Source organism: Dromiciops gliroides, chromosome 4 (genome assembly GCF_019393635.1).
Source record: "Dromiciops gliroides isolate mDroGli1 chromosome 4, mDroGli1.pri, whole genome shotgun sequence".
Classification (NCBI taxonomy): domain Eukaryota; kingdom Metazoa; phylum Chordata; class Mammalia; order Microbiotheria; family Microbiotheriidae; genus Dromiciops; species Dromiciops gliroides.
Window position 1 is genome coordinate 178,830,058 of NC_057864.1, and position 143,556 is coordinate 178,973,613.

At 42.1% G+C, this 143,556-nt stretch overlaps 5 protein-coding genes across 10 annotated transcripts in view; 3 read left to right on the forward strand and 2 right to left on the reverse strand.

Annotated features, from left to right (window-relative positions):
- Positions 1-744, reverse strand: part of CD300LG (CD300 molecule like family member g) — a 12,227-nt gene extending 11,483 nt beyond the window's left edge. For 2 of the 3 annotated variants that reach the window (XM_044005079.1, XM_044005078.1), the window contains exon 1: positions 516-743. In XM_044005079.1, coding sequence (XP_043861014.1) covers positions 516-555 — 40 coding nt within the window. In that variant the 5' untranslated portion in view covers positions 556-743. Of the gene's footprint in view, positions 1-515 lie in introns of all 3 variants that reach the window. The other variant, XM_044005080.1, reaches the window with a different exon arrangement.
- A 15,592-nt stretch (positions 745-16,336) lies between these two features.
- On the forward strand, positions 16,337-72,920 carry MPP3 (MAGUK p55 scaffold protein 3). Of its 2 annotated transcripts, none has more exons than XM_044000715.1 (19): positions 16,337-16,713; positions 18,031-18,123; positions 19,349-19,467; positions 20,219-20,296; positions 21,054-21,134; positions 22,814-22,951; positions 24,403-24,484; positions 27,573-27,658; positions 32,927-33,001; positions 38,723-38,979; positions 40,506-40,570; positions 43,098-43,118; positions 44,260-44,301; positions 46,193-46,348; positions 46,436-46,516; positions 53,464-53,557; positions 53,803-53,911; positions 58,176-58,298; positions 69,778-72,920. In XM_044000715.1, exons 2-19 carry the CDS (start codon positions 18,099-18,101, stop codon positions 69,952-69,954), a joined length of 1,809 nt encoding a protein of 602 aa, XP_043856650.1. In that variant the 5' UTR covers positions 16,337-16,713; positions 18,031-18,098; the 3' UTR covers positions 69,955-72,920. The 2 variants fall into 2 exon arrangements, with proteins under 2 accessions (XP_043856650.1, XP_043856651.1); XM_044000716.1 differs by having other exon boundaries at positions 16,340-16,713; positions 38,783-38,979.
- CFAP97D1 (CFAP97 domain containing 1) lies at positions 57,948-82,851 on the reverse strand. 3 transcript variants are annotated; one of them, XR_006356275.1, is made up of 8 exons: positions 82,728-82,851; positions 81,145-81,215; positions 80,679-80,797; positions 77,967-78,090; positions 76,942-76,998; positions 75,915-76,045; positions 58,261-58,392; positions 57,948-58,104 (listed from the first exon to the last, which is right to left on the reverse strand). XR_006356275.1 is itself a non-coding variant. In XM_044000717.1 (6 exons), exons 1-5 carry the CDS (start codon positions 82,849-82,851, stop codon positions 76,942-76,944), a joined length of 495 nt encoding a protein of 164 aa, XP_043856652.1. In that variant the 3' UTR covers positions 74,794-76,045. The 3 variants fall into 3 exon arrangements, 1 of the variants encoding a protein (XP_043856652.1); XR_006356276.1 differs by lacking the exons at positions 57,948-58,104; positions 58,261-58,392 and adding an exon at positions 69,152-69,214; XM_044000717.1 differs by lacking the exons at positions 57,948-58,104; positions 58,261-58,392 and having other exon boundaries at positions 74,794-76,045.
- A 3,411-nt stretch (positions 82,852-86,262) lies between these two features.
- On the forward strand, positions 86,263-102,931 carry DUSP3 (dual specificity phosphatase 3). The gene is made up of 3 exons (XM_044000718.1): positions 86,263-86,488; positions 95,532-95,758; positions 101,535-102,931. The coding sequence occupies exons 1-3, from the start codon at positions 86,367-86,369 to the stop codon at positions 101,732-101,734; spliced, it is 549 nt and encodes a 182-aa protein (XP_043856653.1). The 5' UTR covers positions 86,263-86,366; the 3' UTR covers positions 101,735-102,931.
- A 22,030-nt stretch (positions 102,932-124,961) lies between these two features.
- SOST (sclerostin) lies at positions 124,962-130,912 on the forward strand. The gene is made up of 2 exons (XM_043962876.1): positions 124,962-125,217; positions 128,813-130,912. Exons 1-2 carry the CDS (start codon positions 124,998-125,000, stop codon positions 129,235-129,237), a joined length of 645 nt encoding a protein of 214 aa, XP_043818811.1. The 5' UTR covers positions 124,962-124,997; the 3' UTR covers positions 129,238-130,912.
- Positions 130,913-143,556: the final 12,644 nt, after the last annotated feature.

Sequence of the window (143,556 nt, forward strand, 5' to 3'; positions counted from 1 at the left end):
TTCCTCTAATTCTTCCTTTCAACAGACTCTGAGATCAGAAATTCCCCCCAGTTTCCCTTGGAAAACAGTCAGGATTATGAGCTCCATGGTCACAAATGGGAGAATAAAAGACGTCAGACAAGGAAAGCAACTCACACTATCAAACAGAGGCAAGAGTTGCCTTACAACTTCCAAGTCCAAGTCCAAGATCTTGAGCTCAGGGACTGTTCCCTAGGAACCGAGTATCTCTCTTAAGGAAGCCATTAGAACCAATACTCTCTTGGCATCTTGAGATGGAAAAGGGAGAAGGGACGCTGTTGGCTTGGGAGCAGTCGGGTTGGATGGGATGGAGTGGGAGAGGGAGGCTGCAGGTGAGCTGATCGGAGTGGATCTGAAAGCCTGGTTCTGGGGAAGGGCAGCACAATGCCTAAAGTCATTCACTCTGAAGGAGCTGGGCTGTCTTGCAGACCTACAGTGAAATCCCCATCCCTCCTACCACCCTGGGGGCTTTCTAGTCAAATCCATTCTCTTCTCACCTGGAATGATGATCCAACCCCAGAGAAGCAGAAGCCTCATTGTCTCTTCTGGGGCTTAACTCAGGGGGGATGGGGCAGGATGATTCTTTGTCCTTGGACTGTAGAGAAGGGTTCGTTGAATCTATGTAGGCCTCCTGCTGATTCTCAAAATGTTAGCAGGAAAGTGAGATCTCAGCAGTCAGTCTCTGCTTTTAGGTATTTCCCACAGAAGCATCATTTCCTCCAGATACCCTAAATAAGAGTGAAGAGGGAAGTAGAGGGGGTGTGTGCTTGTCCATCTGGTTGGGAGGGGTTTCTGTCAGCTGATTCTTCGTTTCTTTCCTGCAACTGTGTCTACCTACCTTCCTCCCCAGTCCTAAGCACTCAGAGAAACCAGGAATTCCCCTCTTCACTTCCCTCTTGCCCCCTCCCAGCCCTGCAGCTCAGAAAATACCAGCGCTTTTCCTTCTGTGTTTGCTAACCTTGAATAGTCACCACATAGTCTGCAACTAACTCTGACTTCTGACCAGCTCCAGCAGAACCTCATCTCCATTCAAGTCCAAGGACCTTGCTGGAGAACTATCTGAAAATGACCACTGGGTGGCAGCAGAAGGTTGAGATGAAGCCATTAAGTAGCCTCTGTCTTTGGGCTGGTTTGAAATTGTGGTGGTGGTGGTGGGGAGGGGAAATGTGGAATTTGCGGGGGGGGGGGGGTAAGGGGGGATTTTATCAAGGAAAAATGTAAACCACCTTCCTATATAATTTCTCATAGAGATTTCCAACTTTTTCCATCTCTTTGATCCTTTCTTCTCCCTCCCTTGTCTCCACTGTCTCTCACTGTCCCCACAGGCCCGGACCTGTTCCTATTCCCTGAGAATGACGACCTGAAACAAGAAACCCTTTAACTTCTTCTATTCCTCCAAATTTCTCAGCATAAATCCTTACTCTCTTCTCCTTTTCTCCTGTCTTGGGCAAACTGGCCTATCAATTGCTCCTTATACATGGTGTTCCATTTCCCATCTCTTTGTCTTTGGGTGGGCTGTCTCAAGTGAAGGCAAGTTAACAAAAATGTATTAAATGCTTACTATATGCCATGTGGGGCAGCTAGGTGGTGCAGTGGATAGAGCACTGGGCTTAGAGTCAGGAAGATCTGAGTTCAAATATGGCTTCAGATACTCACTAGCTGTGTGACCCTGGGCAAGTCACTTTACACTTTTTTGCCTTGGTTCCTCATCTATAAAATAGTGGTTCACTGAAGAAGGAAATGGCAAAACCACTCTGGTACCTTTGCCAAGAAAACCCCAAATGGGGACACATAGAGTAGGACATGACTGAACAACTGAACAACAACAAATGTGCCATGAACCATAGTAATAACAAATACAGGAGTAAAAGACAGATTCTACCCTCAAGGAGCTTTTTTTTGTGGGGCAATGAGAGTTAAGTGACTTGCCTAGGGTCACACAGCTAGTAGGTGTCAAGTATTTGAGGACAGATTTGAACTCAGGTCTTCCTGAATTCAGGGCAGGTGCTTTATCCACTGTACCACCTACCTGTCCTGAAAGGATCTTACATTCTTTTTTTTTTTAAAAATAGATATTTATGTGGTGTGTGTGAGATTTTTTTTTAGAGGCAGGGCAATGAGGGTTAAGTGACTTGCCCAAGGTTACACAACTAGTAAGTGTCAAGTGTCTGAGGCTGGATTTGAACTCAGGTCTTCCTGAATCCAGGGCCAGTGCTTTATCCACTGTGCCACCTAGCTGCCCCTATCTTACATTCTAATGGAGGAAAATGGCACCTAAAAGGAAGCTGGATATATGGGGAGATAAAGGTACTTGTGTGGGGGCATTGGAGATAAAGTCTAGGAGAGTCGAGAATACAACCTGGAGACTAATGAAGATATGGATGGCTGAGCCTCCTCCTTAAAATAGAACTCCTGGGAGGAATCAGCCCTTAAGAGACAGAGAGAGATGGGGGGGGGGCGCGCGGAGAGAGTGCCTGCAGAGGCAGAAGGTACTTCCAATATGAGAAGCAGTCCAGGGGTGGACTGGGTTTCCAGGGTTAAGAAGTCTCTAGGAGGGGCAGCTAGATGGCGCAGTGGTTAAAGCACCGGCCCTGGACTCAGGAGTACCTGAGTTCAAATCCGGCCTCAGACACTTGACACTTACTAGCTGTGTGACCGTGGGCAAGTCACTTAACCCCCATTGCCTAAAAAAAAAAAACAAAAAACAAAAAACAAACAAAAAAAGAAGTCTCTAGGAAATGGGAGAAAAAGGTCGGGAGAGTCAGGAGTTTAGCCTAGAGAAGAAGAACAAATGAAAGGTTTTGGTTTGGTTTTGTTGTCTTCATTTGAAGACATTAAGGTTCTGAAGGATTATTTGTTTCTTTTCCCCTCATCAAAATGTTAGTACTACAAAGTCATATGGCTCTTTCCAATTGCTCAAATGAATGTACTTTTCTAGGTTTCTCTTGACTCTTGTGTTTCCATTTCAAAGTTCCTACTAAGTGCAGACTTTTTCATCAAAAAATGCTTTAAATTTCTCTATTGCATTAAATACCCATTTTAATTCCCATGTAGGGTTATATCTTTGGACTTCTGGAATATGTTATTCCAAGATTTTTGCTCATTTTTGGTAGAAGCTGCTGGCTCTTGTGTGATGCTGGCTGTGATATTCCCTGCCCCTGGGATCCACTCTGATTAGAGGATAGAGAGCTCTAGACAAACTATCTCTTTATTTACTATCTAGTTGCATTTTCTGGAGTTCTTCATTATGTCCACAAACTGAGTACCTTCCCTCTCCCTCATGCCCCCTTGTCAGCTTCTTTTTTGTATGCTGTTTTCCTCCATTGGCCTGTGAGCAACTTGAGAGACAATCTTTATTTTTCATATTTATATTCCTAGTGCTTAGCACAGTGCCTAGCATATAATAGGTGAATAATAAATGTTTTTTTGATTGACTGAATACTTGATACTTGAACTGCTTCTTTCAGGATGCTTGTAGCTTTTTTTCGTTGACATGGGAGCTCTGGATTTTAGCTTTGATATTTCTGGGACTTTTCCTTTTGGGACATTTCAGGAGGTGATAGGTGGATTCTTTCTACACTTTGCTTCTGTCTCTAATAAATCTGTGGCTTTCATTTGTAATTTCTCAAAATGTAATGTTCAGTTTTCTTTTAAAATCATGATTTTCAGGGAGCCAAATGATTTTGAAATTATCTCTCCTTGACTAATTTTCCAGGTTAGTTTTTTTCTATATCAGGTACCCTAAATTATCTTCTATTTTTCAAACTTTTAATTTGTTTTAATATTTCTTACTATCTAATGGAGTCATTGATGTCTATTTTCTCTAATCTAGTTTCTGGGGAGTCCATTACTTTGGAAAAGTTTGCCATGTTTTTCTCCTAAGCTATTTATTCTCCTTCCATATATATCCTCGAGTATTTATTTCATTAAACACACTCTTTGGCAAAGAATTGGAAATTGAGGGGACGTCCATCAATTGGGGAATGGGTAAACAAGTTGTGGTATATGAATGTAATGGAATACTATTTTGCTGTAAGAAATGATAAGCAGATGGATTTTAGAAAAACCTGGAAAAACTTACATGAATTGATGCTGAGTGAAATGAGCAGAACCAAGAGAACATTGTACATAGTATCAACAACATTGTATGATTATCAACTGTGATAGACTTAACTCTTCTTAGCAATACAATGATCCAAGACAATGCCAAAAGACTCATGGTGGAAAATGCTCTCCTTATCCAGAAAAAGAACTATGGAGTCTGAGTGCAGATTGAAGCGCACTATTTTCAAAAAAATCCCTCTTGTTTCACTTCTCTTAGGTATTCATATAGTTCTTGTGGAAAATTCTTTTTTTCCCCTTAAGACTCTGCTAGAAGTTCTTAAAGTGTCAGTCATACCTTCTTTGAGGGGACCTCTAGATTTGCAGTTGTTTTTTTAAAAAAATATATTGTATGACATTTTCTTTGGTTTATTCATCTCTCCAGATTTAGATTGTGATTTGGGACTTTGTGCCAGAGCTAGGTTCCAGTCCTTTCTGCATGTTTGGGTAAGGTGGTTGGCCCAGCTTGGTCTTACCCTGGGTTTCCTAGGTTCTTACACTGACTTCCTCTTCCTCTTGCTTCTCTTCCTCCTCCTTTTTCTCTCCTCCTCTTCTCCTTCCCCCACCTTCTCCTCTTCCTCCTTGACTTTCTTCAGTTGGGCTCCCTGGATCTTTGAGGATGAGAGCACTGAATATTGAAAATCCTCTATAGTGTTTCAGTGTTAGGGCCCTCAGTATCCTAAGCCCCATTGATCCTGGTCTCTGGTGTTCTCTGGACCTTCCAAAGATTCCCTGTGGGTTTAGAAAAAAAAACCCTGAGACTTAAAAAATATTAAAAAAAAGTTTTATTTGTATTTTTAGTTCCAAATTCTCTCTTCCCCCACCTCTCCCCTACCCATTGAGAAGGTGAGAAATATGATACCCACTATATATAAAAAATCATGCAAAATATATTTCTACATTAGCCATGTTGCAAAAAGGCAAGAAAAATAAAATTAAAAAATGCTTCAATCTATACTCAGAGTTCATTAGTTACTTTTCTGCAGGTGGATAGCATTTTTCTTTACGAGCCTTTGGAATTGCCAGTAAATTCTTTTTTTTTCCTTTTTTTTTGTGGGGCAATGAGGGTTAAGTGACTTTCCCAGGGTCACACAGCTAGTAAGTATCAAGTGTCTGAGGTTAGATTTGAACTCATGTCCTCCTGAATCCAGGGCCAGTGCTTTATCCACTGCATCACCTAGCTGCCCCATGCCTTTGGAATTGTCTTGGATCATTGTATTGATCAGAGTTGCTAGGTCTTTCATGGTTAATCATCACTACAATATCGCTGTTATTGTGGACAACATTCTCCTGGTTCTGCTCACTTCACTTTGCATCAATTCATGTAAGTCTTTCCCACCCTAGAGCTTTCTTAGGGGATCTCTGCTGCCTTAAAGACTCCAGACAGAATCCTGAAGGCTACAGGTGCCTCCACCTCAATCCTGGTTGGAGGCTGTTGGCTTGGTTGCATGCCTTGGAACAGTCTTTGCTAGAGGGGGACTCCCTTTTGTGTGCCTATGGGCTGTTGACTGGCTTTTGTGCAGTTCCAGGATAGAAAAATTACCTTAATGTTGTTTCTCATTAGATTTCTCGATCATCATTATTCAGTCTGGTACAAATTCTGAGTTTTTGCTAGAGGAGGGAAGCCAGACAGCCTGCTTCTATTCAGGCAGCCATCTTGGCCAGAATTCTCTGGAAGCAAAACTTTCTCAAAAGCCACGGGGAGGTCAGAGAATGAATCTCTTCAGCAAGCCTTGTGGTGACTTTCATCGGGGAACTGGTGAACATTAGAAGGATTTATAAGGTCATTTTGAAGGTGGAAAGAAGCTAGGAAAACCAGGTCACAGAGTGTGTGATAGTGATCAGTGCTGCTGGGGCCTGATCTGGGCAGTTAGCAGAGCTGGCTGGCATTGGAAAGGACCCCTCCCTAGACGTTTTGCTAGGCACCAAGCTTCCTGTGGTGTCAATAAACATTTATCAAGAGAATACTAACTGCCAGTTACTGTGCTAAGCACTGGAATCAAGGAAAAGGTATGTATCATGGACAGTGTCCATGGAGACCTGAGCCAGAGGCTTTATTACTTGTAGACCAGTTATACCCCTAGGTGTTTGTAGCTCCACAGAGAAAGAAGAACCAGGTACTTGGGTTCATGAAATGGATCTAACCTTCTTACAGAAAAAGGTGAGAGCCCATCTACCCCAGAAGACATGAAGCTGAGTGTCTAGGTTGCCTGATTGTTGGGTCCCCACCCACTGGTCATCAGCATGCTCTTTTCCATTGGCTTCAATGGACATAAGACACTGGAATTTCAATACTATCTACCTGAACTTGTTCTCATTCAGCCTGTTTTACCTTGAGGAGAAAAGGTCCTGTAAGACAAAATCATCTAAGCTTATCCATTTGCCCCCATTCTATGGATGTGAAGAAGCCATTGAGAGCAATGTTTTCAGGACATCAAGGATGAAGACTGGAGTCTTCTCTAACTGCCAGAGCCCTCTTCACCATCTGGATTCATGCTTCCCATACTCAGGAAGGACACAGGCGGTTCTTGGGATTGCTTCCTGATCACAGAGTTCACTTACAGCAAGAAACCAAATTAGACACAGTACATCCTGAAGGCTGGAGAGCAATGCCCAGTACAGTATTCTACTTCCAGCCTAGGCAAGATAGTGAAATGAGGAGAGAGACAGACAGAGTTAGAGAGACACACACAGAGAGGCAGAGAGACACAGAAAAGAGAAGGGAGTGAGAAGAGAAGAGAAAAGATAAGAAAAGGAAGGAAAGAAATTCAGTAGGAAAGTCCCAGATCAACTCTTCCTTATAGACGAAATATAAACAAAGTAAATGCAACGTAATTTGGTGAGTGGAGGGAATAACAGTTGGGGGATCAGAAAGGAGATTATGTAAGAGGTGGCATTTGAACTGAGCTTGGAAGAAACTTAGGGATTCTAAGAGGCAGAAGTGAAAAGTGATAACATTCCAGGTGTGAAGGATGGCCCATTGCAGGATCATGGAGATGGGGGATGGAATGTTGTGGGTGAAGGTCAGCAAAATCCAGCCTCAGACACTTACTAGTTGTATGACTCTCTGCCTCAGTTTCCTCATCTGTAAAATGAGCTGGAGAAGGAAATGGAAAACCACTCCAGGATCTTTGCCAAGAAAGCCCCAAATGGGGTCGTGAAGAGTCCAACACAACTGAACAACAACAAAAGTATTCATAGGACACTTTAAAGTTTGAAAGTATTTACATATAATTTCTCACTTGATCCTCATAATAACTCTGGGATGAAAGTGCTATTATTATTCTCATTTTACAGATGAGAAAACTAAGACAGACAGAGGTTAAGTGACTTGCCCAGGGTCACAAGGCTAGTAAGTTTATGAGACTGGATTTGAACTCAGATCTTCTTGACTCCATATCTAGCACTCTATACACTGTGGCACCTAGCTTATTTCTAACTGAATTAATCAAGCATCTGGCCCCATTTGAAGTAAGTACCTTAACCATGTGAAAATTGAATCAAATCAATGAATCAATCATTTGGCTAGAAATCCCTAAAAGCTATTCAATAAAATGGAGGGATGTTGCACAGGAAGTGTAATTTGGTTGGTTGGAGACACTTGATCATATCTTGTAAGTTTTTCATAAGAGCAAGTCAGTTTGGAACCCAGTTTTGAGTGTCATGAATCTTATTCTTCTTCTCTTCCCCCTCATTCAGTGACCTTATTAGCTTTAGAAGGTCAGAGTATTTAGATAATTCATCGGCATCTTAGCAGCATTCCCAGAATATCAGTAACTGGTAGCAATGTATGCATTTCTAGCTGAGAACAAACATGACACATTGAGGAAAGGCAATTTAAGGACTCTACAGGAGCCCAGTAGAAAACTACACCATATGGGATTGTGTGAAGATGAAAGGAAATTACCTGGTTTTCTCAAATTCTTCTCCAAATAACTTAAAACAATGCTTCAAATTGAATTTTAGAGTGGCCAAAATAATTTAAAAACCAGGGTAATGCAGGTTGTTTAGCCTAGGACAACTTGGAAGGACGTTAGGAAAGCTCTGACCTTCTGTGGTGGGGGTCTGACAGGAGCAAAGTACAGATACTGCCCATAAACAAACAGCAAGCCTTGGGGGAAGCTATGTAGGGGGCAGTCAGAGCTTTGCTGAAGGTGGAGGGGGTGAGGAAGCTGATCTGGGGCAGATCTTGGTACCCTCTGTTGGCACTGGCCATAGGGCCCAACCGTGTTGAGTGGGATGTGGTTCCAGGCCATGGCTATGGGAGAGGAGAACTCTATTGAATATGGTAGGAGAGGAGTGGAGACCCTAATCAACATTTCAGGACAGTGAGGACTTAATGAGGTCACTCACAGGAGAGTAGAGTCCCTGGTTTTGGTTCCAGAGCAGAGGGGTGAACTGACACTTGGGGCTGAGGGAGAACTGAGACTGGTGATGCATTTCTGGGACTGTGGGGAAGTGAGAGCATTGCAGTGGTGGTGGTGGGAGCTCAGGGTAGTGGCTCAGGGATGGAGAGGAGTACCTAAGGTCACTCATAAACCAAGGCACAATCCGGAAGAACAGTGACCACACCTGGCCTTGGATCATAGCATACTGGATGAATCAGAAAGTAAAATATCTCCAGAGGGAGCTCTGAAAACAACACCACAAAGACACCTGAAGCCTGAGCCATTGTTTCCCACATCTCTGGAACAGAGCCTGACCCTAACATAAAGTTAATAGCCAAGAATAGGCTGTTAAAAAGAGTGAACAACAGGGGCAGCTAGGTGGCACAGTGGATAAAGTACCGGCCCTGGAGTCAGGAGTACCTGAGTTCAAATCCGGCCTCAGACACTTAACACTTACTAGCTGTGTGACCCTGGGCAAGTCACTTAACCCCAATTGCCTCACTAAGAAAAAAAAGAGTGAACAACAGAAAAAGAACCTGATCATAGATAGTTACTATGGTAATAAAGAAGATCAGGGTTCAAATTCAGAAGAAGACAATGAAGTCAAAACAGCTATGTTGTAAAACTTCAAAGAAAAATGTAAAATTATCATAAGCCCAAAATGAATTCTTGGAAGAGCTTAAAAGGGACTTTATAAAGCAAATAAGAGAGGTAGAGTAAAATTTGGGAAAAGAAATGAGTAAGGCCAGAAAATTATGAACAATTGGAAAAAGAGGTCCAAAAACTTGCTGAAGAAAATAACTCCTTAAAAATTAGAATTGGGTAAGGGGAAGATAATGACTTCACAAGATATCAGGAAATAATAAAACAAAATTTTAAAAATGAAAAAATTGAAGAGAACATAAAATATCTCAGTAGAAAAACAATTTAACTGGAAAACAGATTGAGGAGAGATACAACATGAAAGACAATTTTTAAAAAGAGTCTAGACAGTATACTCCAAAAATTAAGGAATATCTTCTGAAGGTTTTAGAATGAGGGGTAAAATAGAAATTGAAAAAATACACCAATCACTGTCTGAAAAAGATCCCCATATAAAAACTTATGGGAAGATTATAGTTAAGTTTCAAAGCTCCTAGGTCAGGAAGAAAATATCATAAGCAACTAGATAGAAAAATTTTAATATTGTGGAGCTACAGCCTGGATAACACAATATTTAGAAGCTTCTATATTAAAAGACAAAAGGGGTGGAATATGATATTTCAAAGAGCAAGGGATCGGGGTTTGTAGTCAAGAATAACCTATCCAGCAAAGTTGAATGTAATCCTGAAAGGGAAAAAAATGGATACTGATTTTTAAAAAAAGATATGAATTAAAGGACTTTAAGACATTCTTAAATAAAAGACCACAACTGAACAGAAAATTTGACTTTCAAATACAAGAATCAGAAGAAACATAAGAAAGTGAACATGAAAGACTAATCATAAGAGATTATAAGGTTAATAAGGTTAAACTGTTTACTGTCCTTTATGGGAAAATGATATTTATAACTCTTAAGAATGTTGTTATTAAGGTAGTTAGAAAGAGTATACATAGATATAGGGCTTGGGTTTGAGTTGATTATGTTGAGATGATCCTAAAAAATAAAATTGAGTAGGGTGAGGTAAAATGGGGCAAATTATCTCATACAAAAGAAGTGTGAATGGAAGAACTTTTACATTGGATGCGGAGGATGGGGTGGAGGACAGGCAGTGTAGGAATCTTATTCTCATTGGAATTGGGTTAAAGAGGGAATAACATGTACATCCAGTTGAGTATTAAAGTCTTCTTAACTTACAGACAAATAGGAGGGCATGGGGAGAGGATAAAGGAGGGACTCAGTAGGATGTGCAAATTAGGGAGGTGATGGTCAGAAGTAAACTAGATTCCTGAGGAGGCATGGTGGTGGGGGAGGGGGAGAGACAGAGAGACACAGAGAGAAAGACAGAGAAAAATAGAGACAGAGACAAATAGAGACAGAGACAGAGAGAACAGGATAAACAGTGGGGGGGGGAATAGGATGGAGGAAAATATACAACTAGTAATTACAACTTTGAATGTAAATGGGATGAACTCACCCATGAAGTAGAAATGGATAGCAGATTGGATCAAAAATCAGAACCTGACAATATATTGTTTACAAGAAATACATTTTAAAATGAGAGACACATCTAGAGTAAAAATAAATGGCTGGAGTAGAATTTGTTATGGTTCAACTGATGTAAAAAAAAGCAGGGGGTTGCAATAATGATCTCAAAGTTAAAGCTAAAATAGATTTAATTTGAAGCAATAAGCCGGGAAACTACATTCTGTTAAAAGGTACCATATATAATGAAACAACAATACTAAACATATATGCACCACATGTTATAGCATTCAAATTTATAAAGGAACAAGTAAATGAATTACAGGTAGATATAGCATAACCATAATAGTGGGAGACTTCAACTTTCTCCTCTCAGAACTGGATAAATCTAACCAAAAATAAATAAGAAAGACCTCAAAGAGATAAATAGAATCTTAGGTAAGCTAGATATTACAGACATCTGGAGAGAACTGAATGGGAATAGAAAGGAATTTACCTTTTTTCTCAGTGGTACATGGAACTTTTACAAAAATTGATCATATATCAGGGCATAAAAACCTTAGAGTTAAATGAAGAAGAACAGAAATATTAAATGAATCCTTTCCAGATTATAATGCAATAAAAACTACATTTAATAAAGGACCATGGAAACACAAATGAAAAATTAATGGGAAATCTGAAAGAATGAATGAATTAAAGAACAAATCATAGAAATAATAAATATTTTTAAAGGGAACAATAATAATGAGACAACATAGCAAAACTTATAGGATGCAGCAAAAGTGGTAACCAGAGGAAGATTTATATTTTAAAATATTTACATAAATAAAATAGGGAAAGAGCCAAACAATGAATTGGGTATGCAATTAAAAAAAAGAACAAATTAAAAGTCCCCAATTAAATATCAAATTGTAAATCCTGAAAATTAAAGTTGAAATTAATAAAATTGAATTAGGAAAACCATTGAATTAATAAATAAAACTAGGATGTGGTTTATGAAAAACAATGAAATAGATAAACCATTGATTAATATGATTTTTAAAAAAGAGAGAGAAGAAACCCAAATCACTAGTATCAAAAGTGAAAAGGATGAATATACCACTAATGAAGATGAAATTAAAGCAATTATTAGGAGTTATTTTGCCCAATTACATGGCAATAAATTCAATAATGTGAATGAAATGGAAGAATACTTACAAAAATATAAACTTCCCTAATTAACAGAAGAACTAGAATATCTTAGATCCATCTATTTTAGAAAAAGAAATTGAACAGGCCATAAATGAGCTTCCTAAGAAAAAAAGTATCAGGATCAGATGGATTTACAAGTGAATTCTATCATACATTTAAAGATCAATTAATTCCAATATTCAATAAATTACTTGGAATAATAAACAAAGAAAGAGTGCCACCAAACTTCTTTTATGAAACAAATGTGGTGCTGAAACTCAAACCAGGAAGAGCAAAAACAGATAGAAAATTATAGACAGATTTCACTAATGAACATTGATTCAAAAATCCTAAATAAAATACTTGCTAGGAGACTGTAGCCACATATCACAAAGATTATGCTTTGTGATCAAGTGGGATTTACACCAGGAATGCAGGACTGGTTCAATATGATGAAAAACTATCAGCACAATTGATTATATAAAAAATGAAACAAACAAAACCATTTTATTATATCAATAGAATCAGAAAAAGTATTTGACAAAATATAACACCCATTCCTATTAAAAACACTTGAAAGCATGGATATAATTTTTTTCCCCTTAAAATGATAAGAGGCATCTACTTAAAACCACTGGCAAGCATTATGTGTAATGGGGATAAGCTAGAAGCTTCCCAACAAGATCAGGAGTGAAGTAAGGATGTCAGTTATTACTGCTATTATTCAATATTGAAATTCTATATAATTTAATATAGAAATACTAATAAAAGCAATAAGAAGAAAAAGAAATTGAAGGAATCAGAATGTCAGTGAGTAAACAAAACTCTTTTTGCAGATGATGTGATGGTATACTTCGAAAACCCTAGAGATTCAACTAAAAAGTTGGTTGAAACAATAATTTTAGCAAAGTAGCAGGATATAAAATAAACCCACATAAATCATCAGCATGTGCAAAAGTATTGGAAATTGAGGTGATGCCCATCAATTGGGGAATGGCTGAATATGTTATGGTAAATGATTTTGATGAAATAGCACTATGCTGTAAGAGATGACAGACAGGTTGTTTTCCAAAAAACATGTAGAGACTTGCATGAAATGTGAATTGAAATGAGAAGAACCAAGAGAATGTTGTAGACAGTAACAGAAATATTGTTTGAAGAGTGACCATGAATGACTAAGCTATTTGAGTAATATTCAAATCAGCTAGGAAGGACTTGTGAAGGAAAATGCTGTCCAGAACTGATATATGGAAGTATGTATTATATGGTTCTGCACATATATATCTGTATCAAAGGTTGACCTTCTCCAGTGTGGGGTTGGGAGGGAGAGAGACAATTTGAAACTCAAAAATGTAACAAAAATTAATTAATTCATTAATTAAAAAAAGAAAACAATATCATAACTAAGGGGAACATTTTGAGAATCCCACAAAAAGGACTTTCAGGAGTTGCAGGATATAACCTTTGCACACTTAAGTTTGAGCCCACTTTCCCCTGGACTTTGTATGTACTGGGGGGAGAATGTCATAGACTTTTAGGGGAATGGTTTGTACCAACTGTTCTTTCTATACCACCTTAGTAAAATATCCCTTCTAAAAGTTAAATAATCCTGGCTATCTAATTGATAACAACTAATAAATCAATATAGGTAGCACACAAATGGAGACTTGGGGGCTATAGCATTAGGAAGCTGCTTGCCAACTACTCAGGATCCCCTAGAATCCTGAGAGAACAAGGAGCTCTGGGAACCTTTGCCACCAGTGCAAGTGGAGATTAGGAGAGAAACACAATGTCTAGATAAGGGAAGTGATAGTCCTGCTGTACTTTGCTTTGGTACATCTAGATCTGGAATATTGTAATCATTTATGAGCATATTAAGAATCAGAATCTCTCTCTCTCTCTCTCTCTCTCTCTCTCTCTCTCTCTCTCTCTCTCTCTTTCTCTCCATTGCCATATTCTAGGATTAAAACACACCTGATATTTGTGCAGTCTTTGCTTCCATTTTTTTTTCAGTTTCCCAAGTTTTATTAAAACACTGTACTGACCACAGGGAGAGCACTAAGGAGGTGTCTCTTTTGCTTCCATTTATCATTGATATTGCTATTGGCTTTAACAATTCTGGAAAAGTTCTTTTACAAAAACTTAGTTTTCTAGAAACTTAGAAAAGAGAAAATTGCTGGGGGGGGGAGGGCATGTGCATATTTAAAAGGCTGTCATCACATTGTACACAGTAACAGCAACATTGTGTGATGATCAACAGTGATAGACTTGGCTCTTCTCAGCTGTGCAATGACCCAAGACAATTCCTAAGAACTCATGATGAAAAATGTTCTCCACAGCCAGAAAAAAGAACTGTTGGGGGGCAGCTAGGTGGCACAGTGGATAAAGCACAAACCCTGGATTCAGGATGACCTGAGTTCAAATCCAACCTCAGACATTTGACACTAGCTGTGTGACCCTGGGCAAGTCACTTAACCTTCATTGCCCCACAAAAACACCCCCCCCCCAACAAAACAAATCAAAACAAAACAAAAAGAACTGTGGAATCTGAATGCAGATTGAACCATACTATTTCTACTTTTTTGTTGTTCTTTTTCCTCTTTTTTGAGGTTTTTCCCTTTTGCTCTGATTCTTTTTTCACAACATGACTAATGCAGAAATGTGTTTAATGTGATTGTACACATATAGCCTATATCAGATTACTTTATGTCTTGGGAAGGGGGGAGAAGGGAAGTAAGGAAGGGTGGGAGAAAAATTTGGAACTAAAAGTCTTATGAAAACAAATGTTGAAAACTATTTTTACATGTAAGTGGAAAATAATAAAATGCTTTTATAATTAAAAAAAGAAAGAAAGACTGTCATGGGGGAGAGAGATTAAACTTGTTTTGGTCATTTCCAAGGGACAGATGTAGGGGGGAGGGTTGGTAGAAGTGGCAAAGAAATGTATGAAAACTTCTTAACAATTAGAGCCATCAAAAAGTAGAATGAGCTGCCTAGAGAGAGAGAAAATTTCATGTTAATGACTATTAATGAAAAATATTTGAGTTGGGGAAGAATGACCAACAGTCAGTTGATCGTTCTTCATTCTGGAAGAGGACCAATGATATCACAAGGGTAATGTCTTGACTTGCTGCTGAATTTTATTTAAGTGAGGCAGAGCTGCTCAAAGTCAGGGCTCCAAGTCCTGCTCAGGTGGATGTTGAACTAAATAATTTCTGAGATCTCTTCTACCTCAGGGATTCTATGTAACATCAACCACAGTTTGGGGAATGTATCTTTATTTTCCCATGTTACTCTTCACTGATTCCTGCTCAGTTTCTCTTTTTAAAAATCTGGCCTCTGTGAGCTTAGGGATACTAATTCAGGTGTGTGCTACTAAATGTCTTATAGCTGGATCTCAGGAAAAAATATGTACACAGGACATACTTTAAGGTTTGCCATCAGTTTCTTAAGTCTAGGCATATGGGGCAGCTAGGTTGCACAGTGGATAAAGAACTGGTTCTGGAGTCTGGACGACCTGAGTTCAGATCTCACCTTAGACACTTACTAGCTATGTGACCCTGGGCAAGTTACTTAAATCCATAAGACATCCAGGACCATCTCCAGTCTTCCTGATATATATTTTGCCATTAGACACAGATGGTCGAGCCCTGATTTATAGTAGTGTCTGCTGATTTCCAGGTGTAAATGCTCACACTGAAAAAGTACACTCCTGCTTGTTGCCTCTTTCCCATGAACACTAGAGTAAGTCTTGGAACGATTTTTCTTTCTACCTCCAGGATTCCTCCCCAAATGCAACACATTTACCCATATTTTCTCTAAGGACTCCAGTCCTGTTGATTTCACTTACCTCCACGATGTCTTTCGACCAAATTCTCCTTTCCTTTCAATCTGACATTACCCCAGTTTAATCCCTGTGTACCTCTGTGTGTGACCAAACATCCTTGTTGGGAGAACCCTCCTCAACTTTCCTACCACATATTCTGGACGTCTTCCCAAACACTACATTCCTTTTCTACACACACACACACACACACACACACACACACACCAGCTCCTGGCACTCTCTCTGCCCCCCCAACATTATCCTATTTCTCCCTCCACAACACTCCCTCCCCCCCACAGACACATCCACACATCCACCTGCTCTAAGAATGCTTCTCTACATCCATCCTCTCACCACATCTATGCCTTGTAGACCTTTCCTAACATTCACTCCACTCTCACACCTCAATGCACACATGTTTCAGCCCTCAGGGGCCTCTCTTTTCAAGCCCTCCTCCACGTTCTCTCTTCCATGTTTTCACTGAGAATTACACATCGTTCTGTCTCCCCTCTCCCTCCCCTTAACCACCCCCCCCCGCACCCCCGCCCCGTCCCCCCATCCGTCCCAGCGCAAGCATACATAATTAGCAGCAGCTTTGATGAGATTAGATTTTATTTTGGGGTCAGCCTGACCCAAGTAAGCTGAGGAAAGGCTTGAAGATATCGGGCTTTCTGGGGCCAGATGTGAGGACCAGATGTATGGGGAGATGGGGAAGAGTATTGTGAGGAAGGAGCGTCCCTAGCTTAAGCTAGGGCGGGGTGGAGAGGAGGTGATGAATGTTCTGGGGGATAGAGGGCAGAGGATACGGGTGAAAGGCTCGTCTGGAGATGGCCAGGGAGGAAAGATGGGGCGAGCTGTAGGGGCGGCGCCACAGACTGAGGGGATCGCATCTGTCTCGGAGTGTGCACTTCATCTCTTTCTCCTCCTCCACCCACACGCTACACGACGGCGGCAGCGCAGGGAGGAGCCAGGGAAGGCGGAGCGAGAGGCTGGAACGGCCTGGGCAAGAGAGCAGCCCCAGCTTTTGGACAGCAGCCCCAAGCGCCCGGACCCCGGATCCTGCTTGGCAGATGTCAAAACAGGAGGTAGGTAGAGACCCCAGTGGGGGAACTGAGAAAGGAGGGGGCTGTCCAGGGGCACAGGACAATATGAGGGGGTCTGGGGAGAGTGGGTCGTCTGGGCCAGCGGCTCCCTAGCCTCACTCTATACACATCCCCAGCTTCATAGAGAGCTTGCAGCTCAAAGAGTCCCTTGCTTGGAGAGGGGGCCAGCAGGGCGCTCAGACTCTTCCCGCTCTGGACCCCAAGGGACAGTATTCCTTTCCTCTAAAGCATACTCCTTTCTTTCAATCTTTTTTTTTTTCCTTTTTCTTTTCCTGCCCCAGCATCCATCCTTTCCCGGGCCCTTCCCTTTGGCAACCTCCAGGACCCTTTTCCTTCTTCCTACACCCTCTTCCTGGCTACAGGTTTTCTTCCCCATCCTCCAAGTTCCAAAGAGACCTGGACTTTCCAGTATCACCCAGGGAGGGAGTTGGCTGGGATGGGAACTTTGGGAAGAGGGGTGTAGAGGAAGGCTGAGGTAGCGATACCCACATTGCTGAGGTGGAGATACCCACATCACTGAGGTGCAGATCTCTTTTCTCTGGCTATGTGTTTGGTGGGAGAGGGTCAGAAGGTATCATTCGCCTCCCTCTTTCCAGCCTTCCCAAGAAGGAACATTACTGCCACTTCGTTCTTGAGGGTTATTGCTGGTAGACTCCTGGGGTTGATGAATTATTGGTTTGATTTAGCCTAGCAATTCTCATGTTTTGTATTCTCCCTTCATTCTGGAGCCTAGGGGATTGGTAAATGATGGAAGGGAAAAGGAAGGGAAAGAAGGAATGTCATGGTGAACATGCAGTAAATACTTGTTGATTTGTGGCGAGTTGACTGAGGGCAGGATGGTACTTTCAAGGGTATCTTAGGAGACACAGCAGAGAGAGGGACAATAGCTCTGTAGAGGAGAGGACTGAATGGTCAGCCAGAAAATTAATTAACTTGTCTGAGCTCAAGCCCATCCTAAAGAAATACAATAAATTTTCATCATCAGAGGAAAAGATCAGAGTCATCGAATATTAATGTTGGAAGGAGCCTCAGAGGCCGCTCAATTCAGTCCTTTCATTTTACAGAGGAGGAAACTGAGGGCCTTAAAGAAGAAATGATTTGCCCAAGGTCACACAGAGCCTGAGATCACCAGCTATTTCCTCCATTTTGGGCTTTCTCATTGATTCATGTCCTACCACCCAACCAGAACTGAACTTGAACATGGACACTTCCAAGTTATTGGCTGAATGAATGCCGGGGATGAGCCCAAGGGGGGGATATAATGGCTATTTCATCCTTCTTCCCTCTTCTCTCCTTCAGGTTAAATAGTGGAAGAAGAATCATCATCTTGACCAGAAAGTTTGGATCCTTCCTTTGGGAGGACAAGCATGCCAGTGCTGTCTGAAGATTCCGGTGAGTCTCCCAGTGTCCATGGGATTAAGGGTGGAAAGAAATCAGACAGAGAGAAACTTAGATAATAGAGGAAACTCTACTTCTCCCTCTCCTCCTCCCAATGCCCTAGTCCTGTCCAGTTCACTGCTGTTGACTAGATGAGTCTGGGCCTCTGTAAAATGTAGGGATCTAAATGTATGATCCTATGAGGATCCCCCTTGGGTAGCTGGGTGGCTTAGTGGATAGAGCACCGGGCCTGAAATCAGGAAGAATCCTCTTCCTGAGTTCCAGTGCAGCTTTAGATACTGTGTGACCCTGGGCAAGTCACTTAACCCTATTTGCCTCAATTTCCCCATCTGCAAAATGAGATAGAGAAGGAAATAGCAAACCACTCCAGTGTCTTTGCCAAGAAAAACCCAAATGGGGTCACAAAGAGTTGGGCATGACTGAAATGACTGAGCAACATAGTGTCCACAGATTTAGCTTTGGACAAGAATACTGGAGAGGGAGCTATAAGTTCGAAAATATTTTGCAGGCTTAGTTTCAGGAAGAACCTTCTGTAAGGTGCTTTATACTGAGTTGCTATAGACTAATGTGGAACCTGTCCCTACCCCACCCTGAATCTCCCCACTCTTAATGATTGGATTGTACATTTGTCTTTCTTAGTAGATGTCTCAGTTTAGTTAAATAGGGTTAGTGCTAGTTAAATAGGATCTGTTGCAAAGATAATAGAACCAATTCTTGATATATCTTAACTAGGGTGTCCAAAGTCCAAAGTCCTTTTGCAGAAATTTGCAAAATTTTCATGCCTAGTAAAAGGAAAACCCCATGAAAAATGAACTAAAATTAACTAAAGAGATCTGAGCCAGAGGATGTAGGTTGAAATCTTGTCTCTGCCAATTATTACCTAAGTTACCATGGATCAGTCTTCTTATCCTCTGTACCTCAGTTTCCTTATCTATACAATGAAAGCATTGGGGGGCAGCCAGGTGGTGCAGTGGATAAAGCACTGGCCCTGAGTTCAAATCCAGCCGCAGACACTTGATACTTACTAGCTGTGTGACTCTGGGCAAGTCACTTAATCCTCATAGCCCTACAAAAAAAAAAATGAAAGGATTGGGCTAGGTGACTTCCAAAGTCTCTTCTGGCTTTAAATCTTACAATTCTGAGCTTCCTAGGGCAGGAAATTCCCATTTCACTTTTCATTCCCTATCTGCTTCTTTGTTTTCTCTTCCCATTTCCTCAGGGTTGCATGAAACCCTGGCCCTCTTGACCTCTCAGCTCAGACCAGACTCTGATCAGAAAGAAGAGATGGGGTTCTTGAGAGATGTCTTCAGTGAGAAAAGCCTCAGTTACTTAATGAAGGTAAACTCTTGTTTCATCTGCACTCCCCATTTTCTTTCATGCATAATATAAGTCCCTGAGGGCAGGGGCTAGTTCATTTCCCCCATTTCTTTAAACAAATTTTAATTGTCCTTTTATTAAATATTTTTAATCAATGAAAATCCATCTTCTCTCCTTTCACTGTCCTTCCTCCATTGAGAAACAAAAACAAACAAACCCCCTGCTACAAATATGTGGGTATTTCATTTTTATATCCCCAGTGCATGCCACATGGGAGGTGCTTAATAAATGCTTGTTCAATTAAATTCCATGTGGTCCAGTTAGAATTTCCAGATGTCTGTGGCTCCCCGGGCACCCCTAGAGGTCATTCCGTCCATTTCTCTGTTTCTAGGAAGCTCTGTTCTTCCCCTGACTCAGAAAAAGGGTGGTCTGTTGTGATGCAGAGTTGCTAACCTCATGGCCAGTAACATGCTTTGAGATCCAGATTACAGCCCCTTCCCCCCAAATCCTTACAGTTTTTTAGAAGGGTGGCTTGGGGAGCTAGCTAGGTTTGCTTTCACTCGCCAGAAACTCCACTTGTCATTTCCATAAAAGTATGTTATTATTTTCCAGTTACATGTAGAGACTTTTCAGCATTTGTTTTTATAAGATTTCTAGTTTCACATTTTTCTCCCTCCCTCCCCTCCTTCTTCCCTCCCCAAGACAGCAAGTAATCTGATATAGGTTATATACATACAATCACATTAAATACATTTCTGCATTGTCATTTCAGATTCATGAGAAACTGCGCTATTATGAGAGACAGAGTCCAACTCCAGTTCTACATAGTGCCACAGCCCTCGCAGAGGATGTAAGTCTCCCCTCTCTGGCAGATTTCCACTCTCAGCAATGGAGAGGTATTGCCTCTACCTGGAGGGGGTTCACACTGGAAACTAAAAGGCACAGAATGCCTTTCTCACCTTTGCTTCTCTATTTACCTTTCATAGAATAGGGAGGAGAGAAGCCTGCCTGTGAGCCCCCAACACCCCTCCCCCCCCCACACTCTGCCTTTGCCTTTCTGCTTGACCTTGGACTAAACACTCAATCCTTCTGGGCCTCAGTTTCCTCATCTCAAAAATGAAAGGATTCTACTAGATGACCCCTAAGATCTTATGTAATTGTAGTAGTGGGGTTCCAGGTCCTGCTTCTTCCACTAGTTTGCTTGTTAATAATGAGTAAATCACTCCACCTTTCTCTATAAATTGGAGAGGTTGAATAAGCCAATCTGTTAGGTCTCTTTCAGCCCTAGGTTTGACACACTAACTTTAATTGGTGAGTAAGTTCTTACTGGGGAGCAGTGGAGGCAGAGGGGGGCCTTCCCATTTCTACTCCCCAGAGCCTGACAGAGTTTACAAATGCCTAGCATCCCCCTAGTTCTTGAGCAGACAAAGATGCAGCAGGGCCCTGTGGTTGTGAGCAGATTTGGGGCTGGGCCATAGGTCAGAAATCCCAGGAAGAGCTATTTTGACCAAGAAACTTAGAAACAGTTGGAAAAAGCTATCATAAATTAGACATTGGTTCGCATTTAGCTAATTCCCTTTTGCCTCTGGTGTTCTGTCTCTGTTTAGGTTATAGAAGAATTACAAGCTTCATCAGTTCACAGTGATGAGAGGGAGCTGCTGCAGCTGCTGTCCACTCCCCATTTCAGGGTACTGACTCCTGGAATTTCTCGGTCCTGGCCCAGATATCTTTTTTTAAATGGCATTTATATATTTTGTTTTGACACAACAAACATCTTCCTCTCCCCACAATTTATTCCTCCTTCATCCTCTCCTCTTCTTATCCCTCATCTTCCCTTTCTTATTCCCTCCCTCCTCCCTTTTATCCTCCATCCTTCCTTCTTTGTATTCTCCTGTTCTCCCCTTTTCTCATTCCTCCATCCTCCTCTCCTCCCCATTCCCCTCTCCTCCCATCTCTCCCTACTCTTTTTAGCCCCCTAGCTCCTCTCTTCTTAATTCCTGTTCTTCCTCCTTTCAATCTAACAATCTTTTTTTTTTTTTAGAAAATGCTTTCCCTGAAAAAGTTTACTGATTGGCACAGAAAGGATTAGTCAGTCAAAAACATTTATTATGCACATATTATTACTATGTGCAAGGCCAGGGAGCTATGTTGTGCAGTGGATAGAACATTGGGCCTGGAATTAGGATGATCTGAGTTACAATCCAGTCTCAGACACTTACTAGCTGTGTGACCCTGGGCAAGTCACTTAACCCATATTTGCCTCAGTTCTTCACCTGTAAAATGGGGACATGCAGGGAAAAGAAATGACAAACCACTCCAGTATCTTACCAAGAAAACTCTAATGAGGTCATGAAGAGTCTGAAACAATGATCAACAACAACAATGTGCAAGGCACTGGGGATACAAAAATGGAAGATGAAATCATCCATGACCATTAATTTTTTAAAAAATTATTATTTTTTTTTCAGAGCAATGAGGGTTAAGTGACTTGCCCAGGGTCACACAGCTAGTTAAGTGTCAAGTGTCTGAGGCTGGATTTGAACTCAGGTCCTCCTGAATCCAAGGCCAGTGCTTTATCCACTGTGCCACCTAGCTGCCCCCAACCATTAACTTTTAAAACTTGGCATTTGACCAGAATTGTATTACTTCCCTATGATGGCTTTATTTACCTTCTCATAATTGTTGTGCATTGGTAGAATTTCCTTATCGGTAGTTCCCTAAACTGATGAAATCACAGGTTTGGTTTTTAAAAATAATTATTGTGTGTATTGTTCTAACCTATACTGACTGTGTGACCCTGGGTAAGTCATTTAACCTCTCAGTGCTTTGCACAAGAGGTACTGACCTGCTAGAGGGACTTCTCTCATCAGGGAGTTCCCTATGCCAAAGAAATCACAAGCCTTCATTCCCTAACTGTACTGTTGGTTGTGTTTTCTTTGTTCCTCATTGCTTCATACAAGTCTTCCTTTGAATTCTTCACATCCACCTTGACTTACAGCACAACAATACCCCATTATATCCATATACCATAATTTGTTCAGCTATTCTCCAATTGCTGGCATGTATTTTGTTTCTCTTTTCAACAAGATCACAGCTCATTCAGCTCACGTGTTTTTCTGTGATGTGGTTAATGCCATCTGTGGAGAATGGGCCATGGCCCCATGGAAGGGCTACCCTTGCTACAAAGTCAGGGACGTTTGTGCCTGGGAGCCTCCCTGGGAATCCTTTCCATGCTGCCAGTTTTCTGATGGGTCTGTGTGCAGTCAGCCTCCTCAGGCCTCTGTGACTTAACAACCGTGGCTTTGCAGCGGCTGCTACAGGGCCATCATCTCCTTCCTTGGGGCCAACTCTCTTTGGTCTCCTACAGGCTGTGCTCATGGTACACGACACTGTTGCTCAGAAGAATTTTGACCCTGTTCTTCCCCCTCTGCCTGAGAATATCGAGGAGGATTTTAATGAGGAGTCAGTGAAAATTGTCCGTCTTGTGAAAAACAAAGAACCTCTGGTATGTGTATTGTACCCACCCCCACCCCCACCTCCACCCCCACCCATCCACACACATCTACAACACATCATTTTCTCATTACACTCTCTTCTAATCCCTCTTCCCCCATCCTTTCATTGACCCTCTTCCTATTACCCTTCTTCTCCTTCTTTCCATCCTTTCATCTTCCTCTTTACTTCTCATCCTCCTCTTTCCATCTTCTCATAGCCCCTCTACCCATACTCCTATCTTCTTCCTTTCCTCTGGCCTTCTTTTATTTCCCATCTTCCCTTCCTTTCATCTCCCATTCATTGCCCCAATTCCCTCATCTTTCCCTCCTCTCATTCCCCTCTCTTCCTCTCCTCTTATTGCTCCATCTTTTCTAATTTCCCTATCTTCCTCTTCTTATCATTCCCCCCTCCTCCCCTCCTCTTAGTCCCCACCTCATTCCTTTTAGCCCTTATCCTTCCTTCCTCCATCCTCACCTCCTCTTCCCCTCCATTTTCCCATCCTCTCTTTCCCCTCATTCTAATCCGCTTTTCCTAGTAAACTGGGAAGTGGTTTTTCTATTCCCTTCTTTGAAACATCAAAAGTCACTTTACTCACCAAGTCCCCACCCTCAACCCTTCAAATACATTTGAGAAAATATATATCCCTGGAAATCCCTATCCACTTCTGCTGATGTGATTGACGATTCTGGCTAAAATTTGGTCTCTTGCTAAAAGAAATATTGTATGCCTGGTAGTGGTGAGAGTCTGGGCTGGGAGTGGGGGTGGGGGTGGGTTCTAGCTCCAGCCCAGCTATGGGGCCTGACTTGATGATTTTAGACAAGTCAGTCACTTAGCTAGAGAGATGGGGATCTCTACTATGTTTCAATTTTCTCTCCTGAAAAATGGGCACAATACCTGCCCTACTATCTCATATGGGTGAGAAATAAGATAATAGGTATTAAAACACCAACGAGGGGTTTTTAACCTGTAGTCTATAAATTTTAAAAAGGTGTTGATAATTTTATTTGTAAGCCTATGGATTTTATTTTATGCATTTAAGAACCTTATGCTAAGCAGGGGTCCACAGGCTTCTCTAGCCTGCCAAAGGGATCCATGACACACAAAAATGTTAAGAACCCCTGGCTTAAATTTAAAATTTAATTTAATTTAATTCATTCTACCAATGCTTTGCACCGAGAAGAACTTAATTAAGTATCTGACTGATTTATAGATATAAGATGGTCATGGTGGTGTCCTAATTTTTCTCATTGACTTTTCCTGTTGAGGGAGATCTTTGCTTAAGAGAGAACTCTGTCTCCTCTCAGTATTGGAGAGTCTCCCCTCCCCAACCCCAATTTGCCTAGCGTTCCCTGGAGGCAGAGGAAGTGACATTCAAGCCTTTGGAGTAGCTGGGCCTCAGGGATCTGGGATTTGGTATTTCCATCTCATCGACTTGCCTTCTCTCTGGGGGGTCTGATTCAGGGTGCTACCATCCGGAGGGATGAACACTCAGGGGCGGTCATCGTGGCCAGGATCATGAGAGGGGGTGCAGCTGACCGGAGTGGTAAGCGACTGAATCCTTCTCCTTAAATGTTATATTGTCCCCCAAGTTGACTCCTTCAACCTTGTTACTTGCCAGTGGAGACATATACCAGCAGTATTGGGAGTGGAGGTTGCCCGTCCTGTTGAATGAAGAACACCTCCATTTTCTCTAAGGCATGAAACCTTAACCTGGAGCCTACTGGCACTGAGGGATATGCAGATAGATTTCAGGGAGTTTGTAAATTTTATTTTATTTTATTATTATTAAATTTTTTTGCAGGGCAATGAGGGTTAAGTGACTTGCCCAGGGTCACACAGCTAGTAAGTGTCAAGTGTCTGAGGCTGGATTTGAACTCAGGTACTCCTTCCTGAATCCAGGGCCAGTGCTTTATCCACTACGCCACCCATCTGCCTCCCAAGTTTGTAAATTTTGATAAGGAAAAAAGATACATCTTTATTTTACTCTAATTATTTTCCTTTGCAATCCTATATATTTTATTTGATGCATTTATAAACATGATTCTGAGGAGTTCGTAGGCTTCACCAGACTGCCAATGGGGAGCTCTTGCTCTAGGGTAAACATGGAATGTTTACTAAAAGTCCCAAAAGAAAAAAGAAATTTTAATTTTAATTTGTTTTAGGTCTATGTTAAGAATAGACCACAGAGAACTTTGAGGATGATGGGGCAGGAGAAAATTTAGGAACTGGAACAAAGAACAATCCATCGCTGCAACTCCTAAGGGCATGAGAATCTCTGCTTCAAAGGTTTCTAAAATTCAGGGAGATTTTTTCTTTTTACTAATAGAGAGTCAAAGAGATGAATGTCTGTTAAGACATCTCTTTTTTGCCTTCCCACAGGCTGTCTTCCAGTGCACTTCGTCCTTACCCCTGCCTCTTTGCTTCCTTTGAAGCTCAATGTGTGTGTCACCTCCTATAGGAAGCCTTTCCTGACTTGTCTGTTTGTTAAGGCTTTCTCCCCCTAACCCTACTTCCTGCTCTGCACTATTGTATATTTACTTATCAGGTCATATATTCTATTTTCGTAGTAGAATGTAAGTTCCTTGAGGGCAGGGATGCTTTTACTTCATCTTTGTGCAAAGACGGTGCCTTCCTTATTTTAAAAAAGTTTTTCTCTATGATTTTATTGATGTAAAGAAATCCCAGTGTGGAAACCTCTTTCCCTGGTGTAACAACTCCTCTGGCTTAGATATGATGTGTGAGTTACTTGGGACAAATTAAAATAATTTAATAGATCAGTGGTTCTCAAACTTTTTGATCTCAGGTCCCCTTCATACTCAAAATTATTGAGAACCCTCCAGAGAACTCTTGTTTATATGGATTTTATATATATGTACACACATATATACCCATACTATATGATATGGGCCTGGGATAATTAAGAAGTTTCTCCTTGAGAAGCAAAACCAAAGGTGACCAGATAACAGGACAGAAATATTGAGGAATTAAGGAACTATTAAAGTATAGATTGACCAACAAGTTATGGAGATAAAATTCTATGGCAAGAAAGTCAATTAGTTGTGGCTACTACCTGAGTAGTGCCAGGAGATAGAGACAACTCCAGAAGTCAGACCACCATTCCTAAACAAAATCCCCCTCAACTCTCAGGAATGATGAGCATTCAAGCTTTCCCCACCCCATCCCAAAAAGGAACTTTCCATTTTCAGATGATCTCTCCATCTATCCTCTATAAAATTGTTGTCCGTCATCTGGTTCAGGGAGATAAAAGTTCTAAGATTTCCTCCTGGCCAGATTCCCTTGTACTGAATGAAAAGCTGTTCTTTTATCTTTAATCAGGACATGTGCAAATTGTAATTCTTTACAGAGAAATACCTAAGGACCCCTATTTCCCTTGTGACACTATATTATATTATACGTTATACTTAGTGTATAAATTATATATAATATGATATATAATATAATAATGTTCTATATTGATATTTACCTATTAAAAATGAAAACATCTTAGTATTATTAGTATTATTTTGGCCTTGAAACCCCCCTGAAAGGATCTCAGGGATTGCCCTCTACGGTGGTTCCTGGACAGCGGTATGAGAAGTGCTGTATTAGATTGACTTATACAAGAGGTTCTTAACCTGGGGTATATAGACCCCTAATGTATCAGTAGATGGAATTCAGGGAGTCCAGGTACTTGATTGAGAACAAATTGGATCTTTATGTTTTGTTTTGTTTTGTTTTTGCAGGGCAATGAGGGTTAAATGACTTGCCCAGGGTCACACAGCTAGTGTCAAGTGTCTGAGGCCAGATCTGAACTCAGGTCTGCCTGAATCCAGGTCTGGTGCTTTATCCACTGCACCACCTAAATGCCCCCCATCTTTATGTTTACTAATTGAAATTTGGCATTTCCTTCAACTATTTCAAGACATTATTGTGAAAAAGGATCTCCAGGATGCCCATGGAGTCCACAATGCAAACCTCACCCCCAAAACCCCAACTTACTCATGAAGTCCTACTTTCAATACGAGGTTTCACCTGGTCAAGGGCAGCAGATATTCAGCCTCTTGTGTCAGTAGAAATACAAACCTATGACCTTTGCTATCATAAATTGAAGCTCTATAAAAATGTTGCTTGCTACAAGTAATTCTCACACCACTAAAGTTGCAAAAATTAGCCTGAGGCACTGAGAAATTAAGTGACTTAAGCGTTTAATGCACCACCTGGAACATAGTAGGTGCTTAATAAATGTTTATTGATTGACTCACCCAGAGTCACACAGTCAATATGTGTCTGAGGCAGAACTCAAACCCAGGTCTCCCTGACTCTAACCTTGGAGCTCTATCTTCCTCATAATAGGTGCTTGTTAGTTGAATGAATCTTCACCTATATCTCTAAAGTTGCCTCCTCCCCCCCCCCCCACCACTTGGAGGTGTGAAGGGGGTATGTGTGCTTGGAGTTTATTTGTAAATAAGAAATGGGATGAGTTATTACTGCTTTTCAAAACATTAAAGGTGGCACTATTCCAGGTCCTTCATGGGACAAGGCAGGGCCCATGGAGGTTTGGGGTGAGGGGGTGGGAAAGGAGGGATCACAATGCCTCCTCCTTGATCAATAAGTCACTGTCTTCTTTTCAGGTTTGGTGCATGTTGGAGATGAGCTGCGGGAAGTCAACGGGATTGTGGTTCTGCATAAGCGGCCCGATGAAATCAGTCAAATTCTGGTGTGTGTTGCTTTGGGGCTGTTGGCAGGATAGGGGATGGGAAGGTGTGAAGGGTGGGGGTTGGGAGGGTGTTTCATCTCGATGACTTCCTGGGACCCCTAGGGGGTCAGGATGAGTATCTTAGCTTCTCTATTTACAGTCAGTCAATGGTAAGCAAGCATTTATTAAGTTCCTACTCTGTGCCAGGCATTGTGCTGAGCACTAGGTATACAAAGAAAGGCAGCAAACGCTCCTTGCCTTCAAGGAGCTCACACTCTAACGGGGGAAACATCAATGGTAAATAGCTATGTACAAATAAGATATATATGAGATAAATTAGAGATAATTAGCAGAGAGAATATTTCCAGGATACAGAGTCTTGGTAAAAGGGGAGGCAATTGTCTTATTTAGCCAGGGCACAGGAGGAGAATCTGAACTTAAATCTCACAGTTGTTTTATCCCTCATTCCTCCTCTTATCTAATTTGCTTCATCATCACATCCAGCCTTGATTGCTCCCATTTCAATGGGAGTGATGTCACTGTGAACCCTTTTTACCAAGGCTAACTGCTGCCAAAGCTGGCACAGGATTATTTCATCCTCAAAACACCCCTTCAGGGGAAGCTAGGTGGTACAGTGGATGGGGCACTGGCCCTGGATTCAGGAGGACCTGAGTTCACATATTCAAGTCCAGCATGAGACCCTTGACACTTGCTGGCTGGGTGACCCTGGGCAAAGTCACTTGACCCTCATTGCCCCGCAAAACAACAACAACAACAACAACAACAACAACAAAACCCCACTCCTGCAAAATAGGAAGGACAAGTATCATTTTTTAAAAAATATTTTATTTTTTCCAACTACAACCAAGAATTGTTAATGTTCATTTTTTAAAAAATTGAGTTCCAAATTATCTCTCCCCTTTCTCTTCCCCCTCATTGAGAAGGCGAGCAATTTGATATAGGCTACACATGTGCGATCATGGAAAATGTTTCCATAATCATCATGTTGTAAAAGAAACAACAGACTAAAAAAAAAAAACCCAACCCCCCAAAATAAAGTTAAAAAAAGTATGCTTTGATTTGCATTGACTCCATCAATTCTTTCTCTGGAGGTAGATAGCATTTTTTTTTCTTTTGCAGGGCAATTGGGGTTAAGTGACTTGTCCAGGGTCACACAGCTAGTAAGTGTTAAGTGTCTGAGGCCGGATTTGAACTCAGGTACTCCTGACTCCAGGGCCCGTGCTCTATCCACTGCGCCACCTAGCTGTCCCCTAGATAGCATTTTTAATCAAGAGTCCTCTGGAATTGTCTTAAATAGTTGTATTGCTGAGAATAGCTAAGTCATTCACAGCTGATCATTGTATAATATTTCTATTACTGTGTACAATGTTCTCCTGGTTCTGTTAATTCCCTTTTCATCAGTTCATGTAAGCCTTTCTAGGTTTTTCTGAGATTGCATTGCTCATCATTTCTTCCTTCCTTCCTTCCTTCCTTCCTTCCTTCCTTCCTTCCTTCCTTCCTTCCTTCCTTCCTTCCTTCCTTCCTTCCTTCCTTCCTTCCTTCCTTCCTTCCTTTCTTTCTTTCTTTCTTGGGCAATGGGGGTTAAGTTACTTGCCCAGGGTCAGACAGCAAGTGTCAAATGTCTGAGACCAGATTTGAACTCAGGTCCTCCTGAATCCAGGGCCAGCGCTTTATCCACTGCACCACCTACCTGCCCCTTGCTCTTCATTTCTTAAACCACAATAGTATTCCATCACAATGATATAGCATAACTTTTTCAGCTATTCCTCTATTGATGGGCATCCCCTCAGTTTCTAATTCTTCTTTTCTTTTTTTCTTTTTTGCGGAGCAATGGAGGTTAAATGAGTCACACAGCTAATAAGTGTCAAATGTTTGAGGCCAAATTTGAACTCAGGTACTCAGGTATTCCTGAATCCAGGGCCGGTGTTTTATCCACTGCGCCACCTAGCTGCCCCTCTAATTCTTTTCCACCACTAAAAGAGCTTCTGTAAATAATTTTGTACATATAGGTCCCTTCCCCTTTTCCTTGATCTCTTTGGTATACAAACCTAGTCATGATATTGCTGGGTCAAAGGGTATACACAGTTTTATAGCCCTTTAGGCATAGTTCCAAATTGCTCTCCAGAATGGTTGGCTCAATTCACAATTCTATCAACAGTGCATTAGTATTCCAATTTCCCTATATCCCCTCCATTTAAAGGACAAGTATTATTACCCCCATTTTATAGGTGGGAAAATCAAAGCATAGGAAAAATTCCCTGTATTTCTGGCTAAGTGACTGAATGGGGAATGTGAAATTATGAGGAAGGCAGCATAGTATAGTATAGTATGGTATGGTATGGTATGGTATGGCATGGTATGGTATTGTATGGCATGGTATGGTATGGTATGGCATGGGATGGTATGGGATGGGAGGGGATGGGATGGGATGGGATGGGATGAGATAGGATGGGACAGCATGGCATAGCATAGTATAGTAGCAAGAGTACTGGCCTGAGTCAAGAAAGATTTCTAGTAACCTTGTAACCTTGATCAAATCATTTAACTTCCCTGGAGCTCAGTTTCTTCATTTGTAAAAAGGAGTCTCACTGGTGGCCTCTGAGGTCCCTTCCATCTCTAGGTCTGTAATCCCATGATCTATGATTTTCTGATCTCGACGGTGCCACCCCAACCCCCATTTGAATGTAAGCTCCTTGTGGACAACCACTACTTTTGTCTTTCATTGTATCCCCAGTGCTTAGCTCAATGCCTGGCAAATAGTAAGGGCTTTAAAATGCTTGTTGATTGAATGACCTTGGGAAAGTCACATATCTTTCCGTATCTGTTTTCTCATCTTTAAAATGGTTTGGCTGACTCATCAACTTCACAGGATTATTTTATGGTTTAAATCTTCAAAGAGCTTTAAACAATGTAAAGTGAATGCATCTGAGGTATCACTAGCCACTTATACTAGGTGGACTGAAAGTTGTCGTTTAAGAGCTTAAAAATGCACTAAAGACTTTTGGGTCCCCCTTTATTGTCCAACATAATGAGATTAAGGCTAAAGCTAAGTGTCATCACCCTCCAGTCTTTCAAACACTTTACTAGGCTTTGTAAGTTAGTGTTGAGAAAGTTAGAAGGATTCCGGAAAGATCTGGTTGGAGAGCCTGGGGTTTGAAGGCACCTTGGACTTGATGGGTCCTTTACAAAGGTCTCTCTCTCCTTCCCCAGCTCCTGGAAGCTATCTCTGTTTCCCATGGGTAAAGTGACCCAATTTACCCATTTTAAATTTAGAGTTGGAAGGGACCTATTATGAAATCATCTAGTACAACTTTCTTAGGTCACAGATGAGGAAACCAAGACCCAGAGAAATGACTCACTCAAGGTCACAAAAGTATTGAGTGTTTCATCTTTTACTATCCAGGACCTAGCATGGAACCCAGAGCATAGTAGGACACTTTAATAAATGCTTGTCGATTGAATGAGATAGCAAAGATAAGTTTCAAACTCGGGTGACACGACATACAACTGGTGTTCCCATATTAGCTGTGTGACTCTGGGCAAATCACTTCACTTGATACTTAGTTTCCTTATCTGTAAAATGGTTATAATAATAGCACCTATGTCCCAGGGTTAATGAGAGGATCAAAGTAGATAATATTTGTAAAATGCTCAGAATGGTACCTATCACATAGTGGGCAACAGATACTTAATAAATGCTTGTTCCTTCCCCTCTTCTAGACGTCAGAGTAGGGTAACGGTGGAAAATCTGGACAGTTTTGTCCCATTGGTCAGAAGGAGAGGATTCACCAGTGTAGTTGGGGTGGTAGTGTTCAGGATGGGGAAGAAGAGAGGGATGTGCCCAGAAAGTAGAAGGCCAGTCAGAAGAGGCAGGTGGAGCCAGCGTGGGAAACAGTCCCTAAATAGTGGATTAGAAGGTAATAGTGAAGAAATAAGGGGAGAGTGTGATGGAGAAGGTAGGGGAGAGAAGAAAGTAATTGAAATCCAGTAAAGGAAAAACATGTCCACAAGAGACATTTTGAAGAATTCATCGTCAGGAGACATAGTTGAAATCCATACATGGTCTTCCTGGGGCCAGTTTGAGCATCTTTCTCACTTGTGGATACTTTTATTAAGGGAGATGCAGAGGAAAGTTAAAGGGACTGTTTATTTTCTTTTCCTTCTTTCCTTTTCTCTTTCTTTTCCTTTCCTTCCTTCCTTTCTTCCTCCCTCCCTTTTTCTTTTCTTCCTTCTTTCCTTCTTTTCCTTCCTTCCTCCCTCCCTTCCTTCTTCCTCCTTCCTTCCTGCCTCCCTCCTTTCCTTCCTTTCTTAATTAATTAATTATAGTTTCAGTGATGTCTTTTATTTTTTGCACCCCAGTCATTTTTGGACCTATCTCACCCTTGCTCATCCAGTGAGTTTTCCCTATCAAATAACAGTTAAAACCAAACCAATTAGGGGCAGCTAGGTAGCGCAGTGGATAAAACACTGGGCCCTGGATTCAGGAGGACCTGAGTTCAAATCTGACCTCAGACCCTTGACACTTACTAGCTGTGTGACCCTGGGCAAGTCACTTAACCTCAATTGCCTCACACACAAAACAAAACAAAAAAAAACACAAACCAATCAGTGACCACATCTGACAACATTGTGCACTCTGTAGTTTTTTACTTCTCCAAAGATTTTGAATTTCTAGAGCTTTTTAAGGTTCACAAAGCACTTTGCCTATGTTTTCTCATTTGATCCTCACAACAAGCACAGAAGTAGGTGCTATTATTTCTCTTGTTTTACAGATGAGAAAACTGAGGCTGATAAAGCTTCAGTGATTTGGCCAGGGCCAGCCATTTAATAAATGTCTGAGGCCTGGATGTAAACTCAGGTCATCTTGACTTTGAATCTGGCACTCTGTCTCTGCCACCTAGCTGGAGGGAGATACATGTCTTCATATCTTCTCCATAGCTAGGAGTGGCCATCAAGCCACAGCATGTGACTTCCCTTCCAGGATCTTTTCTTCCTTTTCATTTGTTGTGATCATTGTGCATATTGTTTTCCCCTTTTTCAGCTTACTTCACTCTTCATCAGTTTGTGGAAGTCTTCCTACAGTTCTCCAAAATCCTCCTATTTGTTGTTCAGGATGTTAAGAGATATTCCATTACATTCTTATGCCCCAATGTGTTTCCTGATCCATCTGGCTTCTTTTCATTTTCAAGTTGAGTTTTTAGGAATAAAAAAAAAGGAATTGAATTCCATTTAGGAAGAAAACTTATTTTTATCTTCTCTGACTTTCAGGCTCAGTCCCAAGGATCTATCACTCTAAAAATCATCCCAGCCATCAAAGAAGAGGATCGATTAAAAGACAGCAAGGTATGGGCTCTTCATTGAGGTGTGTGTGTGTGTGTGTGTGTGTGTGTGTGTGTGTGTGTGTGTGTGAGAGAGAGAGAGAGAGAGAGAGAGAGAGAGAGAGAGAGAGAGAGAGAGAGAGAGAGAGAGAGAGTGAGTGTGTGTGTTAGGGGTGAAATGGTCTTTTTTGATTTTATTTGACACTCAAGTAATAATTAACTCTAATATTACATAAATTGTTTTATAAATAAAAAGAGAGTATCCTACCAAACTCCTTCTGAGGCAAATGTACTCCTTATAGCAAACCCAGATAGAGATAATGTAGAGAAGCCATGTAGAACTTTCTTCCAGATTTACCATATCTGAAAAAAGAATGATTTCCCCCTTGAAACCTATTCCTTTTCTGAATTTACCTATTTCAATCTAATATTCCATTGTCCTCCTAGTCTCTAAATTCCCAGCCTTCATGTTATCCTTTATTCTTTTCTTTTTTTTTTCTTTTCTCTTCTTTTTTTTTTTTGTGGGGCAATGAGGGTTAAGTGACTTGCCCAAGGTCACACAGCTAGTAAGTGTCAAGTGTCTGAGGTGGAATTTGACCTCAGGTCCTCCTAAATCCAGGGCCAGTGCTTTATCCACTGTGCCACCTAGCTGCCCCTGTCAAGTGTTTTACAAACCTTCAAGTGCTTTTTCCATAAACACTAGATATAATATTATGTTGGTTGTTTCTGGAGCTGCTGCCTGAGCTTTCACTAGTCTTTAGTATAACATTGTCCAAAATTGTTCAATAAATAGTGAAAGTTCTTCAAAAAGCAGTGAAAATTCTTTAAAATGTACAAAACAAATCTGAACTTTGTACCTATACAACATATTGGAGTCCCCCCTTTGGGAGGATGTTTATATCCATAAGCAATAGAAAATTGAGACAATATATGAAATTAATAACACTTTTTACCATTATATGTCTGGATTAAGGCCAAATTTAGTAATGTGCCTGTGATGACACTTGAAAATGTTATGGAAAGGTTACCATACCACATCATGTGGTGCATAGACATCCAATAATTGTGCTAGGCCTCAGGTGGATGGATTCTAACCATGCCACCAGGCAGAATGAGGAAAAAAAAAATTAAGTTAAATCAAGTTCATGGGCTGGTGCTTCCATGACACCAGACTATTTTTGGAGTGAGAGATGTGCCCTATATAGCTGCTATTATCAGCAAATTATGAACTTACTGAATGTATTTGGACTAAGGGAATCCTGCCTCCAGGTTTCGATGAATGGCTGTTCTCTCAGCCTCCTCAGGGCACCTTAGGTGTACTTGTCTCTCCTCCTGTTTGTACATATATTTTCTCCAAGGCCTGCATCATGGAGTGGAGTCATCTCCATGAAGCTCAATGTAAGAGTAATTACACTCTGAAATGGTAAGTTTCCATAATTTAAATCTGATATTAATTTCACCAAAGAAAATATGATGGTAAAAATGTGTGTTATGCTGTGTAATAAGACACACTTGCAATATATACAGTAATTCCAAACCATACCCAGAGTCAATTGGGAAAGTGGTATAATGACCAATACAACAAAATTACTACTCTTTCACCAAGGATAATAAAAGCTATATACATAGTCACAATGACATATTAATGATAAATGAATACAAATGACTGATAATATTAAACATTACAAACTCTTCATTAGACAAATAAACCACATCATCTTGTTCATGAATTCTCTCTTTAGTACAATGACAATAGGTACTTAAATTGATAAACAGTTTATCCAAAAAAAAACCCTTAAACATCAGCATACTTGAAGTGTTAAGCAATTTATCCCAAGAACTTAAACATTAGCAATACTCAATGTCCATTAATTGTCTTACGAACCAAATAATAGGGTTCAATAACCCTTTTTTGAAGTTAGAGTTTCAATAACCCTTTTTAGAAGTTAGAGCCATATGCTCTTTATGAAGATGTTCTTCTCCTACAAATGGTACAGGTGGAATGAAATGATGAGGATCGAACTGGGTCCAAGCAGGAACAGGAACAGCAACACCAGCAGTCCAGGGTGCCTGCTTCAATTCTGCCACAGCTAAAAGGTGCTGGGAATCCAGTTGTAAAGATACTTGGAAAGAAGTTTTTGTTAGAGCCACAAGTGGCTTAGCAATTTCACAAAAACAGGGTATCCATTGCTTGCAATACCCAGCTGCTCCTAGAATGTCCCATAGCTGCTTCTTAGTTAATTTTGCCACTCTTTGGGCTTTTAATAAGCAATAATAATATGTGTCCTCAACCTTAAGGATCACATGAGGTTTGTTATTCTGGGGAGGAGAATGGAATGAAATAAAAGGGCTAATGTATTTAAAGTCTAGAAAAATAAAATTTTCAGTATTTACTTTTGTCCATTCCTCCCCCATACACTGTCATTTTTCTATATTTCCCTGATCTTTATTCTTTTGAGAGGGTCTGTGACTATTCTCATTTTGCTCCTTTATATTTCTCTGAAAAGGCCTATACCTGTTTTGATTCTGCTTGTCTGTATCTCCCTGATAAGAGCTATATTTATTTTGATTGTACTTATAATAAGACCTATAATTGCCCTGATTCTTTCCTTCTGTACCTTCCTGATAGGGTCTTCTAAAGTTATTCTGATTTTGCTGGTAATAAGGCCTATAATTGCCTTGGTTCCCTCTTTGGAAAAAATTCCTCTGATTATTTCTATTTCCCCTAAAAAAGTCTTTAAGGGTTTCAGTCATTACCTGTCTCAATTCATACTTTCTGGTTCTACACTCTCTCAACAAGTGTCCTTGCTTCTCACAATATTGATACACTTTAGGGGTCTTATACTAATTTTTAAATGTTTGACCTGAAAGTGCGGGTGCCAGGATGCTTCTGTGAGCATGCTTTGCAGCATCCTGCATAGGAGGCTTCTGCTGACCTGCTTAAAGACTGGTCAACATCTTCTTTTAACTTCAGGTCATTTTTAGTAGAGGGAGCTCTGGCATCCCTCTTAATACATGGCTCACTATGGGTACAATTCTTTCTCTCTCTCCAGAGTTGTATAAGAAAATACCATGCTATGATATTAGTAATGGAGAGAAAAAATTACAATCGCTAGAGCCATTATTACTTTACCAAAATAAGGCTCAAAATTGGTCAAAATGTCCCCAGTAATATTAACCTTGGAATCAGTGGAGAAAATAGACTCACTCATCCCATCATTCCAAAAAATTTTTTATAGTATGGATGAGGAAAAGTCCTGTAAGGCTATAAGTGAGACAATATGTTGTCCCAGAATACCCCAACGAAAAAAGGCAACAGATAAAACAAATATTCAGTCATGGTTCAGTATAAACGCTAAGGCTTTTCTCTGCTAGCAAAAAAATCTATAAGGCTTAAGAGGCTTTCAAAAAAAATTAAGTGAGGCAGTGGGGGGGAAAAATTTCTTAAAAATTTTTTTTCTAGTGGCCCTTTATTATTATTATTATTTTATTATTATTTTTAAAAGATTTACCAGGGTAGTAGGTTAGAAACTCCTAGCTGGCTCGCCATTAAGTATTGTACAAAAATTAATTATTAATAACTATAACTAACCTGGAAAATTATATATAACTGTACTTATGAAAAATGATAATTATATGAAAAATGATAAGTTTAGAGAAATTATAATTGGGCCATAAGTCCCTTCGTGGTCGCCATTCGAATGTTGAAATATTTTTAAATGACTAGCCTAATTTGGGGGGCTAATCTGACTGGAGGACTAATCTGGGGACTTTTGACTATTTGGCTATCTGACTTCGTTAATTTAATGTGGGCCGTTTATAAAGTTCCACCACAATGCTCCGCTATTGATAATCTAAAGATTAAGAAGCCTCTTAACTAAATAATCAAAGCAGAGTTTATTTTTGAGATACTGTTTAAAATTAAGAATACAGGGAAATAAAATGTACAATCTGACTGCTTTCCTGTGGTCTCTTTCCACTGCCTTTGTCTTTTTCCCACCTGCTGCGCCTTGAACTTCTTGAATACAATAAGGGCCTTAGCTGCCTCCGGCCTCAGGGCACGATACACTTTCCCTGGTCAGCTATTTTCTTCTAACTCCTCTTAATCTTCACTTTCTCCAACCTGTACTCTGTGCTGACCGCTTCTGTGCTCTCTGCTGCCTCCTGTCTGTCTTCTGCTCCGTCCTTGTCCGTCCTCCCCTCTAGTCACCCCTCTCCAATCTTGTCTCTCTATCTAGTCCATCCTCTGGTCTGTCTCCCATCTCCTCCTTTATCTTGTCCGTCTCCTCCCCTGTCTAAGTTCTAGGTCTATATACACCTTTTCTTCTCTCCACTCAAATCTCAGGGCTTCCTTCGCCCCCACAGACCAAGCTAATCCGCCAGCCACAGCTGCAGCTGGTAGGGGGGGGTGTGCTTTCGAGCCTCATGCCTCAGCTCAGGCCATCAGGGATCCTTCAGATAGCTCCGCTCAGGTCAGAGGGAGCTGGGGCTTTTTTTTCCCCCCATCTGTCTGACCTGGCGTCTTGTATAGCCCACTGGGCTTTTTCGCTCAGCTGAAGCTGAGGAGGAGGGGGAGAGACCCTGAGGGCCTAAAGCTTTCTAATCTCAGCCTAAAGGTAGGGTCTCCAAATCAAAATAAATTTCCACAGTTATTAACCCCAAAATTAGTATATTCCAGCCACTGATATTTCTCATTTGTTTATTTCACTAGTAGGTTGGGGCATCTAGGTGAGGAAGTGGATGGAATGCCAGGCTTGGAGTCAGGAAGACTCATCTTCCTGAATTCAAATCTGGCCTCAGCCACTTCCTAGCTGGGCAAGTCACTTCACCTTGTTTTCCTCAGTTTCCTCATCTTTCAAATGAGCTGGAGAAGGAAATGGCAAATCACTCCAGTATCTCTGCCAAGAAAAACCCCAAATGGGGTCCCAAAGAGTCAGACACGACTGAACTCTCTGTTCATTGCAGACTGTTACATCAGAAATAGTCTTTGAACCTGACAAAGTGATCATTCGTGCTTGTGATTACTTCATTGCTTTCATAACCAGTAATTGCCTTTTAAAAATACCCTTTTTATTATTCTGAAAACTCTTAATGAGGACTGCCATCATCTCTCTAAAAAAGAAAAGTAAATTGATGTTTATGTTGGCACATTCTCTTTAATTTTCTGGCTGTTGATGGAATTTATCTGTGATTGAACTGAACAATAACCGATGCCCACAAAGGAAGAAAGAACAATCAACAAATTCATACATTTATGTTTCTGCTTAATCTTATAGTCTCAAAGCTAATCCTTTTTCTTTTACAGTGAACATTAATTACCATTTGGTTTTTAGTTGGAACATATGCATATTTTTCATGACTAGAAAATATTTCTTCCAAGAGAAATTGTCCTGTATCTCTCGGGAGTCCAGCCATTAAAACCAAAACAAAGCAAAAAACAATGGTAATGAATGAATGAATAGCCTTGAGGATCCCCTAGCTCCTTCCATTAATGTTTTACCCAAGTGTCCCTCTTATCACCAATTTGAGATTGCAAGCTCAGGGCTACTCTACTAGGTCTACATAGGCCCATAAAGGCCAGAGCCATTGGACACTGAAGCCAAATAGAGGTTTTTCCAGGAGGCTATAAATCTAGGACAATTTAGACAACAGATTATGTAGACATTGATTTTTTTCCAAGGTTGATCATCCAGGTAATCGCGTCTTCCTCTTCCTTCCTGCCCCTTGCTTCATCTTGGCTATGAAGGAGGTTCTCCTTGGCAGATGGGTCTGGGAGCCTCAATCCAAGACTCTTCTCCCTCCTCAGGTATTCATGAGGGCTCTCTTCCACTACAACCCCAGGGAGGACAAAGCCATACCCTGTCAGGAGGCAGGGCTGCCCTTTCAGAGGAGGCACATCCTTGAAGTGGTGAGCCAAGATGACCCCACATGGTGGCAGGCGAAGCGTGTGGGGGACACCAACCTCCGAGCCGGCCTCATCCCCTCCAAGCAGTTTCAAGAAAGGTGGGTCTATATTGTCAGTCATCTGGTACCTAGTAGAGCCGGGGGAGGGAGACTGGGACTGTGGCATTGAGGAGGGGGATAAAAAATGCGGGGCTCAGCATCAGAATGACCCAAGTATGCCCCTGATACATACTGGCTGTGAAAGTATCAGAACATTGGCAAGTCACTTGAATGTTTTCAGCTCCAGCTTCTTTCTCTGAAAAATGGAGATGATGATGTCTTTGGTACTTCCCACCTCCATTACCTGGTATTATCTTGTATGTGCTATTGTTTGTATGCGTTGCCTACTTGGACAATGTGGAAGCTCTTTGAAGGCTGCCTTTTATGTGGCCCACCGTGAGGGCCACCCCTGCTTTAGAGCTGCCCAGAATATATATATATATATATATATATATATATATATATATATATATATATAGTGGTTATCACAGTGCCTGGCAAATGGTAAGTGCTATTTCAGTCTGAGCTATTTATTATTATTATTATCATCATCATCTGCATATGGGGCAGTGAATATAATGATGGACATGAGGTCAGGAAGACTTGGGTTTGAAGCCTTCCTTAGACACTGACTTAGCAGTGTGACCTTGGTCAAGTCACCTCCCTGAGCCTCAATTCCCTTATCTGTAAAATGGGGAATAATTATAGCATCCACTTCAGAGCATAGTGACTGGTAGCTGGTGACATAAATTTGTAATTCCTGCTGATGGGGAAGCTGATTCTGGTTGACCATTTGAGCTTAGAGTTCTGAGCTGCAGTAGGACTGAAGCTGATCAGGATTCTGAAGTAATTCTTGCACTAATATGGTGCCCCTCTAAAAAAAGCATGGGGCCCCCAGGCTGCTTAGGGAGGTGTGAACTGGACTAGGTTGGAAAAGGAATGCATCAAAGCTTCCAAACAGATCAGTTGTGGGGCCTGTGGGTGGTTGTTGTCCTTCAGACACAGCAAAATAAGGAGGTCCAGTCTCAAAATAGTAATGACAACAACAATAGCAACAGTATTTAAATGACATCAAATGATATAATATTTGTTAAATGCTTTGCAGGTCTTAAAGAGCTATTAATATCATAGTGTTATTAATAGTCTTAATGTAGAAATCCTTAATTAGCTAAAAATTTTTAACTATTATAATTATTTTGGAGATGTGAGAGCTTTGGAGCTGATTCCTGTTGAAGGGGGTGTGGGAAATTTCCTGATGAATGGGCAGGTTCCTTAGCCTCATCCCCTGAAACCCTCAGCTAGGATGGGGTCCCCAAGTCACTAATAGGCCACATAACAAGCACTTGATCTAGTGGGAACCGGGGCCGGGGCCAGCCTCATCAGGGCCGATTCTCTCTGTCCTGCCTCTCTCAGCATTCCAACCAAGTCCCTTGGAAGGCCTCTCTTGATGGTCTAAGGAAGGTCACTTAGAGTTCATGCCACCGTGAATGTAAGTGTCAGGTGTTTGCCATCTGGTCTTCAGCCCCTTAGGGCCTTTCTTTGCAAGGGTCCCTCAATCCCAGGTAACCCTTTACATTCTTCTACAGACGCTTGACCTACAGGAGAGCCATGGGTACCTTGCAGAGCCCCAGGAGCATCAAAAAGCCATCCTGTAAGTGGGGTTTCACTAGAGAATAATACTTCTGCCCCAAGGGGAAGATACCCTAGGGGCTTAGGCCCAGAGGGAGGGAACATAACATGATGTAATGGAACAAGCTTTGGACCTGGAATTAGGCAATCTGTTCTGTCAACTACATCAATCAATGAGTATTTCCAAAGCGCCTACTATGTGTCAGGGACCATGACACTGGCTGGGGATACAAGTACAAAGAATGAAATGATTTTTGTTTTTGTTTTTGTTTTTGTATTTTTTTTTGTTTTTTCAGGGCAATGGGGGTTAAGTGACTTGCCCAGGGTCACACAGCTAGTAAGTGTCTGAGGCTGGGTTTGAACTCAGGTCCTCCTGAACCCAAGGCTGGTGCCTTATCCACTGCACCACCTAGATGTCCCAAAGAATTCTGTTTTTTTTTTGTTTTGTTTTGTTTTTTTTTAGTGAGGCAATTGGGGTTAAATGACTTGCCCAGGGTCACACAGCTAGTAAGTGTTAAGTGTCTGAGGCTGGATTTGAACCCAGGTACTCCTGACTCCAGGGCCGGTGCTCTATCCACTGTGCCACCTAGCTGCCCCTGAAATGATTCTTAATGTCAATGAACTTCCACTCTAATGGATGGATAAATGTACAAATGCCAATTCTAACACTGCTTAGCTTTGTGACCTTGGGGAAGTTATGTCTTCTCTCTGAGCCTCAATTGTTTGATCTCTAAAAATGGGCATGATGATGGTAGCATGATCTCCTTCACCATTCTGTTATATAAAGCTGAAAACCCTGAAAAAGTATGAGTTGCTACTTAAACTAGAGAAGAAAGCAGGAAATAGATAATAAATCTCCCATCTGGATTTTCACACAGTGGAAAAAGCAGCGAATTGGGGGTCAGGAAATGTGGGTGCTGGTCTTAGCTATTCACTTATTTTTCTTTTCTTTTTTTTGTGTGTGTGAGGCAATTGGGGTTAAGTGACTTGCCTAGGGTCACACAGCTAGTAATTGTTAAGTGTCTGAGGCCAGATTTGAACTCAGGTCCTCCTGAATCCAGGGCCAGTGCTCTATCCACTGTGCCATCCAGCTGCCCCGCTATTCACTTATTAGACAACTTTGTAACTTCAGGCACTTCCCCTGCCTGTGGTGGAGGGGATAGAGAGCCAGACAGGGAGTCTGGAAAAGCTGAATTCAAGTACTGCCTCAGATACTTACTAGCTGTGTGACCCTGGGCAGGTCACTTCCTATCTGTCTGCCTCAGGTTCCTTATCTAGAAAATGGGGTTAATGATGGCACCTACCTCCCACTGAGGTTGTGAGGATAAAATAAGATAATATTTTAAAAGAGCTTTATATTAAAGTGCTATAGAAATGTGATGATGAAGAAATTATAGTATTGGACTAGATGGGCTTTAAGATCTTTCTGATTCTTACATTCTATGCTTGATGACCTCTGGCTTCTTGGCTATCTTGTCATGAGATTTTGATGGGCAGGGCAGGTAAGGATTGGAAGGGAGAGAAGAAGGGAATAATTTACAACTGAATGGAAACATGGCAGTTGTAAGGTCCCCATATTAGAGTTAACAGAAGTGGGAAGAGAGGAACAAGTATTTATTAAGTACCTACTCTATGCCAAGCCCTGTGCTAAGTGCCTTACAAATATTATTTCGTTTGATCCTCACAAAAACCCTGGCAGGTGGGTGCTATTATTATTCCCATTCTACAGTTTATGAAACCGAGGCAGAGGTTGAGTGACTTACCTAAGGTCACACAGTTAGTAAGTATATAAGGCTGAATTTGAACTCAGGTCTTCCTGACTCCAGTATTCTCTCCATTGAAACACCTAGCTGATCTAGTTAAGAGAAGAAAGTAAGAAAAACTAGGCAAAAGGAGAGGTGCTTTACTATTTTCTCTTACCTCTGAATGAACATTGTCCCAGTCATTTAAGGCTCCCTGAGTGTTGGGGATGGGTTGGTAGGATCTTGAGATGCTTTGTGGCAAACTCAACAACTTTTATGTTTCTTGTCTCTGACCTGCTGGCATCTGAGTTGATGGAGAATTCAGAATGGAAATGGGTGATCTGAGCTCAGAAGTAATTCCAGTCCTTCAGAAAGGAGGCAATGAGACCTCTTCCCTTTCTTTGGCCACCAGAGTATATCTCCTTCAAGTTTCTGCTTGTTTTTAAGGCGGGCATTGAAGCCAATAGCAAAGTGTCCCTGGTTAAAAGCTGTCCCTAGGAAATTACAGATAAACAAAAGGTGCCCATGAATAAATTAGCTTCAATCAGGCTGCTTAAGATGCATGTAATGAAGTTGGTTTCCTCTGGGCTTTTAATGAGCCAAACACAGGGAAACTAATTAAACCAAGGCTGCTGGGTTTAATAATCCATTTCAGTTCAGGTCACTGGTTTGCTGGGGCAGAGGAAAAGGGGACATATGGAGAGTTCCTTAGACACCCAAGGATGCTGCTGCCCCTCAGCTGTGGGCTATCTTGCCCATGGTTCTGCCTTCTAACTCTGCTTTGTTTGTCTTTTGTGCAAACGGAAGATGATCAGTCTTGTGATAAAGGTAGGCTCTGCATGTTTTGGTATAGAGGACAGCTAGCCTCTGCCCCCCTCTACGTTCCCCTCAAATGTCTGACAGCTGTTCACAAATTATGTGGTGTTAAAAAAAACCCAACAACTGTTCTATGCTTGCTGATTGTTCTCTTCTGCTATTCACACATTTTTCTCTGGAGAAAAGCATAACTGGATTCACGTCTGACTGGGTTCTGCTGCATGTGTAACTTTGGACCAGTCACTTCATCTTTCAAAGACTCCGTTTCCTCATTTATAAAATAAGAAGGTTGGGAGAGATGAGAAATAGAACAGTATACCAGAATGTGCACCAGAATTTGGAGTCAGAACATAGGGGTTCAAATCCTGAGTCTGTTGTTAACTCCCAGGCAACCTTCTTCACCTCTCTGGGCCTCGGTTTCCTCAGTTGTAAAAGAGAGATTTTAGACTACGTGATTTTCAGGTGCTTTCCAGCTCTTGATCCTTTGATTCTGGAAGTATCTTTGATTTCCTATCAAGCTGAAGATTGCCTCCACCTATCTAAACGCATTGGTGTCCCTCCTGTTCCCCTGCCTTACCTCCCAAGTGTCTTGAGATGTTCTCTTGGGTGACTGGGAGAGGACAGGAAGCAGTGGTTGGTGGAAGGGTTGTATTCTCCCTCTGTATTAACATTCTTCCTTGACCCCGACTCGATTCCTTGATTCTACCAATTCAAGGAGACTAAGAAAGCGTTGTCCAGCTCAGGTAGGGGCGTGAGTGGACTGACCACTGATGACCTCTTGAAATACAGGTTGTCCCCAAAGCCTTCGTGCTGCATTAAACTATTAACGCTTTTGGGATAACCCATCTAGAAATGCTGTTTGGGGACTTAAGTTGGAAAATCAACAGGTTCAGCAGTCCCTTGAGAGCAATTCAGGCTGCCAGCCCAGCAAGATTCCTACCTGGCTTCCTTCTGGGTCACCTGCCAGAGGGCCTGGTTTAATTTCCCTCGGGTCCTGTGCAAATGAGCAGAGTTGGAGTGCTTTCTCTTGCCCAGCTTCCAGTTCCTATAGGTCATTCTGGGACATGTGTTTGTCCTCACTACAAGGGTGGAGCATCCCCATCCTCTGCCTGAATCTCATTTCCCTGCCCTTTTCTCTTTCTTTGGTTCACAGAGAACTGTGACTGCGAGGGTTACTTCAATGGACATTACATCGGTGAGGACCCCGCATCTCTTGCTCATGACCCAGGTGTAGACTGCTCTTCATACAGTCACGTTCAAAAGGGAGCAAAAGCAGAGCCCTGCCTCCATTCCTTTCTCTGTCACCACAGAGGAGGAAGTTGTAAAGGTTCCTTCCACCCTATCCTCTCCCTGACCCTATCTCTCCTGGCCTTTTTTCAGGAATCACCTAGACTTTAAGACATAAGGATTACTTGAAGGAATTGGGAGGAGGGGTGTTTAGTCAGCTTGGAGCAGAGAAAATCAAGCTGGTACATGGTCATTGTCTTAAAGAATTGCAAGGGCTATCACTGGGAAGAGAGATTAGACTTGGTGAGCTTGGTCCCAGAGGGCATAACCAGGAGCACTGGGTAGGAGATGCAAAGAGGCAAATAAACATAGACTGGAGATTAAAGCAAAAACAAGTCCTAGCAATTACAGCTTTTCAGAGGTAGAAGGGGCTGCCTTGGGATGTGGTAGATTTCCCCTCATTGGAAGTTCTAACCAGGTAGATTTCAGAGGTGGGGCAGTCCATGAACTTGAATGGCAAAATTTTATCTTTATTTTCACTACTTCTAATTAAAATTTAGTAGATCCTTTAATTATTAAAAACCCCATGATTCTGAGGAGTTGATGGTCTTTGCTAGAGTGCCACAGGGGTCCCCTTCATACTAAAAGGTGAAGAAGCCCTGAGCTAGCTGCCATCTGAGGTCCCTGTGCTCTCAGAACCACACCCCATGGGTGTCAGAAGGGCAATCAACTAACACACATTTTAAGTGCCCACCATATGTCAGCTGCTGTGCCAGGCACTGGAGATAAAGAAGAAAAAAACCTCACCTGTCTTCAAGGAGTTTGTATGCTTTGGAAACAGCATGTGTATATTAAATAAATACAAAATATATACAATGTCAGCACAAGGTCATTCTACCTGGGCAGGAGGCACTAGCAAAGATCTCTTGTCTGAAGTGACACTTGACTATGCTTTGAAAGAAACTAAGGGTTTTAAGGGGTAGAAGGGAAGATGGGTGTATCTCAGGGATGGGGACCTGTAAGAAGATTTGGAGCAGAAGATGGAATTTCCTGTATGTGAAGGGGAGCTAAAAATAAGGAACCACTGGAGCTTTCTAAGCTTGGGAGTGACACAGCTAGACCTCTGTTTGGGGAATAGAGGTGACAGGTATCTTGGTGGTTATATGGAGGATGTTTTGGGGAAAGGAGTGATGTGAAGTTGGGAGCCTAGTTAGGTGGATGTTGCAGTCATCCAGAAAAGATGATAGGGACTTGTATTGGGGTGTTAGCTGTATGAGCAGAGAGAAGGGGACAACTATGAGAGAAATTGTGAAGGTAGAATCAACAATACTTGGCAACTGATTGGGTATGGGGTGTGAGGGAGAGTGAGAAGTCAAGCATAAGTGGAGGTCCTCAGCTAAGAGGGAGTGAGGAGCACGTGATATAGGAAACTTGAGGAAAGAAGAGAAGGGTTGGAACAACTTCTGTCAGGAATATGTTGGCAAAAAATAGGAAAAAGTAAAAGGATTTGCTTGCAGCAATGAGATAAGATAGCATAAATTAATGGAGGACCAGTTAGCATCATTGAAATGCTTCCTCCAGCAATCAGGAAGAAGGAAAAAGTTAGAGGGATGAGGTTTTTTAATGTCCATAGAAATTCCCATTATCTTTTTGAGGGAAGAGATTGGGGTAGTTCCATCCAGTGGGAAATAGGCTATTCAGGGTCTCCCTCTCCCTCACACTCACACTTTAGCATGGTAAGCAAAATGGTATCTTGTGTCCTAAGACCTGGTTCCCACAGGGAAGGTTGGAGGATGTTGGCTTGGAGAATCCCTACCTGGGCTACATCCAAATTGTAATATTCACTTCTGATTCCTCAGCTGGGCTCCGAAGAAGCTTCAGGATGAGTCGAAAAGAGAGACCTAGCAGCCAAAGTGAAGGTAAGGTGACAGAGCCTCCTGAGCTCCTGACATATGAAGAAGTGACCAAGTATCAGCATCAACCTGGAGAGAGGCATCGACTAGTTGTCCTAATTGGTGAGTGGCTTCCTTTTGAGGACAGGACCACTGGGATTCAAGAAAGGGGGATGGGCCTCTTGTTAACTTCATGTTCATCTTCTGCAGGTTCTTTGGGTGCCAGACTGAATGAGCTAAAACAGAAGGTGGTGGCTGAGGATCCCCAGCAATATGGCGTTGCTGTCCCACGTAAGGGGGTGTTTGTGGGTTTTTCCTCTGTTGTGGGTGCCTGTAACCTTTGCTTGATTGTCACCCACCTTACATGTTATCTGAATGACAGCAGACACCAAAGTCAAGATCAATGTATGACAATTCCAGATAATTCACAGAAATACAATGTATAAAAACATTGGGTCTAAAATATGCAGGGAGCTGTCCTTGGTGCTCAAGGTTGTCTCAAGCAGAAGCTAGAGGACTACCAGGGATGTTGGGGGTGGGGACGGTTCAGGCACTGAGTACAATATCCTCTTCAGAGGGCAGTCTTAACAAATCTGTACTATGTTTAGTAGACAGCATGTTCCATTCAAGTCACTATTGGGAGTGTTGTGTTCAGTTCTGCACAACACATTTAAAAAGGACGCTCATAACTTAGTGTCCAGAGGAGAGTAATCAGGACAGCTTCCGATTTATGCCACATAAGGATCAGTCAAAGGAACTGGAAGTGTGTAGCCTGAAGAAGAGAAGGTTTGGGGGAGCACATGACAGCCCTCTCTAAGTACTTGACACATGGTTAAGTGGAAGAGAAGCAAGCTTTGCTCTACATGACCTCAGAGGAGCAATAGGTGGAAGTTTCATGGAGGCAAATTTAAGGTTACTCTTCAAAGACATTTCCTCACATTAGAGTATGCAATGGTGAAATGAGCTGCTTTGGAAAGTGGTAGGCTTGGGGTAGCTAGGTGGCACAGTGGATAAAGCATTGGCTCTGGATTCCGGAGAACCTGAGTTCAAATCCGGCCTCACACACTTGACACTTACTACCTGTGTGACTCTGGGCAAGTCACTTAGCCCCCATTGCCCGACGAAAAAAAGAAAGTGGTAGGCTCCTCCTCACTGGAGATCTCCCAGCAAAGGCTAGATAAACCCTTGTTTATGTCCTAGTGAGGATTCTTTCTCAGACTGAGATAGACTAGATAGCGTCTGAAGTCACTTCCACTCTAAAATCAGGTCTGTGATGCCTGATATTTTGGAATTCCTATACTGCCAATTTTCCTTATCTCAACAGCAATTCAATTTAGTTAAGTTCAAGTCAGCTCAATTGAACTGAGCTGAACTGAATTCAATTCAATAAGCATCTACTGTGTCAAGTACTATGCTAGGAGCTGGAGAAACAAAGGCAGAATAAAGACACAATCCTTGTCTGCAGGAAGTTTATACACTCACATTTATATAAGGATTTAAGGTTTATAAAGCACTTTCCCTACAAACTCTTGGTACAGCTCTGGAAACAAAGGATCTGAATTTAAATCCTCTCTCTTACACTTACTGCCTGTGTGACCTTGAACAAGTCACTTAACTCTTATAGGTTTTAGTTTCCTTATCTGTAAAATGAGGGATTTGGATGAGATGGTCTCTGTATAGTCCCTTCCAGCTCTAAAAGCATCATTCTATGAACCCTTTGGGTTAAGTGGTACAAACATTATCTCCATTTTTGCAGATGAAAAAAACAACACTGAAGTTCAGAAATTTTAGGTGACTTGTCTATAAGCTCATCATAAAATGCCAGAGCTGGGATTTAAACCTGGCTGGAAAGCAATCTTTCTGGCACAATGCAGCAGCCAGAATTAGGCTTTTCCCCAGACAAATGGTGTGATTCTGGCACAGACAAATGTCCTGTTGCTGGCCAAAGTGCTGATTCTCAATGAATTCTGGAAGGTCTAGTCACACCTCGATCTTATTGGTTCTCTGTTTCTGCCTATAGCAGGGGTTCCAAACCTTCCGTATGTGTATGCCCAGGGAGTACAGGAAGCTTGTCAAGGGGTGAGGGGAATATTTGATAAATAACTATATTATCTTATTTAAATGGATTATTTATTGAAATTAATTCTCTATTTCATTGTATGTATATATACTCTAGAATTATTTCCTTTCATATTGAATAGGGGGTAGGGCAAAGTTTACTGAAAACAAAGGGGTGTGGAGACTGAAAAAGCTTAGGAATCCTTGACCTGTAGCAGTGTATAACTTAGGCCCAGACTACAATTTCTGGGTTTCTATGTACTCAGACTTTTTCACCATTTTTTATGGCATGAATATAAGCCCTCTCTAATACAAGGTTATTCAGAAGCACTGTGATCAGAGGATGGCCATTAACTTTATCACCCACATTTCTTTATTTTAGAGACATTGTATGCTGTGGTACATGTAATGTTGCGTGGAAGAAGGAGTATTGGCCCTGGAGTCAGGAGTCCTGATCCAAATGCTAGCATTTCCATTTATAGACAGTTCTTATTTTATGTCAATTTTCATTCTACAAAGTTGACTTTACATAAAGAATTCTGAAAGAAATCCAGATTCCAAAAAAACCACCTATGCTAACTTTGCTGTACAATACTGTGCTCTCTCTGCTCCTGCTCCTTGGCTTGGAGCCTGTGGCCTCTGATCTCTTCTCCCCCCCCCACCCCAAAAAACTAAACTAAAAAAATACTCCAAGTGAAAGCAGACAAACTGATGTGCAGAGAGACTGCCACTGCCACTGATGCCACCACCACTAGATTGGGGGCGTGGCTTAATACCTCTGACTCAGAGAGGAGTGTCTGTCTTCCATTTGTCTGCACTGGGATACCGAATGTCTGTTCCTTCCCACCCACCTCCATCCCTTGCTCCTGCATGTCGCCTGTCCTCTCTTGTCTATGTCCACGCCAAGCACTGATGTGTCTGCCCCCTTGTGTCCTTCCTCTCAGTTCAGGTCAGGCCCCCACTAGGTTGGCCCTGGCTCTTGGTGTTCATCTTCCTGCTCTCTCTCTTTTCTATCCCAGCCCATACATGCTCTTGAAACATATGCTATCTCCCTCCCTCCACAGGATGGGTGGGTGAGGTCTTTTCCTGCTTTGTTCCTTCCCTCCCTTCCCCACTTCCAAAAGGCAAATTCATATTACATAAAAATCACTTTACATAGAGGTCTGTGAAATGGTCCACTTACATAAAGTGAGAACTCTCTGTACTACCTGTATTATCTTAGCCAAGTCATTTCCCCTGTTTTCTCATTTGTAAAATTATGACTTGCAACACTTACCTAATGGGATTGTTGTGAGGAAAGTGCCTTTTAAACCTTAAATTACTATAGAAAAGTGAATTATTGAGGCAGCTACATGGTACAGTGGATAGAGCACAGGCCTTGAAGTCAAGAAGACCTGAGTTCAAATCCTGCCCCAGATGTGTACTAGCTGTGTGACCCTGAGTAAGTCATTTCACCTCCTGTTTACTTCAATTTCATCATCCATTAAATAAGGATAATGATAGCACCTGCTTCAGGGTTGTTGTGAAGATCAAATGAGATCACATGTAAAACACTTTGGGGGCGGCTAGGTGGCGTAGTGGATAGAGCACCGGCCCTGGAGTCAGGAGTACCTGAGTTCAAATCTGCCCTCAGACACTTAACACTTACTAGCTGTGTGACCCTGGGCAAGTCACTTAACCCCAATTGCCTCACTAAAAAAAAAAAAACCCCAAAAAACCAAACCAAACAAAAAAAACCACTTTGGACATCTGGGAGCACAATAGAAATACTAGTTATTATTATTAACTATTACTATTTGCTCTCCCCTTCTCTTGACTGAGTCCAATCCTGGGTTGGTTCTATAATGAAGTGGAGGTATTTTATAGCCCAGGTATAACACATGACGCTTTAGAAAGCAACCTTGCTCAGGGGTGTTACTTAGCCTCACGAGTGCCAGTCAGCTGAACCTCAAAATTACTTTTTATGGTTTAGTGTTGCTGGTTTCTAAAATGGTGACTGCACACATGAGGCCAAAGGTTTGGATCTGGAAGGAACAGCAGATATCATCTATTTCAACCTCTTCATTTTAGAGATGAGGAAACTGGGGCCCAGGAGGGGCGGTTAATAAATATCAGAGTTGAGATTTAAAGGTAGATGCTTTGACTCCAGAAACAAAGCCATTTCCATTGTTCCACATTGCCTACCTGAAATTAAGCATCAAAGAGAACTGAAATTCTGCAGAGACTTGTCCTGATTCAGAGGAGGGCTCAGACCCTTTTGCCTGTAAATGTAGTTATCCTCAGAGAAGAGCCAGAGCTGGTAAGAGGAGATCTGGTAACTAAGTTCTTCTGGGAGTCAGGAAATAGGCTTGTGAGTTCTCATTCTATCACTTATTACCTTAGGCAAGTCATTACCCCTACCCTGAGCCTCAGTTTCCTCCTATGTAAAATTGAGGCAGTTGGCCTATAATGATCTCTAATGTCCCTTCCAGCTCAGATATTTTATGATGCTGTGATAAAGATCTACCAGCATTTCTTTTCTATCTTTGAAATTTTCACTAGTGCCTTTTTTTTTTTAAGTGAGGCAATTGGGGTTAAGTGACTTGCCCAGGGTCACACAGCTAGTAAGTGTTAAGTGTCTGAGGCCAGATTTGAACTCAGGTACTCCTGACTCCAGAGCCGGTGCTCTATCCACTGCACCATCTATCTGCCCTCACTAGTGCCTTTTTAGAATGCCATCATCATTTTTTTTTTGGATTTTAACAAAAGGGTAAAATGAGGCAGATCTCCACACAAGATAACATTTATTAGCCCAGGCTAATAAATAATAAGCCCTGTCAATACATGGATCAATGGATTGCCTCCATTAATGCCAAAGTCCCCAAGCAAAAGGACAATTCCCCTTTTATAGGTTTTAGTGAGTGTAGAATAAAGAATAGCACAGGGGAGATGAAATTACATGATTAAGGGCAACCCGATTGGTTACAGAGCTGAGGCACATGACTGGTTGGAAGTTGGGTAATGCGGGCTAGCACCAAGCCTCTGTCTTCTCTCATGAGAAGCACTGTCATTTGAGTGAAGATGAGAGATGGCAGCCCAGGTTATTGGACAGCAAACCAGACTTCTTAGAAAGATAGCCTGGTGGAATAAAGCTATCAGGACCAAACTCCCTTGCTTTCTCACACATCTCCCCAAGGTTAGCAAACTCCCTTGAGGCAAGAAGAGCTGGATTTTAAAATGTAACCCATTACAGGCTAGCTGAACTCTGAACTAAGTTCAGAGACAAAGAAGCATGACTTAAGCAGTCAATTACTTGTAAATAGGATCAATAAGAATATGATACAGGATCAATCTTAATCTTCTCCTTTTTTAAAAAAAATAACCTCTTTGATTTTTAAAAATTTTATTCTTATTTATTTTTTTTGCAGGGCAATGAGGGTTAAGTGACTTACCCAGAGTCACACGGCTAGTAAATGTCAAGTGTCTGAGGCTGGATTTGAACTCAGGTCCTCCTGAATCCAGGGCCAGTGCTTTATCTACTGTGCTACATAGCTGCCCCAATCTTAATCTTAACATAACGTGTCTGACACAGAACTGTGCTTTGGAAAAAAGGAAAACATTAAGCATAACTAGCTGACCCAGCATATGCAATATTTGGAATCTATATTCCCAAGCTTCTTGATGGAGAAGAGGGAAATGTATTTCCCTTTCTGTCCCCTAGAGCCAATATTCATTTTTACATTTAATCTGAGCAGGTTCCTTGACCATTGTTTCCTTTGACATTATTGTAGTCACTGGATATATTATTTTAGTGGATGTACCTCCTGCAATCTGAATCAATTCATAAAAAAGTCTTTACACGTTCCTCTGAATTTCTTATTTTCATTATTTCTTATGGTGCAATAATATCTTTATTACCTTCATATTGGGAAACAGCATGGGATAATGGAAAGAGCTTACCCCAAAGGAAGATCTGGGTTCAGATTTCACTCTGATACATACTGCAGTTTGCCATTTCCTTCTCCAGCTCATCTGACAGATGAGGAAACTGAGGCAAACAAGGTTAAGTTACTTGCCCAGGGTCACACAGCTAGTATGTATCTGAGGGTAGATTTGAACTCAGGAAGATGAGTCTTCCTGAATCCAGGCCTGGAATGCTATCCACTGCACCACCTAGTTGCCCGTCCTGGCATATAATAAGTACTGTAAAAATGCTTTCCTCCTTCCCTTTCCCCCTAACTTCTTCACAGAATAGATAAGGAAACAGGCCCATAGAGAGTAAGTTATTTGCCCAGAGTCACTCAGGGAAAAAGAGGCTGAGAAGGGATTCCAGCTCAGGTCTTCTGACTTCAAGTCTAGCCCTCTTTCCTTTAATGGCACCACACTATGTAGCAAATTGATTAGCCATTCCCTAATCAATGGACACCTACTTTGTTTTCAGTTTGAGGCTATCATAAAAAGTCAGCTTTTTAAAAAACCATAGTAAGGCTTGTGTGTGTGCCCACTTAAGTGGCTACCCCTTCTTATTTCAATATGGCACATAGGATTGTAGAAGGCCATGGCTAAGCAGCCAGCAGGATGGAGCTTCCAATAGAACCAGAAGGCTCTATGTCAGCCATTATTTTGCTTCTCCTTTACATCCATGTGGTGTTCTCTTATTATGTTCATGCCTTAGAGGTAGGTTTCTTGAGCCAGAAGAAAATATCCTGCATCTCTAATGAAAGTCAATGGGAAAAGAGTCTTCACCTGTATTTGTTCACCTCTCTTTTCTTAGGATCATTGGGTTTCCAGGTGGAAGGACTTTAGGAATAATTTGTTTTTGTTGTTCAGTCGTGTCTGACTCTTTGCGACCCCATTTGGAGTTTTCTTGGCAGATATATTGGAGTGGTTTGTCATTTTCTTCTTCAGCTCATTTTACAGATGAAGAGACTGAGGCAAACAGAGCTAAATGACTTGCCCAAGGTCACACAACTAGTAAGCTTCTGAGGCCAAATTTGAACTCGGGAAGAATCTTCTTGACTCCAGGCCCGGCACTTTGTGCACTATGGTGCCACCTAGCTGCCCTTTTACAGAGAGCTGTAACATCATTTTCATCAGTTAAATATTCTCGCAGATGGTGGATGGCTTCAAGTTCTAGAAAGGATCAGGGAACTGGGCTCCTTAAAAACTCTCACTCCATGACCTCTCACTTTGTGTTTTAGATACCACCAGGACCCGGAAGAGTCATGAAAAGGAGGGAGTGGAATATAATTTTGTTTCTAAACAAGCATTTGAGGCTGATTTGCACCACAACAAGTAGGTTGGTTGGTGGGACCAGGTCTGCCTAATAGGGGTGTATGTGTGTGTGTGTGGGGGGGGGGGGGGACTGTGTGCACGCGCTGTCCTGAACTCTCACATTCCCTACAAATCAAAGGTATTTCTTGAAAGGGAACCAGGGGAGGAATGAAAGAGAAGTCACTTTTAGATGGACTTCCTTTGTTTTCTTTGTAGGTTTCTGAGATCCCAGGAAGTAAATGTCTTTTACCCCTTTGATGTTTTAGATTCCTGGAGCATGGAGAATACAAAGAAAATCTCTATGGTACCAGCCTGGAGGCAATTCAGTCTGTTATGGCTCAAAACAAAGTTTGTTTGGTGGATGTGGAACCAGAAGTGAGTTTATGGGACCAGTCTTGTAGCAACTTTTTATTATCACCATCTTTTTTTTTTTTTAATGGAAACCTGTTTCATGGACTTGGCAGTTCAGGAATTGCCAACTAGGGTTGTGATCTTTAGTGTTGGGGCAATGTATTACCCCAGGGGTCTGTAGCCTGATTCCCCAGGGGGTGTGTGATCAACCACCCTCTCTGCCATAGATGGACTTGTCTCCAAAACAACCATCCTTCCTCTAACCCCCAACAGTCTTTCCTCCTCCACTCTTACTGCAGTACAAGCTCCCCCCAATCTTCTGAGTCAGGGGTGGGTCTCTTAGGACAGTTACATCCTAAATTAACTGCTACCCGCAGCAGCTGTACAGGTGATGGAGTTCACAAAATCAATGCTGCCCCTAGATCATTTTTTGACTGGCAGGTGTCCCGGAGAGGGTGGGCTCTGCAATTGAGGTAGTGATGGGTAAGTAACATCGCTCCTATACCCTTTTTATTTTGCAAGGGACAGAGGAAGTCACACAGGAAGAATATGCATGGATAGATTGGGACCCAGGTCCAATTATCTTTATTTTCTTTCTTTTTCTTTTCTTTTCTTTTCTTTTTTTTTTGGCAGGGCAATGAGGATTAAGTGACTTGCCCAGGGTCACACAGCTAGTAAGTGTCAAGTTTCTGAGGTTGGATTTGAACTCAGGTCCTCCTGAATCCAGGGCTGGTGCTTTATCCACTGCACCACCTAACTGCCCCCCTCCAATTATCTTTCTCTCCAAACCCACCTCTCTTCCAAATTTCCTTATTATTGTCCAGGACGCCACCACCCTTTGATTCACCTAGGCTCTCAAAACATGGGCATCATCCTTAATGGCTCATTCTAACCCTTTGTCCACATATCTAATCAGTTGCCAAATCTTGTCCCTTCTCCACACCTCTCACATCTATTTCCTCCACTCATATAAACACCACCTTAGATCAAGCTCTTATCTCTTCTCCCCTGTACTATTGTAATAATCTCTGATTGGTCTCTTCTCCTTGCCTCAAGCTTTCCCCCTCTCCATTCCATTCTTCTCCACACAGCTGAAAAGTGATTTTCCTTAAATGCAAGGCTGACCATGTCACTCCCCTATAAAATAAATTCCAATGACTCCCTATTACCTCTAGGATTAGGGGAGCTAGGTGATGCCATAGTGCACAGAGTGCTGGGCCTGGAGTCAGGAAGACTTATCTTCTTGAGTTCAAATCTGACTTCCAGACACTTACTGTATGACCCTGGCTAAGTCATTTAACCCTGTTTGCCTCAGTTTTCTTCTACGTAAAATGAGCTAGAGAAGGAAATGACAAACCCGCTCCAGTATATCTCTGCCAAGAAGGGTCATGAAGAATGAGACAAGACTAAACAATAGCAATATGAAGAGTCAGACCTCTAGGATTGAGTATTATTGTGTGACTTACGAAAAGTCACACATGTAATATGTGACATAGCCAGAAATTGAACTGTGGTCCTCTGACTCCAAGTCTAGCCAGCTTTTCTCTAGCTGTGAGGCCCAGAACCCCCAAATCTGAAGACTGCTAGTAGTTCTCTCTAACAGTCCACTGGCAGTAAGGAAACAACTGAACTTAGCACTTAACAAGAGTAATTTGTTAAAATAGGAAGCTACCAGATGGCACACCAGCAGATAAACCCCAGGGGAGCCCTTCACTAGGTTGCTGCCACATCCCCTCACGGCTGTGGTCGCCCCAGCACCATTTGTGAAGGCGCAGTTTGTGTCATTGGCCCCAGGTTAAAAAATGGTTAGTTATAGCTCCTAAATGAGGAAGGGCAAAAGAAAAGAAAAAAGAAGGAAAAGACAGAAGGTGCTTCAGAAGCATGGCTGATACTGAACCTCCACCACCACATGGGTTTGCTGCTATATTCGCCCCTTCCTTGAGAGCACCTTTCAAGATTTTAACTCAGTCTTCTTTACATCCTCCTCCACCTCTTAGGATATATACATCCTAACAGTAACCAACAGAACGATAGAATTTGCCTTACTTTACAAATTTACCTAGACATGTTTATCATCCTTTAGGGGACTGGCAGGGAGAATTAATAAAAAGTGTAAGTTATGGGGGTGGCTTGGTGGCACAGTGGATAAAGTCCACTCAGGAGGACCTGAGTTCAAATCTTGTCTCAGACACTGGACATTTACTAGCTGTGTGACCCTGCACAAGCCACTTAACCCTCATTGCCCTGCAAAAAACAAAAAAACCCCACAAAAACAAAAACAAACGTGTAAAGACACACAACTTTATGATCATGATTGTTATTAAACACACAGAATTTAACCCTTTCCACCAAAGGGTTTACAAGTAGGGGCCCTTTGCTTTGGTGAATAAATAAGATTCATATATATACACACATATATATACATATATATGTGTGTGTATGTGATATGTAACATAATAATATATAATATAAATTCCATATTCCTTCATTTATATATCTATGAATAAGATTCATTCATTCATCATTTGTAACAAAACCACTAGCTACATACATATTACTAGTTTGTTCTCATATTTATATAAAAAATATGCCTGTCCCCCTGGAAATCTTTCTCAACCCTTTCATTTACCCACTTTTATACCCTTTTTTGATAAACTTCTCAAAGGCAGGGATTATTTCATTTTTGGTTTTGTTTCTCTAACACCTAGGCCAATACCTGGGGCACTGCAGGTGTTCAATAAATGCTTATGCATTTCATCTATCTATCTATCTATCTATCTATCTATCTATCTATCTATCTATCTATCTATCTATCATATATCATGTTTTCAGCTAACCAGCATTTATTTTCTCTCTCACCAACTGACTCCATTAAAAAACCAGAAAAATAAACTCTTATGACAAATATACATAGTCAAACAAAATAAATTTCCACAATTAACCATATCAAAAAATACACGCCTCATTCTGCATCTTGAGTCCATCACCCTTCTGTCAGGAAGCGGGCGGCATCGTGTATCATCATGGACCATCCCCTAGAATCATAATTGGCCACTGCATTGGTCAGATATCCTTAGTTTTTCATAATTGTTCATTTTCATTATGTTGTTATTATTACACACATCATTTTCTTGGTTCTGCTCACTTGACTCTGCATCAGTTCACAGATTGTCTCCAGGATCACCCTCAAAGCTTCTCAAAGCTTGTGCTTTACTATCATTGCCTTTGAGAACATATGATCAACTCAATATCATGATTGGGCATCAGGGTAGGATGCACACAAATAAAAATAAACATCAAGGGATTTCTTGGTCAGGGGGCTGGGAAGAGGCATAGGGAGAGTGTTAATTTGTGCTTAAATGGCCAGAATTAATAATAACTAGCATTTGTTGTTGTTGTTTTTGTGAGGCAATTGGGGTTACGTGACTTGCCCAGGGTCACATAGCTAGTAAGTGTCAAGGGTCTGAGGCTGGATTTGAACTCAGGTCCTCCTGAATCCAGGACCGGTGCTCTATCCACTGTGCCACTTAGCTGCCCCCAGCTAGAATATGTATAGAGCTTTAAGGTTTACAGTGCATTTTACATATGTAATCTCATCTTACTTATGAGTAGGTGTTATTATTATCCTAGTTTTACATAGGAGGAAACTAAGGCACAGAACTAGGTTAAGTGACCTGTCCAGGGTCACACACATAACCTTTCTGTATATTAGCTTTGTCATCTGTAAAATGAGGAATTTGAACTGAAATGGTCTTCAAGGCCCCTTTCAATTATAAATCTAAGTTTCCATAATGACTAGTATTTTGTCATCTGGTTATTCAGATATTCACTAGGTCTTTCAGAGAACATACTCCAGTACATTAAAAACAGACACAGGGTGTGACTAGGTGGTGCAATGTATAGAGCACTGGCTCTGGAGTCAGGACTTGAGTCCAAATGCAGCCTCACCTGCTTACGAGCTGTGTGACCCTGGGAGTCACTTAACCTCTTTAAAAAACAAAACAAAGACATAGGACCCAAACCAGCAAAACTCCCTTAAAAGCCTCCCAACAAAGGCAGACTCTTTGCTCTCTGATTCTGAATTCCTTTTGCGGAGGGAAAAGAGGTTTGAAGAGGGACAGAAATGTCACTACCAGGAAGTTACTGCCTCGTCTTCAGAGATGAATGAAGTCTTTGTCTTTGTAGAGATGCCAAGGTGGATTTTGGCCATTGGTGCTCTGCGGGAGAGGTTAAAAAAATACCACTTTGTAATCGTAGGCACTCTCCTTTCTCCATTTCCCTTTCCCAGGCACTGAAGCAGCTGAGGACCCCCGAGTTCAAACCCTACGTTATATTTGTAAAGCCTCATGTCCAAGAAGGGAAGAGGAACTCACCGATGTCACCAACTTCTGAGGAAGCATCAAGTCCACTAGTAAGTTAGCTCTTTTGTATTCTCTCTGCTGGAGGCCTGGTTGTCAAAGTTCTTCTGAGTGAAACTCTGTGTGGAAAGACATCCCAAGGATCCCCTGGAAAGGAAAAAAAATGCTTCCGACACAAGACCCTCTTTATAAAGTGTTCTTTGAGAGAAACCTAGAAATACTGGCTAGTTCCATTGGAGAGAGCCTAAGGCCCTGCTGCCTGGGACCTGTCCAGGCAGAGGATCCAACTTTTGACTTTGATGTTCTCCCACTTTCCCTTAGAAAGCTACCTTTTGGGGTATTGTGTTGAGGGGGAAGGGCAAGGTAGGATTCTCCCTTTTATTCTAGCCCAGCCACTCGAACTAAATAGCTAGCTAGCATTTTATAAGTCACTTTGAGGTTTGCAAAGCACTAGATAAATATCGTCTCAATTTATTCCTCAAAGCAACTCTGAAAGGTAGATGCTGTTATTATGTTACAGATCAGGAAAATGACAGAGACAGAGGTTAAGTGACTTGCCCTGGATCCTTCAGTAGTTAAATGTCTAAGGTGGGATTCGAATTCAGTTCTTCCTGACTCTAGGTCCAGTGGTAGACTGCCTGCCTTCCTATTTTTTTTATTATTCTTTTTTTTTTCTTTTTGTGGGGCAATGAGGGTTAAGTGACTTGCCCAGGGTCACACAGCTAGTGTCAAGTGTCTGAGGCTGGATTTGAACTCAGGTCCTCCTGAATCCAAGGCCAGTGCTTTATCCACTGCTCCACCTAGCTGCCCCATATTTTTTTTTTAGTGAGGCAATTGTGGTTAAGTGACTTGCCCAGGGTCACACAGCTAGTAAGTGTGTAAAGTGTCTGAGGCCGGATTTGAACTCAGGTACTCCTGACTCCAGGGCCAGTGCTCTATCTATCCACTGCGCCACCTAGCTGCCCCTGCCTGCCTTCCTGTTAATCTTGGGCAGGTCACTTCCTCTCTTTGGTTGTGTTGTGTTGTTTGTTTGTTTTGGTGGGACAATGAGGGTTAAGTAACTTGCCCAGGGTTACATAGCTAGTAAGTGTCAAGTGTCTGAGGTCGGATTTGAACTCAGGTCCTCTTGACTCCAGGGCCAGTGCTCTATCTACTGTGCCACCTAGCTGCCCCCACACTTCCTCTCTTTGGGGCTCATTTTCATCCTTTGTAAAGGAGGGGTTGGACCAGATGGCCTCTCAGGTCCATTCTAGCTCTAAATTTTAGGAGGATTTTGAGATCCCAGAAGGTAACAAGCTATAAATGAATGTGCTGAACTCTCTACCAAAGTCAAATAGTCATTCTATTCTGAATCAGTACTTGAACAAAATTTTAAATCTACAGCAACAGACAATCTGCCCTCTAGTTCCCTTTCCACCCTCCCCCCACATGAATTGTAGGCTTGAGAACAGAGAAGTGGATTTTGTTTTGTTTTTTCCTTTCTTTCTATCCCTAGTGCTTGATATAGTTCCTTATACCCAGTCCTTCGTAAATGCTAGTTGACTATGATCTCCCTCCCTCCCTCATCTCATCAAAGTATGCTGTGGACTGAAGTAATATTCCTTGAATCCTAGAATCAGAACTGGAGAGGAGATCAGTTAGCCCAAGCCACTGGTTTTACAAAGAAAGAAACTAAGGACCAGAGAGTAGCACTGACTCGGATGGGGTTTAGACAGAGCCACATCCTGTGTTTTCTCCCTTGTGCTATATTTGGCTCAAATCCCTGCTCTAGCCAGATGCTAACATAACCTTTCCTGAGAAGCCTAATGCTCTGGCAGAATTCTCATCGAAGAGATTTGAACATCCTTTCTAAAAAATCAATCAACAAGCATTTGCTATGCACCTGCTGCTATCTTCTAAGCCTTGTGCTGGGTTTTGGGGATAGATGCAAAGAGCAAAACCATAACCCCAAACTCCAAAACCAACTCCTACTCAAAAGGAGCTTATCCTTTGCTGTGGGGAGAGAGACAAGATGCAAATGCAAGGTCATTGTTCGAAATTCCTCCTTAGGTCTGTGGTTGGAGTGCTGATACAATCAGGAGCTGTCCAGTTCTAGTAATGGTGACAAATGACTTTTATGTAGCACTTTTCTTTTTTTTATGTGTGAGGCAATTGGGGTTAAGTGACTTGCTCTGGGTCACACAGCTAGTAAGTGTCAAGGGTCTGAGGCCAGGTTTGAACTCAGGTCCTCCTAAATCCAGGGCTGGTGCTCTATCCACTGTGCCACCTTGCTGCCCCAATGTAGCACTTTTAAGTTGTTAACCAATAATTAAAACTCCATGCGATATGGGTAATAACTTGATTTATTACAAGAGAAAACTTCAGAGGGCCATATATATAGATTATCTCATTTGAGCATCTCAACAATCCTGTCAGGTAGTTGTTTTACATGTAGGGAAACTGAGTCTCAGAGAAATTAAAAGCCTTATCCAGGGATACACAGGTAGGAAGTATCAGAAGCAAGATTTCAATATGGTTTTCTTCACTTCAACTTCAATTTTCCATCTACTGCACCATGCCTTGCTTTTTGGCTAAAACAGAACAGCTCTGTTTTATCTCAAGAGATATGTTCATTAACCTTAGTCCTACCCACCTAAAATGCTTTAAAAAAAGTTTACTCCCAGGCAATATTTAGTCATGGACATCTTTTCACTTAGCATCCCAGCATGAACTAGGAATCTGATTACTGAAGCACTTGAAGGCCTGATATTCAGGGAGATTGGCATATGCACAGGTTGATGTGGTCTCCTACTAGCACAAAGAAAGGAAACTTGGCTCCAGGTCTTCTATGTTTCAGGCTGAAAAACCCACATTTTTATTCATGCAGAGATTTCTCAGAATCTCATCTAGCAAGGCAGCCAGCTGGTGGCACAGTGGATAGAGTGCTGAGGCTAGAGTCGGGAAGATCTGAATTCCAATCTAGCTTGAGACACTTAATAGCCGTGGGACCCAGGCAAGTCATTTAACTTCTGTATGCCTCAGTTTCCTCAAAATGATTATAATAACAACACCTACCTCCCAGGGTTGTTAGACTCAAATGGGATAATATTTGTAAAGAACTTAGTGTAGTGCCTGGCACATAGTATGTTCTTTGATTTTTGTGGGGCAATGCGGGTTAAGTGACTTGCCTGAGGTCACACAGCTAGTAAGTGTCAAGTGCTTGAATCCATATTTGAACTCAGATCCTCCTGAATCCAGGGCTGGTGCTTTATCTACTGCCATCTAGCTGCCCCATGGGCTCTTAATAAATACTTGTTCCCTTCCCCTTCCCTTCTGTACTATGTGCCAGGCACTGTGCTAAGTGCTGGGGTTAGGAAGAAAGGCAAAAACAATCTTCCCATGTTTCTCTGCATAGTTACTTTCTAAAGCTCTTTATTTTTTTTCCTAAAACTCTTTAAAAGCTCATAGTTTTAAGTAGGTTAACTATTCCCTCTGAAATTTCATTTGCTTGGATAGTTTTCTCTCTGTGTCTCTTTGTCTCTGTCTCTGTGTCTCTCTCTGTCTCTGTCTCCCTCTCCCTCTCTTTCTCTCTTCTCTCTCTCCCTCTCTCTCTCCACACACACACACACACACACACACACACACACACACACATGCGCATGCACACACAGTTATGACTACTTCAGAGCACAGACACAATTAGTTATTGCATTTTTCCTTCATGAAAACACTAATGCTTTTCTTGTTTGGGATTTTTCCCTATATCTTTTAAATCTTAAGTAACAAGTTTTACTGAAGTTTATTAGATATCATTGACCCTCCTTTCACATATGGGTGAGTTGAGATGGTCAGAGACTTGTGCAAAGGAATAGATGATATCTCTGGAAATCAAATGGAGGATTCTAGATCAAGATCCCCTGTATTTGCTGCTAGACAATATTCACCTGCTCACGGATCCCAGGAGATAGAAGTCATGTGATAGGATGGGAATATGCCTCAAGGACAAGAATATACAAAATAGAATTGCAGATAATTGCAACCTGAGGTAGCCCTTAGAGATGACTGAACAATGACAATATTCAAGAGAAAAGACCAAAAGTTTTGTAAAAACCAGAGAACCTAGCTGGCAGCTAGGATATTTTATGCTTTCTTCAGAAGGAAATAAAATGTGACTTTGAAGTTGGCTTGTGAGTTCAATGCCATGGTTCCCTCACCTTACCCCAACGCTTCTGTTTTCCTTAAGAGAGGAGGTCATGGAGTGGTAGATAGAGACTTGGGTTTAAGTACTGCCTCTGACCCTACCTGTGTGATCTCGGTCAAATCACTTAACCTCTGGATGCTTTTAGGCAACTTCCTTTGAAGAGGAGGTACCAATTTTAGTTGGCAGAGGGAGTTTCCTCATTATGTTGGAAGAAGAGAACTATCTTTGAATTCTACTACTGGCATTTAAAACCGTGTGATCATGATCAAGTCATTTATCTGCTCTCAGCCTGTCTTTTCATCTGTAAAATGGCATCCCTCCATTGTCCTACTAAAATCCCCCTCTGATGCTAAATCATGGACTGGGGGTGACCCTAGGTTCAAGAAGGCTATATCAGTACAGCCCATGCTCTACCAACTCTTGCCAAGATTTAAAGGGGGGGGCAGCTAGGTGGCGCAGTGGATAGAGCACCAGCCCTGGATTCAGGAGGACCTGAGTTCAAGTCTGGCCTCAGACACTTAACACTTACTAGATGTGTGACCCTGGGCAAGTCACTTAACCCCAACTGCCTCACTCAAAAACCAAAAAAAAAAAAAGTTTCGGGCAGCTAGGTGGCACAGTGGATAGAGCACCAGCCCTGGAGTCAGGAGTACCTGAGTTCAAATTCGATCTCAGACATTTAACACTTACTAGCTGTGTGACTCTGGGCAAATCACTTAACCCCAGTTGCCTCACTAAAAAAAACAAAAACAAAAAAAACAAAAAAAAGATTTAAAGGTGGGTATAGATAAGTGTAGAAGGTTTCTTGATGGAATTGTCCAGAGCAGGGAGTGGAGTGGGGAGGATGAGGAAAGGGGTAAACTTTTCAGCTATAACCACACTGGAAGACCAGTAGTGACCTGTGAGATACTTGAAGTCATTGTACTCTTGTAACAAAATGAATGAAGTCATATATATCTTTGAATCCATCAACTACTCAACAAGCATTTTTTTTTTTGATGAGGCAGTTGGGGTTAAGTGACTTGCCCAGGGTCACACAGCTAGTAAGTGTCAAGTGTCTGAGGGCAGATTTGAACTCAGGTCCTCCTGAATCCAGGGCTGGTGCTTTATCCACTGTGCCACCTAGCTGCCCCAACAAGCATTTTTTTAAAAGCATCTACTATGTGCCAAACATTGTTCTAAGCCCTGGGGATACAAAATTGAAATTGAAGCAGCTGCTGCCCTCAAGGAACTTATCTTCTAGAAGGCAAGACAACAATGCATATATAATATCTAGCATATATAAGATTAGCAATTGTGTGGGGTAGGCGTTATTGGGCTGATGATGCTCAAATGAAATAATATTTGTAAAAGCACTTATCACAGTACCCGGCACATAGTAGGTACTATATGCTTACTCCCTCCCCACCCCAACCCCCATCCCTGATGAACAGGGGACTAGTAGTGGCTTACCTAAGCTCTTTCCCATCACTTTGCCCATAGTTACTTGGGAACTCAAAAGGGGTTATAGGACCTAGAGACATTTTGTCTTTCCTTTGTTTCCTGGATTGTCATGGTCAAAGAATTGATCACCAAGTGGCTAGATTACAGATGACCAACTTCTACTTAGTTGGGCTAGTCCTCAAAAATCAGTTATGATTTATCTTTAGGACTACCCTCAAAGCTTTTCTAGCATAGTAGTACCTTTCAGAGCATGCGCTTCCCTGGCATTGCCTTTGCGACGTGGTCCACTCAGTACTATAACGAGACACACACATATAAAATTAAATAACTTAAGATGTTTTTGTTGCTGTTGTTGAATTGGGAGATGTGAGGAAAAATAGGGAAAGAATTCATTTGAGCTCCCTTTTCCAATCCTTACCCTCTGGTGGGCAGTATCCCTCTTTCCCAGTTCCTCCCTTCAGGGGTCTCTTTCTTGTCCAAAACCCTTGGCTCCATCCCTTAGGGCAATGGTTTTTCTTTCAAATTTTCCAGGAGAAGACAATTGAAAGAAGGGGTGTTTGAGGCTACTAACTCAGCAAAACCAGCTCCCAGATGGTTCACCCTTCCCCTCCATCAGAAAGTGCCAAGTTAATTTTATCTAGAAGTGGCCTGGACCCATATTCTCTTTTTCTGCTTTTGGGAAGCTATAAAACCATGAATCAATCTTTCTTCTGTACAGCTCTGAGCCCCCAATCTGGGAAAGACCCAACAGTTATAAAAATCTATCAATTTCTCTCCTGGATACTTTACCACCTGTTACCTCTCTCTCTGCCAGAATTCAGTAGGGACACACACACACACACACACACACACACACCCAGAAATTCAATGGTTAGCCACTTTATCTCACACACAAACCACGAAAGAGAAAACAAAACAAACCCTTTAGAAACAAGTTCAGTTCTCTCCCTGGAGAGAATATGAATGAAGCAAAGGATGAGGAAAGTACTGATTCACCAGTTCTGTTGATAGCATGAACTGTCCTACCTACTTTCCACCTTTTCCATATTACTTCTGCATAGCTCCCTACAGTCTTTGTCTTTGCATCTCACCTTCCTTTTCCCTGTCAGTTTGCTCCATGGTGGTGGCATTTTCACTACGACTAGAATGGTTCATTTCCCCAATAACCTATAGCATGTACAGTGGCCACACCCTGGAAAACCATCTTGGCAGACAGGTTAACCCAGAGTGAGGGTAACCGACAGACCTCAAACCAGTAAGTGAATCAGGGGAGTGTATATGCCAAGCATGTGAAAACTTCCCACAGTGGAGTGGGTGGATGAGAACAATTTCTTCCAATGGAAAGTGGCTGAAGCAGGTGCTTGGCCAGACATCGCCACCACCAAGGTCATCCACTGCATCTCAGACCATTGCCCATTGTCCTGACTTTTGTCTTGTTATGGGACTTAGGTGACTCTGGAAGGGAGAGTGAGGTCCATGACTTCATGCAGCTCTGTCTCACTTAAATCCATGCACAAGTCATGACATCACCTGTGATGTCATTTGTTCTCTTTGAAAATAAATATGAACAGGAACAGGATACCCCAATTCTCATCAGCACCTAGTCTGACATAGTTCTTCCGTCTGACCTATCTATTTGCCTCTTGCTCTCATCTTTGCTTCTACTTTCTTCTTTTGGATCTCACCACTCTTGCAAAACAACTTCTCTTCCCTCCCTAAAGATGGCATAGAGGATAACCTCTTGGTCACTGTTTTACAGTTCTCCAGGGGCTCAAGTTGAAAAATATAGGAGAATTTCCTACTGGCTATTGGTCAGCGGGTCTCCTACATCCTGTTACATATCTAAGATTCATACAAAGTTCACCAGTGGGGGATACCAGGAAAGTGTCCTACAAAAAGGTGATGCTTGAGCTAAGTCTTAAAGGAATTCAGGGATACCTGGAGGAAGAACATTTCAGGCAAGCAGGATAGCCAGAGCAAAGAAGCATTGTGTGTGAAAGACAGGAAATAGGCCAATGTGGCTGGATTTGTAGAGTATGAGGAGGGGAGTAATATGTAGGAGAAATAGAAAGGCAGGAAGATGACATATTGAAAGGTGCTTTGAATGCCAAACAGCAGAGTTTATATTTGATCCTAGAAGGAATAGGGAAGTTAGTGATGTTTATTGAGTTAAGAGGTGAGGACATGGTCAGATCTTCACTTTAGGAAATTCACTGGGGCTACTGTGTGGGGGATAAACTGCAATGAGTAGAGACTTGAGGAAGGGAGTTTCCATGGAAGGTTATTGTAATAATCCAGGTGAGAGGGATAACGGCAGGAGGTAGGGTGATGGCTAAGTAAATGGAGAGAAAGGGACATACTGGAAAGATCCTTAGGAGACCAAACTAATAAGATTTGGAAATGGATTGGATTTGTGGGGCAGAAAGCGGGGAGTCTAGGTTGATACTGAGGTTGTAGACCTGGGTAAGTGAAATGATGCTGGTCCCCTCCTCAGTAACAGGGAAATTCAAAAGAGAGATGGGCTTTTGGGAAAAGTAATGAGTTCTGTTTCAGATGTGTCGAGTTTGAGATGCCAATGGAACATCCAGTTTGAAATGGTGATGTGGGACTGGAGCACAGGAGAGAGACTAAGGCTGCACAAAAAGATGTCATATTCATAGATAATTGAATTGAACCCAGGAGAGCTTCAAGTATGGATGAAATTCTTTTCTGCCAACCAGGCAGCTGCTGCCCTACAAAAGGGAGGGAGCAACACTACCATAAATTGTATGAGTGCTGATGTGCTCAACTGCTTTGAATCAGTTTACCTTTCAGATATTTATTTTCCTACCCATATTACCTTGAACAAGTGTTGACAACCTTTCTGTTTCTCAGTTCCATCATCTGTAAAATGGCAAAGAAGAGGGTGGGGAAGGGAAGAGGAAGGGAAAGAGAGGAATTCAAACTCTAACTTTGTGATTTTATTGTCTGTCTACCAGGAATCACAGATTCTTGAAGGGCACCTACTCAGATAAATAGAATAGTTTCTTTGGCAAGCTGTGGCCCTCCCCTATCAGAATTGAGTAGTGAGTGGCTCTCCATTTCTTTAGTTAAAAAGGACCTCTAGGGGCAGCTAGGTGGCGCAGTGGATAGAGCACCAACCCTGGAGTCAGGAGTACCTGAGTCCAAATCCGGCCTCAGACACTTAACACTTACTAGCTGTATGACCCTGGGCAAGTCACTTAACCCCAATTGCCTCACTAAAATAAAAAAAAAGTCAAAGACTTGCTCTCATAAGTTTATTTTGACTTTTCTCCTCTGACCTTAGAGTCTGAATTGCATGTCAATTATAGGGGTAGGGTCTATATCTGTGATTTCACTGGTGTAGGGAACTTCCTGATAAAGAAAATCCTTCTATCAATGCCAGTTGGCACTTTCACTGCAACTAGTTATCTTTGACCAGGGGACCTTAACCCTTTTTGTGTTGCAGACCCAGTGGGCAGTCTGGTGGAGCCTATGGACCCCTTCTCAGAAAAATGTTTCTATATGCATATGATAGAGTACATAGGATTACAAAAGAAATCTATTATAGTGAAATATTTTAGTAATAATAATAGAAATGTTTTAAAAATAAGTTTACAGTTCCCAGGTTAAGAATGTTTCTAGAAAGTTGACACAATTGAAACAACAATAACATAAATGTTAGCTATGTTTATAATTAATTATTAAAGGGGTTAATGTTAGGTCTTAGGAAAGAAATCTGAGCTAAAAATAGACTACTAGCTTGTATTGTATAGCTTTGAGGTCTACAAAGGATTTCCATACATTATCTCATTTGATCTGGGGACAACCTAGAAGCAGCCAGGTGCTATAGTGAATAGAGCAATTGACCTGGAGTTAAGAGGACCAAAGTTGAAATTCAGCCTCTGAATTTCACCTGGGCAAGTGCGACCCTGGACAAGTCACTTAACCTCTGTACACCTGAGTTTCCTCATCTGTACAATAAGGAGATTGGACTGGATGACTCCCAGGTTCCTTCTAGTTCTAAACCTGCATTGTAAGTGCTGCTGGGATTTTATGTTAATTTTGCAGGTGAGAAAACAGTGGCCAAAAACCTGGGAATTTTGATGAGGTATGAAGGATGGTTTGTCCTTAAATCCCACTTAAAGCTTGCCCTGATCTCATGACAAATATGGTAGACTTTGATGTCTAAGACTTCTGGCCCTAGAATTAGGGAGGAAGAAGTGTTTGCTCCCTCTTCTCCTTTCTGCCTCTTGGAGGGTCTGGGGTCCTTCAGTTTTAGAAATGCTCTATACAAGGATATCCAAGTGAACTCAGAAACCCTTAATTTAGCTTAATATCAACTTAATACTAATTACTGCCCATTATGTGAAATGCTTCCCATTTATGCCTCATGACCCTTGTTCAGTCGTTTCAGTCGTGTGTGAAGCTTCGTAATCCCATTTGGGGTTTTCTTGGCAGAGATACTGGAGGGGGTTTGCCATTTCCTTATCCAGCTCATTTTACAGTTGAGGAAATTCAAAGAGGGTGAAGTGAATTGCCAAGGGTCACATAGCTAGTGGTTTGCCATTTCCTTTTCCAGCTCCTTTTCCAGATGAGGAAACTGAGGCAAACAGGGTTAAGTGACTTGCCCAGGGTCACACAGCTAGGAAGTGTCTGAGGCCAAATTGTACTCAGGTCTTCCTGACTCCAAGAAGCTCTATCCACCTCACCACCTAGTTGCCCCTTATAATCATGCTAGGGGCTCAATACTCTTAGATTGTAAACTACTTGAGGACAGGGACTGTACCTTTAACACCTCTACAACTTTAACAATGCCTAGCTGGGGCAGCTAGGTGGCGCAGTGGATAGAGCACTGGCCCTGGATTCAGGAAGACCCGAGTTCAAATGTGACCTCAGACACTTGACACTTACTAGCTGTGTGACCCCGGGCAAGTCATTTAACCTTCATTGCTCTGCAAAACCCAAAACAAAACAAAACAAAAAAACCAAACAATGCCTAGCAAAGTGTAGCATAAGGGGCTCAATAAATGTCTGGATGAAGGTATCCATGTTACTAAATTTGTGTCAAGTTATCATGGGACAAATATCATACATTTAGGACTAGAAAGGACATCCAGAGTCATCTTATCCAGCCCTATCTTGTTACAGACAAGGAAACTCTAAAGCCCAGAGAGGTTCAGTCTCTTACCCATGGTCACCCTGAGGTATTAGGTGCCAGAGCTGGGCTTCAGACTCCAGAGCTTTTCTGCAGGCCTTTCCCCAAGACCGCTCCATTTTGTCCCATCCATATCTTGTCTGTAGATCATTGTTCACAAGCTGTGTCTCCCGTCAGATTCTAAGCTCCTTGAAAGAAGGCACTGATTTTTTAGATTTTTTTTTTTGTCTAGTGGACCAATGGTATGCAATTTAGGTAAGTGACAGTGATTTTTTTATTACAACACTAAACTGTGAATTCTCAAGCTTAGTCATATTCATCTTTTCTAGAGCTTGAAGGAACCTCAGAAATCATCTACACCACTTTATAAAGGAAACAGAGGGCCAGAGGTCCCCAGAGGCCTGTTCAAGTAGCATGGCTGTCTGATTGCAATTTTAAAAACTAGGAGGGAATGCTGTCTGGTACTAAGTCCTTGCAGCCTTTGTGTGGTAGGTTTTCCAGCCTCCAGAGGTAGCTATGGCAATCATGAAGGCCTGAGTTCAAATCTAGCCTTGGCTACTTTTTTGCTGAATGACTCTGGACAAGTCCCTTAAATTCTGTCTGCCTCAGTTTCTTCAGCTGTACAAAAATGATAAAAATAACCCCTATTTCCCAGGGTTGTGAAGATAATATTAAGCACCATAGAAATGCTAGCAGTGATTGTTACTATGGTTTCTTCTCTGTTCTACCATAATGGCTTCTTCCTTTGCAGAGTGAGGAGCAACAGGAGATGCTCTCTTCCTCGGCCTTCATAGATCAGCATTATGGCCACTTGGTGGATGTGGTCTTGGTGAATGAGGATCTCCAGAGTACATACAATGAACTCAAAGGGATCTTAGAGAAGTTGAGTAAAGACTCTTACTGGGTCCCAGTCAGCTGGGTCAGGTAATTCAATCTTGCCACTAGGTCTGCCATCATCGACGCCTCTTACAGAAGAAATTTATAAGTGGGAAGTAATCTCTCTTTTTAAAAAAAATCAGACTTGGCCCCCTTTGGATCGGGGAAATCAATGGGGATGAAGGTGTTCTAAGAACAATATGTTTTCGTCGTGAAAATATCAAAGACAAAAGTTGACGCTGATGCCTCATACCAAAGTTTGGTAGCTGTCTGTGTTCAAGTTTCAGAGACCTAATTAAGTCGGAGACCTTAATTAAACTAATTACGTTTGCCAGGAGATCTTTAAGCCTTGAAAATAAGGTCACCCTTCATTTATTCAACACTATCAGGAAAGGAGGCGTTTCTCACAAGTGAATTTTCCACATAATTAAAGAGGCATCCCTTCTGCCCTTTCAACAAGAAAACTTTATCAGAACCATTTTGAATGGATGTCTTAGTAAAAGGTATTAACACATTTCCCTGTCCTACTAAACCATATAGAGAAATAGCATGGTGTAGTTAGTGTGTAGAGAGCCAGCCCTGATGGGAGAAAGACCTGAGTTCATGTCTCGTTTCTGACCCATGGGCAAGTCACTTAACCTCTAAGTCCTGGAGGCAAGGATTCTCCAAGACTTTAAATTGTAGAAAAGGTACAGACTTGCACTGGTAGAGGGAGTCCCTTCACCTGGAGATTTTCTTTACCAGTGAAATGTCAATGCTAGGAAGAGCCTGCAGTAAATGATGCCTGGCAATGAGGGTGGTCGACACCCACGTCTTTTCTCATAGGCTTAGTAGATGAGTAGGGCTCTTTGCCCTACCCTAAGTGGTCCCTGTCAGCCGTGACTTTTGAAATTATAGTTTCTGCCTCCTCCCTCCTTCTCCAAAGATGGCAGAGTCATGTCTAAAGTACAAATAAGAGTCAGAATAAGAGTCCAAGGGATGCTCTGATCCAACAGTCATCATGGTCCAGTGGAATACATGCTGGATTTAAAATGAAGGGACCCAGATTCAGATCCTGCTTCTGTCACTTTCTTGGGCAAATCACTCTGGGCCTCTAGGCTGGGGGTGAGACCAGAGGACCTCCAATGTTCCTTCTGATTCTAAATATATGATCCTACATAAAACACGCCAGCTAATCTTGAGTGCATGGGCTCTGTGAACTTCCTTTTGATTTCTCAGAAGTGTTTCCCTCTTACTTCTGAGTTCTTGACTATGAACCCATAAAACTGTGACTGTCAAAAGATAAATGAGCTGGACTCTTCTCAGCAATACTAAGACGGAAAAAAGGGGCTGGAAACCAACACAGAAGTAAATGTTTTTGGCCCATGTACCAATGAGAACCCAAGAGGGCTTCAGCTGGCTAGTAAAAGTAAAATGAACCAGAGGGGAAAAGGTAATTATCCTAATTTAGCCCCTTTAAGTTTCTTCTCCTAGTAGAGGGCCTTCCTTATTACCTGAGTTGTGGGCTTCTCTGCACAAGCCACTACTGTATTAGGACTAAAACCTCTCATTTCAGCCAGGCCCACCTGGCTCCATAACTCACTGTGCATGGATGGATATAACAGTGGCCTGACTTGTGCATCTCTCTCTTTGGGCTAGGCTTTGCAAGCTGCTGTCCCATTGGCTCTCTCCCCAACATGCTTCACAGGGGTCCCTTATTCCAGACAATTTGCCAGGAAAAAGGAGATTTCCTGAAGTTTCCATCCATGCGATGAGAAGAAAATGCTGCATTGGATTTCTAGTTCTTACATTCTACTGCTACCAGGGTGGTGATTCTGATATATGTATACATATGTCTACACGTGTGTGCATATACACATACACATACATATATGGATAAGTGTGTATGTATATGTGTATATGTGTCTGTGTGTATATATATCTCTCAGATCCTAAAACATCTGTCACTGGTTTGCATTTTATATATATATAATTTTTTTTTTTTTGCAGGGCAATGAGGGTTAAGTGACTTGCCCAGGGTCACACAGCTAGTAAGTGTCAACTGTCTGAGGCTGGATTTGAATTCAGGTCCTCCTGAGTCCAGGGCTGGTGCTTTATCCACTGCACCACCTAGCTGCCCCACTGGTTTGCATTTTTAAAAAATTCAACCGCAAGTCATTTTCTAATATATTCTCATTTTTTAAAATGTTCTATCGATGTTTTTGTCAGAGCGCCATATAGACCTCAGATCCTAAAACAGCTGTTCTTGGTTTGTATTTTTATTTTGAAGCACAAATTACTTTCTGATATATTCTCAATTTTTAAAATGTCTTGCTGATGTTTTTGTCAGAGTATCATCTCCCAATACCCTTCACCTTACCTTCTCTTGCCATAGATGTCTGGAGCTGATCAAAACAAACCAACACACTGACCATCTCAGGCAGCGTATGTCTCCCTCTGTACCTGTAGGCTAACATCTGCCTCTCTAAAAGAGGAGGAAGCAGGTGTGTTTCATCATCGCCAGTCCCCTGGAGTTGGGGCTGGTTGTTGCATTGATCTGAATTTTGATGTCTTGTAGTGTTTGCCTGTGTGTGTTGCTTTCTTGGTTACACGATGATTAAATTAACCTTTGTTTTTTGACAGATGTGCGTTAATACACATGAACAGAAAGTGCATTAAATGTAGCATCTTTTTTTGGTTACCTATAAAATGTAAGCTTTTCCCCCTAGCATTTTATATGAAAAAATATCCTAAAATAGCATAGTCTCTTTTTTTGAGCCTAGTTATTTTAAAAAATATATATATTTATTTAAACAATTTATTGTGCACTTAACTTTTTAAAAGGACAAAAACAAATATAAATACATTTACAACTCTTTATACTTAAAAATAAATTTCTACATACGATATGACCGTACCCATTTATTAGGTTCTCTCTCTGTGTTCTCTTCAGTGCTGTTTGTTCATTTTTTCTCTGTATTTGTGGAAATCGGTTTCCTTTCCTATAATCAGTGTATATACTGTTCTCCTTTGTTGCTGTTTTCTTGGCTTTGTGTTACTTTGTATAAGAGGTCTTTCCAAATTTCTTTCTGTTCCTCATACTGGTCATTTTTCACAGCAGTGTATTATTCAGTAATATACCACAGTTCATCCTGTCATTCACCAACAGTTGGTCATTGAGGTGGTTGGTCCCTAGGTCTTTACGATTACAAATAAAGTAGCTTGATTTTTAAAAAGTCTTCTCAGCAACATTTTGGGTATTATTAGATATGTGAATTAGAAAGGACTAGATGGGTTCTTGGTCCTCCTTTAAAAGTCAGGAGGAGACTGTTGATATGAACTGTTGATGTGAAGCAAGTATACCCTACGATCTCATGAATCACTTGAAGACAGAGTAGAGACTGAGGGCTGAAAGCTAACCCTTCTTCCTAACTAGGAAGTGTATTTAAATGCCAAGCAAACTTTGGCAACAACCCCACACTCACACTCACTAATAACTCAGACTCATTTTCACACTCATCCATTTTACCTCGTTGGAAGCTTGTAAGAGATTCTTAATTCAATGTCTTTTGAATTGAATTGAACTTGCGCTCTCAATTATGTGAGGCAGAATTGAGGATGGCAAATAAACAAGATGTTTCTCTATTTTGTTTTGAAATGTTGGTTGGGACTTAACAGACCCCAAAGAAGTCAACTGCAAATTTTTAAATTCTTTTTTTCTTTTTTTTTGGCCTCATGAGAAGGCAAAGTGAGTAGGGAAAGTACTTGATTTGGAATTAGAGGATTTGGGGTCAAATCTGGGCTCTGCCAACTTGTGTGACCTTGGACCAAATAGCTTAAGCTCTCTGAGCTTCAGTTTCTTAATCTGTCAAACGAGAGGGGCGCAGGGAGTTAGGCTAGATGAATCTCCAAGGTCCCTTTCTAAATCTATGTACCTAGGATCCTAATCGGGGAACAACATCCAGGGAGGCAGCCTAGTGTAATCAGAGTCTCTGAACAGTCTGAACCCCTTGGCTGACACTTGCTGGCTGTGGAACACAACAAGGCAAATAAGTCACCTTCCTTGTCTCAGCCTCAGTTTCCTCATCTCTAAAGTGGGGATAACAGTAGCCTCTTTGCTTCATGTTGGGAGAATCCTATGAGGTCGATACCATAAATAAAGTGGTATAGGAATATTAGCTATTTCAGAGGTGTGCTAAACCAGCTGGTACCCACTGTTAAATTTTCAGTGGGAGCATTTACACCTTGGATATCAGGGCTTGATTTATTGGTTTTTTTAAATTGTCTGGATTTAAGAAAGTGATGAAAAACATTAATAATGCAGATTAAAATTATATCCTGGGCATAATTTTTCTTCTTCTCAAGAGCTGGTTGGTTCAAACATTTACCAGCGCCCAACTGGCTGTTATTATCCTGAGTGGAGGTGGAGAACAGTTGCTTGGGATCATTGAGAAGTTAAGGGACTTGACCATAATCATGGAAGCTAATATATCACAAGCCAGTCCTGAACCCAGCTGAACTCCAAAGCTGGCTCTTTATCCACTCTACCAGAGGTGTCAAATAGGAGTCCAGCTGCCCACAAGGCCCACAATACTGGGCCAAAACAGATCAAAATGGAATTGGGAAGTATTTAACAAAATAAATAAATATACAACAGAACATAATGTTAATATGAGGTTTTCTAAGTCACTGTGTGCCTAGGGATTCTTTTTTTTTTTGGTGGGGCAATGGGGGTTAAGTGACTTGCCCAGGGTCACACAACTAGTAAGTGTCAAGTGTCTGAGGCTGGATTTGAACTCAGTTCCTCCTGAATCCAGTGTCAGTGCTTTATCCACTGCACCACCTAGCTGCCCCCAAAATACTTTTCTTGTTTGTTTGTTTTTTTAATATTTGGCGGGGCAATGAGGGTTAAGTGACTTGCCCAGGGTCACACAGCTAGTAAATGTCAAGTGTCTGAGGCTGTATTTGAACTCAGGTCCTCCTGAATCCAAGACCAGTGCTCTCTCTACTGCGCCACCTAGCTGCCCCCAATGCCAAGGGATTCTTAATGTACAATTTAGTAGCCTCTTTCTATTTGCCACCTTTTAAGTGATAATTGACAATTATACTTGCTGCCAATCCAGGGAGATCTTGGGGGTGGGGTGGGGTCTACTTTGTTACTTAGCAGTCCCTTATCCACAGGACTCAAGTGAACATAAGAAAACAATCCCTTTTAATCATGTCACACTCTACTATGCTAGGTGGTCACAGATCATGCTTTGTCCCCAGCACGCTAGAATACACGCATGTTTGAAGACATTAGTTTCAAATCTAATTTTGTAACTACCAGTTTAGCCTAGTCATAGCCTTGAGGGCATGAGCGGGCGACCACAAAGCCAGAAATAGTATTTCTTAGAAATATCTTTAATAACTATGGGACCTTTTTGAAATAAGTACAACACCCATCCTCAAAAGATATAGTTCAGAGCCAATGGATCACATAGAGTCAATGACATTCAAAAGATAGAGAATAATTTGTATACACTGAGAATAAATATAAGGGAATGGCAAACCATCCCTTCTCTCTAAAAGTAACATGTGCTGACTTGTATGGTCAGCAATAAAATCTATGCACTGTGGTCTCAATTTTCTTTGATACATATTTTCATCATAGGTAATGGAGTATTTCACTGTTGCTGTGGGCAGATGCAAGCAGACATCTTTGTTCTGTGTATTTGGATTTTAAACAAGAGGTTCTTTTTCCAGTTTTGTATATCGACAGAATAAAAAAAATAACATCTGTTCCATGTGGTGTTGGTTTTTTAACCATGGTTTTGTCACATGATTTTTTTGGGGGGGGCGGAGAAATCAACTTGTAGCTTGATGATTACCTTTTTCTTTTTGTTTTTGGTCTATCTCTAAAAGGGTGATAAGGTCTGAGTGTGAAATGTCCTTTGTTAAAAAAAAAACAATAAAAACGTGCTTGCATCTTTTTTCTGGTGGCAGGTTCCATTTCTGTCTCTAGATTCAGGTGAGGAATATAACGTAACTTACTCATTTCATGTGCCAAGTTTTATTGTAGCTTCCTAAGATCCATTCATTCATCCAATTAGGAGTTCCATGATAATCCAAGTTGACTTGAGATCACCGTGCTGTTTCTGGGTTTTCCCCCCATGTTGATTTTTCTTTTAATTATTGAGAGAGAGAGAGAGAGAGAGAGAGAGAGAGAGAGAGAGAGAGAGAGAGAGAGAGAGAGATCAATTACATAGGACAACAATGATTTATGGCATGGTGACCTTGAAGTAAAGACTAACTGGATTCACAGTTCATTTCTAACACTTAAGTATGACTGTAGGAAAGTCACTTACCTTCTCTGAACCTTGGTTTCCTTTTTTGTAGAACTTACACTTCCCAGGGTTGTGAGACTTAAATGATATAATTCTCAAATCTATCTATCTACCTATCTACCTATCTATCTATCTATCTATCTATCTATCTATCTATCTATCTATCTATCTATCTATCTATCTATCTATCTAGTATATTTCTATCTTGTATATGATATATAAACCTTAAAGCCTCTAGGAAAATGTTCATTATGATCCTGCTTATTATCATTATTATCATCATGTCTCTTTTCACCCAATATTTAATCACTGCTAATAATGAAAGAACATTGGCCCTGGAGACAGAGGATCTGGGTTCAAATTCTACCTTACTAACTCATGTGACATGGATCAACCTAATCACCCTTGGGCCTCACTTTCCCTAAGGAGAATTGGACTAGATGAACTCCAGTCCATAGGACCCTCTGATAAATGATATACAAACTATCAAGTTGATATTTTGGGCAGTCCCAGAGTCCTCATGTTTATAACAGAACTTCAGCATAACTGAAAGAATGGTGAACATTTGGAGAACAAGAATCATTTGTGTCTCCTCTTTCCAGTTCTCCCCTGCACATACCTTATCTGCCTGCTTTCTGTAGTATCCATTATTTATGGAGTTCATTATTTATGAATGGATTTTAAAGTAAAAACTATGGGTTTTAAAGTAAAGAGTGAAGGGAGCAGGCACATACCTAGTCCTTTTTGTAGAGAAGATATCTTGTGGTATTTCTTATATACCGTCTGGAATTCTTGAAGGAAAAAGGCAGAAATATTTATGTCAGTGAACTAGCATTTATGGCCTGCTTCGGTAGGTGCTGGTACAGAAATTGGACATACTGCAGTCCTAAGTCCTGGATGGGTATGGCTTCCTTCAAGTCCCAGCTGAAATCCTACCTTCTACAGGGATCCTTTCCCAACCCCTCCTAATCCTAGTGTCTTCCCTCTGTTGATTATTCCTATTTATCCTGTCTATAGCTTGTTCTTATAGAGTTGTTTGCATATGGTCCCCACCACACCCCAAATTAGACTATAAGTTCTTCAAGGGCAGGGACTGTCTTTTATCTGTCTTTCTCCTGGGCTTAGCACACAGTAGACACTTACTAAGTGCTTATTCACTCACTGGCATCTACTGTCCTGCTGAGAGATTTTCAACTTTGGCTCAGTCAGGTTGAGAGCGGAAACTCCTACCCTGAGGTGTTTTGCTTTGTTTTTAAAGGGAAAATATCGTTTGGTATTTCTCATGTATCATATGTCATGGCATTAATAATCATGACATGCCATGACAATAAGAGGTACCACCAACATTACAGGGTTGGGCTTTGCAAATTATAAAGCACTTTATTAAGGGGTGATATTTACAGTTGTGCTGTTAAGCAACAGGAAAAACACTAACCAATGAGTCTGGACCTAGACTCCTGTCTTCTGTTTGCCCACACCTTCCCAAACCCATATTTTCTGTTCTGTCTTCATAAGTCAGAAGCATCATGGTCAGTGGGGAAGGAAGCTCCTGTTATTTGAAACTACCTGAAGCCATCCCAGAAAGTCCTTGGGGATGACTGGAGTTCTTTCTTTTTGCTCCCTTTTAGTGTCCCTTTTCATTTCACTGACCGCTAAGCTCCGCTACCTGGGAATCCTATTGAAGGTTCTCCTCCCTTGGAACCCGGAAGAAATCTGTTTGTCTAAGAAAATAAAATACATATAACCCCTCCACACATGCCTGCCAGTCTATCTCTGATGCCCTTCGGTCGTAGTGAGGTTTACGATCTCCAAGTCTCCGTAGAATTCCTTGATTCTCCACAGTAATTCTCACTAATTCCCTGTTGCGAGTTTCTCTATTTAAGCTGGGGGAGAAAAAAACAAAACACCAAGGCTGGTGGAAACACAGCAACAGTGAAGATTCTCATTGGGTTGGGCTGAGGACTCAGGAGGGAAGAAGTTGGAAGTTTCTAGGTGGGATGGCCTTGAAAGGGTTCACCTGCTCTGTGACCTCTGCAGACTTGTTAGATTAGGAAGAACACTGGGGAACATGCATGCCCTGCATTTAGATGACAGGGAAGTTCTCTTCTTGGGAAACCATCAGTCAGCAACTGGGTACTTTGGTTGTACTGACTTAGGGAGGTGATGGGGTTCAGTGGAAGGAGCCCTTGTCTTGGAGTCTGAGATCCTGGCTTCTATAGCACATATAATAAATGGGTTTATAGATTTAGAGGTGGGAGGGAAAGATCCAACCCCTCCCCCCATTTTTATAGGTGAGGAAGCTGAGGCACAAATTAAGTTATTTGTCCAGTATCACAAAGCTACTAAGACTACTTTAATGAAAACCAGAGCCACCCAATTCTCCACTAAGCCCAATGATACAGGCACACCTATATCCTATTCACAGCTTTCAGAACATTGCCTTTCCTTGTCTTCGTCGAAAACCCTCCAGTTTGCATGGAACCCATGAAGGGAAAATAAAAAGGTACCTCTTTCCTGTGGCTGCTCTGGTCAGACCTGGGTTAACAGTCTACCTCTGATACCACCTGTGTGACTTTAGGAAAATAATTTAGCCTCCCCGAGCCTCAGTTTCCCCATCTGTAAAATGATTGTACTAGATTGGCTTCCGAGGTCCTTTCTAGCCCTAGATCCATATCCTATGAATCTCCTAATTGGATTCAATGGAAGAAACACTAACTGACTACTCTTGTGCACAAGGCCCTTTGCTAGATGTTAGGGGAGGAAGAAACTGTCCTGTTTCTGTCCTTGAGGAGTTTAAAGGAGAGAAGATGACTTCACAAACAGGAGCCCAAATAGCCATCTTGCTGTTCTGGGTCTTTGCACATACCTTCACCACTGCCTCCTAGAACTCCCAGCTTTCTTCAGACCTCCACTCAAACACCACAATCCTATACAAGATGCTTCTTGATTCCTTCCCTACTCCTCCCTTTTCTCAAAATTATCTTGATTATTTTTGGGAGAGGCATATATACTTTTATGTACATGTTGTACATGTACATGTTATATACGTGTTGTCTCCCTCAATAGAATGTAAGATCCTTGAGGGCAGAGGCTGTTTCATTTATATCTTGGCTTGACACATAGTAGGTGCTTAATTAATGCTCATTGACGGATATCAGACAGAATGTGATTAAGGAACTAAGCGCTGTAGGGAAATTTGAGGAAGGAGGGGTTTGTTTCCAGTGGGGGTGGGATGGTGCTGGTGATCAGGGAGTTCCCTTGGCAGGGGAGGTGGATCTTGAATGTAAAAGAGGAAGCGGTGGTTTGGGTAGAGGGTGGGAGATTCATCGATGTCAGTCAGTGGGGTTGGACAAGATGACCTTCTGGGTCTGTGTTTCTGTGATGTCTCAGCTCCCAACTCTGTTACCTGTATACAGCAGAGTCCGGTGGGCCTGGAGTCAGGAAGACCTGAGTCTAAATCCGGACTCAGCCTAGCCGTATGTACTAGATCTGTGTGCTCCTGGGCAAGTCACTTAACCCTGTTTGCCTCACTTTCCTCATCTGTGAAATGAACTGGAGAAGGAAATGGCAAACCACTCCAGTATCTCTGTCAAGAAAATCCCAAATGGGGTCACAAAGGGTGGTACACAACTGAAACTACTCAATGGCCTGTGTGACCTTGGGCAAGTAACTTGTCTTGGGCTTTAGTTTCCTCATCTGTAAAATGAAGGGCAACAGTCTGGACTAGATGAGGTGGTGCCTGAGGTCTCCTCCAGCTCTGAATAGTAGACCCGAGTTCTATTTCAACCGGGAGAAGTGTGAAGGAAGGGAATTCCAAGCACCATATGCACAAAGGAGCATGGGGGTAAAATGGAGGTCTCTTAAATGTAGGGATATGCTACTAAGTGTTTAATATCAACAGGCTTTCTGAAAATACACATAGCACACTTTAAAGTTTAATCTGGGGGTAGCTAGGTGGCGAAGTGGATAGAGCACCGGCCCTGGAGTCAGGAGTACCTGAGTTCAAATCCGGCCTCAGACACTTAACACTTACTAGCTGTGTGACCTTGGGCAAGTCACTTAACCCCAATTGCCTCACTAAAAAAAAAAAAAAAAGTTTAATCTGCATTATTAGTTTTCTCTATCACTTTCTTAAGGCTCTAGACAATCAAACAAAACAATAAATTAAGCCCTGATTAGTAACTTTTGCCTATTTTCAAGGGGTAAATGCTCACCCCAAAAATTTAACAATCGGCTCTGGAGCTAGTCCAGCTCAGCACATCCCTGCTAAAATGCCAACCTGAAATGGATAGGGAGCCTCTTTCCTAGACAGCAAAGAGTCTTGGTTAGATCTGTGTGTTAAGAAGTTTGTTTTGGCAATGTTGTGTTAATGAAGAGAGATTGGAGGCAGGAATAATGAGAGTTAAACATCATGCTGGTATTCAGAGAAAAGGCTCATGGCAGTTGTTGGGAGGCAAGGTGAGAATAATACCTTTTGGAAAAATATTCATTCCAGCAATCCACCTTGGAAGGACCACGCTGGGCATCAGCAATTTTTTGACACAGTTGCTTGTTTTCATATTCGATTTTATTAATTCTTTTTTGTTCACCCTGGTAATAAAAATGTCACCATGATGGTTACGTCGTTTCTGTGCTCAGGAGCTGAACTATATTCAGGACAGACACATGTGTTTATTCCTGTAGCAACAACAGTGGGAATTTGAGAGAAAGCCCGGTCTCATTTGACAGAGGAAGAAACAGGGCTGGTTGAGAGAGAAATGGAAGTTGGGAAACGTGGAGTTTTTAGATGGGGAAGAATTTTGGGTAAGGTCCATTAAAATGCTTTGGGGTTGGGCAACTTGTGATTGGCAAAGTTCTGGGTAATTGGTCCCCTTTAAGAGTTTAATATCTTTTTCAGCTGACATAGAGGAGATTCTGGGAGTAGTCAGATCACATACCTGTAATTTACTTAGTTTTAAAATATGGTGTGTATGTGCCAGTGGAGGTTTGGTATCAACTGTAGGCTTAGCTAGAAGAAAAGTATAAAATAAATGAATGTGTTGTATCATGACTGTAATTACAAAACCTGAATAGACATACTGATCTCTTAAATTATCCACCCAGCATTATTACATACACATATATACACATACACACAGACACACATATACATATATATATACACACATACATATATACACTATATATATATATGCACAAAAATACACATTATCCATCTATCTATCTATCCCTTTCAGATTTAGGAAAAATTTAAGGTTAAAGCCAGATCATATATATATATATATATGATTTAAAATTTTTAAATATATATTTTGCCTTTCCCCTAATTACATGGTTTTTGAGTTTTTTTAGTGAGGCAATTGGGGTTAAGTGACTTGCCCAGGGTCACACAGCTAGTAAGTGTTAAGTGTCTGAGGCCAGATTTGAACTCAGGTACTCCTGACTCCAGGGCTGGTGCTCTATCCACTGCACCACCTAGCTGCCCCTCCAATTACATGTTAAAACAATTTTTTTTTAACATCTGTGGGGGTTTTTAAAGTTCTGAGTTCCAAATTCTATTCCTCCTTTCTACCCTCCTCCCTCCCTGAGATATAGCAATCAGATATAGGCTATACATGTGCAATCATGTAAAACATTTCCACATTAGTCATTTTGTACAAGAAGACTCAAACAGTTCAATTATATTTAGAAGGCCAAACAGATTTAGTTTGGTTTGATCTCTCAAAGCAACATTACTTAGATTGTGTGTGCTATGACAAAAAAGGTAGGATCTATAAAAAGAAACCATCCCACAGATAAATTTCTTTTTGGCATTTATAAAACCAACTTTTTTTTACACTTCTACCCCACACAAATCTAGAAATAAAGGCACTGACATCTTATTTTCTCTCCTATTTACTTCCTTTCATTGAACGCCTCAGGCCCCATCAACTCTATGAAATGAACTCAGGAGTTGAACATGTTAGGCATTCCCAGATCTTCATTTTTACCTTGACCAAATCCAGAAGGGCTTGGCTAATAGCCTCCATTGCATTGTTTTGTTTTAATAAAACAAATAATATTTTTATTTATTATGAATTTAGCAATCATCAATAAACCCAAACATTTCAGTATACAAATAAGAACAAAAATAATTCTATATGGTACTTGTTAGTTTTAAAAATGCATATTAAATTTAATGCAGTAGTAATAAAATCACTTCATGTCCCCTTCTGAACTTTTTTGCTTTCTTTTGTGTATTTTTAATGCTTTATTGAATTTTTTTGTATCTCTATATTACCCACTTACTGCCGTGTGCTCTCCCCACCCCTCCAAGCCCTTTCTTTTAGAAAGGAGCCCAGACAAATAAAATCGATTCCTAAGCCACACCTGAGAAGCCCTGTGGTATTCTGAAGTCACGAACTGCCATTTTTTTTTTTTTTGGCATCACTGCAACTAAGACAGCACTTTTCAGCATCCTAGAGATTCCAACACACTCTGACCCATGAGTACCTACTAACACCCTCTGACCCACACGTACCTACTTCCACTCTGTTCTTGTGAGACACGTGGTGCCCGACATCCAGTTTCTTCTTAAAGGTCGTGCTTTGTCTGTGATTAGCAACAATTGCAGGATATGCTAAGTATTCTAAGGAGCTGTTCATTTTCTCTTCCTAATCTCCGTTCAGAAATGAGGCACCAACATATTAACTCTGAGGTCTACTTAGCTTTCCCCATTAATGACTGTCATAGTCAACCTGTTGTGACATCAGTGAAAAGCACAGCCAAGTTGCTAAGAAAGAGGCTTGTAAAACCCCCGAGTATGTTTGTGTTGGCTTGGGCTCCCAGTCAGTTTCCCATCACCTGCCTCTCTGAGCTAGTTTCCTGACCTGGGAAATGGGGATTATTCCCTTTTGATGGCTACTGCACAGGTAGGTCGTGAGACAGTGAATGTAAAAGCTTCTTATAAAGTGCTCTGCAGACCAATGAGCTCCATAATAATTAGCGGTAAGCTCTTCTCCTTGACTGCTGATATTAGAAAGTTAAGTTTTGTCATGTAGGATGGGAATAAGAGATCCCACGTGCTCTCAGATTCATTTGTCCTATTTTAGATGGGGAAAGGGAAAGAAAGAAAAGCATCTTCCTTTGTGGTTAAGGAGGGGATGGGGAATTTAAAAAAAGAAATCCTTTTTAATCATTACAATCTTTGTAAAATCCTTAGTAATTTGGAACACCACAAACCAGAATTCTCCCTAGTGATTTCATCTCCCTTAGAATCAAGAGCCTTAGGGAGTGCTATTCTCCCAATAATGGGAAAAGGCAGGATTGAGGCCAGTGAAGAATATAGTTTAACTCATTAGCTATTCACCCAGTTTGACTAGATGGTATAGATAGAGGAGACTACAATAAAATAAAGCTAGAGCAAATTGGGGTCCTGAAAAGGGGATCAGGAGGGACAGAGAGGGCTGGTAGTACTCAGATTCTCTCTCTCTCTCTCTCTCTCTCTCTCTCTCTCTCTCTCTCTCTCACACACACACACACACACACACACACACACACACACACACACACACACACCTGGCCTCAGACATTTATTAAGTAGCTGTGTGACAAGTAACTTAACCTCTAGTTGACTCAGTTCCCTCATCTGTAACACAGGGATAATACTAGACCTACTTCCTAAGGTTGTTGTGAGGAACAAATGAGATTTTTATGAAACCCCTAATCATAATGCCTTGGCACATAATAGGTATTATATAAATGCTAACTATTATTATTATCATCATCATTATTATATGATCTGTCATTTTTATGGGCAGCAGTCTTGAGGGTATAGACTAGACTAAGGGTTCTAGATTTATCTTTGCTGCCTTTTAGCCATGTGACTTTGGCTACAAGTTTCCTGGGCCTCCAAAGCCCTTCCCCTCCCCTCTCCTCCTGATTCCCTGTAAAATGAGTGGGGGGAGGGAGGAGTAGAAGTGGACAAGATGACATCTGAGGTAACCCTACCAACCAAATTCTGTGTGTTTAAGAGTCCATGTATCTCTTGAAGTAAATTTGTGGGCCTACAAGGAACCACATTATATTCTCCATTTCTGGAAGTGTTTTCAGGACGATTGTATTAGGTATTCTTATTCAATAACGGTGAGTGACTGACTCCAGTTGTTCTTCAGAGACTGATGGCCTCTGTGGACATAGCCACCAAGGCAAAGGAAGAGAGTAGCAATGTCATCTTCAGACATACTCAGCCAAGTCACCAAAGTGCACTGATCATCCTATTTAACCTTAAGGGATCCTATATAAAGATGTGACATTATTTTCTGTTTTACTGTGCCCTACCCTACTGGTTTGGGGATCATGGCCACTCATTCCACTCTTCCCAGGAGTTTAGCAATTTCCTTTTTTGAAAGCTGGGGGGCAGCTAGGTGGTGCAGTGGATAGAGCCCCAGCCCTGGAGTCAGAAGTACCTGAGTTCAAATCTGGCCTCAGACACTTAACACTTACTAGCTGTGTGACCCTGGGCAAGTCACTTAACCCCAATTGCCTCACTAAAAAAAAAAAAAAAACAGTGGACCCGGGGGCAGCTAGGTGGCGCAGTGGATGGAGCGCCAGCCCTGGATTCAGGATGGCCTCGGATACTTGACACTTAACTGGCTGTGTGACCTTGGGCAAGTCACTTAACCCCAATTGCCTCACCAAAAATAAACAAACCCCCCCCCAAAAAAAACAAAAAGTGGACCTGGATTTTCACAGGTATTGATTGGGAGCTCTATCAGTGATATGCCTGGTGACTGTCCTTCCCTCAAGATTTAGCCATTTACATTCCCTGCCTTTTTTTGGGCAGGACCACAGATATTGAAAATTCTACCAGTACTTAAATCTAGTGCCTTCCTCTGTATATGACCTCCAATTTATCCTATCATAGCTTGTGGTGATGTCATGACTTGCAGGGAATTGGATTTAAGTAAGGGAGGGCTGTGCAAGGTCACCAACCTCACTTTCTTCTCCAGAGCCATCTGGCTCCAGTGGCAGGATGCAGATCTGGACAACCAGGATGTTTAAGGCAATTGGGGTTAAGTGACTTGCCCAGGATCACACAGCTAGTAAGTGTCTGAGGTCATACTTGAAACTCAGGTAGGTCCTCCTGACTCCAGGGCCAGTGCTCAATCCACCTGAGGATCACAGTTCTCCCTTGAGGAGTTCGTAATTTATGCTCCCTCCACCGCACTCCACTTTTGGGCAGAATAATACGACAGATAATACAAAATCTAGCAATACATACATTGATCTCTATCCTCCTTCAAGGACTGAGCAATCCATCCTTCCTTCCTTTCTTCATTCCTCCTCTTCCTCCTTCCTTCCTTTCTCCACGATGTCCTCCCTACAGGAATGAACAATTTATCTTTTCCCCCTCTTTTTTTTTAATAGGACCTCAAGTTTTCAGAAAGCTACCAATGACAGATACACCCTGCCCACTGTCCTCTCTAGAAGAGTAGGCAATTTACCTTCTTTTCTTCCCCACAGGTTTCGGGAAATCTACCAATGACATACAAGGTCCACTGTCCTTTCTAGGGGAGTTAACGATTTACCTTTTGGGGGTGGGGAGGGAAGACCTTTATTGGGAAATCTATTAGGTCACATCTTCATCTGCTCCGCAATTGACTGTTCTAGAGTTGCCCCTCCCCCACACTCCCCTCCTTGGAAGGTTATGTAACTTGCTCAAGGTCAAAAGTCAGAGGGCAGAACTAGAACTCTGACCATCCCATCTCCGAGGGAGCCACTCCGGGAAGCCCGCTCAGACCGTCCTCTCCCCCTCCCCCGGAACCTATTCACAAAACCGATCCCCCAAAGCTCGAGTCTGGGGTCCGGTGCCCTAATCCGGGCCGTCGCCGGCCCGACCGGCCCGCCCTCCACGCTGGATCGCCCACAGACCGGCCGCCAGGCTGCCGGCCCCCGGCTGAGGCGCGAGTTTCCAGGGGCGGGGGTGGTGGATGCGATCCCCGGGTTGGGGCACGCCCAGGGGGCGGGCTCCTGCGGGCTCCGCCGGCGGGGGGCGGGCCCCCCGCTGAGCTACCTCCCAGCTCTGCTGGGCGGGCCAGGGGCGTCCAGCTCCGGGGCCTGGAGTCTAGCTCCGACTCCCGCCTCCGCCCCCGACCCCGACCCCGCCCCCGCCTCGGCCATGGCGGGGCCCTACGGGCTGTCCGTGCGGGATCTGAACGAGCTGCTGTCGGAGGGCGGCTGCTACAGCCTTCCGAGCGAGTCCTGCAACGAGGTGATCCCCAGGATCTACGTGGGCAACGCGTGAGTCACGGGGAAGGGGGGGGCGCTCGGGCCCAACACGACCCCCACCCCCGTCACTCTTCTCCCCCAGCTCCCCCTTGTGGCTGCATCCTTCCTGGGGGAGGGGAGAAGCCCTGCCCTTAGCCCGGGATGGTCAAGTGCATTTCCCACCCCACCCCCATCTCCGGAAAGGTCAAGTTCGTTGCCACCCAGAGCTGCAAAAGTCAAGTTTATTGACCACCCTCCCGGGGGGACTGGAGCGGTCAAATTCATTGCCACCCCAGCTCTGGGAAGTAAGGGTGGGGCTGGGCTGGGCTGGGCAAGGTCAGGGTGTAGGGAATGTGAGCTTGGCAGGCAGGGAGCGGTGTCCAGCTGCTTCGGAGCTGGGTGGGGCAGTTCTATTTTGGGGGTGTGCAGGTTGGCATTTTCATTAACAGGTGACCTAGCGAGTCGGCTTCTTGGTTTGTCATGTGATAATTGCTGCCAGGAGCCGCAGTGAAAAGTCACGACAAATTTCTGAAATTTTTGTCCCACCTCCTGTGGGGACTGATGTCATAGACTCAGAATTAGAACTTTGCCTGCCAGGGAACTCTAAAAAGCGGAGATGAAACTCAGCAAGGGCATTTCAGAGCAGGTCTTGTGGGCTGCCGGCGCCCCTTCCCTCCCAGCCAGGCAGGGACACTACCCTCTACTCTCCAAGCAGAGTTTGGGTTTTTGGTTTTGATTTTGATTTTGGGGGGGGGGGCGGGAGTGTAGATTCCACTCTATCCCTTCTCCTTCCTACTCCCACAACACACAATATGGGGTGAAAGGGGCTATAGAGACTATGGAGTCTAACGCCCTCGTTTTACAAATGAGGAAACTAAAGCAGGAGAGGGAAGGAAAGAAACCAAACATTTAAGTGTCTACTAAATAATTCTTCTTCTTCTACTACCACTACTACCACTACTACCACTGCTCCTCCTCCTCCTCCTCCTCCTATTCCTACTCCTAGCTAACATTTACCTGGGGCAGCTAGGTGGTGCCTGGAGAGTGCACCAGACCAGTCAGGAAGACTCATCTCCCTGAGTTCAAATCTAGCTTCAGACACTTACTAGCTGGCCAAGTCACTTCACCCTCTCCCTCAGTTTCCTCATCTGTAAAATGAACTGGAAAAGGAAATGGCAAACCACTCCAGTATATTTACCAGGAAAACCCCAAATGGGGGTCATAGAGGGAGGGATACAACTAAACAACAGACATTTACAAAGGGCACTGTGCTGAGCACTTTACAAATATTTTCACTGGGGGCAGCTAGGTGGTGCAGTAGGTAAAGCACCAGCCCTGGATTCAGGAGGACCTGAGTTCAAATGTGACCTCAGACACTTAACACTAGCTGTGTGACCTTGGGCAAGTCACTTAACCCTCATTGCTCCACCAAAAAACAAAACAAAACAAAACAAAAAAACAACAAATATTCTCACTAATAACCCTTGGAAGTTAGGTGCATTTATGATATTCATTTTACAGTTGGAGAAACTGAGGCTGGCAGTAGTTAAATGACTTGCCTAGGGTCACACTGCTAGCAAGTGACTGAGGTCTCTGGTCTCTAGTCTTCCTGTTTACCAAGCCCAGGGCTCTCTCTCTCAGAGGGGTTAGGGAACTTACCAATAGCTAATATTTATAGAACACTTATTCTATGTTGGACACTGTGCTAATCTTCATCTCATTTGAAGGGTACCTTAATAAAAGTGAGAGCTGCTCAATCCTTCACCAGGTTGGACGACGATAGAGCACCTGTATGCTATTCACAGCTTAGAGAGCACTGATTTTTTCTTGTGTGCACAGAAAGCTTTTCAGACTGTACGGTGTCTATGAGATACGACAAAAGGATAGCTTTGTTTTGGTCGTTCTGAGTTCATGTTCCATCTCTACAGCTACCAGCTTGACCTTAGCTTTCCTGGACCTGTTTTTTCCAGTGTAGAACGAATAGATTGGCCTCTTCTGCCTTGGATGTCTCCCTTCCATCTCTAGAACTATTAACTTTGCTGTTTGTCATTCAGGTGGTACAGTGGTGGTACAGGCCTTGGGCCTGTGGTTCAAATCTGCCCTCAGACCCATACGAGTGAACCACTGCCTGCCCCAGTTTCCTCAACTGTAAAATGAGGATCAGAATATTTTCTACCTCCCAGGGTTGTTGTGAGGATCAAATGAGGTAATATTTGTAAAGCTCTAAGTACCTGTGGTGCCTGTGAAATGCTTGTTTCCTGCCTTCCTTGGCCTCCAAATAATTGTCCATACTCTCATCAGGTTGGTTGGCCAAGCTCCTTAGTTGATTCCCAGATCGCCTCCCTTATTTTTTCCCTCCTAGAGTTTATAGCAGAGTAGGGAGCGTGTGACACACGTACAAAATACAAAAACACATAAGATATAAAAATGAAAGTGTTGGGGTGGGGGAGAGAAGATCGTTGCTGACTGGGAGAGACAGCAAGGGAGAATCAGGAAGGCTTAATAGAGGGTAAGGCACTGGAGCTCAGCTTGAAAGGGCAAGTGGGAATCCAGGGGGCAGAGAGAGAAAGGGAGGAGGGCATTTCAGGTTTAGGCAACAGGACCAACAACATGGGATGTTTTACAAAGGGGAACTGGAGAGGGGATGGGATGGGAGCATGAGCACTCTGGAATGGAATGTCGAGTATTTGGAGAGGGGCATGGTGTCATATTTCCTCTGCAAAGGTAGATGGATGGGTGCCCCATTTGAGAGGGACTTGAGTGCCAAACCAAGACCCTGGACAATTGGGATCCTACTGACAACAGGCAATAGGGAACCATGAAAGGTTTTTGAGAAGTGACATCACATGATGATAATGATAACAACTTTCATTCACATAGCATTTTAAAGTCTGCAGAACCCTTTACAAAATGATCTCCTCTGATGAGTTAGGTGCTATTCCCCACCCCTCCCCCCATTTTACAGATGAGGCAACTGAGGTGGAGAGAAGTTAAGTCACAAAATTGTACAGCTAGTTAGTGTCAGAGGCTCCCTAGGATTTGAACTCAGATTTTTTTTGACTCCTTAGTCCAACACCCTAGCCAATGTGCCACCCTAAGTAAGATGAATCTGGCAGCCATGCGAAGGTCGCATTTGGTGGTGAGTTGGGAGAGGGAGGGAGTGGAAGCAAAAGCACCTGACAGGAAGCTATTCCACAAAGCTGTTCAAGTCAGTTTTCAGTAAACACAGCATTTGAACACCTTTTATGTAGGGACAAGACACTCCTAGGTGCTGGGGCCACTAAGGTTTATATGACTGCAGGGCAAAGGGGAGGCCAGCAAAGTATAGTGAGGAAGTTGAAGAGTAAGAGGTCATTTTCATGTGGAGGAGATGGGAGGGGGACGGAGACAGGGGAGAATCTATGCAGAGGGTGTAGTCTAAATTGTGCCTCAAGGAGAAAGGAGGAATTGAAATAGCCTGAGAGAGGCATGGGGGTGGGTGGGGTGGGGAGTCATCCAAGGCACTGAGGAGAAGGGAAGATGAGATGAGGAGGAGTGATGATGACAATGGTCCAAGAACATGGAGTGAATGAATGAAGGGGAAACAGAATGGGGTCAAGCTGGCCTGCTAGATTAGAGTGGTGGTCTGGAAGGTAGGGGCTGCCAAGATCAGGAGTCTGCAGCGTGGAACCATGGGACTGTGAGTGTGACATGATCAGAGAGAGACACAGAGAGAGAGAGACAGAGACAGAGAGACAGAGAGAGAGGGGGAGAGAGATGGGGAGAGAGGGGGGGGGACAGAGAGAGGGAGAGAGACAGAGACAGAGACAGAGACAGACAGAGACAGAGAAACAGAGAGACAGAGAGGGGGAGACAGGGAGAAAGAGAGACAGAGGGAGAGAGAGAGTGGGAGAGGGAGGGGGGGCAGGCCTTAAAAAGATTATGTAGGCAGCAGTAAGAAGGATATACAGGGGAAGGGATGGACTAGGGAATGGAAGGGAAGCAGCATTTATCCAGCACCTACTACATGCACCAGACACTGTGCTAAGAACTTTACAAATACTCTTTCATTAGATCCTCACAACTCATGGAAAGAGGGAGGTGCTAGTATGACCCCCATTTTCTAGTTGAGGAAACCAAGACCTCAGGTCATACATACAGTGAATATTTAAGGATGAATTCGAAATCAGGTCTTCCTAACTCCAGGTCCAGCACTCTTTCTGCTGTTCCACCTAGCTGCCTCTAGCTAACTGGAATTGGGAAGACCATTTAGGGAAGTGATTATGATGGTCCAGGCTAGAGGAGCTGAGGCCTTGGGGTTGCAGTAGAATTATCAATCTGTAAACATTTATTAAATGCCTATTGTATTCCAGGCCAGGGGAAGCTAGGTGGTGTGGTGAGTAGATAGAGTGCCAGGCCTGGAGTTAAGAAGACCTGAGTTCAAATCTGGCCTCAGACATTTAACTAGCAGTGTGTCCCTGGGCAAGCCACTTCACCCTGTTTCCCTCAGTTTCCTCATCTGTAAAATGAGCTGGAGAAGGAAACCACTCCAGTATCTTTGCCAAGAAAACCCCAAATGGAATCACCTAGAATCAGACATGACTGAAAGACAATACACCAGGTACCACACTAGGCACTGAAGACAAAAGACAAAAATGAAACCAAGCTTTGCCTCAAGGAGCGTTCGTTTTCTCTGGGAATATAGCACATATACATATAAGGTCATAGATAAGACTTGGGGGCAGCTAGGTGGCACAGTGGATAAAGCACTGGCCCTGGATTCAGGAGGACCTGAGTTCAAATCCAGCCTCAGACACTTAACAATTACTAGCTGTGACCCTGGGCAAGTCACTTAATCCTCATTTCCTGCCCCCCCCCAAAAAAAAGAATTTGGACAGGATCTAAGAGACCCTTGGGTCTAATTTCCTAATTTTACAGATAAGGAAACTGAGCCACAGAAAGATTAAATAGCTTGCCCGGGTTACAGAGCTAATAAGTAGTCAGATCTTTCCACTTCTCGGTCCAGTGCTTTACCTGCCATGCTGCCTCACAATGTAATTCTATATAAAATAAGTACAAGGCAGTTTCCGGAGGGAAGCACTGTCCCTGGGAGCAAGCAGGGAAGGCCTCAGGGAGGAATGGCACCTGAATTGAGCCCTGAAGGAAGCTAGGGATTCTAAAGAGGTGGAGGTGAGGAAGGAGGGATTGAAGGCATGGGGTGGGGGTGGGGTGGGGAGTTGGGGCGTGGGGTGGGGGGGTGGGGGGGCAGGCAGTCTGCAAAAGCACAAAGATGGGGCATCAAATCACATGTGTGAGGAATTGCGGGAAAACCAGTTGGATTGTAGAATGAGTGAAGTGGGGAGGGGGGAGTAATTTATAAAAAGCCTAGAAATAGAAAAGTAGGCTGTGAGCACATTGTAAAAGAGGCTTTTAAATGACAATTTTTTGTTGTTGTTCAGTCTTTATGACCTCATTTGGGGTTTTCTTGGCAGAGATACTGGTGTGGTTTGCCATGTCCTTCTCCGGTTAATTTGACAGATGAGAAAACCGAGGCAAACAGGGTTAAATGACTTGCCCAGGGTCACACAGCTAGCAAGTGTCTGAGGCTAGGTTTGAACTCAGGGAAATGAGTCTTCCTGATTCCAAGCCTGGCGCTCTATCCACTGTGCCACCTAGCTACCCCCAAAGTGACAATTAGAAGAGTTTAAATTTAATTTTAGAAAAGGCGGTAGGCAGCTACTGCAGCTTAATGAATAATGATCAGCACTGGGGATACATAGTGAGTTCATGCTCTCAAGGAGGTCTCATTAACTGGAATCAACTTTATGGAAGACAGTTCAGCTATAGAACTCATGGAAAGGCCCCAGATTCCACAGGGAACACCAGAAGGTCAGACTGTCAGTGCTTGGGCAAGGTGGGACATCTACGGTAGGGTAGATGGTAAGGCTTAGTGGTTCTCTATCTTAATGAAAGGCTTAGAGTCAGTGACTCCTAGCTCTCCCTAGCTCTGCTCTTCATTGAAGATCATTGAGTGATCATTGAAGCTGTGGGAGTCAGGGAGATCACTGCTCAGAAAGCAGAGAAGAGGGCCAGGGACATCCTCGTTTAAGGGCAGGTGAAGGATGAGGACCATTCAGTGAGAGAAGTCTGAGAGCTAAGAAGCGAGTCATGGGAGTGCATCATCGTGGTGGAAACTAAGGTAGGAGAAGAGGGTAGACGCAAAGAAGGGATGGCCTATAGCATTGGATACTGAAGAGGATATGGATGCAATAAAGGTGACTCATTGTATTTAGGGATTGGTGGTCATTGGTGACCTTGGGGGGGAGCTGTTTCAGTGGAATGGTGGAGACAGATTGTAAGGAGCGGAGTGGGTTATGGGGAAGTGGAAGCAACAAGTGTAGATTACTCAACATTTGCCAGTGATGGGGAGGAGAGGAGAGAGCGCGCAATATTTGAGGCTGTGGCTGAGTCAAAGGAAGATTTTTTTAAGGATAAAGAAGATTTAGGGGCCTGCTAGGTGGCGCAGTGGATAAAGCACTGGCCCTGGATTCAGAAGGACCTGAGTTCAAATCTGGCCTCAGACACTTGACACTTGCTAGCTGTGTGACCCTGGGCAAATCACTTAACCTTCATTGCCCCACAAAAAAAAAGGATAGAGAAGATTTGAGCACACTTTTTAGGCTGAGTGGAAGAATTCAGTAGAAAGGATGATATTGAAGTTATATAAGAAAGAGGGAATGATTGATAGAGCAAGGTCATAAAGGAGACAGGAGGGAAGGAAGCCAAGGTTTGTTGATGGAGGGGTTATTTTCCTCATGAAAAATGTTCACCCTTTGTTTAGTAACTGGAAATGAGAAGAGAACTGCAGTAATCTAAGTGGGTGGTACCCACAGCCTATGCCAAGATAGTGGCATTGGGAATAGAAAGGAGGGGATAGCTTTAAAAGATCCTGCTGAGAGGTAGAATCGACAGATTGACTGTGGGAGGTAAAGGAGAGGGAAGAATAATTCCAAGGCTGTGAACATAGGAAGTTGGGTAAATGCCAGTACCATTAGACAAAAATAGTGAAATCAGGAGGAGGAATAGGTTTTGGGGACAAGATAATACATTAATCAATCACTTATTATTTATTAAGCAACTGATTTGTGCCAGGAACTGTTGTAAGTGTCAGGGGGTAAGAGAAAGACAAGAATAATCTGTGCCTTCAAGAAGCTTAAAATTCTAGTGGGGGAAACAATGTGTAAAGAAATCAGTAGATGGAAGGTAACCTTAGCGGTGAAGACTCTAGCAGGTGGGGGATGTCTTATAGGTGAGTCTCTAGCCAGAAGTCCAGATGGAGATGTCTTCTATGTGTTTTTAAGGATGTGGGTCTGGAGCTTATGAGACAGGTTGAAAGACAGTTTGGGGAGCCATCTATGTTGGGGTCAGGGTGGAAGTTCTGGGAGTGAAGAGGACTTCCAAGGGAGAGAGCATGGAGTGAAGGAAAGAGAGTCGTTGACCAAAACTGGAGGAACAGCTGCCTTTGGGAGAGGCGGCCTAGGAAGAGTGGCTAGAGTAGTTGGAGGAAAGCTGGAAGAGCATGGGGACACATGGGTAGAGGGAGGAGGGGGAGTCAAGTGTTAAATACTTTCGAGGGGCCAAGGAGAGTGCTGAGAAATGTTTGCTGGATTCAGGGAGAAGTGGGTCTTTGGAGACCTGGTCACCTTGGAGAGAGTACCATCTACAGAGGGAGGAGAATCATGGTGGAGTGGATGGATAGTGTGGGACTTAGCATCAGAATGGACCTGGCTTCTCCATTTTTGTGTAACACAGGAACTTAGGGGACTCTAAGGTCCCTTCTAGCTCGAAATTCGGTCCTGTGATGCCAGCCCAAAGATTTGCTAACTGTGTGAGCATGGCCAAATCACTTAACCTCTCTGAGCCCCTGTTACAGGGTGGGAAAATGAGGCTCACACGAGATAGTGTACATATATAAAATGCTTCAAAGATCCTAGAGCACAACAGAAATAGTCACAGTGACGATAATAGCCAAGACTGATAGAGCACTTTAAACTCTGCAAAGTGCTTTAAGTATATTATCTTGTTTGAGTCTCACAGCAAGCCTGAGGTGGTGCTGTTATTGTCCTCACTTTACAAATGAGGAAACTGAGGCCCAGAGAAGTTAAGTGACTTGCCCAAGGGTAATGATTTGAACTCAGACCTTCCTGGCTCTGAGTCGAACATGTTATGAAATGTCAGGTGCTACTGCTATTGCTTCCAGGTTATGGTGAGGGGTTGAAGAGAGAGGATGGGTGGAATGGAAGCATCAGGTATAGACCACTTTTTCTTTCTAAAGTTTTTATGGATAGATTTTTTTTTACATGGCTTTCATTTCCAAATCTCTCTCTCCCCTTTCCCCCTACCCCTTCCATCACAAAAAATAAGAAGAGGAAGGATAGTAGCTCAGTAATATTAACTATAAAACATCAACTGATGAGTGCCTTTTCAAGAAATTTAAGGATAAGGGAGGAGAGAGAGGGAGAAAAGGAGAGAGGAAAGAGAGAGGTGGGAAAGGAGGGAGAGGGAGGGAGGGATACTGGGAGAAAGATGGGAGGAAGAGGAGGAGGGAGAGAGAGGAGGGGAGAAAGAAGGGGAGAGAGAGAAGAGGGGAAAGAAAAGAGGGAAGGGAAAGAAAAGAGGAGAGAAAACGAGAAGAGGAGAACAAAATACAGAGAAGAGGAGTCGGGGAGGGAGAGAGAGAGAGAGAAAGCGAGAGAGAGACAGAGAGAGAGAGACAGAGGTTTTTAATCATTATTATTACATACAAAGCACCGTGCTAAATACTGCAGATACAAAAGGTAAGAGTTTCTGCTCCCAAATGCTTATACTTTAATAGGAGCAGACAACTCGTAGAGGAATTCCAGCTGCAAGTCATGTGAAGTATTTGCTTCTAGAGACTGGCAGAAGGCATGAGGGCTAGCTGCTGAGTTTTATTAACAAACCAAGGCAGATTGGAACCTTATGAAAGCATTGCAACCCCCACCCCCACCCCAGCCCGCCCCAGGCTGTGCAAGCTGTCACATTAATGATGCATTCTCTGGTCCTCCTTGCCATGCAGGACTGTGGCACAGGACATCTCCAAGTTGCAGCAGCTGGGTATCACGCACGTGCTGAATGCTGCTGAGGGGAAGTCTTTCATGCATGTGAACACCACTGCCCAGTTCTACGAAGGTACCAACATCACCTACCTTGGCATCAAAGCCAATGACACGGAAGAATTCAACCTCAGTGTTTTCTTTGAGAAGGCTGCAGAGTTCATCGACAAAGCCCTGGCCCATAAGGATGGTAAGAACAGCTCCTGCAGCATCATGACTACCCCAGGCATAGGCTAGGAGCTGGTACTCTATTAGAGTGGGGCTGGCAGTGAGCAGGCTGAGATAGGGCTCTTTCTAGGCATACCTGGTCTGCTTAGCGATCAGGCCCCAAACTCTCCAAGACCGGCAGGCTTTATCCGTGGATTGCACCACTCTGACTTGAACTTGAGAAGTGACACCATTTCTAGTCATCTTTTGACTTCATTTTAATATTTCTTGTTGTCTCATAGAATCATTAACTTTTATTTGGTCCATTCTTATTTTTTTTTAATGTATAAGGTATTTCATTTTTTCCGTTACATGTAAAGATAGTTCTCAACTTTTGTTTATACAAGCTTTACAATTTCAGATTTTTCTCCCTCCCTCCCCTCCCTCCCCCCCTCCCCTAGACAGCAGGTAATCTGATATAGGTTATGTCTATATATCTCTATACATATACATCATTCTTATTTTTAAGGAGTCTTTTGATTGAGTATGGTTTTGTACCTCTTATACTAAAAGCTGTTAATCTTATTTCTAGTTCCTTCAAAGCTCTCATTTCTTCTCTGATTCTTTCCTCTCATACTCTCATTTGATTTGTGATATCATTTTAACTGCTCTTTTAAAAAACACACAACTTTTTTTTCACTTTTCCCAGGAATTCTAGCAATCTTATTTCTAAGAACTTGTTACCAAACTGTGTTTTTCTTTGAGATTTTTCTTGAAGATGTTTTGCAGTCATTCTCTTTCTTTGAGTTTGTTTCTTAGAACTCCCTATCACCATAATACTCTTTATGGTTTGTTGTTGTTCAGTTGTATCTGACTCTTCATGACCCCATGGGCCATAGCACACCAGGCCCTTCTATGCTCCACTATCTTTCCAAGTCTGTCCAAGTTCATGTTCATTGTTTCCATCACATTATATATCCATCTTATCCTCTGCTGTTCCCTTCTCTTTTCATCTTCAGTCTTTCCCACCATCAGTGTTTTTTCCCAGTGAGTGACCATAGTATTTAAGCTTTAGCTTCAATATTTGATCTTCCAGTAAATAGCCTGAATTAATTTCTTTAAGTAAGTATTGACTGATTTGACCTCTTTGCTGTCCAAGGGACTCTCAATAGTCTTCTCTAGCACCATAATTCAAAAGCATTGATTCTGTGGCATTCAGCTTTCCTTATAGTCCAACTCTCACAGCCAATTTCAGGGCTGCAGTTGTTATTTGCAGTGATCTTTGAGCCCAAGAATATAAAATCTGACACTGCTTCTATTTCTTCTCCCTCTATTTGCTAGGAAGTGATGGGACCAGTTGCCAAGATCTTGTGTTGTTTTTTTTAATGTTAAAATTCAAGCCAGATTTTATACTTTCCTCTTTTACTCTTATCAAGAGGCTTCTTAATTCTTCTTCACTTTCTGCCATCTGCAGATGCTATCACATCAGCATATCTAAAATTGTTGCTATTTCTCCTGGCAGCCTTAATTCCAACTTTTGATTCATCCAGCCTGGCATTTTACAGGATATATAAGTTAAGTAAATAAATTAACAATATATAGCCTTGTCATACCCTTTTTTATTCTTACTAATTCATTTGCTTATTTATTTATTCCTTCCTTCCTCCATTTATTTATTCATTCATTTACTTATTTATTTATTCATTCATTTACTTATTTATTTATTCATTCATTTTGTCCATTCACTTATTTATTTCATTCACTTATTCATTCATTCATTCATTATCTATCTATCTATCTATCTATCTATCTATCTATCTATCTATCTATCTATCTATCTATCTATCTATTTTGTGGGATCATACCCCTTTTAAAAACCAATTGGTTTTAACTGTTCCTTCTTGGCCTGCATACAGCTTCCTCAGGAGACAAGTAAGATGATCTGGTACCATCATCTCTTTGAGGACTTGCCACATTTTGTTGCGATCTGCACAGCCAAAACCTTAGGGTAGACAGTGTAGCAGAAGTTGGTGTTTTCCTGGAACCCCCTTGCTTTCTCCATAATCCAGCAAATGTTGACAATTTGGTCTCCAGTTCTTTTGGCTCTTTGAAAACCAACCTTCTCTTTTGGTAATTATCCGGACACATATTGCCGAAGCCTAGCTTGCAGAATCTTAAGCATGACCTTGCTGATGTGTGAAATGAGCACAATTATTCAGTAATTTGAACATTCCCTGGCATTATCCTTCTTTAGGATTGGAAGTAAACTGGTTTTTTCCCCAATATAATGGCCACTTTTGAGTTTTCCAAGTTTGCTAGCATTATGGAGGGCAGCACTGAAACAGCATCATCTTTTAGGGATTTAAGTAGCTCAGCTGGAATTCCATCCCCTTCACTAGCCTTGTTGTTAGCAATGCTTTCTTAAGCCCACTTGACTTCATCCTCCAGGATGTCTGGCTCTAGATCAGGAACTACACCATGGTGGTAGATGTTTACTCATTCTCCTAGCCTTACTTCCCGAATATGGACTTTGTGTTAGGGCCAGGCTCTGCACACTTCTGGAAGGAGGGCCTTGCTGGTTCCTGTTTTGTGTTTGCTAGAGTCCTGCTGCTGTGTTCTTCTGCTACTGAGTTCTATATTCTTCAAGTGTCTTAGAAGTGGCTCAGAATGGGGACCCACAAGTCTTCAGTGTGCCCGAAGCTATCTAATCCTGGGCAAAGTCTGATTGACACCCTCCTGGTCTCAGCGGTGCAAGCTCCTCATCTGCATTTGGATCTAGAAAACAGTATTATGGGCTTTCTCCTGGTTGGAACTCCATCCGTTGTTGTTATTTGTCCTCAATCCTAAGATATACTACTCCTCCGACATCTTGGCTGGTCTCTTTAGATTAAAGAATATATAGAAAGAGTGAATGAATATAACAAAACCAATATAAAGTGATTTCTGATTCTGGCTGGTCTTTCTTACCCAGTCACCTTGTCATTTTAATGTTTGGGACATGCTCTAAGGACATCCCATTGCAAAGAATTGGGGTTATCCTTTCTTGCCCCATGTAAAAAATCCAGTGCTTAAGAAGGAGGTTTTGTTTATGTGGAGATTAAGCAAATCATTGCTGTGCCTAGAGTCAGTGATAATGCTAGGTATACTAACTCCATAGAGTGCTTAGTGATTTTGAAAAATAGATAACCGTTTTCTACCATTGTTGGTGTCATTGAAAGGACATTGGATTTAAGTCAGCAGCAAGTCCTGCTGCTTCCTAAATGAGTGACCTTGAGTAACTCATTTCACTTATGTGACCCTCAGTTCATCCATAAAATGGAAATAGTTGGGCCTGGTAGTGTATGCCTGAATCCCAGCTACTGGGGAGGCTGAGGCTCGTAAATTGTTTGAGCTCTGGAGTTATGAGCTACTCTGGGCTAAGCCTACTGGGTGTCTGCACTAAATTCAGCACTAGTATGGTTGAGTATGGACCAGGGGTCCACCAGGCTGCCCAAAGAGAGTTGACCCAGCCTCAGTCAGAAATGGAGCAGGACAATAATGGGGCCGGGCTGGTGAGTGGCCACTGAACTTCTAGCCTGAGTGAGATAGGGAAACCCTGTCTCTAAAAAAAGTAGTTATAATAAAAAAGACTTAGCACTACTCACCTCACAAGATTGTTATGAGGATCAAATGAAATCATGGATGTGAAAGAAGATAGTATAGTATAGTGGTAAGAGTGCTAGCTTTAGAGTTAGAGGACCCAAGTTCCATTCCTACCACTTCCACTTATTATTTGCATGACCCTGAGTGAGTGACTCAGTTTCATTTGTAAAATGAAGGGTTGTATTTAACAACCTCTAAGGCCTCTTTCAGGTCTAAATCTCTCCCCAAAGCTGTGTAAACATAAAGTACTGTATGAACCTTTCTGTCCTGGCCACATTGATGGCATTTTGAACTGGAAAGTTGCTCCTGAGTTAAGGGACCCAGAGAATGAGGCCCCGGGGTTAGCTTCTGTGGCATTGCAACCAGGAGAAGGAAATTCAGTTCTTCATCAGTTTTCTTGGGAAGTGAGCCATCTGGCAGGATATTTCCCTGAAGCCAATGTCTGAGAACTGTTTCAGATTTATGTTTCATTTTAGAGAAGGGGAATGTGCAGGGTTAAGCACTTCACTCTTTTCCTAACTTGTGGATGAGCAGGTGTGGTCTCTGTGTATTTTTGGTGACTCTATTTCAATATCATCACTTTCCTTAGTGATCCCGTGTGTTTTATGCCTTTACAAACATTATTGCAGTAAGGGGCCTATATATTTTACCAAACTGTGACACAAACAAGGTGAAGAACCCTTGATCTAATGGATTTCATTCACATTTGCCCCTAAAAACAGGTCATGCTGGGTTCAGGGGCTGGGTGTTGAGTAGAATGTCTTCTCCACTCTTGAAAAAACCCACTCAGGGAATTGCTTTGAATTTAGGTCCCTTTCCCATTTGAAAATAGCCACTTTTGGAAGCATCTTCCCAGAGTCACCTAGCAGATAAAAAGAATCATAGAAATGAAGAGGGGCAGATCTCTAAGCTCTTCTGTTCTGATCCCTGCCTGAACAGGAATTCCAGCCAATGGTTAAAGTGGGGCCAGGAAATGGGCAGTCTTTGGGGGCTATAGTAAATGGCACTTTGTATTTATTGGTTGAATGGAGAAACATCAGGCACAATTCAGAACTTCCAAGTCAGACAAAATGTAAATTCCCTAAAGAGATTAACTTTATAATCTGAAAAAGGTCTCTGAAACAGGTGAGATGAGAATAGAGAGGTTGATGGCAAAATTCCCCTACACATTGCAGGCCCCAGAGGCCTGTAGAATAGACATCTTAAAAAAGAGATGGTCAGGGGCAGCTAGGTGGTACAGTGGATAGAGCACTGGCCCTGGATTCAGGAGGACCTGAGTTCAAATCTGACCTTAGACACTTAACACTTACTAACTGTGTGACCCTGGGCAAGTCACTTAACCCCCATTGCCCCACCAAAAAAAAGAAAAGAGATGGTCAGAAATATTTGTATTTTTGTTTGATATGCTCATTAGTACAGAAAACTCCTAGTGTGGAAATAACACTTCACCAGTGCAGATAGGCAGGTTGGCCTTAGAGAGCTGCCTGGGGTACTGAGGTTAAGGACTTTCTTGTGGTCCCAGAGCCAGCATGAGTCTAAGCACAGCTTAAACCCAGGTGTCCCTGACTTAGAGACAGCTCTTTATTAATTTACTCCCACTGTGGCTTCAGAGGGAGTTCCTACAGCTTAGCCATGTTCTCAAGGACTTGGCTGTGTGCTGAAGACTAATCAGCTACTGAATAAGGAGTCTCCCTTGCTAGATGAGTGTGAGTGGTCACTGACCCTTGAGGGTGCCTGGTCCTATTGGTTTCTTTCTCATGCCCCAGACAGGCTCAGTTGGTGTGATTTTTCAAAAATATTTTTTTCAGCAATTTTTTCATATAGAAAGGAAGACAGAAAAAGAGGTTGCTTATGAAACCACGAACCTGTCATGTACAATTTGGTTTTTTTGAACTATGTTCATTAATCCTCATCCTCAGCCTTGGGGACAGTGATAGGTCATTGCCTTGCTGGGGATTCCTAAGTCATTTACAATGCCGTATTCAGTGTGTAAATCGTTTTTCTGGTTCTCCCCAGCATCACTCTGCAATGGTTCCTACAGATCTTCCCCATTTTCTCTGAATTCTTTCCCTTTTGTCATTTCCTGTGTTTCAGTAATAAATATCCCCTTGTGTCCATCTGCTGAATTCGGTTCAGTGCTGATGTGATCCTCTCTCTCTCTCTGGTCTCCATCGCAGGCAAGGTGCTTGTCCATTGCAGAGAAGGTTATAGCCGCTCTCCCACTCTGGTCATCGCATACCTCATGCTTCGCCAAAATATGGACGTCCGATCCGCACTGAGCATCGTGAGGCAGAACCGGGAGATTGGCCCCAATGATGGCTTCCTGAGCCAGCTCTGCCAGCTGAATGAGAGACTAATTAAGGAAGGAAAATTGTAACCCACTGAGAATCCGTGATTAGGTCTTCCAGGGGTCTTGGTCGGGGGAGTTATTGAGCGAATCCCAAGCAAGCCGCCCCACCAGGTTAGGTTATCCTGCAAGCACCTTTCCAACTACTTTTAAGTCCCTTCCAGTGAATCTTTCCAAAAGAGGTCCCCTGTCCCCTGTCATCTGCAGGAGGCTTCAGGGAAGGGAGCTTCTTTAGAACAGTCATTCCTGGTAAATTGGGCATCTCCTTACTCGGTGTGAATTGTCATGTTTTCCCTTTCCCCAGAGATGGGATGCTGACCTGATAGCCCCTGCGACATTTATCTTCACCTCACCCTGGCGCAGAACCTCATGCTGGGAGCTGTCCAAATCCAGATCCTTTTATAATCCAAGATAAACAAACTTGGTAGAGTGCCTTTCTCCAGGGTCTTGCCCTCAGCATTTCCAAGCCCTGGATAAATCATTCCACCAAGGTCCTGGCCTCCTCTTACCCTTGGTGCCCTCCCCACCCCCACCCCCAGCTTGGTACACTCACATATCTGCCACACCCATCTTTACTCTGTCATCTGGGCATCTTGGACTGGTTAGCAAAGCCAGGTTGTCCTGCCTACCCCCCCTTGGTTCAGAGGGATTTTCTCACACACACAAAAATGACTTAATTTAAAGGCACTTAGAGGAAAAGAAACTGGAGGAGTAGAAAACATTAAAAAGGAAGAGAAAATTAAGGGGATTTGTCCTCTTTTCCCTGTTCCCTATAATGTTTATACTAATCCTTGGAAAGCCTAAATCCGGAATTGGTTTCATTGAAATTTTTTGTCCCACATATGCACCTAGTTCATTAGAAGATTAATGTTCCCCGGCATGATTTATATTAGAGCCCCAGCTTCAGCCTCAATAAAAATATCTCACCATTTGCAGGGTTTTGCCGTAGGTGACGAGGATGATGGGCATCTGGATGCTCTTTTTGGTTTGGTTTCTCTCCAGAGTTTAGAGGGAGGGCATTAACCAATTATAGAAGATGAGTGTGTGTGTCACCTTTAGGGAGCATGGCAGCAGGGGGGAGACTGCTGAAGTCCATTGTAACAAGGGGTTATTCCCCTGCCTGCTCTAGGGGAGTTGGGGAGTTCTTCACACTTTATAATTTGATCTTCAAGATTACCAGAACCTTTCAAGCAGACACCAGAAATAAAATATATTGCAGTGTCTAAATGGAGCCTTAATCGATAAACATTTCTCTCCCCGTCTCCCTACTCCCAAACCAAATCACATTTTCTCATATTTCTGATCCTACATTTTTTAGCATCACGGTGGGGGTGGGGAGGTGGGGTAAGGGCTGCAATGGTCACATTCCCAACAGACATGATCCCCTCACAAGTTGATGCTAGAATGAATGAAAGGGATATGGGGGGGGCACACCTGTGAGTGACTGGTGAAGGAATTAACTTGAGTTACTAATCTCTCTTCTGCAGATCTTTTTCTTTCTTTCTTTCTTTCTTTCTTTCTTTCTTTCTTTCTTTCTTTCTTTCTTTCTTTCTTTCTCTTTCTTTCTTTCGGGTGGGCCAATGAGGGTTAAGTGACTTGTCCAGGGTCACACAGCTAGTAATTGTCAAGTGTCTGAGGTCGGATTTGAACTCAGGTCCGTCTGAATCCAGGGCCGGTGCTTTATCCACAGAGCCACCTAGCTGCCCCCTCTGCAGATGTTTAGAACAGCTGTTCTATTCCTGATAAAAAAGGGATGTGATTTCTGTGTGTTCTTTGGACTTGTCAGATCAAGTCAGCCTTTGAGAAGGTTTTGTTGCTTCCTTCCTTTGGAGGAACGGCCTCTTGGTCATGAACTTGGCATTAATTACATTGATATTGATTCCTAAATGCTGTTTATCCTTCTTGCCTCAGCACATGATTAAGGAAGACCTGCTGTTGGGGAAGGGTGGGGGGACTGCTCCGGGAGACAGATGGAGCTTCCAGTCGCCTGGCATTCTCGGCGGGGTCACCCAGCCAGGTGTACCAGAAACGTTCCCTGAAGCATATGGCTGGGAACTTGTTTGGATTTGTGTTCCAGCTTAGAGGAGGGGAATGTGCCTGGTTTCAAATCCACAGTGGAACTTCCTGTTTCCAGAAGTGACCAAGGGGAGGCAAGGACTTTGAACTCATCTATAGAGGTCTTAGCTTATCTTACTGTGGGATAATTAATCATTAGCTTCTCGGAGTTCACCAAATGCATGGAATTTAGGAATGTGCTGGAACTTTGCCTCTGCCACAGATGTGGTTGTTCTGGAGAAACCACACACACACACACACACACACACACACACACACACGGATCTATACGCATAGATGCACACACATATACATATGTTTATGTATATGTGTGTATATCTATATACATAAACTTTTATCTATACACATGTATTTATACATATATACATGTATAGTATATACATATATGCACATATAAAATATCTATCATCATCAATCTAAAAATCTAACCACAGAGCCATTCCCCAAACTAGGTGGGAATGAGAAGGATTCCCAGAGTGTTTGCCAACAGCTGTGCTGCCTGGGGATTGGCGTTCATTCCATCTGATTCAGTTTGTTTTCACTTGGTCCAACTGGAGAACCAGCTGGGTTGTGCAGTGGGCAGAACCTTGAGCAGGTTGGGAGTCGTGGGTGTCTGGAGAATTTAAGTTCCAAATCCAGCCTCAGACACTTCCTAGCTTGTGTGACTCTGGGCATATCACAACCTTGGTCAGCCTCAGTGTCCTCATTTGTAAAATGAAGGGGTTGGGTTCTTCCTCTTTGGTTTTTGTTTTTGTTTTGTTTTTTAGTGAGGCAATTGGGGTTAAGTGACTTGCCCAGGGTCACACAGCTAGTAAGTGTTAAGTGTCTGAGGCCGGATTTGAACTCAGGTACTCCTGACTCCAGGGCCGGTGCTCTATCCACTGTGCTATCTAGCTGCCCCGGTTCTTCCTCTTTGGGGTCCTTTCTATCTCTAAATCTATGATAGGTGACTAAGAAGCACTCGCCAAATGCATGTTTTTCAGACAGTAACAAAATTGTTCCTGCTTAGAAAGAGCTTTCATTCTCCATCTCATTTGTGTAATTCTTTTATTCAGGACACAGGCTTTGTTCTTTTCTGAGGTCACAAGCTGCCTGCTAACCCCTAGTGATCTGACTCCCAGCTCTCCCTGCCGTTGGTCACAAGGGATTGGGGAAGAAGAATAAAAGCTCTCCTTTATGTCTGGCTTTCTAGATTGCTCAGTGGATAGATTGCTGGGCCCAGAGTCAGGAAAACCCAATTTCAAATCCAGCCTCAGTCAGTCACTAGCTATATGACCCTGGGCAAGTCACTTAACCTCTGTTTGCCTTAATTCATTGGAGAAGGAAATGGGAAATAACTCCAGTATCTTTGCCAGGAAAATTCCATACAGGGTGATGAAGAGTCAGATTTGACTGAACAATAATGTCTGGCTTTAAGCTCTGCAAAACCTTTCCCCACAGTATCCCGGTGTGGTAGGTGGGAAACAAGAACAGACATTTATATAGCCCTTTAAGGTTTACAAAGCTGCTTATAGCCATTCTCTCATTTGAAGATTGGACGGTAAGTACTGTGAGTCAGGCGCATACTGGAACAATGGATAGAGAGCTGCCCCGGAGTCAGAAGGACCCGGCTGCCACACCAGCTGTGTGACCTAGGGCAAGTCACTCAACCACCCTGGAACTCTGTCTGGAATGCTTGCTGAGAAGGTGCCGATGGACTTTGGAAGTGGAATTTCTTCACCAGGGTCCCCACCCACCCCAATACAGATGAAATCACAGGTTTGGTAAATAATAATGCGATAATTCAGCAGATTGGTGGCATAACGTGGGGCCAGTGTGTGGGCTTTGCTGTCAGGAAGATCTGGATTCAAATCCTGCCTTTGTGATCCTCACTGGCTGTGTCACCTCAAGTCTTGTGAGTTGCAAGTCACTTGAACTCTTGTGAGCCCAAGCAACTCATGGGGGAAACACAAAAGGTAAATTACAGGCTTGTGGCATTTGGTTTTGGTAGAGGTCCTGACCATATTTGCAATTGATTTTTTAAAATTTTATTTTTAATTTTTCCCAATTACACATAAAGATTTTTTTGAGCTCCAAATTTTTCTCCCACTCTCCCTCCCCCCTCCTGAAGCCAGCAAGCAATCTGATATAGGTTATATATTACATTACAATCATGTTAAACATATTTCCATGTTAGCCATGCTGTGAGAGAAGGATCAGAACAAAAAGAAAAATAATGCAAGAAAGAATAAACAAGAACAATAACAAAAAAGCAACAACAAAAGTGAAAATAATATGCTTCAGTCTGTATTCAGATTCCACAGTTCTTTTTCTGAATGTGGAAAGCATTTTGCACCATAAGTATTTTGGTACTGTCTTGGATCGTTGTATGCAATTGATTTTTTGTGAACTGGACCCATAATTTCAGTGATGTAGGATAGAGGTGTCAGGGTCACTCTCAGTGCAAACTGAACCAGATTAAAATATAATTGGGAAATAGTTAACAAAATGAATAACAATGCAATACCACACACATCATCTTAATTTGTGGCTTTCTAAGTCAATATGTGACCTGCAGGAAATCTGTTTCTATTTGAATTTGACCCTACTAGTATGAGGACCCACCCCCACCCCAGTTTAAACCTGCAAGTTAGACCTTGGAAAGTTGGCTGGGATAGTGAGAGGGTAAGTGACTTGCCCATGTTTTCCCAGATAGTATGTATCAGAAGCAGAACTCGAACCCAGGGTTTCTGCCTTCCAAAACTGGCTCTTTACTCACTGTACAACCCTACCTCTTTTTGCAAAGGATCATCAGACTCAAATACTTCAAAAGACCCAAGAGGTCATCAGCATGGCTACTCTCAGAGCCAGTCTAGATATGATGAATTACTATAGGTGTGCCCCTCCCCCCCCCCATTCATCCCTTGGCCAGACTTCTATTGATAAGCTTCTTGATGCTTAGTGAGGCCAGGCCTCAGTAAGATGAACACACGGTTCTTTGCCAGGGTCACATTTGAAGCCTTTCCAACTTAGTGCTCTGCTGATGAGTCTTCTAGACCTAGAGTCATCTTCAGGCTGTTGGAGAGTCTTAGCATCAGGTGCAAATTGTAACCTATCATTGATCTTATCCCAGTTGTTGCACTTTAAAGCAGGGGTTCTAGTCTGTAAATAGATTTGGGGGTAGGGGAGGTCTGTAAACTTGGATAGGAAAAGAAAACAATGTAATTGATTTCCTTGGCAATCCTATGTCTTTATTTGTTGCATCTAAAAGCATGATTTTGAGAAGGGATCTGTGGGTCTGTGGGCTTTGCAAGACTGCAAAAGGGTTCCACAATTCAAAAAAGGTCGAGAAAACCTTAAAAGTCAAGCCTTTAATCGAGACTGTCTCTCCAGAGTGACTTGTTTTTCATAGCGTTCCCTTAAATAAATAACAATAAGAACTACCATTTATAAAGCAATTTAAAGTTTGCAAAGTAGTTTATACTTGTTAACTCATTTGATCCTCACAGTATTGTGAAATAGGTGCCATTGTTATCCTCATTTTACAGATGAAGAAACTGAGGCGAAGAAAGGTTAAGTGACTTGCCCAGGGTCACATCACTAGAATGTCTCCAAGTCCATTCCTTTCCCTTAGACGCCTCCCTAGTTCCCATGACTAGATTAGAATATCTCTTGGGTGTTTTCCAGTCCCAATAGTTTATGATAAACAAGTGCAGAAAGATAGATATGGTCACTCTTTAGGGAATGATTGCACCTGAATTCAGAGTCTCCTCTTTTCCTTCCTCCTTCCTCCCCTCCCCCCAATTCAAGTTGCTGCCCAAAGCAAGATTCACATATCATTTGTTGTAATTTTTAAAAATCTGCTGGATGTAACCAGTATTCTCAGAATAGGAGCCATGAGAGTGAAGAAAAATTCTGCTGGTCCCACCGAATAGTCTGTGATTGGTCAGACCCCTGACCTGGTTCCCCAGGCTACAGCTATGTTATCTAAACTTGGAAAGAACTGCTATTCTAATCTTGGGTTATCGACTAACTATGTAATAATGGATTAATCACTTCCTCTCAGTTTCAGTTTTCTATAAAACAAAAGAATTGGACTAGATGGTCTCCAGGGGTCTCTCTCAGCTCTGATGTTTGATGACCTACCTCCTTGCATAGCTTATGGAAAAAAAGTAATGGACTAGAAGTGATAGAACTTGTGTCAATGGGTCTTTGCCTTCTAATTCTCATTCACAACCCAACATCCATTGCCACATTCTGTCAATTTCACCTCATCATTTCTAGCATAGGTGACCTATCTACTCATACATACCACAACCACCCTAGTCTAGGTCTCTTATCAAATGAATTCAGACCCTCTCACCTAGACTATTTATACAGCCTTCTAATTAGTTGATTTCCCATCTCCCAGTCCATCCATCGAACAACTGCCAAATTGATATCCCTAAAGTACAGATCTGACTGTGCTACTACTTCTCTACTGGAGAAGTTTTCCTGGCTTCCTATTGCTTTTAGGATAAAATACAGTGCCCTTGATAATCCTCCTTCATCTTACTCAGCTTATCCATCACTTGCATCAACTTGTTCAATCTTGGTGTTCCATTTCCTTCATGTCTTTGTACAGGCTGTGCTCACCTAGATGCCCAGTCTTCCCTACTGTTTTTTTTTTTGCATTACTATGGTATGTATTGATATATACTTATTACATGTGTGTATGTGTGTGTGTGTGTGTGTGTGTGTGTGAGAGAGAGAGAGAGAGAGAGAGAGAGAGAGAGAGAGAGAGAGAATGTACCCTTTGTTTATGGAAGTAACCATCTAGTGCCACTTTTCTTACTGTTATTTCCTGAAATTCCATTTGAAAAAACTAGTTGTGTCATAAGGGTGGACAGGATGAAAGTCAAGTCACCAGTGGGGGCTCTGAACTATATTGAGGGAATGCAGATTGACAGAATATCTTGAACATTGAATAGCTACTCTGGGCACTATGTGTGAGTGTGTGTGTGTGTGTGTGTGTGTGTGTGTGTGTTCCAAGTGTCCCATTAAGATGCTAAATTGGCAACCAAAAGTAATATATAATGTGTATATACATGCATATATGTTATGATAAAAATAACTGGACTTTTATCCTAAGAGAAGAAAACCAGTGTTTATTTCATTGATGCTTTGGACAGAGAATCTTAAAGACCCATCCACATCAGAATTCTAGTTCGTATGAATTGGGGAGGAGGGCAGAGTTATTGTGGTGGTGAAATTCATGTGTAAAAGAATTGGTCTTTCAACCTTTTATTGTGGTTTCTTCTCAATTTGGATGCTTAATATTTGGCTTTCAAGCTTTGCTTTTAATTAATATTCTCCTTTTATATTACTGCCACCTATTGGTTAGTCTCTAAAAGTCAGTTACTATCATTTAAGGAATACTTGGGCAGTGTCAAATTTTTACACCCCCCCCCCCAATCCTATTAAATGGTTTCTTCTTAACACGCTGGCTACTATCAACAGATGTCCTAATCCAGCACATAACCATCTGAGAACAATTTTCATTTTAATACTATGAGATAAGTGATCTGTCACTGCAGTCTTTTTTTTTTTTAAGTTTTATGGATGCCTTTTGTTTTTCACAGGATATGTGACTTCCCTTGCATTGAACCCTCTCTTATAAAAAAGAAAAGAAAATCAGCAAACCAGTGTACACATCGACTGTACCTGAAGGGGTTTGCTACATTCTACATCTGTAGCTTCTCACCTTTCTTCCATAAAGATGTGCCTAAAAGCCCTTTCACACTTCAGATAGTATCTCCATATGAAAATGTCAGGGATAAGGCTGGCAGAAGAGGCGATGTCTCCTAGGCATAACTCTGTCCCTATGCTTCCCTTGTCTCCTCTTCCCCAAGAATTAGGTTTGAAATGGGGCTCCTCGTACCCCAGATCTGGTTGATGATTATTGGGGAGTCACTTATACAATGTTATGCTGCATCTGGTATACTGATCACTAAGAACCAGAGGGTTTAAACCAGTGGTCCCTTTGCTAAAGTCATATTCTAATATTCTCAAGGTTTCAAAGTAATTTAGAGGAAAAAAATAAAACAGCTGGTAAAAAGCTTATTTTATTTCATTTATTTATTTACTTTTGTGGGGCAATGAGGGTTAAATGACTTGTCCAGGGTCACACAACTGGTAAGTGTCAAGTGTCTCAGGTCAGATTTGAACTCAGGTCCTCCTGAATCCAGGGCTAGTGCTTTATCCACTGTGCCACCTAGCTGCCCCCAACAGTTGTTGTTTTTAACCTGTTTCTTGGACTTGGTTTTTGCTGAGCAGATGATGTGGGAACATACAATTGTAGTACATCCAAGAATTATCTATTATGAACTGGTTGATGCAAGATGGTCCTTCTAACATAATGGGTAGGGCACAAGTGGCCCCTATTATTAAATGCTAATGGTATATTCCAAATCCCACTCACTTGGGTTCCTCAAGGGTTAGTGCCCTTTACATACAGAGAATGAAGGCTCAAGTTCAGGTCATTGGAACCCTCTGCTGCTAATCCAATGGGCCCCAATCCATAAGGACCTTCTAGGAGGCTTATGAGAGGGCAAAGATTTGGTATTGTCCCCCTGATGTGGCACTGAGGGAGGGAGAGTTTTGGCATATTAGTAGGAAATACTGAATGGGTAGGTAGCTAGGTGGCACAGTGGATAGCATGCCAGGCCTGGAATCAGGAAGACCTGATTTCACACCCAGCCTCAGACATTTATTCACTGTGTGACCCTGGGCAAGTCACTTAACCCCGTTTACTTCAGTTTCTTCATCTGTAAAAATGAGCTGGAGAAGGAAAAGGCAAACCACTCCAGCATCTTTTCCAAGAAAATCCCCAAAGTGATTAGAGTTAGACATAACTAAACAACAGCTGAGTGGGTTGTGGTGTGAGGGGGAAAGCTTCAGTATCAAACTAGTTCCCAGTACAGGTTGCATGTAAGAGGCTTCTGATCTCTTAGCTACTTTATTACAGACTATCTTGATGTCTAATGTAGAATCCATGACTGTGTCTTAATGTTCCTGGTACAGCTCCTTCTTGTTGTCACCACCTTATATCAGGAGACTCACTGTGAACTACAAAGATTTGGCATCACTACCCCATGGCCCACATTGTTGAGATATAGGACTCAGTCTTTCTTTAGGAGGGGAGGGAAATCCCACGATTTCTGGTTCTCATCTTCTTGTATCTTTTGCCACTTTTTCTAGGGGATGCTCATTTTGTTGTTACTGTTGTGTATCTGTCTTGGTTTTGCTATATTTTTAGTTTAGTATTTTCCCCTTTTAGTACTTACTTATGCCAGCCTCTCCACATCTATGAAACTAGGATTATCAAGTAAAAGTCCTAAAAACATTTAAATGGTCTAGAAGATCTTTAGAATTTTTCTGCCAGGCGTAGCATGTGATAGCACCTCTCGCTACTAGGTATGTGACATGGGTTAAGCACATTTTTCCTGTAAAAGGTGACAAAGCTGTCCCTGGGATTTGATTGGCTGAGATGGCTAAGGTTCAAGCTGTGAGATGCTTGATATAATCTCCTGGTAGCCTCCAGCCATATGGACATGGCTTCCTGGTCATCTAAGGGCATTAAAAAATCCATCCATGTGGAATCACGGCATTTCAGACTTGGCAGGTCTCTCAAGATTACATGAGTCACCAACACTCTGCCTTACAGATGGGGAGAGTTTTCATATGGAGGTAAGGAGTGGGCATATCTACCCCAAGCTGAGTGCTGGAATTTTCTTGTTGAAAATCACTTCTGTGTTATCACTAAGTAAACCCCCTTTTGTTAATTAAAAAAAACATTCAGCAGAGAGTTTCTCTAGGGTGTCAGAGACTCTCAAAAACTACAGTGAATAGAGCACAGAGCTTGGAATCAGGAAGATGCAACTTCATGAGTTCAAATTTGGCCTCAGAAACTTACTAGGTGTGTGGCCCTGGGCAAGTCACTTAACCCTATTTGCCTCAGTTTTATCATCTGTAAAATGAGCTGGAGAAGGAAATGGCAAACCACTCCAGTATCTCTGCCAAGAAAACCCCAAATGGAGTCACAAAGACTTGAAAATGACTGAACAACAACAACAAATAACCCAGTTACCCAAAGAGCCTACAGCTTGGTCCCAAATCTATTGACTTGGGGACAAATTTAATTCCAAATGCCTCAGATCTGAACCACAACTTCCTTGCTTGCAACATCCCACCTGGATTTTGTAGAGGCCAAGGGGTCAATTTACATCTCCCTGTTCCATCAGTATCCTTGCCCACAACATACTGCTTATAATTGAACCTTCAGAGACTAGCAATAGCATAACTAGATATCAGTGGCTTATGTTATGAATTGCCTTTCCATGTATATTCCTTAGTCCCTGTGTTTCTTATATGTGTGCTCCTCCACACAGGTTTCACATGATTAATTTTTCTTCACTGATTCTCGTACTTAATAAATGTCTTTTCATTCATTCATTCATTCATTCATTTGTTCATTCATTGGTATTGGGGGATGAGAATGTCTTTCTCAGGAGTCAAAAGCTTCAAATCTAAGACTTTGAGGAAACAAGACAGGATACAAGGTTCTTGTCCCAGGCAGGGTTTCTGCCTTTTAAAAAAAGAGGTGTAGTCATACTATTTCTTTTGGTTTTGGTGCTGTTGTTTTTCTTTTTTGAGGTTTTTCCTTTTTGCTCTGATTCTTCTCTTATAACATGACTAATGAAGAAATATGTTTAATGTTATTATATATACATATATATAAACCTATATCAGATTATCTGTTGTCTAGTAGAGGGGGGAAGGGAGGGGAGGGAGGGAGAAAAATTTGAAATTGGAAATCTTATAAAAACAAATGTTGAAAACTATCTCTACATGTAACTGGAAAATAATAAAACACTTTTATATTAAAAAAAGAAGTATAGTAAAAAGCCAAAAAACAAACCTGTGTGGTACAGTGGATAGTGTGCCAGGCCTAGAGTCAGGAAGACCTAAGTTCAAATCCAACTTCAGACACTTACTAGCTGTGTGACCCTGTTTGCCTCAGTTTCCCCATCTGTAAAATGGAGAAGGAAAGGACAAACCTCTCCAGTATCTTTGCCAAGAAAACCCCAAATGAGATCACAAAGAGTACTGCTCAACAACAGCAATGGGTTTTATGCTAAAAGACCATGATAATTCCCACTCTCCCCTTGAGATAGGGAAGACTCTCAGCTCTATCACAAGGAGTAAGTAAGCAGTGGCCAGTCTTCAATAGAGACTATACATTCACTTGAGCAGTATCATAAGAAGACTTGAAGGCCAGCTGCCTTTCCATACATGTTCCCTGGCAACACGTATTCTTTATATATTCACCTTTCCATTTGTGACCCTGGTTGCATGTTCCTTGCACGTGTCCCCCTTCACACACACCCCTGTGATCGATCATCCGTTCTTCCCACTGATGTGTATATTTTCGAGAAAATATTCCCCAGATTTATGGAGAAAATGCTTTGTTTTTACATTAAAAATGTTTACTTTGAACAAATTGTGCCCTCTGGCTCAGAGGTAACAAACGTGAGGCCAGTATGATACTCCAGTGTGGCCCAGATGAAAACATAATTGGGAAATATTTAGCAAAATAAATAAAAATATAGCTGAACATAGATAACATTAACAGGGGACTTTTTAAAAAAGTCAATATGTGGCTCACCACAGGTCCTTATTTATAGTTTAATGACTTCCTGTTTCATTTTGGGGAAATTAGGTGGCATAGTGCATAGAGTGCTGGGTCTGGAATCAGGAAGACTCATCTTCCTAAGTTCAAATGTGGCCTCAGATACCTACTAGCTATGTAACCTGGGACAAGGCATTTAACCCTGTTTGCCTCAGTTTTTTCATCTGTAAAATGAGCTAGAGAAGGAAATGGCAAAACACTCCAGTATCTCTGCCAAGAAAATCCAAGATGGGGTCATGAAGAATCAGACAGAACTGAACAGTAAGATGAGTGTGTGTGTGTGTGTATTTCTATTTGAATTTAACACCTCTGCTCTGGTTGACTATTCAGGACAGGAGGTGCTGATAACAAACAACCAGCTCTCCAAAAATGTACACATGACATACTTTGAGGTTTAATCTGCACTGTAAACATTTTTGCCATTGATTTAGTATGCTTAGACAATAAGCAAAAGCAATAATCAAGCCCTGAGTTGTAGCAGTTACCAATGTCCAAGCTAGGGTTTTGGGGGGATGTGGAAGGACAGGGCACCTTGAACTTAGAATAGTTGTTATCAGGACGACCCTTCCTGCAGGTGATGTTGGGGGAGGGGGGCGGAGGAGACAATGAGGAGGAAACAGTGTTTTACCAGGAACGATGTTACAGAAAGGAGGTAGAGTCATTTCCTTATTTGTTCTCTGGGACCAGATTGGTTATTTCAAACATTCAGGAGTTGTACTTTAGAGTTGTCTTCATTTGTAACATTGTGGTCATGATGTACATTGTTTCTTTGGTTCTTATTCTTCACCGAATCCCTTTCAGGACTCAGCTCCAGCACCATCAGGTCTATCCTGATGTCCCTAGTTGCTTCCCTGACCCTGGAAATTGCATTATATGGCCCAGTTGATTTGTTTTGCTTGAACACATGTATTTGTTACAAGGGTGGGTTTTGCTCGAGGAGAAGGGAAGGTTAGTAGCTAGTGACATATACGGAAAAAAGAGCATCAGTACAAAGAATGAATCCCAATTAGGACAAAGAGGGAATGACTGAAAAATTGTTGTGATGCTTGTTGTGTTGAAATTAATTTAAATGTTAACAATCACTAAGCAAGGTTTGGGTACTGTGGCTAGAGTGTCAGACCCAGAGTCAGAAAGATCTAAGTTCAAATCCTGATTCAGCTGTGTGACCTTGGATAAACCACTTAACCTCTCTAAGCTTAGGTTTCCTCATCTATAAAATGGGGATCACAAAAGCTCCTACCTCCCAAGATCAAATGAGATAATACTTGTAAAGTGTTTTGCAAAACTTAAAGCACTATATAAATACTATCAGTATTCCTCTGTGTTAAGCTTTCTTTCTTTCTTTCGCTCTTTTTTCTTTTTTTTTTCTTTCTTTTTTTTTTTTGCAGGGCAATGAGGGTTAAGTTACTTGCCCAGGTTCACACAGCTAGTAAATATCAAGTGTCTGAGGCCGGATTTGAACTTAGGTCTTCCTGAATCCAGGGCCGGTGCTTTATTCACCGCACCACCTCGCTGTTCCCCTAAGCTTTCTTTCTTTCCTTTTAAAAAAAGTATTTGCTAATGAAATATTTGCCAAATAGCATTAAATCAAAGACAGGGTTTCCTCATCACAATATCTCTCTGACTTCTCCCTTTTTCCTTTGTTGAATGTGTTGAATCATCAGGGAGCAGTTTTGTGGGTTGCTAGGAAATGTGTCTGAATGGAATAGGAAGCTGATTGGTCTTGTGTGAAAATAGATGGTTAGTGCCACCCCACTATCCACATACTCCCTGGATACCAATTTCCTCATCCGTAAAATAAGGGGATTGGACTAGATCACCCCTGAGGTGATACAGAGCTGGAAAGGGACTCAGGGGTGATCTAGCCCAACCCTTATGTGGTCCTTGGATGTGTCCCCCTCCACACATTCTTTTTTTTTTTACCATTCTACCTTGTGCTTTCTTTTTTTCTCACATTCTTTATGAGCATTCATTCTTCCCACTGTTGTGTATACTTTTTGAGAAAACATTCCCCAGATTTATGGAAAAAATGCTTTATTTTTACATTTAAAGACCTTTGCTTTGGGGGGCAGCTAAGTGGTGCAGTAGATAAAGCACTGGCACTGGATTCAGGAAGATCTGAGTTCAAATCCAGCCTCAGACACTTTACACTAGCTGTGTGACCCTGGCTGGGCAAGTTACTTAACCCTCATTGTCCTGCCAAAAAAAAAAAAGAAAAGAAAAAAAGAAATTTCATTAGCAGTGACAGTGTGTAACATAGAATTAAATGTTCTATTCACATATCTAGTCCTTTTATTCCCAGAGCTGATCTTTAAATCCCTAACAATGTCCACATGAATTAGTTTGTCAGATCTGCTTCTCTCAAATCAAATGGGTACATGAGACAATGTATGTAAAGTGCTTTGAAAATGTTATGGCATTATTGTCATTCATTTAAATGTGCTAGAGTGTACCAGGCACTGTGCTGCTTGCTGAGGATTCAAAGACAAATATGAAATCTAGGTTCTGCCTTCAAGGAGTTATCCCTTGTATAGCTTGGGCATTAGGGCCTGCTGCCCCAGCAATCTGGAAAATCCACATCAAATTTTTTGTCCCTCCCTTCATACCAGAGAAGAAGTCTGAATTTTCTGTTTTTCTTTTACGGGGTGTTTACAGTACCTTATTGTAAAATTTGGGTTGATATTGTATAATTCTATACATATATTTAATGCATTTCTGAGTTTCTAAATGTTTGCTATGTCGTCTGCTGGCCTTTGCACGTCATCTTCAGCTTCTGCAAAACTCCCCAAAATTCCCATTTATTTTTTTATGTCGACCTGAGATGTATCAAAATGAAGGAAAGTCGTGATGTGGAAGGGATAACTGTATATCCTATTGGTTCCTTTTACAGACAGACAGAGACAGAGACAGAGTCCACAAAAGGACAGGGTTTCCTTGTGATCTGCTCAAGATTCACTTGTGATTTTTCACTGAATAACCCCCACTGACATTAACTCAAACAGAGAAAAGCTCAGAGGACTCTGAAAAGAGAGAAACGGCTAGAAAAAAGGGTACTGATTTTGTCTGCAAAGATAGGCTTGGTCTACTTCACAATCTGGGGTTGGGCTGACCCGGCATAGCATGACTGGGTTCCTTCTTTTGCCTTACCTGAGCTAGGCATCAGGGTAATGTTAATTAATTCCACCAGGAGGCAATGTTGATCTGTGATTCCACTACCAAGGGACTCCCCAGGGAGCATTGCTCTGTCCATGGTCAAGTTCAGTTAAGTTATACTGTCCCTTTTAAAAGCAGGGGTTCTTAACTTGAGGTCTGTGAGCTTGTCGTTTTTTAAATGGATGACTATTTCAATAAACCTGATTTCTTTTGTAATTAATATGTATTTTATTTTACATACATTTTAAAACATTCTGAGGAGGGTCTATGGGCTTTACCAGACTGTGCCCAAGGGGACACACAAATATTAGAGAAAAGGATGGGAAGTATATTATTGGAAGTTTGACTTGAAAAAATGTCTTGTAAGAAAATCACACTTTGGGCTCATTCCCTCCTATGTTTCATACTCTTCTGTACTCTGTGGTGAAGTTTAACAACCACAAAAAGCTGGATTTGGTTTTAGAGGAAGGACCTGGGTCTGGGTCTGCCATGATGACCTGTTTGAGTACAAGGTCAAAGATCCAGAACTGGAAAGGACCTCAGAGGTCAGCAAGTGCAACCACCTTATTTTACTGAGATGAGACACTGAGGCCCAGGCAAGTGAAGTGTCTGTCACATGTTCTAGAATTACATTTGCTTTGAGGGACTGCTAACAAACTTGTAATCCACTAGGACACCTGGGATCTTTCTAAGGGAACTGTTGTCAAGCCTACTGCTTTTTTTTTTTTTTTTGCGGGGCAATGGGGGTTAAGTGACTTGCCCAGGGTCATACAGCTAGTAAGTGTCAAGTATCTGAGGCCGAATTTGAACTCAGGTACTCCTGAATCCAGGGCTGGTGCTTTATCCACTGTGCCACCTAGCCACCCCAAGCCTACTTCTTTTTAACAATTGTTGAGGGAGGGCTCACTCCTCCTCTATCCTCTATCCTCAATCAGCTAGCCTAGGAGCAGAAGGTGGTGGGATGATTCAAGGCATAAGGAACAATGGGGAATGAGGGAGAAACAGAGACAAAGTGATAGAGACAGAGAAACAGAGAGAGAGAGAGGCAGGGAGAAAAAGACAGAGATAGAGGCAGAGGCAGACAGAGACAGACTGAGACAGAGATAGAGAAACAGACACAGGCACACAAAGACAGAGAAACAGAGGCAGAGACAGACAGATAGACACAGAGAGACAGACACATAGGCACATAGATAAAGACAGAGGCAGAGACAGAAACAGATAAACAAAGACAGAGAGATAGACACAGACAGTGACCAGCAAACAGATATACAAAGACAGACAGACATAGAGACAGACAGCAACAGAGGGAAACAGAGATAGAGAGACAGGTAGACACAGACCGAGACAGAAACAGACATACTGACAGAGACATAGACACAGATGGCAGATGGATAGTCAAAGACAGAGAAACAAAGACAAAAACAGAGACAGACAGTGACAGAAGGAAACAGAAACACAGATACAGACAGGTAGAGGGACAGAGAGATAGAGATAGAGACAGAGAGACAGAGGTAGTTCTCTCAAGGACAGGGCTTCCCTCAATTTCGCTCTGCTCTTCCTCACCCCCTCTATCTTTTTTTTCATCATTTTCTTCATCCTGATCACTGATGTCCTGGGGAGTCATTGTTTTTATGACTGCCATTGTTATTACTAGACTTCAATTTCATCAGTCCCTGTACCTGCATTCAGACCAACATGCACACAACCCTGACCACTTATATCTGTGTGACATTGGGTAGGTCACAACTTCTCAGGAACTTGGTTTCCTCATATACAAGTGGCATTCCCTCTGGGTACTCCCTTCTCCAATTCACAAAGGTTTGGTCCTTTGGGGAATGACTTTCCCAGGTTCAAGGCGCACATTGGGCCCAGACTAATAAAACTATGGCTCATGAGTCCCCATTAGAGCATTTACATTTAATAGTTGGCCAGAGGACACAATTAGCTCAAACATGCCCCCCCCGCCATAAAACTACTGTTTACTCTCCCACAAATACTCTCAGCATCAGTGAGAAGAGTAGGCACACAGAATACACCAGTAAAGAACCAAATATTTTTTGTTTGCTTGCTTGTTTTTGGTTTTGGCGGGGCAATGAGGGTTAAGTGACTTGCCCAGGGTCCCACGGCTAGTAAGTTTTAAGTGTCTGAGGCTGGATTTGAACCCTGGTCTTCCTGAATCCAGGGCCGGTACCCCTCTGGTTCCTTTCTTTTTTTTCTTGGGTTTTGTTTTTTTTTTTTTAGTGAGGCAATTGGGGTTAAGTGACTTGCCCAGGGTCACACAGCTAGTATGTGTTAAGTGTCTGAGGCCGGATTTGAACTCAGTTACTCCTGACTCCAGGGCTGGTGCTCTATCCACTATGCCACCTAGCTGCCCCTTGGTTCCTTTCTTAATTGCCCAAGCACACTCTACTCAGGAGGGGCAACTAGGTGGTGCAGTGGATAGAGATCCAGTCCTGGAGTCAGGACTGAGTCCAAATCTGACCTCAGACACTTCTTAGCTGTGTGACCCCGGACAAGTCACAACCCTGTTTGCCTCAGTTTCCTCATCTGTCAAATGAGATGGAGAAGGACTTGGCAAACCACTCTAGTATCTCTGCCAAGAAAACCCCAAATGGGGTCACAAAGAGTCTGACACAACTGAGAAATGACTGGGCAACAACAACTCTGCTCACCAATGTCTCCTGCCTGGGTGGTTGGAATGACTCCCCTTTGGTGGCTTGATGTTTAAATGGCCACCAAGGGGTCCCCACTGGCCTGCTGCCCTCCAATCCTGTGAAGTTTGGGAAACTTCTTTCCACCTTGTATAGGAATAACAAAGTGTAAACACTTCTTGATTTTATTTCAGAATTTAGCATCTCAGGGCAGGTAGGTGGCACAGTGGATAAAGCACCAGCCCTGGATTCAGGAGGACCTGAGTTCAAATCCAGCCTCAGAAACTTGACACTAGCTGTGTGACCCTGGGCAAGTCACTTAACCCTCATTGCCCTGCAAAAAAAAAATTACCGTCTCACTGTCTCTGAATGTTCATAAAGTGCTTTGCAAACCATAATGCAATGTACAAATGCTGGCTATTATTGTTATAAGAATAAATATTGGGGGCAGCTAGGTGGCTCAGTGGATAAAGCACTGGCCTTGGATTCAGGAGGACCTGAGTTCAAATCCAGCCTCAGACACTTGACACTTACTAGCTGTGTGACTCTGGGCAAGTCACTTAACCCTCATTGCCCTGCCAAAAAAGAATATTTATTATTATCTGCTTCTTACTATCTATAACTTGATCAGCTGGACTTGGAGAAGATGGGTTGTTCAGGGACTTTGTTCAATCCCCACACAAATTTAAAATTGAGGGGGGCAGTGTTAGATGACCTCAAAGGTTCCTTCCACCTCTAGACCTATGACTATGATTATGTTATATGGGGAAATCAAAAATCTGGGCATATTACACAGAGATTTGAGGTTTTTTCATGGATGGAACCAAGGTGAGGCTGAGGTAGGGGAAAGATCTCAGCAGATGTCTATCCCAATGCGTCTTAATTCTGCTCAGACATTCCATTTGCTCACCTAGAAGCACCCCCAGGCTCCGGAAGGGAAACCCACAGACTCTTCAGAGATGGGAACCCAGGAGAAGTAGAACCTGACCTTGAGATTCAGTTCTTTAGAGACCGTCTGAAGGAAATATCAGCAATAACAAAAATTGTAAGATTACATAATAGTAATAATAGCTAACCTCTACATAGCATGTTAAGGTTTTCAAAGCACTTTGTAAATATCTTATTTGATTTTCACAACAACCCTGCTATTGTGGCTTCCATTTTACAGTTGAGGAAAGTGAGGCAAACAGGGGTAAGTGACTTGCCCAGAGCCACATAACTAGTAAATGTCTGAGACTGGATTTGAATTCAGACCCTCCTGACTCCAAGTCCAGCATTTTATACACTGTGCCATCTAATTGCAATACAAATATTAGTAAGATCCTCAGTGTATTCTTCTAGCACCTATCAACTGTATATCCTAGCTGTTCCCTTATACTTTCCCAACTGAATCCTGCTCATAATTATGGTAAACTAGAAGAGACCACATGATCACAGGATTTCTAGAAGAGCTCTTAGAAAATATCTAATCAATACTCAATCTTTAAAAATTAATTCACACTCAAATAGGAACTTAAAAACCCCCACTAGAATTATGTTTGTGACTAATTATATAGTATGTTCTTTTGGTTTCTGTTCTGTGGGAATTGTAAAGCATTCCAACAAAGGGTTGTAATGTCATTTTTTTTTTTGTACACTTGCTGTTGATTGCTAAATTTAATAGTCTGGTCATGACACTGAATAAATATGTCTACTTTTAAAAAGTCACTTTCAATACCTTAATATTTTGCCCTCCATGGGGCTACTTGCATTTTTCAACACAGGCAATTTCTTAATCCAAACAAATGAAGCTCTAATGGTGGATTCATTAGATTCATGGTAGATTCTCATTCAAATATGAAAGGTATGTGGGGCCAGAAGGCCACACCAGGGCCCCTCAACACAGGGGGTTGGCTCTTTTAGCTATGTGTAAAGGTGATTGTGCCTATCAAACCCTGAATTCTCCCTGGATTCTAATGGTAGTTTACCATTATCTGGTAGGACAAAAATAACATTTTACCATAGCTGTGTAGCTCTGGTTCCCTTATCTGGAGTCTTTGCTGGTCTCCTTTTCCCACAAGGTGGCAGGAGTGTTCAAGTGATTACTTTCCTTGGCCTCCAATGCCCATTTGGTAGAGGCTAAAGTAGGGAGAGCTCTGGGTGCTTATCTTTCCTATCCTAGACAAGTGGACCTCAGGAGCATAGGAAGGATTTTAAAAAATATATATCAACACATTGAAGTTGTTTTATACCCGATAGAGTTAATATGACTGAGTCCTGAGGCAAAGGTAAGGAAGGCTAAAGGTGCTTCATAGGAACTCAGAGTTGGAAGGGAATTCAGAGATCATCTAAGGGCATCCAGTGGCCATGTCCTAAATAGAGTGCTGGACTTGGAATCAGCAAGACCTGAGTTCAGATCCTACCTACCTCAGCCAATTATTAGCCCTCAGTTTCCTCATCTGTAAAATGGCAATAACGAAGGTACTTACCTTCCTGGGTTGTTGTGAGGACCAAATGAGATTTTTTTTTCCAGGGCAATTGGGGTTAAGTGACTTGCCCAGGGTCACACAGCTAATAAGTGTTAAGTGTCTGAGGCTGGATTTGAACTCAGGTCCTCCTGACTCCAGGGATGGTGCTCTATCCACTGAGCCAACTAGCTGCCCCAAATGAGATTTTTTAATAATGTGAATGTGTATATGTATGTATAATACATAACACTTTGTAAATCTGAAAACATTTTATATATCATTTTATATTACATATACTTAGGTATATATCTCTATATATTATATGTAATATATATTTAGTCTAAAAGAGATCTTTAAAAATTAATTCATAGTAAGATGATAATAATGACATTCAGTGACTTAATGTTTTGCCCTTCCTGGGGCTACTTGCATTTTCACAGAAGGCAATTTCTCAATCTAAACAAGTGAAGTTCTAGTGGTAGAATTTCAAATATGAGAGGTTATATATAAATATCAGCTATCATCACCACCACCACCACCATCATCATCATATAGTCCAATCCCCTTTTCATAGATGAAAAACTGAGGCACAGAGAAGTTACCTAGTCTGTCCAAGATCACACAAAGAGGAAGGAGATGGGATTTGAACCCAGATCTTCTGACTTTCTGCTGAGCTCCGTTTCCATTTGGGCATCATGGGTAAAGAGGAGTGAGAATAGGGGACAGAGGAGGCTCTGTAAAACTTCTCGAGCGGAGAGAGATATATCGTTCCTTCCTCTCCCCCCAATCATAGCAACAGCTGTTTTCACCTTCCCCGCAGGAAACTAACATGGGAAACAGGTATGAGAGAAACTTCTTCCTGAGGGGCTTCTGTCTTGTAAAACTGTCAAGGCAGCAGCATTCAAGCACCTTAAATGATTGATCTGGAGAAGGAGGGACGGAGATGGAGGGGCACAATGGACAAACCGACTTTGCAAGTTGAGGCAGGTGGCAAAGGATGCAAAGGATGGATTTGGGTGGGGTGGGCGGAGCTATATACACTCTCCCCAAGTAAATGTCCTGCATGCTCCACTGCAGCTGTCTTCAGATTCTCTGCCCTGGGAGGTGGGGAGAAGTCTAAAACCATCTCCTCTATTCCTCCTGCTGCTTCAACATCTAGTTACAAGCTCATTCTTCATTGAGGGTGGGAGGTGTTGGTGGAGATGGGTTCAGCCCCGAGGAGGAGCTAAGGGAAATGAATCAGTTATAGGTATACAATGACATGGAAATGAGAAGAAAGAGCCTGGACCGGAAGGGGAGACTGAGAAAAAAAATCTTGTCAATACAAATCATTAGTCATGTGCCTGGCTGAGTAAACGGACTTATTTCCTCCTCTCCTTTCGAAAATGTGGTCTGAAAACAAAACTTTCTGGGATCATTTGCATTTGACTTCCTAGGGAGTTGGAATAACTTTAGTTTAAAGCTGACCTCAGGCTGAACTGGCTGTGTGACCTGGGGAAACTGATTAAATTGTAACTCAGTTTCCTCATCTGTGAAATGGGTTAATAACCGAATTTACCCCCATGGGGCTGTTGTGAAGCACCATCAGAATAATGGATTTAACACATTTTGCAAACTTTAGATTGATAATATAAATGCCAGCTTTGATTCTGGGGATGGGAACCTTCTAGTATGGAAAGAACTTTTGTTCCAGACATTTCATTCTCTGAGGCACTGGTTGTGTGGAGGTTGCTAGAATCAGACTCAGAGCTGGAAAAATTCTTGGAGGTTACTTATAATTTTACAGATAAGAAATAGTGGTGTCAGAATTTGAATCCAACTCTGAGTCCAAATCCAGCTCCTTTCCAACTCATGGAAGTAGTCCGAGGTATCCAAAAACTATGACTCATGGGTCGGACCTCATGCCAAAGCTTGGGATATGTGACTCTATCCAGCTTATAAATATGGGGTTCTTAAATTAGGGTTCATGGAACTTGGAGTGGAGAAGGTCTATGAACTTGTAACTTTTTAATGTTTTAATAACCATATTTCAATATAATTGGATTTCCTTGTAATCCCCCACGCATTTTAAAAATATATTTAAAAATACGATTCTGAGAAGGGGTCCACAGGTTTCACCAGACTGTTCTAAATGACAACCAGGAGCATCTCTGGGACAGCATTTCTCATGCTGCAGGAGTCACCCATGCCCTATATTTCCCCCATGCCCCCTTGATTAAGATAGAGAAATGCTCCAAACTAGGAGCTCCACACTGGTTCTGGAGTAATGATTATACTAATAGCCAGCATTTACATAGAATACTAAGCACTTTAAGGTTTTCAAATTCATATATTCTTCGCCAGAACCCTGTAAAGTAGGTGCTGCTATTATAACCCCCATTTTACAGATGAGAAAAGTGAGGCAGACAGAGGTTAAGTGACTTACCCAGGGTCACAGAGCTAGGAAATATCTGAGGCAGGATTTCAATTTAGGTTTTTCTGACTCCAAGCCCTGCCCTTCTTTAAAAAATTTATTAAATTTATTATTATTATTATTATTAATAATAATAATAATTTTCACTCTCTTCTATTAGGCCACCTATCATGACTATTTTAAAGCCCTGAATCAAGGTTTGCCACTGACATCATTGAGTTCCTTTCTCTCTTCTTTCATAGAGAGTACAAGTTGCATATGTTGGGGGCTGGGGGCAGATGCACACCCTGTAAGTGATTTGGATTTGCTGATGACAGATCTCTGAACTTACACACACTAGGAAAGAGGGACTGCCGGAGCCCAAGTCTTCCTCAAGGACATTTGGAAGTTTGCTTGTTAAACTGGGCTCGAATTTCTTTTGAGAAGTATGAAGAGGTCTAGAGAGGTCATCAGTCTGAGTAGGGAAGCAGCTTTTGAATGACGGCTAAACAACTGTTTCCAAGAGCCAGGTGCTGCAGAGGACCTCTCTTCCTTGTGGATCTGCAGCTCATGCACCCAGACATTCCGAGTCACCTGGGAAGAGGCTGAAGCTATTTGGAAGTTTGGAGAGCACAGGGAGAAAATCGGTGGGGTGGGGTGGCTCTGAACACACCCCTTTGCCTTCCCTCTCAGCTTCCTACCACCCCTCCCCCAAGTGAAATGTGGGGCTGGCCCTTCTCAGTCTGTGTCCCCATTGGCTGCTGAAGCAGCAAGGGGGGATTTAAACAAGGAGAAAGTGCTGGGAGAGGGACTGGAGCCCGTGAGTGCTGAAGGTTTGGTTGCCCCTACCCTAGCTGGCACCATGAAGTTCCCTCTAGTCCTCTGCCTGCTGTGCCTGCTGGTCCAGGTTGCCTTCCACTCTGTGCAAGGGTGGCAGGCCTTCAAGAATGATGCTACCGAAATCATCCCTGAGCTCAGTGAGCAGCCCGAACCTCCGCCTGACCTAGCCAACAGCAATAACAAGACGATGAACCGAGCGGAGAATGGAGGGCGATACCCACACCACCCCTTGGAGCCCAAAGGTATTCCAAGTACAATGACCAAAGACAGGGAAAGGGTGAGAGGGTTGTCCTCCTTGAGGGCCCCCAGCTGTGGGGACTATGATATTCAGCAGGGTTTCAGAACCATTAGTGCTAGTGGGAAAACAGTTCTTCCCATCACTAGGGGATGCCCAGCCCTGTCTAACCCAGAGAGTGGTCCCATAGCTGCCCCATCCCACTGCCCCTGGGTGGTCTGGTAGTGAGGGAAGTTGACAGATTTCCTTCCTTCTAGAACTTTTAAAGAATAGGGGAAACAGACCTCTCTTTTGAACCCACTAAGGACTCCAGGGGAGCAGGCAGAGAAGGTTCCTTGCAGCATCAGGATCTGGCCAGGTAGGGCAAAGAGTTGTCAGTGAGCACCCCAGGACACAGGGACTTCACAGCTGTAATTATCACTTGGTGGTGGGGATGGAGTAAAAGGAAGGTAAATAAATGATGATAGCAACTTGAGAACTGGAAGGAACCTCAGAGGTCACCTAGACCAACTGAGGACACTTAGGCCCAGGGATGGGAAGGAGCCCAAGGTTACACAAGTAATAAATAGCGGGTTCTCTGATTCCAAATTTAGGGGGCTTTCCCCATTAGACCTTGAAGCTCTCTGGGCAAAGTACAGGAGCCAGAGGCTCAGCTTCTGAGAAGCAGAGGAGGAGAGCAGAGAAGTATAAGGATGGGGGGGGGACCCCCAAACCAACCCTATTCTTTCCAGGCAGAGTGGAAAGAAAAAGTCTACCTTAAAAATTTGGCTCAGTGAGCTGGTGAAAGGGCGGGGGCGGGGGGGGGGGTGCGGGAACCTGGAGGAAGGACCTGCGAGTCGGTCCCTAACTATCCAATACCAAGCAGAAATTTCAGATTTTGCCTTAGCAAGGTCAGAAGAGTAACCCTTTGCACTTGAGGTTTTTTCCCCTGGATTCCATGACTTCTCTGTCCCCCTTTCCCCCCAAGCTCAAAGATGTATTAGCAGCATCTGCAGCGGCCGTGGGGTGTATTGGTTTGTGTTCTGTTTAACACATCCTCAAGCCTAATCTAGGGCTGCAAAGTCAGAGGGAAATCTTACTTGGGAGATTCTCAGGCTATCAGTAAGAAATGGGAAAAGACTGGGGTTGTAAAGGCCCTATGAGATTGGCCATAGACAAATCATCCCCCCGCTGCCCCCAGCCCCATCATAGTGTGGAAGAGAAGGGCTTGCAAGAGGTTTATCCCTCCTGTGTGTTTGTGATAAAGGGATCCATCCAGATTATTCAAAGAGGACTCTGGGAAAGGAGAGCCCAGAGGAGGGGACTGTTCTGGATCTCAGCTCCCCTGGGCAGGAGGCCAATATGATTAGCAACGAAGTCCCTGAAGATGCAGTCTAGAGACTAAGTGGGGCAGGAGCTGATTCCTGAATTCTGCCCAGTGTAGTCTTAACTCCAAAAAGACCTTTTGGGAATAATAGTAACTGTCATTTTTAGTGTACTTACAAAATGCTTTATATATGTATATATCATTATAACCCTGTGAGGTAAGTGCTACAGATATCATTATGCCCATTTTACAGATTTTTATGAGCCTAAAGTTTGGTGGGGGAGGGGTCTCTGGGTTTACATAAGTAAATAGGATCGCCCTGAGAATCTTACCACTCAAAATACCATCCCTTTTTCTGCAGAGGAAGTGCCTAAACTGGGCAACACTATTCTTAGCCCTAGAAGCCTCTTTCCCTGGGCAAACACAGGCTGCCCCCACACTCTGCAACCCCAACTCTTAACTAGGAGTACAACCTGGTGAGGAAAACCAAATGCAAGCACTCCCGGAGCCAAAGCTAACACTGCTGCCCACAGGTCCCCTCTCTGGCTTGGTGCCTCTAGGCCTCTGGAATGGCCTTGGGGGGAAGGCTTTCTCTTCCCCCCTTGCTTTCAGTCCTGGGGGTCATTTTTCATCACCCCCCAGTCTCTCTCAGCAGCCAGTTCAGTTGCCCTTTGTTTGAGAGAGTTCAGGGCTTACTCCAGAGGCAAGAGGTATGGCCATCCCACAGAGAAGATAGCGCCATCCCAGCCTCCTGCGGGACTCACACACTACTTTTTTAAGGCTCTTGATGCTACTAGGGACTTCAAGTTCATGGATCCAGACTTGGAAGGGATCTCACAGGCCATTTAGCTCAACACCCTCATTTTATAGATGAGGAAACTGAGGCCCAGAGAGGGTAGGTGGTTTGCTCAAGGTCATAAGGCAATAAACTTTCAAGGAGAGATCTGAACCCTGGTCTTCTGACCACTAAATCATTCACTGACAGGTGAATGACAGGTCAGAGCTCAGCTCCCTTTCCTGGTTTTAGTTTATTATGATTTTCAAAACACTTCACCTAATTTGAGTCTTGCAATGAGATAGGTGCTATTAATACCCCTTTCTTGGAAATAGAGAAGTTACTTGACAGCTAGGAAGTGTCTGAGGCATATTTTATCCACTGTGCTACCAAGCTGCCCACACTTGGAAAGAATGCAGTGCCTTCTTCATCTAACCCTGGAACTTGCACCTCCCAGGGAACACAGAAAATTCTCCTGTTTCCCTACCAAGTTTGGCCACAGGGCCTAGATTGTTCCTAAATCCCCGTTCCTGTCCCCTACTTCCAGTCCCCCGCTCCCACAGCCATCCCGACCAACCTTGCTTCCCTTCACAGGTCCAATCTGTTCCCATGCCCATAGTGATTTCCTTTCCCTGACTGTTTCCTGAGAGACTTTTGAGGACAGAATAAACTAGGCTGAATGTTCTCTGTCGTGGTATATTACTGCCTCTCAGGGAACAAGGGCATTTTGGCATCTTTAAACCTGGGGGTGGGGAGCAGTCCGACTTAACTGGGAGGAGGAAAGAGGATTCTGCTCATCCACACCAAGTTAACATTTAAGCCCTCTCTCTTTCTGGTGAAATGATTCCCACATCTTCTGGACAAACCTGTGCTAGAACTCTGCCCTCAATAATCTTTCCACATCCCTTCTCCCTCTGACAGGAGTGACTGTGAAGTTAAATCCACTCAGCATTTAGGAGCAGGCCAGAATCAGGCAAGAGGGTCTTGGTGAACCTAGGAAATTGTCTAAGTCAGGGTGAGTGAGCCAGGTGTCACTTCGTTCCCAGGACTTTCTACAGACCATTTGGGGGACAATCTAGTTAGTCTCAAAAACTCCAATGTGTGGGCACTGACAGCTGTACAACATAGACAGGTCAAAGGGCAGGGCACCCTTTGATCCCAAAAGGAAAGATTGTGACTTGAACGATAGACTTGAGGAAAAGGGATCCTGGGGGTTGGGGGTGGGGAGAGAGGGCCAAGTTTGGTGCATGCACTCTTTTTTTCCCCTTTTTTGGGGGAAATGGGGGTTAATTGACTTGCCCAGGGTCACACAGCTCATAAGTGTCAAGTGCCTTGAGGCCGGATTTGAACTCAGGTCTTCCTGAATCGAGGGCCGGCGCTTTATCCACTGTGCCACCCAGCTGCCTCCTGGTGCATGCGTTCTAATGGAACTGACTAGACCTGGAGGGTCAGGGGAGTTTCTAATCTAGATCCCACCCTTCTCGCTGATCACTTGCATCTTCCTTCCCCTTGTCCCTCCAGACGCCTCGGATTACAGCTGCCGGGAGCTACACTTCACCCGCTACATCACTGACGGTCCCTGCCGTAGCGCCAAGCCTGTCACCGAGCTGGTGTGCTCGGGCCAGTGTGGGCCAGCGCATCTGCAGCCCAATGCCATCGGGCGCAAATGGTTGTGGCGCCAGAGCGCCGCGGACTATCGCTGCATTCCCGACCGCTACCGCACGCAACGCGTCCAGCTGCTATGCCCGGGAGGCGAGGAGGCCCGGACTCACAAGATCCGTGTCGTAGCCTCCTGCAAATGCAAGCGCTACACCCGTTTCCACAACCAGTCGGAGCTCAAGGACTTCGGCAAGGAGGCTGCTCGGCCCTCCAAGAACAAGAAGCCCCGGCTGTCCCGGATCCGGAGCAGCAAGTCCAAACAGCCAGAGCTGGAGAATGCCTACTAGGGCACCCCTAGACCCTGCCCCAGGCCGCTTCTCCCTCCAAGACGTGCCAGAGCCGAGGTTGTCCTCCGAAGGCGTCTGGGTCTTTGTTTCTTTCTTTGTTTTGTTTTCTTGCCTGAAGCCCAGGGTAGGGTCTGTCTCCCCAAACCCCGAACTCTGAACCTTCTAGCGCAGAGGCTGAGGTAGACAGATAGCCAGGCCACTGGGCAACTCGGAGGGGAGCGAGCACCGTGGAGTAGCCACGAGGAGGGCAGGGGGCCTCCTGCCAGCCTTTGAACAGGCAGGTGGGTCCTTTCTCTGGGAAGGGGAGAGCTGGGCAGGTAGGATCTACAGGCACAGACAGACTCAGCCCCACCACCACTACGACTGGAGTTGGGCGGGGAGAGTCTCTTCACTACCCTTCGCTTCCGCCAATTTGCTTATACCCCAGGGGTTAAAAGAGAGCGCTTCAGAGCGAATGAATTAAGCCCAGGGCTTTGCAACTTTCAGTAATATCTGTGATTTACTGATTGGAAAAGAGACTTGAGCTTAGTCCTCCTTTGTCTCCTGGTCCCAATTCCACTCAAAGGCCTTTAAGGTGTAAACATCATGTTGTCAAAAAGGAACCCCAACCTTTAAATAGGAAGGGGAGAGAAAATGGACAAGATGATCTTGAGGAACGTAGCCAACTTTGAGAATCTGAGCTATGAGATCATCTCTCCCTCCTAACAAAACCTAATTCTGTTCACTAGTGTTCCAGGAGGGTGGGGAGATGGTCTCTTTCACAGCCTGACTTTCCAGTTCAGTTTTAAACAAATTCTTTGCCTTCAGAGAGGTGGTTGCCGAGTTAATATAGTTTGCAAAGCTTGTGAACTTTCATTTTCAGCCACCACTAAATTGTCAGCTGGGTGAGGAGACGGGCTAATTCCCAACACCAAACGGGAGCAGAGTAGGGAAGAAATAACAGTACTGGGCTCTTTAGAGTAAGCCAGGAGTGAGGGTGGTGGTGGGGAAAGCAGCTGGAGAAACCTTGGCCCTCCTTCCCCAAAGGATAGTTCTATTCCTGACCTAACCTTTTCTTTCTTATAGTAAATAACTTCTGCAAAGTTCTCTTGTGACCCAGCCCCCCTCCCGCCCACCCCAGTAACTGGGGTCTATGCCCACAGGGCTTCTTGGCAGAGGCCAGAGTTGCTTCAATGTAAAAGATGAGCCAGTCAAAAGGCCTGGTCCATGAACATGTAGTTCACTGGCACATTCTTGTCCTGAAAATAGCTTAGCACCATGCATACATGTGTTGATGCTCCTTTCATTAAAGGATTATTATTAGAAAGCAAAAACAACAAAAAAATTGCAACTGCTGTACATATGCTGAAAAACCACAAAATGCAATAACTAAAATCCAAAAGTCTTTTGGTGAAATATTTCCAGACACTTCTTTCTGTATAATTTTAAAAATGTTTTGTTGTGTGTGTGTAAATGTGTGTTTTTAAGTGTATTCAATGTGAAAGCCTGCAGGTCTGGTAGCTTGCATCTGCAGTCCCTCCAGGTGGGACCCTGACCCAGGAATGAAAGTAATTGTTTTTAAAAGAATAAGTTACATATTTATTTTCTCGTTTAAGTTATTTATGCAAAGGTATTTTTTCTCATAGAGAACAAAAATTAATATTGCTTTATGGAATAAGTCTGGTCTTTCGGGATTCCAAATGTATTGTTAATAAAGACAATGGATTATTAAAGAAAGGATATGGGCTGCTTTTAAAAAAACAACAACACACAAATCTTGTCAATGGTACTACCATTCTTCTAGTCACCTAAGCTTGACACCTCAAAGTCACCTTTGACCCCTCCATCACCAGAATCAGTTCAGTCACTAAGACCTGCCAGTTTTTGCTTTGGAGTATTTCCATGTATACCCCGTCTAAACCTTCCCATTTTCACTATTTTCAGATCAATCCAGGGCCTCATAGCCTCCAGCCTGCATTATCATAGTAGTCTTTAGAGTGTTCTCTCTAGGTCCTATTTTTCTCCCTAGCCAATCCATCCTATACTTAGATTAATCTTTCTAAGGCATCCCTTTCATCTTGTTACCACCTTGTTAAATACCTCCAGTGATTCCTCTTTGCCTAAAGGGAAACCTCAGCCAGGTATTCAAGGCACTTGACTAGACAACCAAGCCCCATTTTCTCCATGTAACTTTATCTTCTTTACTCCCCAACCTAAAATCTCTCTAGTCAAGCTGGTCAGTACTATTTCCCAGACAGGCTATATTCATTCCCAACTCCATGTCTTTGCTCGTCTCTACTTCTTGAAATACTCTTCCCCACAACCATTTTGGAAATTATGCTAAGAAAGTGAAAAAAATGGCCACACACTTTGACCCAATCCATCAGTCAATAAGCATTTATTACTTGCTTACCATGTATCAGGCACTGAACTTAGTGTTGGGAATACAAAGAAAAGCAAAAGGCAGTACCTGTTTCAGAGGAGTCTACAGTTTAATGATATAGCCAGCCTAATAAACAACTCTATGCAAATAAGCTACATACAGCAAAAATTGGAAATAACCAAGAGAGGAAAGACACTAGAATTAAGAGGGATTAGGAAAAAGATTTCTGTAGAGATCCCATGGAAGTCAATGATTAAAAAAAGGGACTCATATACATCAAAGTATTCATCGTAGCATTTTTTGTAGTAGCAGAGACCTGGAAACAAAGTAAATTTCCATTGTGCGGGAATGGCTAAACAAAAGATGGTTCCTGAATGTTGCCATGCTACAAGAAACAATGACTATGAAGACCAGAGAAACGTGTAAAGGCATATAAGCCCCACGTCTCTGATGAAGAGTGAAGTAAGAAGGACCAGAAAAGCAATACTACAACAACGTAAATGGAAGTATAGCGGGTTAGGGCCTGGAACTGGGATTTCACTGATACAGGGAACCCTCAGTAATGTGGTCAGCACCCTTTTTGCAATTTATCCTCTTGGAGAGTTGTTGCCTAGGACAGGGCTTCTTAAACTTTTTCCATTCACAATTGCTTTTTGCCAGAAAAATGTTTCCATGACCCTGGGTATATAGGTATATAAAATAGGTATATATAACCTTTTGCTGTTGCCAAATTTTTCACAACCCCCACATTCAGTTACATGACCCTATGTGGGGCTTAGAGCCCTGAGAGATTAAGTGAGCTGGTGAGGCTCACAAAGGTCTAGTATTTGTCAGGGGTAGAACTAGAACCCAGGTCTTCTTTTTACATACATATTACATTTAGCTCAGTCGTTCCAACCCTGTCTTGCTTGTCCCCCTTCTGAACTATCTTCTTTATATATATTTTTTTCCTGTGGAACAATGAAGGTTAAGTGACTTGCCCAGGGTCACGCAGCTATTAAGTGTCAAGTGTCTGAAGCTGGATTTTAAGTCAGGTCCTCCTGAATCCAGGGCTGGTGCTTTATCCACTGCACCACCTAGCTGCCCCCTTTTCTTTACATTTTTAAATGTTTTATTAATGTTCTTATTCTTTTCTTTTTGCATCACTACCATTGTCCCCACACCAACTGTCTTCCCTCTTCCAAAAACTAGTCTTCCCTTATAACAAATAACTCTAGTCAAGCCAAACAAATACATACATTAGCCATGAGGAATGGTTCTGGTGCTTATATATTTGAATCCATTCTCTATATATCTTGTATATCAGACATTTATCAGAGAAATTTGCTGCAAGTATTTTTGCAACAAATTATATGAGAATTAATGTCTCATCTTGGGAAGGATTAAGTATTCATATAGCACCTACTGTGTACCAGGCACTATGCTAAGCACTTTTACAAACTTTGTCTCATTTGATCCTCACAACCCTGAAAGGTTGATGCTATTATTACCCTCATTTTACAACTGAGGAAACTGAGGCAAATAGAGGTTAAGTGACTAGGGTCACCATGTGAATATCTGAGGAACTCAGGTCTTTCAGACTCTGGGCCCAGAGTTCTATCTATTTTGACACCAGCTGCCTCTACTTTACTACTTCTCTGTCAAGAAGGGGAAAGCATGGTTCATCTTCAGTCTTCTAGAGTAAGAGTTGGTCAATGCAATTTATCAAAATGATTAAGTCTTTCACAGTTGTTTTCCTCTACAACATAGTAATCATCATATGAATTGCTTTCCTGGTATTTTTTACTTTACTCTGTATCAGAATATAATCTTCCCAGATTTCTCTGAATCTGTCCCTTTCATATTTTCCTATGCTGCAATAACATTCCATAGCCTTCCTGTTCCATAATTTATTTTACCATTCATGGTTCATGGTTTGTGGGTACCCTCTCCTTTCTTTCCAGTTCTTTGTTATAACAAAAAGTGCCTTTAAAATATTTTTGTCCATGTAATTCCTCTTTCTTTTATCTCTTGGGGGTGGTAGCATTGGGAAGAGGATAAAAAACACTTTATAAATATTATCTCATTTGAGCCTCATGATGACCAGGAGAGGTTGGTGCTATTATTCTCATTTAATAGATCAAAGCTTCTTAAACTATGGGTTGGGACCCCATGGAGGATTGAGTAACTGAATGTGGGGGTCACAAAAAATTTGGCAACAGTAAAAGATTATGTATGCCTATTTTATATACCTGTATACCCGGGGTAGAATAAAAATTTCTTTGGAGAAAAGGGCTCATGAGTGGAAAAAGTTTAAATAGCCCTGTAATAGATGAGGAAATCAAGGCTGACAAAGTCACACAGCCAATAAGTGTCTGAGGATAGATTTGAACTCACATCTTCTTCTCTGCAGATCCAGTACTCTATTCACTATACATAACCTTTTGCTGAGTTGGGTGGTATTCCTTTGAAGTTTATTGTGGTATATGGTGTGAGATGCTAGTTTAAACCTAATTTCTGCTAGACTGCTTTTCTAGCATTTTTATGGAATAGTGAGTCCTTGGTTTTATTGAGCTCCATGCTTCTTTGTTCGCTTTTGGATATTGTGGACCTAATGTGTTCTACTGATCAACTTTTCTCATTTTTAACTAGTACCAAAAAATTTTCATGACTTTGGCTTTATAGTGTATTTTGAGATTTTGAACCATTACAGGTCTCCTTCCTTCCTGCATTTTTTCCTACTTTCTCGTCATGATCTTGACCTTTTAAACTTCAGGTTAATTTTGTTAATTTATTTTCTAGTTCTAGAAAGTAACCCTTTGGTAGATTAATCAGTGTGGCACTGAATCTGTTCAGGTAATATTGTCATTTTTACTATATTGGCACAGCTCAAGCATGAGCAGTTAATATCTATTTAGGTTTGTATTTCTGTATCGAGTGTTTTGTAGTTGTATTCATATATATTCTGCAGGTATTTTGAATCGAATATCATTGGCTATCTCTTCCTGCTGGGTTTTTGTTTGCAATATTTGGAAAGACCAGTGATTTTTGTGGGTTTGTTTTATATCCTGATACTCTTCTGAAGTTATTATTTCAATCAATTTTTAGTTGACTCTAGGGTTCTCTAAGTGAACTATCATATCATCTACAAAAACAAAAAACAAAAAACAAAACAAAACAACACAAACATTTTCTCTTCATCAAAGCTTAGCCATCAAGGATCTTGCGAAGTTGCAGGATAAGTTTAGACAGCAAGCCAATAAATTGTTAAAACAATGACCAACAAAGGTATGACCTAATGGTACCAGGAACCTTTAGTTGCAAAGTTCCATTGATTTGGGGAATTTACACAGGATTTGCTCTTTCACAGTCTTCTGAATCAATTGGAGAACCCAGGTAGGGACTGCCCTGTGTTCCTTTTTAGGTGGTTAAAATGGGAGTTTCTGTTTAATTGCCTCCACAGAAATGTTCTTTCTGCAGATTACCTTAGGCGGGGGTGGGGGTGGGGGTGGGACAGAAAGGGAGAGATAAGAGTCCTAAAAGTCAGGCATTTGGCAGGCTGCATTTATGTCTCTTCTGCATCACTTTCTCACCCCTTACAAGCGGCATAAACCTGGGAAAGTCACTCAATCTCTCTCAGTCTCAGTTTCCTCTTCTGTAAAATGGGAATAATATTAATACCTATCTCATGGGATTATTGTGAGGATCAAATGAGATACAATATGTACAGTGTTTTATAAACCTTAAAGCACTATATAAATGCTAGATATTATAAAAAAAGGCATTAATAAAATATTTTTAAAACATCCAAAACACTATTGGACATTGTTGACCACTACTTCCTTCTTGAAACCTTCTTCTTTTGGAAATATAAAGAACTATCCCTTTATTGGGGAATAGCTAAATAAATATAATGGAAATGATGAAATGGATACTTTTAGAGAAAACTGGGAAGACTTTATGTAGAGAAAATGTAAATGTAGGAGAATAATTGTAGTAATAATAACATCATAGAGAAAAGTAACTTTGAAATACTTTGGAATTCTGATCAATAAAATTATAAAGCACAAATCCAAAAGAATGAAGATGAAACATACCTCTTACTTCTACCCAGAGAAGTGATACCCTTAAAATGCAGACATACATTTTCATACATAACATTTGAAAATTTGTCTTACTAGACTATGTAGATATATATTGAGGGATTTTAAAAAATTGCTTAATGAAGTTGGGTATTGGGAGAAATAGACTGATTTTTAAAACTTATTTCTCAAAAAATTTTTAAATCATAAAGTATTTTATTATTTTCCAGTTACATGTAAAGATAGTTTTCAACATTTATTTTCATAAGATTTTTAATTCCAATTTTTTTCTCCCTCCCTCTCTTCCCTCCCCCCTCCCCAAGACAGAAAGCAATCTGATATAGGTTATATATGTACAATCACATTAACCATATTTCTGCATTAGTCATACTATGAAAGAAAAATCAGAACAAAAGGGAAAAACCTAAAATAACCCCCAACAACAACAATCTGCATTCTGAATCCACAGTTATTTTTTCTGGATGTGGAGAGCATTTTCCATCATGAGTCTTTTGGAGTTGTCTTGGATCATTGTATTGCTGAGAAAAGTTAAGTCTATCGCAGTTGATCATCACACAGTGTACTTAGCATCAGTCCACTTAAGTCTTTCCAAATTTTTCTGAAATTTGCCTGCTCATCATTTCTTACAGCACAATAGTATTCCATTACATTCATATAACATAACTTGTTCAGCCATTACCCAATTGATGGGCATTCCCTTGATTTCCAATTTTTTGCCACCACAAAGAGAGCTGCTATAAATATTTTTGTACATGTGGGTTCTTTTCCCTTTTTTATGATCTCTTTGGGATACAGACCTAGTAGTGGTATTACTGGGTCAAAGGGTCTGTATGGTCTCATAGCCCTTTAGGCATAGTTCCAAATTGCTCTCCAGAATGGCTGGATCAGTTCACAACTCCACCAACAATGCATTAGTGTTCCAATTTTTCCACAGCTTCTCCAAAATGTATTATTTTACTTTTTGTCATATTAGCCAATCTGATAGGCATGAGGTGGTATCTCAGAGTTGTTTTAATTTGCATTTCTCTAATCAATAGTGATTTAGAGCATTTTTTCATATGGCAATAAATAGCTTTGATTTCTTTATCCAAAAACTGCCTGTTTATATCCTTTCTTTTTTTTTCTTTCTTTTCTTTAATTTTTTTTTTGGTGGAGCAATGGGGGTTAAGTGACTTGCCCAGGGTCACACGGCTAGTAAGTGTCAAGTGTCTGAGGCCGGATTTGAAGTCAGGTCCTCCTGAATCCAGGGCTGGTGCTTTATCCACTGCACCACCTAGCTGCCACCCCCACCCCATGTCCTCTCTCAAAAAATTTAAAAACATTTTAAAAAAGGAAATGGTAAACCTGGAAGGACTTACATGAACTGATGCTGACTGAGAGGAACAGAACCAGGAGAACATTGTACACAGTAACAGCAACATTGTGTGATGAACAATGGGGATAGACTTGGCTCTTTTCAGTAGTGCAATGATCTAAAACAGTTTCAAAGAACTCATGATAGAAAATGTTCTCAACATCCAGAAAAAAAGAACTGTGAATTATTAATGCAGATTTGAACCATACTGTTTCTACTTTTGGACTGTTTGTTTTTCCTTCTTTTTTGAGGTTCTTCCCCTGTGCTCTGATTCTTCTTTCACAAGATGACTAATGTAGAAATATGTTTAATGTGATTGTACATATACAAGCTATATCAGACTGCTTTCTGTCTTGGGGAGGAGGGAGGGAAGGGAAGGTGGGAGAAAAAAATTGGAACTAAAAATCCCATGAAAACAAATGTTGAAAACTATTCTTACATGTAACTGGAAATAATAAAATACTTTAAATAAATAAATAAATACTTAGGGTTAATTCAGCTATTTATTTATCTATTTATTCATTTATTTATTCATTCATTCATCCATCTATTTATTTCTCTATCTGTCTATCTATCTATCTATCTATTGTGGGGCAATTAGGGTTAAGTGACTTGCCCAGGGTCACACAGCTAGTAAGTGTCAAGTGTCTGAGTCTGGATTTGAACTCAGGTCCTCCTGAATCCAGGGCTGGTGCTTTATCCACTGTGCCACCTAGCTGCCCCCATTAATTTTTTTAATTAAAAAATAAAGGAAATGGTATATTCAAGATTATTTTCTCCCTCTCCGTTGGGTGTTAGTTTTTCTTGATAAATAGGTTGAAGGTTTCTCTACCAGAGTCTAAGATCTCAAGTTCCAGCCCCAGTGCTTTGCCTACTCCACTAATCCAATAGGCCCATTCCCTGGCTCTTGAGAAATGCCCTTTTATCTGTTTTACTGATGGCTCTATCTACTATAGAAAAGTATATGCAACTGAACCTCAGTAGCCTTTAACCAACAATGGGGGAATACCTCAAGGGATGGGGTGGGAGGGGACGGTCCTGGCAAGTCCTTTCAATGTGCTGGAGCTATGAGTTAGTTGCATAGCTGGCATGTGAGAGAGCCCTGAGGGATAGGGGCAGATGAGATTTTCATTTATATTGATTCCTGGGTAGTGACCATGGGTCTGGCTGAGCTGTCTGGGTCCTGGGAAAAACAAGACTGTTTGGGGTCAGGACAAATGGAGGAATTTGGTTAATCTCTCTCACCAAGGGTAAATTAATGCCCCTCAGAGATATTATACACCTTCTACTGAAATTAATAATCATGTTGATGCCTTTATAAGAAGGACAGAGATTGGGGACTGGATGTGGCTATGGGGGATGTAATGTTATGTAGTGGTAGGTATAAGATCATATGACCCCATTAACTGATACAGACTGATACAGTGGCAATTGGAACATCTGTTTTTGAAATACAGGTATGGCATGATCCCCCACAGTTATCTACCTTACTCTGACTGGTAAATTGATTTTTTTTTTTTTGTGAGGCAATTGGGGTTAAGTGACTTGCCTAGGGTCACACAGCTAGTAAGTGTTAAGTGTCTGAGGCCAGATTTGAACTCAGGTCCTCCTGACTCCAGAGTTGGTACTCTATCCACTGCGCCACCTAGCTGCCCTTGGTAAATTGATTTTAAATGACCTCTTCCCCCCATCTCAGAGTCCTTGCTGAAGGTAATACTTATTCAGGTTATGACATTACTTTTGCTCAGTCACTTTTAGTCGTGTCTGACTCTTTGTGATCCCATTTGGGGTTTTCTTGGCAAAGATACTGGAGTGGTTTGCTGTTTCTTTCTTTAGCTCATTTTACAGATAAGGAAACTGAGGCAAACAGGGATAAGTGACCTGTCCAGGGTCCTACAGCTAGTAAGCTTCTAAGGCCAGATTTGAACTTAGGAAGATGAGTCTTCCCAATTCCAGGCCCTGAACTCTATTCACTGTGCTACCTAGCTGCCCCAGTACATTACACATATGCACAGATTTACATACAACACACATACACATATATGTGTGTGTATATATATACACACACATATGTATATGTATATGTGTGTGTGTGTGTGTGTGTGTGTGTGTATACGGAGAGAGAGTCTTATTTTGTATCCCAAGTCTGTCATATCTCTGTAATGCTTCATCATCATGGGTCCTCTGGAATTATGAATGGTCATTGTATAAATCAGAGTTCTTACAACTTTCAAAGTTGTTTTTTTTTCTTTTTTCTTTTTCTTTTTCTTTTTTTGCGAGACAATGGGGGTTAAGTGACTTGTCCAGAGTCACACAGCTAGTAAGTATCAAGTGTCTGAGGTGAGATTTGAACTCAGGTGCTCCTGAATCCAGAGCCGGTGCTGTCCTAAGCTGTCCTAAGGTGAAATAGTTATCTAAATTAACTACCTCCTCACTGTTGCCTCTAATAGACTTTTCCCTGAAGCCAGAGCTATTTTTAAGTCATTTTAGTGGTATAAGGTTAATTGGAAGGTTGGGGGTTTGGTGGGGTTTACTTTACATAAACCTTGGTGGTTTTCTTTTAAGGAGGCAAGGAAGCTGTCCTTGGGACTTGATTGGTCCAGAAGAGTGTCATTATTGTTGTGATTCTTGAGTCATTTTAGTCATGTCCTACTCTTCATGACCCCTTTTGGGGTTTTCTTGGCAAAGATGCTGGAGTGGGTTGCCATTTCCTTCTCCTGCCCATTTTACAGATGATGAACTAAAGCAAACAGGGTTAAGTGACTTGCCTAGGGTTCTACAATTAACAAGTATTTGACGCTGGATTTGAATTAATGAAGATGAGTCCAGAGAGGGGGACTCCTCTTTTAGTCCAGAGGAGTGAAGATAAAAAAAAGTCCAGCTTATGTGGAGTTGGTCCTCATGAGGTTTAACAGAATTCCTAGTGCTCTTCAGGGAAACCCTTCTGACCCAATGTAGGACATTGTTGTGGTGAATGTCAAGGGCAATAGAGTTTTATCTAAATTAACAACTAGGAGCTGTATTTTTAGATCTTATCCTTAAGTTGTTACTATTACATTTTATGCCATCCAAATGATTTGATGCATTTCTTGGCCCACAGTGAGTGCTACATACATATTAGCTATTATTATTATCATTTTAATCCTAAACCTGGATCATTGGATTGGCCTCAGTTAGGCCTGGCCCAGAATACAATAATATAATAGACATTTCCTTCATTTCTGAATGTATGCCTCCATTTCTCCTACCAGGTATATGTTATCCCTTGTAAGAAAGAGTAAAAAAGCAGGCAGCTAGGTGGCGCAGTGGATAGAACACTGGCCCTGGATTCAGGAGGAACTGAGTTCAAATCTGACCTCAGACACTTGACACTTACTAGCTGTGTGACCCTGGGCAAGTCACTTAACCCTTGTTGCCCCGCAAAAAAAAAAAAAAAAAAAAAAAGGAAAGAGGAAAAAATTCAGCTCGTCAAAACTAACCAATGCATTTATTCAGTCTAACATGTATTGTTACATATCCATATGGCCTGCAGTGGAATTTCTGGTTTAAGAGGTATGGATATTTTACTCACTTTTTAAAAGCATCATTCCAAATTGCTTTACACAATCACTCAACTAATTGCAGCATCATTGCTTTTTTAACTAGATGGGTAACTCCAGAAAGTTGAAAGGATTTTTTGCTCAGGAAGGTGCCATATAGAAATTCTGTAGTTTATGGAGCCTTAGAGGCCTCTGATAATTCTCAGCAAATTCTCTTTCAAGTCCTTGCCCCAGGGGAAGCCTCTGCAGCTTCCAGATGCTCAGGACTGGAAGGGGCCGCTTGGGTGATAGGACAATGGGTTGACACCATTTGTAGATTCCCTGGGCTTCTAACTCTGCTATAGCAAATCCATCATGTAGCCCAGATGGCAGGAAACTCCTTCTGAAGAAAATAGGTGATGGAACTGAAGAATTAGCCCAACCCACCAAGGAGACCTCTGCGTCAGGTGAAGAGGCAATTCATTTGGATTTTGACAGTTAAAGTTCAGGGCTATTAATAAGTACAATCTGGTTCTCTACATTCCAGGTGTGAGGCCTCCCCTCCAGTCCTGAAAGATCAGGTTGTCCCTGTATTCTGAGCAGTCCAGTACCATGGAAGAGAGGACTGGGGGAGGTGGGGAGAGTCACGTAGCAAACTACAGGAGAATATAGTGATTATTTATTACAAATATCAAAAAAGAACTGTTTGAAAGGTTGGCATTTAAGAGGGCCTCCCAAGTCTATTGATTCAATTCAATTGAGCTCAATAAAATTCAATTCAAACAATTCATTGCTCATTCTGGGCAAGGTATCATGCCAGACCCTTGGGGATACAAAGTCAATGAAACATCCTAGATCTCAAGATGACCTTGGAGTCGGGAAGTACAGCTAGTGCACAGAAAAGGAAATGCAAAGTAAATAGAGAATAATAAAAAATAATGTCAGTAGGGAGAGAGTGCTGATTATTTGGGGAATCAGAAAAGACTTAAATTATGTCTTGAAGTAAGCTGGAGTCAGAGGTGAGGAAGAATCCAGAAATATGGGACCACAGTAAGCCATAAACATGGGGGATGTGTTCGACTGGAATTTCTTCCAAGAGCAGACCATGGCTACTTAAGACCTGGAAGCTAATAAATGAAGTCATTTCCTGAGTAATCAGCATCTTATTAAAAGTCTGAGTCAGGGACCTTCTGGGTAATTAGGATTCTGCTTTGTCCAATCCGTCTTGTCAAACTGGAAGTATAACATGGGTAAATGCCAGATCTCATTCCTAATGCTCTTTCCTTGCCTACTCCCTTGGAGATCTGGTCCTGTATATGTAGAAAGCCGTAGGGCAAAAAGAAACACTGGCCCTGGAGTCAGAGTGCAGTTCAGCGAACATTTATTATTAGGGGTAGCTGGTGGTGTACTGGATAGAGGGCTAGGCGTGGGGCTGGGAAGATCTGAGTTCAAATCCTACTTCAAATCCTTCTTAGCTGGGACACTCTGGGTAAATCTCTTCATCTCTACCTGCCCCACTTTTCTCAATAAGAGCATCTGCCTTCCAGGGTTGTCATGATGATCAAATGAGATAACGCACTTAGCATAGTGCTGATACATAATAGACAGGATCTAAATGTTTGTTCTATTCCATTATTAAGTGCCTATGATCTACAAGTCACTGTGGTAGGCAGGAGCTGAGAATAAAGAAACAAAAATGGACTGGCCCCTGCAATCAAGGAACTTATATTTTATCTAGGTAGGTAATATGGAATAATAGTAATAGCTAACATTTCTATGAAATTATAACATTCACAAGCCCTGCTGGATCTAAGGGCCTCGGGTAACATCTCTCACTCTCCATTGAGGGGAACCCCTCCACTGCACTCATACACAGAGTGACTCGTTTCTGATTCTTCATGACCCCATTTGGGATTTTCTTGGAAAAGATACTGGAATAGTTTGCCATTTCCTTCTCCAGCTCATTTTTCAGATGAGGAAACTGAGGCAAACAGGGTTAAGTGACTTTCCCAAGGTCACACACAGCTAGTAAGTGTCTGATTCTGGATTTTAACTCAGGTCTTCCTGATCACAGACCTGGGGCTCTATCCATTTTACCACCTAACTGCTCCCAGTGTTACCTAATTGTCCCCTCTACTGAGACAGATTAATATTCCTTTACTTATACTCCTTGGCTCTTTCTTACTTAAAGCTTATTATTTCACTTCATGTCTAAGGTAGTTGTTCTCAAAATGTGGTCTGAGGATTCCTAGGGGTCCCTGAGACCTTTTAGGGGGTTTGTGAGAGCAAAACTATTTTCATAAAAATACAAAGATGTTTTAATTTGTAATTATAGTAAATATTGATATATCACACAGAAGCAAAAGCTATTTGGGGGTGGTCCTCAATAATTTTTAGAGTGTAAAGGGGCCCTAAGACCAAAATCATTTGCAAGTTGCTGGTCTTGGGTCTCCCTAAAACTGCTGGTGGGGGAGAAATAGATACTCAGCATATATACAAGGTGAGGAATAGGATAGCAATTTATTCTACACAAAAGCAAAGCTAAAAACACAAAAGACTCAGGAATGTAGGGGCAGCTAGGTGGTGCAGTGGATAGAGCACTGGCCCTGGAGTCAGGAGTACCTGAGTTCAAATCCAGCCTCAGACACTTAACACTTATTAGCTGTGTGACCCTGGGCAAGTCACTTAACCCCAACTGCCTCACAAAAAAAGACTCACCAATGTATACTCACAGAAAAACTTAAGTGATAGCAATAATAAAATTAGTATAATAAAAAAAATTAGTATAATATTCTTTTGGGAGGTTGATACTTAAACATTTAGACACAACACAGTTTATGAGTACTCAATAAGCATTTGAGATTTACTTGTGTGTGTGTGTGTGTGTGTGTGTGTGTGTGTGTGTGTTTTGTGAAGCAGTTAGGGTTAAGTGACTTGCCCAGGATCACACAACTAGCGTTGAGTGTCTGATGCCAGATTTGAACTCAGGTACTCCTTAATCCA

What these genes read in the sequence shown, in the direction of transcription:
- DUSP3 (XM_044000718.1), top strand. Translation starts at nt 86,367, where the DNA reads ATGGCGGGGCCCTACGGGCTGTCCGTGCGGGATCTGAACGAGCTGCTG. An exon ending in AGGATCTACGTGGGCAACGC is followed by an intron (nt 86,489 to 95,531) that starts GTGAGTCACGGG and finishes CTTGCCATGCAG; the next exon opens with GACTGTGGCACAGGACATCT. An exon ending in AGCCCTGGCCCATAAGGATG is followed by an intron (nt 95,759 to 101,534) that starts GTAAGAACAGCT and finishes TCTCCATCGCAG; the next exon opens with GCAAGGTGCTTGTCCATTGC.
- MPP3 (XM_044000715.1), top strand. Translation starts at nt 18,099, where the DNA reads ATGCCAGTGCTGTCTGAAGATTCCG. An exon ending in CTTCAATGGACATTACATCG is followed by an intron (nt 44,302 to 46,192) that starts GTGAGGACCCCG and finishes CTGATTCCTCAG; the next exon opens with CTGGGCTCCGAAGAAGCTTC. An exon ending in ATATGGCGTTGCTGTCCCAC is followed by an intron (nt 46,517 to 53,463) that starts GTAAGGGGGTGT and finishes TTTGTGTTTTAG; the next exon opens with ATACCACCAGGACCCGGAAG.
- SOST (XM_043962876.1), top strand. Translation starts at nt 124,998, where the DNA reads ATGAAGTTCCCTCTAGTCCTCTGCCTGCTGTGCCTGCTGGTCCAGGTT. An exon ending in CCACCCCTTGGAGCCCAAAG is followed by an intron (nt 125,218 to 128,812) that starts GTATTCCAAGTA and finishes TTGTCCCTCCAG; the next exon opens with ACGCCTCGGATTACAGCTGC.
- CFAP97D1 (XM_044000717.1), bottom strand. Translation starts at nt 82,851, where the DNA reads ATGAACAGCTCCTTAGAATACTTAGCATATCCTGCAATTGTTGCTAAT. An exon ending in TAAAACTAAGTAAATTACAG is followed by an intron (nt 80,798 to 81,144) that starts GTATGTGATCTG and finishes TTTTATTACCAG; the next exon opens with GGTGAACAAAAAAGAATTAA. An exon ending in CATCAGAGATAGACTGGCAG is followed by an intron (nt 76,999 to 77,966) that starts GCATGTGTGGAG and finishes TTTTCCTTCAAG; the next exon opens with AATTCCAGACGGTATATAAG.